General features: G+C 43.2%; 2 long non-coding RNA genes across 8 annotated transcripts; one reads left to right on the top strand and one right to left on the bottom strand.

Annotated features, from left to right (window-relative positions):
- Positions 1-8,692: 8,692 nt before the first annotated feature.
- On the bottom strand, positions 8,693-107,814 carry LOC146752502 (uncharacterized). Of its 7 annotated transcripts, XR_014940593.1 has the most exons (5): positions 107,751-107,814; positions 106,126-106,469; positions 99,158-99,267; positions 98,728-98,851; positions 8,693-8,979 (listed from the first exon to the last, which is right to left on the bottom strand). It is a non-coding gene; the product is annotated as an uncharacterized LOC146752502 (long non-coding RNA). The 7 variants fall into 7 exon arrangements; XR_014940591.1 differs by lacking the exon at positions 107,751-107,814 and having other exon boundaries at positions 8,693-8,972; positions 106,126-107,444; XR_014940589.1 differs by lacking the exon at positions 107,751-107,814 and having other exon boundaries at positions 106,126-107,442.
- Positions 107,815-111,351: 3,537 nt separating this feature from the next.
- LOC146752501 (uncharacterized) lies at positions 111,352-113,160 on the top strand. Its single transcript, XR_014940596.1, has 2 exons — positions 111,352-111,561; positions 112,446-113,160. It is a non-coding gene; the product is annotated as an uncharacterized LOC146752501 (long non-coding RNA).
- Positions 113,161-128,886: the final 15,726 nt, after the last annotated feature.

The raw sequence follows: 128,886 nt of genomic DNA, 5'->3' as shown, positions 1-128,886 counted from the left end.
GTGTCTCTCTATGCACCCTGGGCACTTTTTGCCCTAAAGAACAGCAAGCTGCCAGCTCACACGGCTGTTTGTTTACCTGTGAGGGTGGCGGAGCTGCCCCAGCCAACATTTGGAACTTAATCAGGTAATGCTCCTTTTCTTTATGTCATCTGCTAGCTGCATTATTTATTTAGCCTCCCCACAACAAAGACACCATTGTTTTTGAGTGTTGCAAGAGAAAGCAGCATGCCTGCCACTGTCTGTGACCATACTGACACCCCTGAGCCCCTCATTTCTTCATTTCTCTAATGCAGGGGAGGAGCGTGTCCTGATGGCAGAACAGGCAGCAGCTGGGGGGCTGTTCTATGGGGATCCTGTCCCAGAGGGACTCTGGTGTCCTTCTCTGTTTACTTCTCTCACATTCTGTGGTGCCTGTGAGAGAAACAAATGGGCCACAATTGCCTGGGAGCGATGGAGCAGCATCCTGCACTGCTCCTCAGTGCTGCCACTGTGCAATCCCCAAGTGTTTCTTTAAATGTAGTGACAAGCTTCGTTTACATTCCGGCTCAGTAATTACCTGTGAAAAAAGAAAGCACAGAAGTTGTGAGCAGCAATGCTTTTGTTGGACAGAATGTCCCATGAGCTCCTTATCCATTGCTTCTCTGCACAAATAAGATATTGAGGTATTTGCACGAGATGAGCTGTGTTAAAAAGGGTACAACAAAAGGGTAAAACATATACAGATTATTCAATAGATGTATACCGTGTTCAGCATAATCTTATTAAAATGAGGTTTAGACATTAGGAAGAGGTCATAAATGTAGCGAAAAACTGAATGTGTTTTACTTTAGGGGATGTTAATTACTATCTTTTTCAATCCAGCCCCTGACAGCAGCGAGGTGTCTGCTATTTCCATTGGTATGGTTTGCACTTCAGTGACTGGAGCTGCTTCCAGGCTGTGGCTCAGGGGTCTCTGGTGGTGTGTGACAGCTGTACCCAAGGAAGTCCACTTAATTTAATAAAATATTAAACGGTATCATTGAGCCCATTGTATGCCTATCCAGGCTGCTGCAGCCCTTTGGTTAAGACACTAAACTGTCCCTGCTTGGGGTGATACAATGTTTGGTGCTCCCCAAGAATTCTTCTCCATAGGTTCAAAGAGATTGGGCACTGGATGTGTAGCATTTAAACATGCTTACAACTTGCTTTCAATTGGGAAACTTGTTCAGCTAAACGTTGTTGTAATGAGTCCTTCAAATATGATTTGATTGTTCTGACCTAAAGACCCACAATTACATATTTACTGGGAAGAAATCCCATAACCTGACCCAGTCAAAGCCCACAGCGGAGGTTTCTGTGGCTGTAAGTGTGGCTGTGCTTTCACAACACAAATCTTTGGCCTCAATACCGACATTTCAGGTAACTGGTATTGGTGCTCACTCTTCCCTGGCACACAGCTGTTTGCTTCTGCTCCACACTGGGGCTGGAAGCCCTGTGTGCTGTAACTGCCTGTACTGCTGGAATAGGGAAACCATCCCCATGGGAACGAGGGCAGGGGAAGCCTGGCTGCAGAATGTGTTGTATGAAACTGGGGTCTGGAGGAGTGCAGGAGCATTGGTCTTTGATCCGGGGCACTTCTGTATGAATTAGAGCAGTGGTAGTGCCCTTTGTATTGCTTTTTCTGCATAACCAACCTGCTAACAAAAAAATTAACTATGTCTTAGGAAATGCTGGAGAGCTACTGATTATGTTTGCTGGAAGGTTACGCAGCAGGATTAACTCCTATAGGAATTACTGGGCAATGGTAAAAGGTACTGAGTGCGCAGTTGCAGCTGCACGGTCCTCTGCCCCTCTCACTGCTCTGATCGCTCAGCAGTGCAGCTGCCAGGCCTGGGGTTAATGAGGACTCTCAGTGAAATCATCTTCTCTGTTAGGCTGCTGTTATTTGGATGGTTTGGGTTCGTAAAGCCCAGGATCGTTATGTTTCCTTCCTCTCTCTGATACCATTGACCTAGTTTTTGAAGCTGGTAACTCTGAGCAGCCATCTGTAACCCAGCTGATACCAAGTAATGAAAATAACAGAGAGGTAACAGCCCGCTGGGTGGATTGCAGCTTTATGGGGAGCATTTGCTGTTTGTATTTCCACTGCTCCCCCTCTGAGTTTTGCTTTCTGACCTGTGGTGTGAGGCAGAGGGGGGGTCCAGGAGCAGCATGGGCTTACAGCAGCACTGCTGCTTTGGTGGTGTTAGTACTGCATGGTTTGTGCTAAAAGAGAACAACAGAGCATGAGGTGCTGGTCAGGTGAGCTGGCAGCAGCCACCTTTGTTGGCTGTTGCTGTTTTGTGCATTTTAACCAGAAATACAGCTCAGTGTCCTCAGGAGCTGCGTGCACGCACGGATTAATCCATGGCAAATTGTTGGCCTGTGCTTCCACCCCTGGGGTAAACGGTTCCAGGTATACTGAATACCTCTCCAGGTAAAAGCAAACTGTGGCCTACATTTTGCAGCCAATGGGATGGAAAAGAAGGCATTAGCAATATCAGTGGTGGCATATCACCTAGCTTCTTTTGACTCCAGTTCATACTGGAGTTCTAGCATGTCTGGTACAACAGCACTTAATGGAGGTGTAACTTCATTCAGGCCACGGTAATCTACCGTCAGCCTCCATTCCCCACTGGTTTTACGCACTGGCCATATGGGGCTGTTAAAAGGCGAGTGCGTTTTGCTAATCACTCCCTGATTTTCTAATTGGCGAATTAGCTTGTGAATGGGGAGCAATGAGTCCCTATTGGTGCGGTACTGCCGTCTGTGAACCACTTTGGTGGCAATTGGTACCTCTTGGTCTTTTACCTGGAGCAACCCCACAGCAGAAGGATCTGACAGACCAGGTAAAGCTGACAGCTGCTTAACACCGTTTGTGTTAACAGCAGCTATCCCAAAGGCCCATCGATACCCCTTGGGATCCTTAAAATATCCCATCCTAAGGTAATCGATTCCCAGTATACATGGAGCCTCTGGACCAGTCACAATAGGGTGTCTCTGCCAGTTTTTACCAGTGAGGCTTATTTCGGCCTCCAATATAGTCAATTCTTGGGAACCCCCAGTCACTCCATGTATATATATTGGTTGTGTCCCTTGGTGACTTGAGGGCATTAGGGTGCATTGTGCACCAGTGTCCACCAAGGCTTTATATTTCTGTGGTTGAGATGTGCCAGGCCACTTAATCCACACAGTCCAGTATACTCTATTGTCCCTTTCCCCCCCCTGGCTGGGGGCAGGGCCCCTCTATTGTTTACCTCGTTGACTTGCAGCAACTGGAACTCTCCCCTTCTTGGAAGAGTTCACCTTGGTAGTTGTTTCACCTTGTAATTCTTTCACTTGTGCCTGAAGTGCAGAGGTGGATGAATTACACCACTTCTTCATGTCCTCCCCATGACTACAGAGGAAACGCAACAAGGCAAGACGTGTAGTCCTATCGTCTTTTGCTTGAATACGAGGTGTCTTATCATTGTCATTTGCTTGAATACGAGGACGTCTCTTTTTAATGGTTGAGATTTTCGATGATACAAGTCGAGAGGAACTCATGTTGTTTAGCTTCCTCAATAGGCGATTGTGGAAATCCTGGTTTCCATCATCTTGTACCACCGTGGATTCATCTACATCAGGCACATTAGCCAATTTGTCAATAATATCATTTTGTGTTCCCTCCACTTCGTTTAACCTTTCCACAATTTTGACAATGGCTGAAGTATACAGATTAACTTCTGTGGCGCTTATAAATAATTCAAGTTCCTGAAGTCTGCCAATTAGTTCATTCACAAAGGGTTTCCTGTCCCCTTTGCCATATACTAATGCAAGTGCACTGGCATGCTTTTCTGGAGCTGCTTTTGTAAAGTCACGCCACATTTGTCGTGGAACGCGGACTGCTTCAGGATCATGTAATTGGTCTGGATCATTACGATTGAACTCGCGGCTGTATAGCATTTCCACCAGAGCATTTTCTCTCAAAAATTGGATACCTTTCTCAATATCAGTCCATTTCTTTCTCTCAGGCTCCAAGTCCCGTTTAAAGGGGAATCTATCTCTTACCGCTATCAACATCCGCTTCCAGAGGGTGTAGGACCGATTTTGGCATGTGCCAATACCTCTGTCCACACGTGAGTCCCTGGAAATGCTACCCAGTTGGCGAGCTTCACTGCCATCGAGCCACGCACTGTTGGCACCATTGTCCCAGCAGCGAAGTAACCAAGTGACCATATTTTCTTTTGGCTGACGTGTGTAAGCCTTTCTTAGATCTCGAATTTCACTCAGTTTAAAAGATCGATCAATAATGGTCGTAATACTTTGCTCACCTTTTGCTCTATCAAGAGTCCCAGGTGTTGATGGTGGCAACTGTGTTGATGAGGCTGCCCCATCTATAAGTTTGGACTTGAGAAATTCTCGTAAAGAAAAACTAGCTTTTGGCTCCTCTTCTGACTCTGACCCTGACGCTTGTGTTATTTCCTCCAGGTAACCCACCTTCTTTTTCCTCTCTCCTAACTTTCTCTGCTCCTCTAACTTCTTCTGCTCCTCAAACTTCTTCTGCTCCTCAAACTTCTTCTTATACCCCTCTAACATCCTCTGCTCCTCCAACTTCTTCTGGTCTTCTGACTCCCCCTGCTCTCCCGAGTCACCTGAGTCTCCTGAGTCCTGCTCTCCTAACTCCCTCCGCTCTTCTAACTCCTTCTGCATTTTCTCTAACTGAGTTGAAACTTGTTTTGTCTTTCACCCTCTTACAGGGGCAACCAACATTGTATCTGGTGTCCCCGATGGTTGGTCCAATTGGACTACATGTGCCCCCGGTGGCTGGTCAGATTGGACTACATGCGCCCCCAGTGGCTGGCCCAATTGGACTACATGTGCCCCTGGTAGTTGGTTAAATACATTCAACTCACCCTGGAGGGCACATAGCTGGTCTCGGAAAGCGTTCCGCTCAAACTGGACGGCACCAAGCTCAGTCTGGAGGCTGTTGTAGTTGGACTGGAGAGTGTTGTACCCGAACCGGAGGACGTTATGCTCGGCCTGGAGGGCAGTGTGCTCAGTCTGGAGAGTGTTGAGCTCGGTCCGGAGGGCATTGTGCTCAGTCTGAAGAGCGTTGTGCTCGGACTGGAGGGCATTATGCTCGGACTGAAGAGTGTTGTGCTCGGTCTGGAGGGTGTCACAATTGGGTTGAAGGGCATCGTGCTTAGGCTGGAGGGTGCCGCACTCAGACTGGAGGGCGTCATACTTGGACTGGAGAGTATTGTACCCGGACCGGAGAGCGTTGTGCTCAATCTGGAGAGTATTGTGCTCGGTCCAGAGGGCATTGTGCTCAGTCTGAAGAGCGTTATGCTCGGACCGGAGGGCATTATGCACAGACTGAAGAGTGTTGTGCTCGGACCGGAGGGCATCGCAGTTGGGTTGGAAGGCATCGTGCTTGGCCTGGAGGGTGCCGCACTCAGACTGGAGGGTGTCATACTTGGACTGGAGAGTATTGTGCTCGGTCTGGAGGGCATTGTGCTCGGTCAGGAGGGCATCGCGCTCAGTCTGGAGAGTGTTGTACTCGGACCGGAGGGCGCTGTGCTCGGACTGGAGAGTGTCGTGCTCGGACCGGAGGGCGCTGTGCTCGGACTGGAGAGTGTTGAGTTGGGATTGCAGGGAGCTTTTCTCATCCCAAAGTTTTTCTGCGTCAGCTCTAAGATTCTCTTTCTCGTACCAGATTGAGTCTCGTTGGTACAGATCTTTTCTCGCAGCTTTAAAAGCTTTTTCTCTCTCTACCTTCTCAGTCCAAAGTTTTTCTGCCTCAGCTCTAAGACTCTCCTTCTCGGCCCTGAGACTCTCTCTCTCAGCTTCAAAAACTTCCCTCTCAGGAATGGTATTGACTAAGGCCCGATAAGCATTAGCTAGGCCCAAAATCATTTGTGCCTCCTGAGATCTGCCTGAGCCACAACATTCCTGCCTCAAATATGCAATCAAACTCTCAGGATTCTTCAAGTGTTCAGGAGTGAAGCTCCATAACACTGAAGATGTCTGTCCTTTGAGAATCTCTTCAAAGCCTCTCCACACTCCCTGCCACTCAGTATTCTCTGGTTCTAGGGAAGACTTCCTCCGGATGTTATAAATCCAGATACTGAGTGAGATTATTATAATAATCAACAGTAAGATCAGGGAGATTAAGAGTGTGGCCCACTGATCATTCAAAAACTGCATAAAGGATTCATAGAAAGAAAGAGGAGCACGCTTAAAAATCACCATTTCTGTATAATTAGTTGCATTAGTTGCTCCCTCTGAAGCTGTACGCAGATACGAAGTGAGCATTGCTAACCATGCTTTCAATCCATTATACAATTGTATAGCTCCATAAGAAAAAGTGGCTAGCTTAAACATGACCCAATATGTTCGGAGCATCTCAAAAAAGGAACCAATGGCACACAGTCCCTGGTAAAAAAATTTTAGTAGAGAAAACATTTTTTTTTCCTTTTTTTTTCTTCAATAGAGAGGAAAAAAAGTAAAAGAAAACAAAGCTCAGCAGTGTTTATAAAATATACCGGAGTATTGGCAGTCCACCTGGACTTTCAAGGTCAAGCTCGCAGGTGCAGAATCGCAAACCTGAGATAGCTCCTTAACAGGGAAAAAAACTCGTAGCTCTGTTAAAAGCTAAAAGAGCAACAGAAGAAAACACAGAAAAACAGCAACTCAAATTGCCCGCATTCAAAAGGGGAGAGAGCGTCAAGGATGGGGAAGCGTCAACAGCTGTGCCGTTATCAATACCAACACCCCGTTCTCTCATGAAATTCTTTCATTCCTACGAGCCAACTTGTAATGTTTTGCATGCCATCTGACACTCCAGTTCTTCAGGCATTGTTGCCTGTAGGTAATATGAGAAGTAGTGGTTGTTGGTTGTTGAATTGTTTCATTTTTTAATGAATTCTGATGGCAAACAAGCAGCGTTCCCTTTGATGAGACTGTACACCAGGCTGTGACAGCTTGTGTTGTGATGTGAGGTGGAATTAGATGGAAGAACATTAGCAGGGGGAAGATTGAGTGAGGGACTGAGTGAGTGTTGGAGCTCAGTATGCTTCATAGGGAGCATGGGAATGATGGTGGAGTTCTTTATTCCGTAGTGAGGCTGGAGAACTTTCTGTTCACCAGCTGTGCAGTAAACCAAGGGTACGTACTACCGTGTTTAAGAACCAGCTGTGTTGTCTTAGGAACGTGGTGTGAATAGGCACGGAAAGATTTTTGTCTGGTTTTGTCTTCTGTAGAGACATTTCAAATGCCTGCAAAGAAGGAAGTGTATAGGTCCCTACTTAAGAGCGGTTGTACAGGGATGGGCTGCGGATCTGGAGTGGTAGAACCGAATGGTCCACTCGTAATGGGAAGAAGCGTGTTGTTATCCCCTGTGCTGGGTAGCCCAGATGCGGTCCCAGCGCTCCAGCTGTGACCTCCTCAGGGCTGAGCAGAGGGCGGGATAACCGCCCTTCACCCACGGGTGGCACCTGGCCTCACGCAGCCCAGGACAGCGTTCGGCAAGGCAGCCCGGGTGGGTTCCTTGCAGGTTCAGCCTGGTGTCCAGCAGGACTGGTGGTTCTGCTCCAGCTGGCTGACCCCAGCTGTAGCACGGCCTGTGGATGTTGGTCCAAAGGAGCAGAGGTTTGCCATTGCCCTCTCTGAAGCCCGTGGGGTTGTGTCTGGAATGCAACAGTGGCAGCAGTTGCACGGCAGTAGGAAAAAGGGGAGAGAGCGTCAAGGATGGGGAAGCGTCAACAGCTGTGCCGATGTCAATACCAACACTCAATACCAACACTTTGTTTTTCAATTGTTTTCAATGTTAATTTATTGTTTGCAGTCTTTCTGTTTTCTATTTGAGGTTGAATTGGACGGTGATGACAAGGGTCCGTTGGGGCCAGTGTGTGTCCCAGGTGCTGCCTGGCCCCTGCCTCCTCAGCTGCCCCATGGGCTCTTCTATTGCTGCCGGCGGGGTGGCCTCTTCTTTGATGGTGCTGATGCCTTAAGAAGGGTTTTTAGCAAGACTAAAAGTTAAAAGCAAGACTAAAAGGGAAAAGCAAGACTAAAAGGGAAAACCAGCAGTGAAAGGGAAAAGCAAGACTAAAAGGGAAAAGCAGCAGGGAAAGTGAAAAGCAGCAGTGAAAGGGAAAAGCAAGAATAAAAGGGAAAAGCAAGACTAAAAGGGAAAAGCAGCAGGGAAAGGGAAAAGCAAGACTAATAGGGAAAAGCAAAACTAAAAGGGAAAAGCAAGACTAAAAGGGAAAAGTAAGACTAAAAGGGAAAAGCAGCAGTGAAAGGGAATAGCAAGACTAAAAGGGAAAAGCAAGACTAAAAGGGAAAAGCAAGACTAAAAAGGAAAAGCAGCAGTGAAAGGGAAAAGACTAAAAGGGAAAAGCAGCAGTGAAAGGGAAAAGCAAGACTAAAAGGGAAAAGCAGCAGTGAAAGTGAAAAGAGTAAAAGGGAAAAGCAGCAGTGAAAGGGAAAAGCAGCAGTGAAAGGGAAAAGCAGCAGTGAAAGGGAAAAGACTAAAAGGGAAAAGCAGAAGTGAAAGGGAAATGCAAGACTAATAGGTGTCACGGGTTACTTAGATCTACCTATGCCCGTGACACGGGAAGCCACCCCGTGGGCCCCCCCCAGGGCCTGGTAAGTAGGGGGAAAAAGCGAGTGGGATAAAACAGCAACAATCTAAGGAGGAAAAACTTATTTTACTAAATATGATATCGAAATACAAGATAACACAATATAATATAACTGAGGCTAACAAATCGAACGAAACAGAGAGAGAGAGTCCCCGAAAACTGAGAGTCCTACTATGAACTCTAGGCGACACGGCTGGAACGCATCCCACTCTCCGAGAAGTTCGAGAGAAGAAGGAGGGCACTCCAGCCTGAAAACGAGATTATATAGAGTCCTGGTCCCGTAACTTATTGTTACTCCTGTTGCTCTCTGGGATATGTAGTCTTCTTCTGTGGACTGCACATTCAAGAGAAGTATCCATACTTGACATTATGTTATGATGTGGAATACTGATAGCAAAATTACAAAATTACAAGACCATGATAGGGAAAAGCAGCAGTGAAAGGGAAAAGCAAGACTAAAAGGGAAAAGCAGCAGGGGAAGGGAAAAGCAAGACTAAACGGGAAAAGCAGGACTAAAAGGGAAAAGCAAGAATAAAAGGGAAAAGCAGCAGTGAAAGGGAAAAGCAAGACTAAAAGTGAAAACAAGCAGTGAAAGGGAAAAGCAAGACTAAAAGGGAAAAGCAAGACTAAAAGGGAAAAGCAAGACTAAAAGGGAAAAGCAGCAGTGAAAGGGAAAAGCAGCAGTGAAAGGGAAAAGCAAGACTAAAAGGGAAAAGCAGCAGTGAAAGGGAAAAGCAAGACACAAAAGGGAAAAGCAGCAGTGAAAGGGACAATCAAGACTAAAAGGGAAAAGCAAGACTAAAAGGGAAAAGCAAGACTAAAAGGGAAAATCAAGACTAAAAGGGAAAAACAAGACTAAAAGGGAAAAGCAGCAGTGAAAGGGAAAAGCAAGACTAAAAGGGAAAAGCAAGACTAAAAGGGAAAAGCAAGACTAAAAGGGAAAAGAAGCAGGGAAAGGGAAAAGCAAGACTAAAATGGAAAAGCAGCAGGGAAAGGGAAAAGCAAGACTAAAAGGGAAAAGCAAAACTAAAAGTGAAAAGCAAGACTAAAAGGGAAAAGCAAGACAAAAAAGGACAAGCAAGACTAAAACGGAAAAGCAGCAGTTTAAGGGAAAAGCAAGACTAAAAGGGAAAAGCAAGACTGAAAGGGAAAAGCAAGACAAAAAAGGACAAGCAAGACTAAAACGGAAAAGCAGCAGTTTAAGGGAAAAGCAAGACTAAAAGGGAAAAGCAAGACTGAAAGGGAAAAGCAGCAGTGAAAGGGAGAAGCAGCAGTGAAAGGGAAAAGCAGCAGTGAAAAGGAAAAGCAGCAGTGAAAGAGAAAAACAAGACTAAAAAAGAAAAGCATCAGTGAAAGGGAAAATCAGCAGTGAAAGGGAAAAGGAAGACTAAAAGGGAAAAGCAGCAGTGAAAGGGAAAATCAGCAGTGACAGGGAAAAGGAAGACTAAAAGGGAAAAGCAGCAGTGAAAGGGAAAAGCAGCAGTGAAAGGGAAAATCAAGACTATAAGGGAAAAGCAAGACTAAAAGGGAAAAGCAAGAATAAAAGGGAAAAGCAAGACTAAAAGGGAAAAGCAAGACTAAAAGGGAAAAAGCGCAGGGAAAGGGAAAAGCAAGACTAAAAGGGAAAAGCAGCAGTGAATGGGAAAAGCAGCAGAGAAAGGGAAATGCAGCAGTGAAAGGGAAAAGCAAGACTAAAAGGGAAAAGCAAGACTAAAAGTGAAAAGCAAGACTAAAAGGGAAAAGAAGCAGGAAAAGGGAAAAGCAAGACTAAAATGGAAAAGCAGCAGGGAAAGGGAAAAGCAAGACTAAAAGGGAAAAGCAAAACTAAAAGTGAAAAGCAAGACTAAAAGGGAAAAGCAAGACAAAAAAGGACAAGCAAGACTAAAACGGAAAAGCAGCAGTTTAAGGGAAAAGCAAGACTAAAAGGGAAAAGCAAGACTGAAAGGGAAAAGCAGCAGTGAAAGGGAGAAGCAGCAGTGAAAGGGAAAAGGAGCATTGAAAAGGAAAAGCAGCAGTGAAAGAGAAAAACAAGACTAAAAAAGAAAAGCATCAGTGAAAGGGAAAATCAGCAGTGAAAGGGAAAAGGAAGAATAAAAGGGAAAAGCAGCAGTGAAAGGGAAAATCAGAAGTGACAGGGAAAAGGAAGACTAAAAGGGAAAAGCAGCAGTGAAAGGGAAAAGCAGCAGTGAAAGGGAAAATCAAGACTAAAAGGGAAAAGCAAGACTAAAAGGGAAAAGCAAGAATAAAAGGGAAAAGCAAGACTAAAAGGGAAAAGCAAGACTAAAAGGGAAAAGCAGCAGGGAAAGGGAAAAGCAAGACTAAAAGGAAAAGCAGCAGTGAATGGGAAAAGCAGCAGAGAAAGGGAAATGCAGCAGTGAAAGGGAAAAGCAAGACTAAAAGGGAAAAGTAAGACTAAAAGGGAAAAGCAGCACTGAAAGGTAAAAGCAAGACTAAAAGGGAAAAGCAGCAGTGAAAGGGAAAAGCAAGACTAAAATGGAAAAGCAGCAGCGAAAGGGAAAAGCAGCAGTGAAAGGGAAAAGCAAGAATAAAAGGGAAAAGCAAGACTAAAAGGGAAAAGAAAGACAAAAAAGGAAATCAGCAAGATTAAAAGGGAAAAGCAGCAGTGAAAGGGAAAAGCAGCAGTGAAAGGGAAAAGCAGCAGTGAAAGGGAAAAGCAGCAGTGAAAGGGAAAAGGAGCAGTGAAAGGGAAAAGGAAGACTAAAAGGGAAAAGCAGCAGTGAAAGGGAAAAGCAGCAGTGAAAGGAAAAGCAAGAATAAAATGGAAAAGCAGCAGTGAAAGGGAAAAGCAAGACTAAAAGGGAAAAGCAAGACTAAAAGGGAAAAGCAGCAGTGAAAGGGAAAAGCAGCAGTGAAAGGGAAAAGCAAGACTAAGAGGGAAAAGCAAGACTAAAAGGGAAAAGCAAATATAAAAGGGAAAAGCAAATATAAAAGGGAAAAGCAAGACTAAAAGGGAAAAGCAAGACTAAAAGGGAAAAGCAGCACTGAAAGGGAAAAGCAAGACTAAAAGGGAAAAGCAGCAGTGAAAGGGAAAAGCAAGACACAAAAAGGAAAAGCAGCAGTGAAAGGGACAATCAAGAATAAAAGGGAAAAGCAAGACTAAAAGGGAAAAGCAAGACTAAAAGGGAAAATCAAGACTAAAAGGGAAAAACAAGACTAAAAGGGAAAAGCAAGACTAAAAGGGAAAGGGAAGAATAAAACAGAAAAGGAAGACTAAAATGGAAAAGCAGCAGTAAAAGGGAAAAGCAGCAGTGAAAGGGAAAAGCAAGACTAAAAGGGAAAACCAAGACTAAAAGGGAAAAGCAAGAATAAAAGGGAAAAGCAAGACTAAAAGGTAAAAGCAAGACTAAGAGGGAAAAGCAGCAGTGAAAGGGAAAAGCAAGACTAAAAGGGAAAAGCAAGACTATAAGAGAAAAGCAGGACTAAAAGGGAAAAGCAGTAGTGAAAGGGAAAAGCAGCAGTGAAAGGGAAAAGCAGCAGTGAAAGGGAAAAGCAAGAATAAAAGGGAAAAGCAAGATTAAAAGGGAAAAGCAAGACAAAAAAGGACAAGCAAGATTAAAAGGGAAAAGCAAGACTAAAATGGAAAAGCAGCAGTGAAAGGGAAAAGCAGCAGTGAAAGGGGAAAGGAAGTCTAAAAGGGAAATCAGCAGTGAAAGGGAAAAGCAGCAGTGAAAGGAAAAAGCAAGAATAAAATGGAAAAGCAGCAGTGAAAGGGAAAAGCAGCAGTGAAAGAGAAAAGCAAGACTAACAGGGAAAAGCAAGAATAAAAGGGAAAAGCAAATATAAAAGGGAAAAGCAAGACTAAAAGGGAAAAGGAAGACTAAAAGGGAAAAGCAAGACTAAAAGGGAAAAGCAGCAGGGAAAGGGAAAAGCAAGACTAAAAGGGAAAAGCAAGACTGAAAGTGAAAAGCAGAACTCAAAGGGAAAAGCAAGACTAAAAGGGATAAGCAAGACTAAAAGGGAAAAGCAAGACTAAAAGGGAAAAGCAAGACTAAAAGGGAAAAGCAAGACTAAAAGGGAAAAGCAGCAGTGAAAGGGAAAAGCAAGACTAAAATGGAAAAGCAGCAGTGAAAGGGAAAAGCAGCAGTGAAGGGGAAGTCAGCAGTGAAAGGGAAAAGGAAGACTAAAATGGAAAAGCAGCAGTGAAAGGGAAAAGCAGCAGTGAAAGGGAAAATCAAGAATAAAAGGGAAAAGCAAGACTAAAAGGGAAAACCAAGACTAAAAAGGAAAAGCAAGACTAAAAGAGAAAAGGAAGAATGAAAAGGAAAAGCAGCAGTGAAAGGGAAAAGCAGCAGTGAAAGGGAAAAGCAGCAGTGAAAGGGAAAAGGAAGACGAAAAGGGAAAAGCAGCAGGGAAATGGAAAAGCAGCAGTGAAATGGAAAAGCAGCAATGAAAGAGAAATGCAGCAGTGAAAGTGAGAAGCAGCAGTGAAAGGGAAAAGGAAGACTAAATGGGAAAAGCAAGACTAAAAGGGAAAAGCAAGACTAAAAGGGAAAAGCAGCAGTGAAAGGGAAAAGGAGCAGTGAAAGGGAAAAGCAAGACTAAAAGGGAAAATCAAGACTAAAAGGCAAAAGCAAGACTAAACGGGACAGCAAGAGTAAAAGGGAAAATCCAGACTAAAAGGGAAAAGCAAGACTAAAAGGGAAAAGCGAGACTAAAAGGGAAAAGCAAGACTAAAAGTGAAAAGCAGCAGTGAAAGGGAAAAGCAGCAGTGAAAGAAAAAAGCAGCAGTGAAAGGGAAAATCCAGACTAAAATAGAAAAGCAAGACTAAAATAGAAAAGCAAGACTAAAAGGGAAAAGCAAGACTAAAAGGGAAAAGCAAAAGTGAAAGGGGAAAGCAGCAGTGAAAGGGAAAAGCAAGACTAAAAGGAAAAATCAGCAGTGAAAGGGAAAATCAGCAGTGAAAGGGAAAATCAGCAGTGAAAGGGAAAAGCAGCAGTGAAGAGGAAAAGCAGAAGTGAAAGGGAAAAGCAGCAGTGAAAGGGAAAAGCAGCATTGAAAGGGAAAAGCAAGACTAAAAGGGAAAAGCAGCAGTGAAAGGGTAAAGCAGCTGCGAAAGGGAGAAGCAGCAGTGAATGGGAAAAGCAGCACTAAAAGGGAAAAGCAGCAGTGAAAGAAAAATGCAGCAATGAAATGGAAAAGCAGCAGTGAAAGGGAAGAGCAGCAGTGAAAGGGAAGAGCAGCAGTGAAAGGGAAGAGGAAGACTGAAAGGGAAGAGCAGCAGTGAATGGGAAAAGCAGCAGTGAAAGGGAAAAGCAGGACTAAAATGGAAAAGAAAGACTAAAAGGGAAAAGCAAGATTAAAAGGGAAAAGCACCAGTGAAAGGGAAAAGAAAGACTAAAAGGGAAAAGCAGCAGTGAAAGTGAAAAGCAGCATTGAATGGGAAAAGCAGCAGTGAATGGGAAAAGCAGCAGTGAAAGGGAAAAGCAGCTGTGAAAGGGAAAAGCAGCAGTGAAAGGGAAAAGCAGCAGTGAAAGGGAAAAGCAGCAGTGAAAGGGAAAATCAGCAGTGAAAGGGAAAAGAAGCAATGAAAGGGAAGAGCAGCAGTGAAAGGGAAGAGCAGCAGTGAAAGGGAAAATCAGCAGTGAAAGGGAAAAGCAGCAGTGAAGAGGAAAAGCAGCAGTGAAAGGGAAAAGTAGCAGTGAAAGGGAAAAGGAAGACTAAAAGGGAAAAGCAGCAGTGAAAGGGAAAAGCAGCAGTGAAAGGAAAAGCAAGAATAAAATGGAAAAGCAGCAGTGAAAGGGAAAAGCAAGACTAAAAGGGAAAAGCAAGACTAAAAGGGAAAAGCAGCAGTGAAAGGGAAAAGCAGCAGTGAAAGGGAAAAGCAAGACTAAGAGGGAAAAGCAAGACTAAAAGGGAATAGCAAATATAAAAGGGAAAAGCAAATATAAAAGGGAAAAGCAAGACTAAAAGGGAAAAGCAAGACTAAAAGGGAAAAGCAGCACTGAAAGGGAAAAGCAAGACTAAAAGGGAAAAGCAGCAGTGAAAGGGAAAAGCAAGACACAAAAAGGAAAAGCAGCAGTGAAAGGGACAATCAAGAATAAAAGGGAAAAGCAAGACTAAAAGGGAAAAGCAAGACTAAAAGGGAAAATCAAGACTAAAAGGGAAAAACTAGACTAAAAGGGAAAAGCAAGACTAAAAGGGAAAGGGAAGAATAAAACAGAAAAGGAAGACTAAAATGGAAAAGCAGCAGTAAAAGGGAAAAGCAGCAGTGAAAGGGAAAAGCAAGACTAAAAGGGAAAACCAAGACTAAAAGGGAAAAGCAAGAATAAAAGAGAAAAGCAAGACTAAAAGGTAAAAGCAAGACTAAGAGGGAAAAGCAGCAGTGAAAGGGAAAAGCAAGACTAAAAGGGAAAAGCAAGACTATAAGAGAAAAGCAGGACTAAAAGGGAAAAGCAGTAGTGAAAGGGAAAAGCAGCAGTGAATGGGAAAAGCAGCAGTGAAAGGGAAAAGCAAGAATAAAAGGGAAAAGCATGATTAAAAGGGAAAAGCAAGACAAAAAAGGACAAGCAAGATTAAAAGGGAAAAGCAAGACTAAAATGGAAAAGCAGCAGTGAAAGGGAAAAGCAGCAGTGAAAGGGGAAAGGAAGTCTAAAAGGGAAAAGCAGCAGTGAAAGTGAAAAGCAGCAGTGAAAGGGAAAAGCAAGAATAAAATGGAAAAGCAGCAGTGAAAGGGAAAAGGAAGACTAAAAGGGAAATCAGCAGTGAAAGGGAAAAGCAGCAGTGAAAGGAAAAAGCAAGAATAAAATGGAAAAGCAGCAGTGAAAGGGAAAAGCAGCAGTGAAAGAGAAAAGCAAGACTAACAGGGAAAAGCAAGAATAAAAGGGAAAAGCAAATATAAAAGGGAAAAGCAAGACTAAAAGGGAAAAGGAAGACTAAAAGGGAAAAGCAAGACTAAAAGGGAAAAGCAGCAGGGAAAGGGAAAAGCAAGACTAAAAGGGAAAAGCAAGACTGAAAGTGAAAAGCAGAACTCAAAGGGAAAAGCAAGACTAAAAGGGATAAGCAAGACTAAAAGGGAAAAGCAAGACTAAAAGGGAAAAGCAAGACTAAAAGGGAAAAGCAAGACTAAAAGGGAAAAGCAGCAGTGAAAGGGAAAAGCAAGACTAAAATGGAAAAGCAGCAGTGAAAGGGAAAAGCAGCAGTGAAGGGGAAGTCAGCAGTGAAAGGGAAAAGGAAGACTAAAATGGAAAAGCAGCAGTGAAAGGGAAAAGCAGCAGTGAAAGGGAAAATCAAGAATAAAAGGGAAAAGCAAGACTAAAAGGGAAAACCAAGACTAAAAAGGAAAAGCAAGACTAAAAGAGAAAAGGAAGAATGAAAAGGAAAAGCAGCAGTGAAAGGGAAAAGCAGCAGTGAAAGGGAAAAGCAGCAGTGAAAGGGAAAAGGAAGACGAAAAGGGAAAAGCAGCAGGGAAATGGAAAAGCAGCAGTGAAATGGAAAAGCAGCAATGAAAGAGAAATGCAGCAGTGAAAGTGAGAAGCAGCAGTGAAAGGGAAAAGGAAGACTAAATGGGAAAAGCAAGACTAAAAGGGAAAAGCAAGACTAAAAGGGAAAAGCAGCAGTGAAAGGGAAAAGGAGCAGTGAAAGGGAAAAGCAAGACTAAAAGGGAAAATCAAGACTAAAAGGCAAAAGCAAGACTAAACGGGACAGCAAGAGTAAAAGGGAAAATCCAGACTAAAAGGGAAAAGCAAGACTAAAAGGGAAAAGCGAGACTAAAAGGGAAAAGCAAGACTAAAAGTGAAAAGCAGCAGTGAAAGGGAAAAGCAGCAGTGAAAGAAAAAAGCAGCAGTGAAAGGGAAAATCCAGACTAAAATAGAAAAGCAAGACTAAAATAGAAAAGCAAGACTAAAAGGGAAAAGCAAGACTAAAAGGGAAAAGCAAAAGTGAAAGGGGAAAGCAGCAGTGAAAGGGAAAAGCAAGACTAAAAGGAAAAATCAGCAGTGAAAGGGAAAATCAGCAGTGAAAGGGAAAATCAGCAGTGAAAGGGAAAAGCAGCAGTGAAGAGGAAAAGCAGAAGTGAAAGGGAAAAGCAGCAGTGAAAGGGAAAAGCAGCATTGAAAGGGAAAAGCAAGACTAAAAGGGAAAAGCAGCAGTGAAAGGGTAAAGCAGCTGCGAAAGGGAGAAGCAGCAGTGAATGGGAAAAGCAGCACTAAAAGGGAAAAGCAGCAGTGAAAGAAAAATGCAGCAATGAAATGGAAAAGCAGCAGTGAAAGGGAAGAGCAGCAGTGAAAGGGAAGAGCAGCAGTGAAAGGGAAGAGGAAGACTGAAAGGGAAGAGCAGCAGTGAATGGGAAAAGCAGCAGTGAAAGGGAAAAGCAGGACTAAAATGGAAAAGAAAGACTAAAAGGGAAAAGCAAGATTAAAAGGGAAAAGCACCAGTGAAAGGGAAAAGAAAGACTAAAAGGGAAAAGCAGCAGTGAAAGTGAAAAGCAGCATTGAATGGGAAAAGCAGCAGTGAATGGGAAAAGCAGCAGTGAATGGGAAAAGCAGCTGTGAAAGGGAAAAGCAGCTGTGAAAGGGAAAAGCAGCAGTGAAAGGGAAAAGCAGCAGTGAAAGGGAAAATCAGCAGTGAAAGGGAAAAGAAGCAATGAAAGGGAAGAGCAGCAGTGAAAGGGAAGAGCAGCAGTGAAAGGGAAAATCAGCAGTGAAAGGGAAAAGCAGCAGTGAAGAGGAAAAGCAGCAGTGAAAGGGAAAAGTAGCAGTGAAAGGGAAAAGGAAGACTAAAAGGGAAAAGCAGCAGTGAAAGGGAAAAGCAGCAGTGAAAGGAAAAGCAAGAATAAAATGGAAAAGCAGCAGTGAAAGGGAAAAGCAAGACTAAAAGGGAAAAGCAAGACTAAAAGGGAAAAGCAGCAGTGAAAGGGAAAAGCAGCAGTGAAAGGGAAAAGCAAGACTAAGAGGGAAAAGCAAGACTAAAAGGGAATAGCAAATATAAAAGGGAAAAGCAAATATAAAAGGGAAAAGCAAGACTAAAAGGGAAAAGCAAGACTAAAAGGGAAAAGCAGCACTGAAAGGGAAAAGCAAGACTAAAAGGGAAAAGCAGCAGTGAAAGGGAAAAGCAAGACACAAAAAGGAAAAGCAGCAGTGAAAGGGACAATCAAGAATAAAAGGGAAAAGCAAGACTAAAAGGGAAAAGCAAGACTAAAAGGGAAAATCAAGACTAAAAGGGAAAAACAAGACTAAAAGGGAAAAGCAAGACTAAAAGGGAAAGGGAAGAATAAAACAGAAAAGGAAGACTAAAATGGAAAAGCAGCAGTAAAAGGGAAAAGCAGCAGTGAAAGGGAAAAGCAAGACTAAAAGGGAAAACCAAGACTAAAAGGGAAAAGCAAGAATAAAAGAGAAAAGCAAGACTAAAAGGTAAAAGCAAGACTAAGAGGGAAAAGCAGCAGTGAAAGGGAAAAGCAAGACTAAAAGGGAAAAGCAAGACTATAAGAGAAAAGCAGGACTAAAAGGGAAAAGCAGTAGTGAAAGGGAAAAGCAGCAGTGAATGGGAAAAGCAGCAGTGAAAGGGAAAAGCAAGAATAAAAGGGAAAAGCATGATTAAAAGGGAAAAGCAAGACAAAAAAGGACAAGCAAGATTAAAAGGGAAAAGCAAGACTAAAATGGAAAAGCAGCAGTGAAAGGGAAAAGCAGCAGTGAAAGGGGAAAGGAAGTCTAAAAGGGAAAAGCAGCAGTGAAAGTGAAAAGCAGCAGTGAAAGGGAAAAGCAAGAATAAAATGGAAAAGCAGCAGTGAAAGGGAAAAGGAAGACTAAAAGGGAAATCAGCAGTGAAAGGGAAAAGCAGCAGTGAAAGGAAAAAGCAAGAATAAAATGGAAAAGCAGCAGTGAAAGGGAAAAGCAGCAGTGAAAGAGAAAAGCAAGACTAACAGGGAAAAGCAAGAATAAAAGGGAAAAGCAAATATAAAAGGGAAAAGCAAGACTAAAAGGGAAAAGGAAGACTAAAAGGGAAAAGCAAGACTAAAAGGGAAAAGCAGCAGGGAAAGGGAAAAGCAAGACTAAAAGGGAAAAGCAAGACTGAAAGTGAAAAGCAGAACTCAAAGGGAAAAGCAAGACTAAAAGGGATAAGCAAGACTAAAAGGGAAAAGCAAGACTAAAAGGGAAAAGCAAGACTAAAAGGGAAAAGCAAGACTAAAAGGGAAAAGCAGCAGTGAAAGGGAAAAGCAAGACTAAAATGGAAAAGCAGCAGTGAAAGGGAAAAGCAGCAGTGAAGGGGAAGTCAGCAGTGAAAGGGAAAAGGAAGACTAAAATGGAAAAGCAGCAGTGAAAGGGAAAAGCAGCAGTGAAAGGGAAAATCAAGAATAAAAGGGAAAAGCAAGACTAAAAGGGAAAACCAAGACTAAAAAGGAAAAGCAAGACTAAAAGAGAAAAGGAAGAATGAAAAGGAAAAGCAGCAGTGAAAGGGAAAAGCAGCAGTGAAAGGGAAAAGCAGCAGTGAAAGGGAAAAGGAAGACGAAAAGGGAAAAGCAGCAGGGAAATGGAAAAGCAGCAGTGAAATGGAAAAGCAGCAATGAAAGAGAAATGCAGCAGTGAAAGTGAGAAGCAGCAGTGAAAGGGAAAAGGAAGACTAAATGGGAAAAGCAAGACTAAAAGGGAAAAGCAAGACTAAAAGGGAAAAGCAGCAGTGAAAGGGAAAAGGAGCAGTGAAAGGGAAAAGCAAGACTAAAAGGGAAAATCAAGACTAAAAGGCAAAAGCAAGACTAAACGGGACAGCAAGAGTAAAAGGCAAAATCCAGACTAAAAGGGAAAAGCAAGACTAAAAGGGAAAAGCGAGACTAAAAGGGAAAAGCAAGACTAAAAGTGAAAAGCAGCAGTGAAAGGGAAAAGCAGCAGTGAAAGAAAAAAGCAGCAGTGAAAGGGAAAATCCAGACTAAAATAGAAAAGCAAGACTAAAATAGAAAAGCAAGACTAAAAGGGAAAAGCAAGACTAAAAGGGAAAAGCAAAAGTGAAAGGGGAAAGCAGCAGTGAAAGGGAAAAGCAAGACTAAAAGGAAAAATCAGCAGTGAAAGGGAAAATCAGCAGTGAAAGGGAAAATCAGCAGTGAAAGGGAAAAGCAGCAGTGAAGAGGAAAAGCAGAAGTGAAAGGGAAAAGCAGCAGTGAAAGGGAAAAGCAGCATTGAAAGGGAAAAGCAAGACTAAAAGGGAAAAGCAGCAGTGAAAGGGTAAAGCAGCTGCGAAAGGGAGAAGCAGCAGTGAATGGGAAAAGCAGCACTAAAAGGGAAAAGCAGCAGTGAAAGAAAAATGCAGCAATGAAATGGAAAAGCAGCAGTGAAAGGGAAGAGCAGCAGTGAAAGGGAAGAGCAGCAGTGAAAGGGAAGAGGAAGACTGAAAGGGAAGAGCAGCAGTGAATGGGAAAAGCAGCAGTGAAAGGGAAAAGCAGGACTAAAATGGAAAAGAAAGACTAAAAGGGAAAAGCAAGATTAAAAGGGAAAAGCACCAGTGAAAGGGAAAAGAAAGACTAAAAGGGAAAAGCAGCAGTGAAAGTGAAAAGCAGCATTGAATGGGAAAAGCAGCAGTGAATGGGAAAAGCAGCAGTGAAAGGGAAAAGCAGCTGTGAAAGGGAAAAGCAGCAGTGAAAGGGAAAAGCAGCAGTGAAAGGGAAAAGCAGCAGTGAAAGGGAAAATCAGCAGTGAAAGGGAAAAGAAGCAATGAAAGGGAAGAGCAGCAATGAAAGGGAAGAGCAGCAATGAAAGGGAAGAGCAGCAGTGAAAGGGAAGAGCATCAGTGAAAGGGAAGAGCAGCAGTAAAGGGGAAGAGGAGCAGTGAATGGGAAAAGCAGCAGTGAAAGGGAAAAGCAAGACTAAAAGGGAAAAGCAAGACTAAAAGGGAAAAGCAAGATTAAAAGGAAAAAGCAAGACTAAAAGGGAAAAGCACAAGTGAAAGGGAAAAGCAAGACTAAAAAGGAAATCAGCAGTGAAAGGGAAAAGAAGCAGTGAATGGGAAAAGCAGCAGTGAAAGAGAAAAGCAGCGGGGGAAGGGAAAAGCAACTGGGGAAGGGAAAAGCAGCAGGGGAAGGGAATAGCAGCAGTGTAAGGGAAGAGCTGCAGTGAAGGGGAAAAGCAGCAGTGAAAGGGAAAAGCAGCAGTGAATGGGAAAAGCAGCAGAGAATGGGAAAAGCAAGACTAAAAGGGAAAAGCAAGACTAAAAGGGAAAAGCAAGACTAAACGGGAAAAGCAAGACTAAAAGGGAAAATCCAGACTAAAAGGGAAAAGCAAGACTAAAAGGGAAAAGCAGCAGAGAAAGGGAAAAGCAAGACTAAAAGTGAAAAGCAGCAGTGAAAGGGAAAAGCAAGAATTAAAAGGAAAAGCAGCAGTGAAAGGGAAAAGCAGCAGTGAAAGGGAAAAGCTGCAGTGAAAGGGAAAAGCAGCAGTGAAAGGGAAAAGCAGCAGTGAAAGGGAAAAGCAAGACTGAAAGGGAAAAACAGCACTGAATGGGAAAAGAAGCAGTTAAAGGGAAAAGCAGCACTGAATGGGAAAATCAGCAGTGAAAGGGAAAAGCAGCAATGAAAGGGAAGAGCTGAAGTGAAAGGGAAAAGCAAGACTAAAAGGGAAAATCAAGACTAAAAGGGAAAAGCAAGAATAAACGGGAAAATCCAGACTAAAAGGGAAAAGCAAGACTAAAAGGGAAAAGCAAGACTAAAAGGGAAAAGCAGCAGTGAATGGGAAAAGCAGCAGTGAAAGGGAAAAGCAGCAGTGAAAGGGAAAAGCAAGACTAAAAGGGAAAAGCAAGACTAAAAGGGAAAAGCAAGACTAAAAGGGAAAAACAGCAGTGTAAGGGAAAAGCAGCAGTGAAAGGGAAGATCAGCAGTGAAAGGGAAAAGCAGAGGTGAAAGGGAAGAGCAGCAGTGAAAGGGAAGAGCAGCAGTGAAAGGGAAGAGCAGCAGTGAAGGGGAAGAGGAGCAGTGAATGGGAAAACAGCAGTGAAAGGGAAAAGCAAGACTAAAAGGGAAAAGCAAGACTTAAATGGAAAAGCAAGACTAAAAGGGAAAAGCACGAGTGAAAGGGAAAAGCAAGACTAAAAAGTAAAAGCAGCAGTGAAAGGGAAAAGCAGCAGTGAAAGGGAAAAGCAGCAGTGAAAGGGAAAAGCTGCAGTGAAAGGGAAAAGCAGCAGTGAAAGGGAAAAGCAGCAGTGAAAGGGAAAATCAGCAGTGAAAGGGAAAAGCAGCAGTTAAAGGGAAAAGCAAGAATTATAAGGAAAAGCAGCACTGAAAGGGAAAAGCAGCAGTGAAAGGGAAAAGATGCAGTGAAAGGGAAAAGCAGCAGTGAAAGGGAAAAGCAGCAGTGAAAGGGAAAATCAGCAGTGAAAGGGAAAAGAAGCAATGAAAGGGAAGAGCAGCAATGAAAGGGAAGAGCAGCAGTGAAAGGGAAGAGCATCAGTGAAAGGGAAGAGCAGCAGTAAAGGGGAAGAGGAGCAGTGAATGGGAAAAGCAGCAGTGAAAGGCAAAAGCAAGACTAAAAGGGAAAAGCAAGACTAAAAGGGAAAAGCAAGATTAAAAGGAAAAAGCAAGACTAAAAGGGAAAAGCACAAGTGAAAGGGAAAAGCAAGACTAAAAAGGAAATCAGCAGTGAAAGGGAAAAGAAGCAGTGAATGGGAAAAGCAGCAGTGAAAGAGAAAAGCAGCAGGGGAAGGGAAAAGCAACTGGGGAAGGGAAAAGCAGCAGGGGAAGGGAAAAGCAGCAGTGTAAGGGAAGAGCTGCAGTGAAGGGGAAAAGCAGCAGTGAAAGGGAAAAGCAAGACTAAAAGGGAAAATCAAGACTAAAAGGGAAAATCAAGACTAAAAGGGAAAAGCAGCAGAGAAAGGGAAAAGCAAGTCTAAAAGGGAAACGCACAGTGAAAGGGAAAACCAGCAGTGAAAGGGAAAAGCAGCAGTGAAACAGGAAAGCAGCAGTGAAAGGCAAGAGCAATAGTGAAAGGGAAATGCAGCAGTGAAAGGGAAAATCAGCAGTGAAGAGGAAAAGAAGAAGTGAAAGGGAAAAGCAGCAGTGAAAGGGAAAAGCAAGACTAAAAGGGAAAAGCAGCAGTGAAAGGGTAAAGCAGCTGTGAAAGGGAGAAGCAGCAGTGAAAGGGAAAAGCAGCACTAAAAGGGAAAAGCAGCAGTGAAAGAAAAATGCAGCAATGAAATGGAAAAGCAGCAGTGAAAGGGAAGAGCAGCAGTGAAAGGGAAGAGGAAGACTGAAAGGGAAGAGCAGCAGTGAATGGGAAAAGCAGCAGTGAAAGGGAAAAGCAGGACTAAAATGGAAAAGAAAGACTAAAAGGGAAAAGCAAGATTAAAAGGGAAAAGCACCAGTGAAAGGGAAAAGAAAGACTAAAAGGGAAAAGCAGCAGTGAAAGTGAAAAGCAGCATTGAATGGGAAAAGCAGCAGTGAATGGGAAAAGCAGCAGTGAAAGGGAAAAGCAGCTGTGAAAGGGAAAAGCAGCAGTGAAAGGGAAAAGCAGCAGTGAAAGGGAAAAGCAGCAGTGAAAGGGAAAATCAGCAGTGAAAGGGAAAAGAAGCAATGAAAGGGAAGAGCAGCAATGAAAGGGAAGAGCAGCAATGAAAGGGAAGAGCAGCAGTGAAAGGGAAGAGCATCAGTGAAAGGGAAGAGCAGCAGTAAAGGGGAAGAGGAGCAGTGAATGGGAAAAGCAGCAGTGAAAGGGAAAAGCAAGACTAAAAGGGAAAAGCAAGACTAAAAGGGAAAAGCAAGATTAAAAGGAAAAAGCAAGACTAAAAGGGAAAAGCACAAGTGAAAGGGAAAAGCAAGACTAAAAAGGAAATCAGCAGTGAAAGGGAAAAGAAGCAGTGAATGGGAAAAGCAGCAGTGAAAGAGAAAAGCAGCGGGGGAAGGGAAAAGCAACTGGGGAAGGGAAAAGCAGCAGGGGAAGGGAATAGCAGCAGTGTAAGGGAAGAGCTGCAGTGAAGGGGAAAAGCAGCAGTGAAAGGGAAAAGCAGCAGTGAATGGGAAAAGCAGCAGAGAATGGGAAAAGCAAGACTAAAAGGGAAAAGCAAGACTAAAAGGGAAAAGCAAGACTAAACGGGAAAAGCAAGACTAAAAGGGAAAATCCAGACTAAAAGGGAAAAGCAAGACTAAAAGGGAAAAGCAGCAGAGAAAGGGAAAAGCAAGACTAAAAGTGAAAAGCAGCAGTGAAAGGGAAAAGCAAGAATTAAAAGGAAAAGCAGCAGTGAAAGGGAAAAGCATCAGTGAAAGGGAAAAGCTGCAGTGAAAGGGAAAAGCAGCAGTGAAAGGGAAAAGCAGCAGTGAAAGGGAAAAGCAAGACTGAAAGGGAAAAACAGCACTGAATGGGAAAAGAAGCAGTTAAAGGGAAAAGCAGCACTGAATGGGAAAATCAGCAGTGAAAGGGAAAAGCAGCAATGAAAGGGAAGAGCTGAAGTGAAAGGGAAAAGCAAGACTAAAAGGGAAAATCAAGACTAAAAGGGAAAAGCAAGAATAAACGGGAAAATCCAGACTAAAAGGGAAAAGCAAGACTAAAAGGGAAAAGCAAGACTAAAAGGGAAAAGCAGCAGTGAATGGGAAAAGCAGCAGTGAAAGGGAAAAGCAGCAGTGAAAGGGAAAAGCAAGACTAAAAGGGAAAAGCAAGACTAAAAGGGAAAAGCAAGACTAAAAGGGAAAAACAGCAGTGTAAGGGAAAAGCAGCAGTGAAAGGGAAGATCAGCAGTGAAAGGGAAAAGCAGAGGTGAAAGGGAAGAGCAGCAGTGAAAGGGAAGAGCAGCAGTGAAAGGGAAGAGCAGCAGTGAAGGGGAAGAGGAGCAGTGAATGGGAAAACAGCAGTGAAAGGGAAAAGCAAGACTAAAAGGGAAAAGCAAGACTTAAATGGAAAAGCAAGACTAAAAGGGAAAAGCACGAGTGAAAGGGAAAAGCAAGACTAAAAAGTAAAAGCAGCAGTGAAAGGGAAAAGCAGCAGTGAAAGGGAAAAGCAGCAGTGAAAGGGAAAAGCTGCAGTGAAAGGGAAAAGCAGCAGTGAAAGGGAAAAGCAGCAGTGAAAGGGAAAATCAGCAGTGAAAGGGAAAAGCAGCAGTTAAAGGGAAAAGCAAGAATTATAAGGAAAAGCAGCACTGAAAGGGAAAAGCAGCAGTGAAAGGGAAAAGATGCAGTGAAAGGGAAAAGCAGCAGTGAAAGGGAAAAGCAGCAGTGAAAGGGAAAATCAGCAGTGAAAGGGAAAAGAAGCAATGAAAGGGAAGAGCAGCAATGAAAGGGAAGAGCAGCAGTGAAAGGGAAGAGCATCAGTGAAAGGGAAGAGCAGCAGTAAAGGGGAAGAGGAGCAGTGAATGGGAAAAGCAGCAGTGAAAGGCAAAAGCAAGACTAAAAGGGAAAAGCAAGACTAAAAGGGAAAAGCAAGATTAAAAGGAAAAAGCAAGACTAAAAGGGAAAAGCACAAGTGAAAGGGAAAAGCAAGACTAAAAAGGAAATCAGCAGTGAAAGGGAAAAGAAGCAGTGAATGAGAAAAGCAGCAGTGAAAGAGAAAAGCAGCAGGGGAAGGGAAAAGCAACTGGGGAAGGGAAAAGCAGCAGGGGAAGGGAAAAGCAGCAGTGTAAGGGAAGAGCTGCAGTGAAGGGGAAAAGCAGCAGTGAAAGGGAAAAGCAAGACTAAAAGGGAAAATCAAGACTAAAAGGGAAAATCAAGACTAAAAGGGAAAAGCAGCAGAGAAAGGGAAAAGCAAGACTAAAAGTGAAAAGCAGCAGTGAAAGGGAAAAGCAAGTCTAAAAGGGAAACGCACAGTGAAAGGGAAAACCAGCAGTGAAAGGGAAAAGCAGCAGTGAAACAGGAAAGCAGCAGTGAAAGGCAAGAGCAATAGTGAAAGGGAAATGCAGCAGTGAAAGGGAAAATCAGCAGTGAAGAGGAAAAGAATAAGTGAAAGGGAAAAGCAGCAGTGAAAGGGAAAAGCAAGACTAAAAGGGAAAAGCAGCAGTGAAAGGGTAAAGCAGCTGTGAAAGGGAGAAGCAGCAGTGAAAGGGAAAAGCAGCACTAAAAGGGAAAAGCAGCAGTGAAAGAAAAATGCAGCAATGAAATGGAAAAGCAGCAGTGAAAGGGAAGAGCAGCAGTGAAAGGGAAGAGGAAGACTGAAAGGGAAGAGCAGCAGTGAATGGGAAAAGCAGCAGTGAAAGGGAAAAGCAGGACTAAAATGGAAAAGAAAGACTAAAAGGGAAAAGCAAGATTAAAAGGGAAAAGCACCAGTGAAAGGGAAAAGAAAGACTAAAAGGGAAAAGCAGCAGTGAAAGTGAAAACAGCATTGAATGGGAAAAGCAGCAGTGAATGGGAAAAGCAGCAGTGAAAGGGAAAAGCAGCAGTGAAAGGGAAAAGCTGCAGTGAAAGGGAAAAGCAGCAGTGAAAGGGAAAAGCAGCAGTGAAAGGGAAAAGCAAGACTGAAAGGGAAAAACAGCACTGAATGAGAAAATCAGCAGTTAAAGGGAAAAGCAGCACTGAACGGGAAAATCAGCAGTGAAAGGGAAAAGCAGCAATGAAAGTGAAGAGCTGAAGTGAAAGGGAAAAGCAAGACTAAAAGGGAAAATCAAGACTAAAAGGGAAAAGCAAGAATAAACTGGAAAATCCAGACTAAAAGGGAAAAGCAAGACTAAAAGGGAAAAGCAAGACTAAAAGGGAAAAGGAAGACTAAAAGGGAAAAGCAGCAGTGAATGGGAAAAGCAGCAGTGAAAGGGAAAAGCAGCAGTGAAAGGGAAAACCAAGACTAAAAGGGAAAAGCAAGACTAAAAGGGAAAAGCAAGACTAAAAGGGAAAAGCAAGACTAAAAGGGAAAAACAGCAGTGAAAGGTAATTGCAGCAGTGAAAGGGAAAATCAGCAGTGAAGAGGAAAAGCAGAAGTGAAAGGGAAGAGCAGCAGTGAAAGGGAAGAGCAGCAGTGAAAGGGAAGAGCAGCAGTGAAGGGGAAGAGGAGCAGTGAATGGGAAAACAGCAGTGAAAGGGAAAAGCAAGACTAAAAGGGAAAATCAAGACTAAAAGGGAAAATCCAGACTAAAAGGGAAAAGCAGCAGAGAAAGGGAAAAGCACCTGTGAAAGGGAAAAGCAGCAGTGAATCGGAAAAGCAGCAGAGAAAGCGAAAAGCAGCAGTGAATAAGAAGAGCTGCAGTGAAACGGAAAAGCAGCAGTGAAAGGGAAAAGCAAGACTAAAAGGGAAAAGCAAGACTAAAAGGGAAAAGCAAGACTAAAAGGGAAAAGCAAGACTGAAAGTGAAAAGCAAGACTGAAAGGGATAAACAAGACAGAAAAAGAAAAGCTAGACTAAAAGGGAAAATCAGCAGGTAAAGGGAAAAGCAGCAGTGAAAGTGAAAAGTAGCAGTGAAAGGGAAAAGCAGCAGTGAAAGGGAAAAACAAGAATAAAAAGGAAAAGCAGCAGTGAAAGGGAAAAGCAGCAGTGAAAGGGAAAAGCAGGAATAAAAAGGAAAAGGACCAGTGAAAGGGAAGAGCTGAAGTGAAAGGGAAGAGCAGCAGTGAAAGGGAAAAGTAGCAGGGAAAGGGAAAAGCAGCAGTGAAAAGGAAAAGCAGCAGTGAAAGGGAAAAACATAAAATAAAAGGGAAAAGCAAGACTAAAAGTGAATAGCAAGACTAAAATGGAAAAGGAAGACTAAAAGGGAAAAGCAGCAGTGAAAAAGAAAAGCAGCAGTGAAAGGGAAAAGCAGCAGTGAATGGGAGAAGTAAAACTAAAAGGGAAAAGCAGCAGTGAAAGGGAAAATCAGCAGTGAAAGGGAAAAACAAGACTAACAGGGAATAACAGCAGTGAAAGGGAAAAGCAGCAGTGAAAGGGAAGAGCAGCAGTGAAAGGGAAAAGCAGCAATGAAAGGGAATAGCAGCAATGAAAGGGAAGAGCAGCAGTGAAAGGGAAAAACAGCAGTGAAAGGGAAAAGCAGCAGTGAAAGGGAAGAGCAGCAGTGAAAGGGAAGAGCAGCAGTGAAAGGGAAGAGAAGCAATGAAGGGGAAGAGCAGCAGTGAATGGGAAAAGCAGCAGTGAAAGGGAAGAGCAGCAGTGAAAGGGAAGAGCTGCAGTTAAAGGGGAGAGCTTCAGTGAAAGGGAAAAGCAGCAGTGAAAGGGAAAAGCAGCAGTGAAAGGGAAAAGCAAGACTAAAAGGGAAAAGCAAGACTAAAAGGGAAAAGCAAGACTAAAAGGGAAAATCAAGACTAAAAGGGAAAAGCAGCAGTGAAAGGAAAAAGCAAGATAAAAAGGGAAAAGCAAGACTAAAAGGGAAAGGCAAGATTGAAAGGGAAGAGCAGCAGTGAAAGGGAAAAGCAGCAGTGAAAGGGAAAAGCAGAAGTGAAAGGGAAAAGCAGCAGTGAAAGGGAAAATCAAGACTAAAAGGGAAAAGCAAGACTAAAAGGGAAAAGCAAGACTAAAAGGGAAAAGCAAGAATAAAAGGGAAAAGCAAGACTAAAAGGGAAAATCAGCAGTGAAATTGAAAAGCAGCAGTGAAAGGGGAAAGCAGCAGTGAAATGGAGAAGCAAAACTAAAAGGGAAAAGCAGCAGTAAAAGGGAAAAGCAGCAGTGAAAGGGAAAATCAGAAGTGAAAAGGAAAAGCAGCAGTGAAAGGGAAAAGCAAGACTGAAAGGGAAAAGCAAGACAAAAAGAGAAAAGCAAGACTGAAAAAGAAAAGCAAGACTAAAAGGGAAAAGCAGTGAAATTGAAAAGCAGCAGTGAAAGGGGAAAGCAGCAGTGAAAGGGAGAAGCAAAACTAAAAGGGAAAAGCAGCAGTGAAAGGGAAAAGCAGCAGTGAAAGGGAAAAGCAGCAGTGAAAGGGAAAATCAGCAGTGAAAAGGGAAAATTAACAGTGAATGGGAAAAACAAGACTAACAGGGAAAAGCAGCAGTGAAAGGGAAAAGCAGAAGTAAAAGGGAGAAGCAGAAGTGAAAGGGAAAAGCAAGACTAAAAGGGAAAAGCAAGACTAAAAGGGAAAAGCATGATTAAAAGGAAAAGCAAGACTAAAAGGGAAAAGCAAGAATAAAAGGGAAAAGCAAGAGTGAAAGTGGAAAGCAGCAGTGAAAGGGAAAAGCAGCAGTGAAAGGGAAAATCAGCAGTGAAAGGGAAAAGCAGCAATGAAAGGGATGAGCAGCAGTGAAGGGGACGAGGAGCAGTGAATGGGAAAAGCAGCAATGAAAGGGAAGAGCAGCAATGAAAGGGATGAGCAGCAGTGAAAGGGAAGAGCAGCAGTGAAAGGGAAGAGCAGCAGTGAAGGGGAAGAGGAGCAGTTAATGGGAAAACAGCAGTGAAAGGGAAAAGCAAGACTAAAAGGGAAAAGCAAGACTAAAAGGGAAAAGCAGCAGTGAATGGGAAAAGCAGGAATGAAAGGGAAAACCAAGACTAAAAGGGAAAAGCAAGACTAAAAGGGAAAAGGAAGACTAAAAGGGAAAAGGAAGACTAAAAGGGAAAAGCAAGAGTGAAAGGGTAAAGCAAGACTAAAAGGGAAAAGCAGCAGTGAAACAGGAAAGCAGCAGTGAAAGGGAAAAGCTGCAGTGAAAGGGAAAATCGGCAATGAAGAGGAAAAGAAGCAGTGAAAGGGAAAAGCAGCAGTAAAAGGGAAAAGCAGCAGTGAAAGGGAAAAGCAGCAGTGAAAGGGTAAAGCAGCTGTGAAAGGGAAAAGCAGCACTAAAAGGGAAAAGCAGCAGTGAAAGGGAAGAGCAGCAGTGAAAGGGAAGAGAAGCAGTGAAAGGGAAGAGCAGCAGTGAAAGAGAAGAGCAGCAGTGAATGGGAAAGGCAGTAGTGAAAGGGAAAAGCAGCAGTGAAAGGGAAGAGCAGCAGTGAAAGGGAAAAGCAGCAGTGAAAAGGAAAAGCAAGACTAAAAGGGAAAAGCAAGAATAAAAGGGAAAAGCAAGACTGAAAAAGAAAAGCAAGACTAAAAGGGAAAATCAGCAGTGAAAGGGAAAAGCAGCAGTGAAAAGGGAAAAGCAGCAATGAAAGGGAAAAGCCACAGTGAAAGGGAAAAGAAGCACTAAAAGGGAAAAGCAGAAATGAAAAGGAAAAGCAGCAGTGAAAGGGAATAGCAAAACTAAAAGGGAAAAACAGCAGTGAAAGGGAAAAGCAGCAGGGAATGGGAAACTCAGCAGTGAAAGGGAAGAGCAGCAGGGGAAGGGAAGAGCAGCAGTGAAAGGGAAGAGCAGCAGTGAAAGGGAAGAGCAGCAGGGAAGGGGAAGAGCAGCAGTGAATGGGAAAAGCAGCAGTGAATTGGAAAAGCAAGACTAAAAGGGAAAAGCAAGAATAAATAGGAAAAGAAAGACTAAAAAGGAAAAGCAAGACTGAAAGGGAAAAGCAAGACTGAAAGGCAAAAGCAAGACTGAAAGGAAAAAAAACAAGACTGAAAAAGTAAAGCAAGACTAAAATGGAAAATCAGCAGTGAAAGGGAAAAGCAGCAGTCAAAGGGAAAAGCAGCAGTGAAAGGGAAAAGCAGCAGTAAAAGGGAAAAGCAGCAGTGAAAGGGAAAAGCAGCAGTGAAAGTGAAAAGCAGCAGTGAAAGGGAAGAGCAGCAGTGAAAGGGAAAAGCAGCAGTGAAAAGGAAAAGCAAGACTAAAAGGGAAAAGCAGCAGTGAAAGTGAAAAGCAAGACTAAAAGTGAAAAGCAGCAGTGAAAGGGAAAAGCAGCAGTGAAAGGGAAAAGCAGCACTAAAAGGGAAAAGCAGCAGTGAAAGGGAAAAGATGCAATGAAATGGAAAAGCAGCAGTGACAGAGAAGAGCAGCAGTGAAGGGGAAGAGCAGCAGTGAAAGGGAAGAGCAGCAGTGAAAGGGAAAATCAAGACTAAAAGGGAAAAGCAAGACTAAAAGGGAAAAGCAAGACTAAAAGGGAAAAGCAAGAATAAAAGGGAAAAGCAAGACTAAAAGGGAAAATCAGCAGTGAAATTGAAAAGCAGCAGTGAAAGGGGAAAGCAGTAGTGAAATGGAGAAGCAAAACTAAAAGGGAAAAGCAGCAGTGAAAGGGAAAAGCAGCAGTGAAAGGGAAAAGCAGAAGTGAAAAAGAAAAGCAGCAGTGAAAGGGAAAAGCAAGACTGAAAGGGAAAAGCAAGACAAAAAGAGAAAAGCAAGACTGAAAAAGAAAAGCAAGACTAAAAGGGAAAAGCAGTGAAATTGAAAAGCAGCAGTGAAAGGGGAAAGCAGCAGTGAAAGGGAGAAGCAAAACTAAAAGGGAAAAGCAGCAGTGAAAGGGAAAAGCAGCAGTGAAAGGGAAAATCAGCAGTGAAAAGGGAAAATTAGCAGTGAATGGGAAAAACAAGACTAACAGGGAAAAGCAGCAGTGAAAGGGAAAAGCAGAAGTAAAAGGGAGAAGCAGAAGTGAAAGGGAAAAGCAAGACTAAAAGGTTAAAGCAAGACTAAAAGGGAAAAGCATGATTAAAAGGAAAAGCAAGACTAAAAGGGAAAAGCAAGAATAAAAGGGAAAAGCAAGAGTGAAAGGGGAAAGCAGCAGTGAAAGGGAAAAGCAAGACTAAAAGGGAAAAACAGCAGTGAAAGGGAAAAGCAGCAGTGAAAGGGAAAATCAGCAGTGAAAGGGAAAAGCAGCAATGAAAGGGAAGAGCAGCAATGAAAGGGATGAGCAGCAGTGAAGGGGACGAAGAGCAGTGAATGGGAAAAGCAGAAATGAAAGGGAAGAGCAGCAATGAAAGGGATGAGCAGCAGTGAAAGGGAAGAGCAGCAGTGAAAGGGAAGAGCAGCAGTGAAGGGGAAGAGGAGCAGTGAATGGGAAAACAGCAGTGAAAGGGAAAAGCAAGACTAAAAGGGAAAAGCAAGACTAAAAGGGAAAAGCAGCAGCGAATGGGAAAAGCAGGAATGAAAGGGAAAACCAAGACTAAAAGGGAAAAGCAAGACTAAAAGGGAAAAGGAAGACTAAAAGGGAAAAGGAAGACTAAAAGGGAAAAGCAAGAGTGAAAGGGTAAAGCAAGACTAAAAGGGAAAAGCAGCAGTGAAACTGGAAAGCAGCAGTGAAAGGGAAAAGCTGCAGTGAAAGGGAAAATCGGCAATGAAGAGGAAAAGAAGCAGTGAAAGGGAAAAGCAGCAGTAAAAGGGAAAAGCAGCAGTGAAAGGGAAAAGCAGCAGTGAAAGGGTAAAGCAGCTGTGAAAGGGAAAAGCAGCACTAAAAGGGAAAAGCAGCAGTGAAAGGGAAGAGCAGCAGTGAAAGGGAAGAGAAGCAGTGAAAGGGAAGAGCAGCAGTGAAAGAGAAGAGCAGCAGTGAATGGGAAAGGCAGTAGTGAAAGGGAAAAGCAGCAGTGAAAGGGAAGAGCAGCAGTGAAAGGGAAAAGCAGCAGTGAAAAGGAAAAGCAAGACTAAAAGGGAAAAGCAAGAATAAAAGGGAAAAGCAAGACTGAAAAAGAAAAGCAAGACTAAAAGGGAAAATCAGCAGTGAAATAGAAAAGCAGCAGTGAAAAGGGAAAAGCAGCAATGAAAGGGAAAAGCCACAGTGAAAGGGAAAAGAAGCACTAAAAGGGAAAAGCAGAAATGAAAGGGAAAAGCAGCAGTGAAAGGGAATAGCAAAACTAAAAGGGAAAAGCAGCAGTGAAAGGGAAAAGCAGAAGTGAAAAAGAAAAGCAGCAGTGAAAGGGAAAAGCAAGACTGAAAGGGAAAAGCAAGACAAAAAGAGAAAAGCAAGACTGAAAAAGAAAAGCAAGACTAAAAGGGAAAAGCAGTGAAATTGAAAAGCAGCAGTGAAAGGGGAAAGCAGCAGTGAAAGGGAGAAGCAAAACTAAAAGGGAAAAGCAGCAGTGAAAGGGAAAAGCAGCAGTGAAAGGGAAAATCAGCAGTGAAAAGGGAAAATTAGCAGTGAATGGGAAAAACAAGACTAACAGGGAAAAGCAGCAGTGAAAGGGAAAAGCAGAAGTAAAAGGGAGAAGCAGAAGTGAAAGGGAAAAGCAAGACTAAAAGGTTAAAGCAAGACTAAAAGGGAAAAGCATGATTAAAAGGAAAAGCAAGACTAAAAGGGAAAAGCAAGAATAAAAGGGAAAAGCAAGAGTGAAAGGGGAAAGCAGCAGTGAAAGGGAAAAGCAAGACTAAAAGGGAAAAACAGCAGTGAAAGGGAAAAGCAGCAGTGAAAGGGAAAATCAGCAGTGAAAGGGAAAAGCAGCAATGAAAGGGAAGAGCAGCAATGAAAGGGATGAGCAGCAGTGAAGGGGACGAAGAGCAGTGAATGGGAAAAGCAGAAATGAAAGGGAAGAGCAGCAATGAAAGGGATGAGCAGCAGTGAAAGGGAAGAGCAGCAGTGAAAGGGAAGAGCAGCAGTGAAGGGGAAGAGGAGCAGTGAATGGGAAAACAGCAGTGAAAGGGAAAAGCAAGACTAAAAGGGAAAAGCAAGACTAAAAGGGAAAAGCAGCAGCGAATGGGAAAAGCAGGAATGAAAGGGAAAACCAAGACTAAAAGGGAAAAGCAAGACTAAAAGGGAAAAGGAAGACTAAAAGGGAAAAGGAAGACTAAAAGGGAAAAGCAAGAGTGAAAGGGTAAAGCAAGACTAAAAGGGAAAAGCAGCAGTGAAACTGGAAAGCAGCAGTGAAAGGGAAAAGCTGCAGTGAAAGGGAAAATCGGCAATGAAGAGGAAAAGAAGCAGTGAAAGGGAAAAGCAGCAGTAAAAGGGAAAAGCAGCAGTGAAAGGGAAAAGCAGCAGTGAAAGGGTAAAGCAGCTGTGAAAGGGAAAAGCAGCACTAAAAGGGAAAAGCAGCAGTGAAAGGGAAGAGCAGCAGTGAAAGGGAAGAGAAGCAGTGAAAGGGAAGAGCAGCAGTGAAAGAGAAGAGCAGCAGTGAATGGGAAAGGCAGTAGTGAAAGGGAAAAGCAGCAGTGAAAGGGAAGAGCAGCAGTGAAAGGGAAAAGCAGCAGTGAAAAGGAAAAGCAAGACTAAAAGGGAAAAGCAAGAATAAAAGGGAAAAGCAAGACTGAAAAAGAAAAGCAAGACTAAAAGGGAAAATCAGCAGTGAAATAGAAAAGCAGCAGTGAAAAGGGAAAAGCAGCAATGAAAGGGAAAAGCCACAGTGAAAGGGAAAAGAAGCACTAAAAGGGAAAAGCAGAAATGAAAGGGAAAAGCAGCAGTGAAAGGGAATAGCAAAACTAAAAGGGAAAAACAGCAGTGAAAGGGAAAAGCAGCAGGGAATGGGAAACTCAGCAGTGAAAGGGAAGAGCAGCAGGGGAAGGGAAGAGCAGCAGTGAAAGGGAAGAGCAGCAGTGAAAGGGAAGAGCAGCAGGGAAGGGGAAGAGCAGCAGTGAATGGGAAAAGCAGCAGTGAATTGGAAAAGCAAGACTAAAAGGGAAAAGCAAGAATAAATAGGAAAAGAAAGACTAAAAAGGAAAAGCAAGACTGAAAGGGAAAGGCAAGACTGAAAGGCAAAAGCAAGACTGAAAGGAAAAAAAACAAGACTGAAAAAGTAAAGCGAGACTAAAATGGAAAATCAGCAGTGAAAGGGAAAAGCAGCAGTCAAAGGGAAAAGCAGCAGTGAAAGGGAAAAGCAGCAGTAAAAGGGAAAAGCAGCAGTGAAAGGGAAAAGCAGCAGTGAAAGTGAAAAGCAGCAGTGAAAGGGAAGAGCAGCAGTGAAAGGGAAAAGCAGCAGTGAAAAGGAAAAGCAAGACTAAAAGGGAAAAGCAGCAGTGAAAGTGAAAAGCAGCAGTGAAAGGGAAAAGCAAGAATAAAAAGGAAAAGCAGCAGTGAAAGGGAAAAGAAGCAGTGAAAGGGTAAAGCAGCAGTGAAAGGGAAAAGCAAGACTAAAAGGGAAAAGCAAGACTAAAAGGGAAAAGCAGCAGTGAAAAGGTAAAGCAGCTGTGAAAGGGAAAAACAGCAGTGAAAGGGGAAAGCTGCAATGAAATGGAAAAGCAGCAGTGAAAGAGAAGAGCAGCAGTGAAAGGGAAGAGCAGCAGTGAAAGGGAAAAGCAGCAGTGAAAGGGAAAAGGAAGAATAAAAAGGAAAAGCAGCAGTGAAAGAGAAAATCAGCAGTGAAAGGGTAAAGCAGCAGTGAATGGGAAAAGCAGCAGTGAATTGGAAAAGCAAGAATAAAAGGGAAAAGCAAGAATAAATAGGAAAAGCAAGACTAAAAAGGAAAAGCAAGACTGAAAGGGAAAAGCAAGACTGAAAGGCAAAAGCAAGACTGAAAGGAAAAAAAACAAGACTGAAAAAGTAAAGCGAGACTAAAATGGAAAATCAGCAGTGAAAGGGAAAAGCAGCAGTGAAAGGGAAAAGCAACAGTGAAAGGCAAAAGCAGCAGTGAAAGGGAAAAGCAGCAGTAAAAGGGAAAAGCAGCAGTGAAAGGGAAAAGCAAGACTAAAATGGAAAAGCAGCAGTGAAAGGGTAAAGCAGCAGTGAAAGGGAAAAGCAAGAAGAAAAAGGAAAAGCAGCAGTGAATGAGAAAAGTAGCAGTGAAAGGGTAAAGCAGTAGTGAAAGGGAAAAGCAAGACTAAAAGGGAAAAGCAAGACTAAAAGGGAAAAGCAGCAGTGAAAGGGAAAAGCTGCAATGAAATGGAAAAGCAGCAGTGACAGAGAAGAGCAGCAGTGAAAGGGAAGAGCAGCAGTGAAAGGGAAGAGCAGCTGTGAAAGGGAAGAGAAGCAGTGAAGGGGAAGAGCAGCAGTGAATGTGAAAAGCAGCAGTGAAAGCGAAAAGCAGGACTAAAAGGGAAAAGAAAGACTAAAAGGGAAAAGCAAGACAGAAAGGGAAAAGCAAGACTGAAAGGGAAAAGCAAGACTGAAAGTGAAAAACAAGACTAATAAAAAAAAGCAAGACTAAAAGGGAAAATCAGCAGTGAAAGGGAAAAGCAGCAGAGAAAGGGAATATCAGCAGTGAAAGGGAAAAGCAGCAGTGAAAGGGAAAAGCAGCAGTGAAAGGGAAAAGCAAGAATAAAAAGGAAAACAGCAGTGAAAGGGAATACAGCAGGGGAAGGGAAAAGCAGCAGGGGAAGGGAAAAGGAGCAGTGAAAGGGAAAAGCAGCAGTGAAAGGGAATATCAGCAGTGAAAGGGAAAAGCAGAAATGAAAGGGAAGAGTAGCAGTGAAAGGGAAGAGCAGCAGTGAAAGGGTAGAGCAGCAGTGAAAGGGAAGAGCAGCAGTAAAAGGGAAGAGCAGCAGTGAAAGGGAAGAGCAGCAGTGAAAGGGAAGAGCAGCAGTGAAAGGGAAGAGCAGCAGTGAAAGGGAAGAGCAGCAGTGAAAGGGAAGAGCAGCAGTGAAAGGGAAAAACAGCAGTGAAAGGGAAAAGCAGGACTAAAAGGGAAAAGCAATAGTGAAAGGGAAAAGCAAGAATAAAAGGGAAAAGCAGCAGAGAAAGGGAAAAGCAGTAGTGAATGGGAAAAGTAGCAGAGAAAGGTAAAAGCAGCAGAGAAAGGGAAAAGCAGCAGTGAAAGGGAATATCAGCAGTGAAAGGGAAATGCAGAAATGAAAGGGAAGAGCAGCAGTGAAAGGGAAGAGCAGCAGTGAAAGGGAAGAGCAGCAGTGAAAGGGAAGAGCAGCAGTGAAAGGGAAGATCAGCAGTGAAAGGGAAGAGCAGCTGTGAAAGGGAAGAGCAGCAGTGAAAGGGAACAGCAAGACTGAAAGGGAAGAGCAGCAGTGAATGGGAAAAGCAGCAGTGAAAGGGAAAAGCAGGACTAAATGGGAAAAGAAAGACTAAAAGGGAAAAGCAAGACTAAAAGGGAAAAGCAAGAGTGAAAGGGAAAAGCAAGACTAAAAGGGAAAAGCAGCAGAGAAAGGGAATACAGCAGGGGAAGGGAAAAGCAGCAGGGGAAGGGAAAAGCAGCAGTGAAAGGGAAAAGCAGCAGTGAAAGGGAATATCAGCAGTGAAAGGGAAATGCAGAAATGAAAGGGAAGAGCAGCAGTGAAAAGGAAGAGCAGCAGTGAAAGGGAAGAGCAGCAGTGAAAGGGAAGAGCAGCAGTGAATGGGAAAAACAGCAGTGAAAGGGAAAAGCAGGACTAAAAGGGAAAAGCACTAGTGAAAGGGAAAAGCAAGAATAAAAGGGAAAAGCAGCAGAGAAAGGGAAAAGCAGTAGTGAAAGGGAAAATCAAGACGAAAAGGGAACAGCGGCAGTGAATGGGAAAAGCAGCACTGAATGGGAAAAGCAGCAGAGAAAGGGTAAAGCAGAAGAGAAAGGGAAGTGCAGAAGTGAAAGGGAAGAGCAGCAGTGAAAGGGAAAAGCAGCAGTGAAAGGGAAGAGCAGCAGTGAAAGGGAAGAGCAGCAGTGAAAGGGAAGAGCAGCAGTGAAAGGGAAGAGCAGCAGTGAAAGGGAAAAGCAGGACTGAAAGGGAAGAGCAGCAGTGAATGGGAAAAGCAGCAGTGAAAGGGAAAAGCAAGACTAAATGGGAAAAGAAAGAAAAAAAGGGAAAAGCAAGACTAATAGGGAAAAGCAAGAGTGAAAGAGAAAAACAAGACTAAAAGGGAAAAGCAGCAGTAAAAGGGAAAAGCAGGACTATAAGGGAAAAGCAGCAGAGAAAGGGAAAAGCAGGACTAAAAGGGAAAAGCAAGACTGAAAGGGAAAAGCAAGACTGAAAGGGAAAAGCAGCAGTAAAAGGGAAAAGCAAGAATAAAAAGAAAAGCAGCAGTGAAAGGGAAAAGCAGCATTGAAAGAGAAAAGCAGCAGTGAAAGGGAAAAGCAGGACTTAAAGGGAAAAGCAGCAGTGAAAGGGAAAATCTGCAATGAAATGGAAAAGCAGCAGTGACAGAGAAGAGCAGCAGTGAAAGGGAAGAGCAACAGTGAAAGGGAAGAGCAGCAGTGAAAGGGAAGAGCAGCAGTGAAAGGGAAAAGCAAGACTGAAAGGGAAGAGCAGCAGTGAATGGGAAAAGCAGCAGTGAACGGGAAAAGCAGGACTATAAGGGAAAAGAAAGACTAAAAGGGAAAAGCAGCAGAGAAAGGGAAAAGCAGGACTAAAAAAGAAAAGCAGCAGTGAAAGTGAAAAGCAAGACTAAAAGGGAAAATCAGCAGTGAATAGGAAAAGCAGGTGTGAATGGGAAAATCAGAAGAGAAAGGGAAAAGCAAGACTAAAAGGGAAAAGCAAGAATAAAAGGGAAAAGCAAGAATAAAAGGGAAAAGCAAGACTAAAAGTGAAAAGCAAGACTGAAAGGCTAAAGCAAGACTGAGAGGGAAAAGCAAGACTGGAAGGGAAAAAAAAGACTGAAAAAGAAAAGCAAGACTAAAATAGAAAATCAGCAGTGAAAGGGAAAACCAGCAGTGAAAAGGGAAAATCAGCAGTGAAAGGGAAAAGCAGCAGTGAAAGGGAAAAGCAGCAGTGAAAAGGAAAAGCTGCAATGAAATGGAAAAGCAGCAGTGAAAGAGAAGAGCAGCAGTGAAAGGGAATAGCAGCAGTGAAAGGGAAAAGCAGCAGTGAAAGGGAAAAGAAGCAGTGAAAGGGAAAAGCAGCAGTGAAAGGGAAAAGCAGCAGTGAAATGGAAGAGCAGCAGCGAAAGGGAAAAAAAGCAGGGAAAAAGAAAAGGAAGACTAAAAGGCAGAAACAGAAGTGAAAGGGAAAAGCAGCAGTGAAAAGGAAAAGCAAGACTAAAAGGGAAAAGAAGCAGTGAAAGTGAAAAGCAAGACTAAAAGTGAAAAGCAGCAGTGAAAGGGAAAAGCAAGACTAAAAGGGAAACGCACAGTGAAAGGGAAAACCAGCAGTGAAAGGGAAAAGCAGCAGTGAAAGGGAAAAGCAGCAGTGAAAGGGAAAAGCAAGATTAAAAGTGAAAAGCAGCAGTGAAAGGGTAAAACAGCTGTGAAAGGGAAAATCAGCAGTGAAAGGGGAAAGCAGCACTAAAAGGGAAAAGCAGCAGTGAAAGGGAAAAGCTGCAATGAAATGGAAAAGCAGAAGTGAAAGAGAAGAGCAGCAGTGAAAGGGAAGAGCAGCAGTGAAAGGGAAGAACAGCAGTGAAAGCGAAGAGCAAGACTGAAAGGGAAGAGCAGCAGTGAATGGGAAAAGCAGCAGTGAAAGGGAAAAGCAGGACTAAATGGGAAAAGAAAGACTAAAAGGGAAAAGCAAGACTAAAAGGGAAAAGCACCAGTGAAAGGGAAAAGCAAGACTAAAAGGGAAAAGCAGCAGAGAAAGGGAAAAGCAGGACTCAATAGGAAAAGCAGCAGTGAAAGGGAAAAGCAAGACTAAAATGGAAAAGCAGCAGTGAAAGGGTAAAGCAGCAGTGAAAGGGAAAAGCAAGAATAAAAAGGAAAAGCAGCAGTGAAAGAGAAAAGCAGCAGTGAAAGGGAAAAGCAAGACTAAAAGGAAAAAGCAAGACTAAAAGGTAAAAGCAGCAGTGAAAGGGTAAAGCAGCTGTGAAAGGGAAAAGCAGCAGTGAAAGGGAAAAGCAAGACTAAAATGGAAAAGCAGCAGTGAAAGGGTAAAGCAGCAGTGAAAGGGAAAAGCAAGAATAAAAAGGAAAAGCAGCAGTGAAAGAGAAAAGCAGCAGTGAAAGGGAAAAGCAAGACTAAAAGGAAAAAGCAAGACTAAAAGGTAAAAGCAGCAGTGAAAGGGTAAAGCAGCTGTGAAAGGGAAAAGCAGCAGTGAAAGGTAAAAGCAAGACTAAAAGGGAAAAGCAAGACTAAAAGGTAAAAGCAGCAGTGAAAGGGTAAAGCAGCTGTGAAAGGGAAAAGCAGCAGTGAAAGGGAAAAGCAGCACTAAAAGGGAAAAGCAGCAGTGAAAGGGAAAAGCTGCAATGAAATGGAAAAGCAGCAGTGACAGAGAAGAGCAGCAGTGAAAGGGAAGAGCAGCAGTGAAAGGGAAGAGCAGCAGTGAAAGGGAAGAGCTGCAGTGAAAGGGAAGAGCAGCAGTGAATGGGAAAAGCAGCAGTGAAAGGGAAAGCAGGACTAAAAGGGAAAAGAAAGACTAAAAGGGAAAAGCAAGACCAAAAGGGAAAAGCAGCACTGAAAGGGAAAAGCAGCAGTGAAAGGGAAAAGCAGCAGTGAAAGGGAAGAGCAGCAGTTAAAGGGAAAAGCAAGACTAAAAGGGAAAAGCGAGACTAAAAGGGAAAAGCAGCAGTGAAAGTGAAAAGCAAGATTAAAAGTGAAAAGCAGAAGTGAAAGGGAAAAGCAGCAGTGAAAGAGTAAAGCAGCAGTGAAAGGGAAAAGCAGAAGTGAAAGTGAAAAGCAGAAGTGAAAGGGAAAATCATCAGTTAAAGGGAAGAGCAGCAATGAAAGGGAAGAGCAGCAGTGAAAGGGAAGACCTGCTGTGAAAGGGAAAAGCAGGACTAAAAGGGAAAAGCACTAGTGAAAGAGAAAAGCAAGAATAAAAGGGAAAAGCAGCAGAGAAAGGGAAAAGCAGTAGTGAAAGGGAAAAGCAGCAGAGAATGGGAAAAGCAGCAGAGAAAGGGAAACGCAGCAGAGAAAGGGAAGTGCAGAAGTGAAAGGGAAGAGCGGCAGTGAAAAGGAAAAGCAAAAGTAAAAGGTAAAAGCAGCAGTGAAAGGGTAAAGCAGCTGTGAAAGGAAAAAGCAGCAGTGAAAGGGAAATGCAGCACTAAAAATAAAAAGCAGCAGTGAAAGGGAAATGCAGCAATGAAAGGGAAGAGTAGCAGTGAAAGGGAAAACCAAGACTAAAAGGGAAAACCAGAAGTGAAAGGGAAAAGCAGCAGTGAAAGGGAAATACAGCAGTGAAAGGGAAAAGCAGCAGTGAAAGGGAAATGCAGCAGTGAAATGGAAAAGCTGGTCTAAAAGTGAAAAGCAAGACTAAAATGAAAAAGCAGCAGTGAAAGGGAAAAGCTGCAATGAAATTGAAAAGCAGCAGTGAAAGAGAAGAGCAGCAGTGAAAGGGAAGAGCAGCAATGAAAGGGAAGAGCAGCAGTGAAAGGGAAAAGCAAGACTGAAAGGGAAGAGCAGCAGTGAAAGGGAAAAGCAAGACTAAAAGGGAAAAGCAGCAAAGAAAGGGAAAAGCAGGACTAAAAGGGAAAAGCAGCAGTGATAGGGAAAAGCAAGACTAAAGGGGAAAATCAGCAGTGAAAGGGAAAAGCAACAGTGAATGGGAAAATCAGCAGTGAAAGGGAAAAGCAGCAGTGAAAGTGAAAAGCAGCAGTGAAAGGGAAAATCTGCAATGAAATGGAAAAGCAGCAGTGAAAGAGAAGAGCAGCAGTGAAAGGGAAGAGCAGCAGTGAAAGGGAACAGCAAGAATAAAACGGAAAAGCAGCAGTGAAAGGGAAAACCAGCAGTGAAAGTGAAAAGCAGCAGTGAAAGTGAAAAGCAGCAGTGAAAGGGAAGAGCAGCAGTGAAAAGGAACAGCAAGACTAAATGGGAAAAGCAAGAATAAAAGGGAAAAGCAAGACTAAAAGGGAAAAGCAAGACAGAAAGGGAAAAGCAAGACTGAAAGGGAAAAGCAAGACTGAAATGGAAAAACAAGACTGAAAAAGAAAAGCAAGACTAAAAGGGAAAATCAGCAGTGAAAGGGAAAAGCAGCAGAGAAAGGGAATATCAGCAGTGAAAGGGAAAAGCAGCAGTGAAAGTGTAAAGCAGCAGTGAAAGGGAAAAGCAAGAATAAAAAGGAAGAGCAGCAGTGAAAGGGAATACAGCAGGGGAAGGGAAAAGCAGCAGGGGAAGGGAAAAGAAGCAATGAAAGGGAAGAGCAGCAATGAAAGGGAAGAGCAGCAGTGAAAGGGAAGAGCAGCAGTGAAAGGGAAGAGCAGCAGTGAAAGGGAAGAGCAGCAGTGAATGGGAAAAGGAGCAGTGAAAGGGAAAAGCAGGACTAAAAGGGAAAAGAACTAGTGAAAGGGAAAAGCAAGAATATAAGGGAAAAGCAGCAGAGAACGGGAAAAGCAGTAGTGAAAGGGAAGAGCAGCAGTGAAAGGTAGAAGCAGCAGTGAATGGGAAAAGCAGCAGTGAATGGGAAAAGTAGCAAAGAAAGGGAAAAGCAGCAGAGAAAGTGAAGTACAGAAGTGAAAGGGAAGAGCAGCAGTGAAAGGGAAAAGCAGCAGTGAAAGGGAAAAGCAGCAGTGAAAGGAATATCAGCAGTGAAAGGGAAGAGCAGCAGTGAAAGGGAAGAGCAGCAGTGAAAAAGAAGAGCAGCAGTGAAAGGGAAAAGCAGCAGTGAAAGGGAAAAGCAGCAGTGAATGGGAAAAGCAGCAGTGAAAGGGAAAAGCGGCAGAGAAAGGGAAAAGCAGCAGAGAAAGGGAAAAGCGGCAGAGAAAGGGAAAAGCAGCAGAGAAAGGGAAAAGCAGCAGTGAATGGGAAAAGTAGTAGTGAAAGGGAAAATTAGCAGTGAAAGGGAAAAGCAGGACTAAAAGGGAAAAGAAAGACTAAAAGGGAAAAGCAATACTGAAAAAGAAAAGCAAGACTAAAAGGGAAAATCAGCAGTGAAAGGGAATATCAGCAGTGATAGGGAAAAGCAGCAGTGAAAGGGAAGAGCAGCAGTGAAAGGGAAAACAGAAGTGAATGGGAAAATAAACAGAGAAAGGGAAAAGCAGGACTAAAAAAGAAAAGCACTAGTGAAAGGGAAAAGCAAGACTAAAAGGGAACAGCAGCAGTGAATGGGAAAAGCAGCAGTGAATGGGAAAAGCAGCAGAGAATGGGAAAAGCAGCAGAGAAAGGGAAAAGCAGGAGTGAAAGGGAAGTGCAGAAGTGAAAGGGAAGAGCAGCAGTGAATAGAGAAAAGCAGCAGTGAATGGGAAAAGCAGGAGTGAAAGGGAAACGTAGCAGAGAAAGGGAAAAGCAGCAGAGAAAGGGAAAAGCAGCAGAGAAAGGGAAGTGCAGAAGTGAAAGGGAAGAGCAGCAGTGAAAGGGAAAAGCAGCAGTGAAAGGGAAAAGCAGCACTGAAAGGGAAAAGCAGCAGTGAAAGGGAAATGCAGAAATGAAAGGGAAGAGTAGCAGTGAAGGGAAGAGCAGCAGTGAAAGGGAAGAGCAGCAGTGAAAGGGAAGAGCAGCAGTGAATGGGAAAAGCAGCAGTGAAAGGGAAAAGCAGGACTAAGAATGAAAAGCAAGAGTGAAAGGGAAAAGCAGCAGTGAATGGGAAAACCAGCAGAGAAAGGGAAAAGCAGCAGAGAAAGGGAAAAGCAGCAGAGAAATGGAAAAGTAGCAGTGAAAGGGAAAAGCAGGACTAAAAGAGAAAAGAAAGACTAAAAGGGAAAAGCAAGACTGAAAAAAAAAGCAAGACTAAAAGGGAAAATGAGCAGTGAAAGGGAAGAGCAGCAGTGAAAGGGAAGAGCAGCAGTGAAAGGGAAGAGCAGCAGTGAAAGGGAAAAGCAGGACTAAAAAGGAAAAGCACGAGTGAAAGGGAAAAGCAAGACTAAAAGGGAAAAGCAAGAGTGAAAGGGAAAATCAAGACTAAAAGGGAAAAGCAGCAGTGAAAGGGAAGAGCAGCAGTGAAAAGGAAAAGCAACAGTGAAAGGGAAAAGCAAGACTGAAAGGGAAAAGCAAGACTAAAAGGGAAAAGCAAGACTGAAAAAGAAAAGCAAGACTAAAAGGGAAAATCAGCAGTGAAATTGAAAAGCAGCAGTGAAGGGGGAAAGCAGCAGTGAAAGGGAAGAGCAGCAGTGAAAGTGAAAAGCAAGAATAAAAAGGAAAAGCAGCAGTGAAAGGGAAAAGCAGCAGTGAAAGGGAAAAACAAGACTAACAGGGAAAAGCAGCAGTGAAAGGGAAAAGCGGCAGTGAAAGGGAAAAGCAGCAGTGAAAGGGAATAGCAGCAGTGAAAGGGAAGAGCAGCAGTGAAAGGGAAGAGCAGCAGTGAAAGGGAAGAGCAGCAGTGAAAAGGAAGAGCAGCAGTGAATGGGAAAAGCAGCAGTGAAAGGGAAAAGCAGGACTAATAGGGAAAAGAAAGACTAAAAGGGAAAAGCAAGAATAAAAGGGAAAAGCACGAGTGAAAGTGAAAAGCAAGAATAAAAGGGAAAAGCAGCAGAGAAAGAGAAAAGCAGTAGTGAATGGTAAAAGCAAGACTAAAAGGGAACAGCAGCAGTGAATGGGAAAAGCAGCAGTGAATGGGAAAAGCAGCAGAGAAAGGGAAAAGCAGCAGTGAAATGGAAGTCCAGCATTGAAAGGGAAAAGCAGCAGTGAAAAGGGAAAAGCAGCAGTGAAAGGGAAAAGCCGCAGTGAAAGGGAAGAGCAGAAGTTAAAGGGAAGAGCAGCAGTGAAAGCTAAAAGCAGCAGTGAAAGGGAAAAGCAGCAGGAGAAGGGAAAAGCAGCAGGGGAAGGGAAAAGCAGCAGTGAAAGGGAAAAGGAAGAATAAAAAGGAAAAGCAGAAGTGAAAGGGAAAAGCAGCAGTGAAAGGGAAAAGCAGCAGTGAAAGGGAAAAGCAGCAGTGAAAGGGAAGAGTAGCAGTGAAATGGAAGAGCAGCAGAGAAAGGGAAGAGCAGCAGTGAAAGGGAAGAGCAGCAGTGAATGGGAAAAGCAGCAGTGAATGGGAAAAGCAGCAGTGAATGGGAAAAGCAGCAGAGAATGGGAAAAGCAGCAGAGAAAGGGAAAAGCAGCAGAGAAAGGGAAGTGCAGCAGTGAAAGGTAAGATCAGCAGTGAAAGGGAAAAACAGCAGTGAAAGGGAAAAGCAAGACTAAAAAAGAAAAGCAAGACTGAAAAAGAAAAGCAAGACTAAAAGGGAAAATCAGCAGTGAAAGGGAAAAGCAGCAGAGAAAGGGAATATCAGCAGTGAAAGGGAAAAGCAGCAGTGAAAGGGAAAAGCAGCAGTGAACGGGAAAAGCAGCAGTGAAAGGGAAAAGCAGGACTAAAAGGGAAAAGCAGCAGTGAAAGGGAAAAGCAGCAGTGAAAGGGAAAAACAAGACTAACAGGGAAAAACAGCAGTGAAAGGGAAAAGCAGCAGTGAAAGGGAAAAGCAGCAGTGAAAGGGAATAGCAGCAGTGAAAGGGAAGAGCAGCAGTGAAACGGAAGAGCAGCAGTGAAAGGGAAGAGTAGCAGTGAAAGGGAAGAGCAGCAGTGAAAGGGAAGAGCAGCAGTGAATGAAAAAAAGCAGAAGTGAAAGGGAAAAGCAGGACTAATAGGGAAAAGAAAGACTAAAAGGGAAAAGCAAGAATAAAAGGGAAAAGCACGAGTGAAAGTGAAAAGCAAGAATAAAAGGGAAAAGCAGCAGAGAAAGAGAAAAGCAGTAGTGAATGGTAAAAGCAAGACTAAAAGGGAACAACAGCAGTAAATGGGAAAAGCAGCAGTGAATGGGAAAAGCAGCAGAGAAGGGGAAGTGCAGCAGTGAAAAAGAAGTCCAGCATTGAAAGGGAAAAGCAGCAGTGAAAGGGAAAAGCAAGACTGAAAGGGAAAACCAAGACTAAAATAGAAAAGCAAGACTGAAAAAGAAAAGCAAGACTAAAAGGGAAAATCAGCAGTGAAATTGAAAAGCAGCAGTGAAAGGGGAAAGAAGCAGTGAAAGGTAAGAGCAGCAGTGAAAGGGAAAAGCAGCACTAAAAGGAAAAAGCAGCAGTGAAAGGGAAATGCAGCAATGAAAGGGAAGAGTAGCAGTGAAAGGGAAGAGCAGCAGTGAAAGGGAAGAGTAGCAGTGAAATGGAAGAGCAGCAGTGAAAGGGAACAGCAGCAGTGAAAGGGAAGAGCAGCAGTGAATGGGAAAAGCAGCAGTAAAAGGGAAAAGCAGGACTAAAAGGGAAAAGAAAGACTAAAAGGGAAAAGCAAGACTAAAAGGGAAAAGCAGTAGTGAAAGGGAAAAGCAAGAATAAAATTGAAAAGCAGCAGAGAAAGGGAAAAGCAGTAGTGAAAGGGAAAAGCAGGACTAAAAGGGAACAGCAGCAGTGAATGGGAAAAGCAGCAGTGAATGGGAAAAGCAGCAGTGAATGGGAAAAGTAACAGTGAAAGGGAACGGCAGCAATGAAAGGGAAATTCAGCAGTGAAAGGGAAAAGCAAGACTAAAAGGGAAAAGCACGAGTGAAAGGGAAAAGCAAGACTAAAAGGGAAAAGCACGAGTGAAAGGGAAAAGCAAGACTAAAAGGGAAAAGAAAGACTAAAAGGGAAAAACAGCAGTGAAAGGAAAAAGCAGCAGTGAAAGGGAAAAGCAGCAGTGAAAGGGAAAAGCAGCAGTAAAAGGAAAAAGCAGCACTGAAAGGGAAATGCTGCATTTAAAGGGAAGAGCAGCAGTGAAAGGCAAGAGCAGCAGTGAAAGGGAAGAGCAGCAGTGAATGGGAAGAGCAGCAGTGAAAGGGAAGAGCAGCAGTGAAAGGGAAGAGCAACAGTTAAAGGGAAATGCAGGAATAAAAAGGAAAAGCACGAGTGAAAGGGAAAAGCACGAGTGAAAGGGAAAATCAAAACTAAAAGGCAAAAGCAGCAGAGAAAGGGAAAAGCAGGACTAAAAGGGAAAAGCAGCAGTGAATGGGAAAAGCGGCAGTGAATGGGTAAAGCAGCAGTGAATGGGAAAACCAGAAGAGAAAAGGAAAAGTAGCAGAGAAAGGGAAAAGCAGATGAGAAAGGGAAGTGCAGAAGTGAAAGGGAAGAGCAGCAGTGAAAGGGAAAAGCAGCAGTGAAAGGGAAAAGCAGCAGTGAAAGGGAAGACCAGCAGTGAAAGGGAAGAGCAGCAGTGAATGGGAAAAGCAGCATTTAAAGGGAAAAGCAGGACTAAAATGGAAAAGAAAGACTAAAAGGGAAAAGGAAGACTAAAAGGGAAAAGCACTAGTGAAAGGAAAAAGCAAGACTAAAAGGGAACAGCAGCAGTGAATGGGAAAAGCCGCAGTGAATGGGAAAAGCAGCAGAGAATGGGAAAAGTAGCAGAGAAAGGGAAGTGCATCAGTGAAAGGGAACTGCAGCAGTGAAAGGGAAGAGCAGCAGTGAAAGGGAAAAGCAGCAGTGAATGGGAAAAGCAAGACTAAAAGGAAAAGCAAGACTGAAAAAGAAAAGCAAGACTAAAAGGGAAAATCAGCAGTGAAAGGGAAAAGCAGCAGTGAAAGGGAATATCAGCAGTGAAAGGGAAAAGCAGCAGTGAAAGGGAAGAGCAGCAGTGAAAGGGAAAAGCAGCAGTGAAAGGGAAAAGCAGCAGGGGAAGGGAAAATCAGCAGGGGAAGGGAAAAGCAGCAGTGAAAGTGTAAAGCAGCAGTGAAAGGGAAAAGCAAGAATAAAAAGGAAAAGCAGCAGTGAAAGGGAAAAGCAGCAGTGAAAGGGAAAAGCAGCAGTGAAAGGGAAGAGCAGCAGTGAAAGGGAAAAGCAGCAGTGAAAGGGAAGAGCAGCAGTGAAAGGGAAAAGCAGCAGTGAAAAGGGAAAAGCAGCAGTGAAAGGGAAGGGAAGAAGTTAAAGGGAAGAGCAGCAGTGAAAGCTAAAAGCAGCAGTGAAAGGGAAAAGCAGCAGGAGAAGGGAAAAGCAGCAGGGGAAGGGAAAAGCAGCAGTGAAAGGGAAAAGGAAGAATAAAAAGGAAAAGCAGCAGTGAAAGGGAAAAGCAGCAGTGAAAGGGAAAACAGCAGTGAAAGGGAAAAACAGGACTGAAATGGAAAAGCAAGACTAAAAAGAAAAGCAAGACTGAAAAAGAAAAGCAAGACTAAAAGGGAAAATCAGCAGTGAAAGGGAAAAGCAGCAGTGAAAAGGGAAAAGCAGCAGTGAAAGGGAAATGCAGCAGTGAAAAGGGAAAAGCAGCAGTGAAAGGGAAGAGCAGCAGTGAAAGGGAAAAGCAGCAGTGAAAGGGAAAAGCAGCAGGGGAAGGGAAAATCAGCAGGGGAAGGGAAAAGCAGCAGTGAAAGTGTAAAGCAGCAGTGAAAGGGAAAAGCAAGAATAAAAAGGAAAAGCAGCAGTGAAAGGGAAAAGCAGCAGTGAAAGGGAAAAGCAGCAGTGAAAGGGAAGAGCAGCAGTGAAAGGGAAGAGCAGCAGTGAAAGGGAAGAGCAGCAGTGAATGGGAAAAGCAGGACTAAAAGGGAAAAGAAAGACTAAAAGGGAAAAGCAAAACTAAAAGGGAAAAGCACTAGTGAAAGGGAAAAGCAAGAATAAAAGTGAAAAGCTGCAGAGAAAGGGAAAAGCAGTAGTGAAAGGGAAAAGCAAGACTAAAAGGGAACAGCAGCAGTGAATGGGAAAAGCAGCAGTGAACGGGAAAAGCAGCAGAGAATGGGAAAAGCAGCTGAGAAAGGAAAGTGCAGCAGTGAAAGGGAAAAGCAAGAATAAAAAGGAAAAGCAGCAGTGAAAGGGAAAAGCAGCAGTGAAAGAAAAAGCAGCAGTGAAAGGGAAAAGCAGTAGAGAATGGGAAAAGCAGCAGAGAAAGGGAAAAGCAGCAGAGAAAGGGAAGTGCAGAAGTGAAAGGGAAGAGCAGCAGTGAAAGGGAAAAGCAACAGTGAAAGGGAAAAGCAGCAGTGAAAGGGAATATCAGCAGTGAAAGGGAAAAGCAGCAGGGCAAGGGAAAAGCAGCAGGGGAAGGGAAAAGCAGCAGTGAAAGGGAAGAGCAGCAGTGAAAGGTAAGAGCAGCAGTGAAAGGGAAGAGCAGCAGTGAATGGGAAGAGCAGCAGTGAAAGGGAAGAGCAGAAGTGAATGGGAAAAGCAGCAGTGAAAGGGAAAAGCAGGACTAAAAGGGAAAAGAAAGACTAAAAGGGAAATGCAAGACTAAAAGGGAAAAGCAGCAGAGAACGGGAAAAGCAGTAGTGAAAGGGAAAAGCAAGACTAAAAAGGAACAGCAGCAGTGAATGGGAAAAGCAGCAGAGAATGGGAAAAGCAGCAGAGAAAGGGAAGTGCAGAAGGGAAAGAGAATATCAGCAGTGAAAAAGAAAAGCAGCAGTGAAATGGAAAAGCAGCAGTGAAAGAGAAGAGCAGCAGTGAAAGGGAAGAGCAGCAGTGAAAGGGAACAGCAAGAATAAAACGGAAAAGCACCAGTGAAAGGGAAAACCAGCAGTGAAAGTGAAAAGCAGCAGTGAAAGTGAAAAGCAGCAGTGAAAGGGAAAATCTGCAATGAAATGGAAAAGCAGCAGTGAAAGAGAAGAGCAGCAGTGAAAGGGAAGAGCAGCAGTGAAAAGGAACAGCAAGACTAAATGGGAAAAGCAAGAATAAAAGGGAAAAGCAAGACTAAAAGGGAAAAGCAAGACAGAAAGGGAAAAGCAAGACTGAAAGGGAAAAGCAAGACTGAAATGGAAAAACAAGACTGAAAAAGAAAAGCAAGACTAAAAGTGAAAATCAGCAGTGAAAGGGAAAAGCAGCAGTGAAAGTGTAAAGCAGCAGTGAAAGGGAAAAGCAAGAATAAAAAGGATAAGCAGCAGTGAAAGGGAATACAGCAGGGGAAGGGAAAAGCAGCAGGGGAAGGGAAAAGAAGCAATGAAAGGGAAGAGCAGCAGTGAAAGGGAAGAGCAGCAGTGAAAGGGAAGAGCAGCAGTGAAAGGGAAGAGCAGCAGTGAATGGGAAAAGGAGCAGTGAAAGGGAAAAGCAGGACTAAAAGGGAAAAGAACTAGTGAAAGGGAAAAGCAAGAATAAAAGGGAAAAGCAGCAGAGAACGGGAAAAGCAGTAGTGAAAGGGAAGAGCAGCAGTGAAAGGTAGAAGCAGCAGTGAATGGGAAAAGCAGCAGTGAATGGGAAAAGTAGCAAAGAAAGGGAAAAGCAGCAGAGAAAGTGAAGTGCAGAAGTGAAAGGGAAGAGCAGCAGTGAAAGGGAAAAGCAGCAGTGAAAGGGAAAAGCAGCAGTGAAAGGAATATCAGCAGTGAAAGGGAAGAGCAGCAGTGAAAGGGAAGAGCAGCAGTGAAAAAGAAGAGCAGCAGTGAAAGGGAAAAGCAGCAGTGAAAGGGAAAAGCAGCAGTGAATGGGAAAAGCAGCAGTGAAAGGGAAAAGCGGCAGAGAAAGGGAAAACCAGCAGAGAAAGGGAAAAGCAGCAGAGAAAGGGAAAAGCGGCAGAGAAAGGGAAAAGCAGCAGAGAAAGGGAAAAGCAGCAGTGAATGGGAAAAGTAGTAGTGAAAGGGAAAATTAGCAGTGAAAGGGAAAAGCAGGACTAAAAAAGAAAAGAAAGACTAAAAGGGAAAAGCAATACTGAAAAAGAAAAGCAAGACTAAAAGGGAAAATCAGCAGTGAAAGGGAATATCAGCAGTGAAAGGGAAAAGCAGCAGTGAAAGGGAAGAGCAGCAGTGAAAGGGAAAACAGAAGTGAATGGGAAAATAAACAGAGAAAGGGAAAAGCAGGACTAAAAAAGAAAAGCACTAGTGAAAGGGAAAAGCAAGACTAAAAGGGAACAGCAGCAGTGAATGGGAAAAGCAGCAGTGAATGGGAAAAGCAGCAGAGAATGGGAAAAGCAGCAGAGAAAGGGAAAAGCAGGAGTGAAAGGGAAGTGCAGAAGTGAAAGGGAAGAGCAGCAGTGAATAGAGAAAAGCAGCAGTGAATGGGAAAAGCAGGAGTGAAAGGGAAACGTAGCAGAGAAAGGGAAAAGCAGCAGAGAAAGGGAAAAGCAGCAGAGAAAGGGAAGTGCAGAAGTGAAAGGGAAGAGCAGCAGTGAAAGGGAAAAGCAGCAGTGAAAGGGAAAAGCAGCACTGAAAGGGAAAAGCAGCAGTGAAAGGGAAATGCAGAAATGAAAGGGAAGAGTAGCAGTGAAGGGAAGAGCAGCAGTGAAAGGGAAGAGCAGCAGTGAAAGGGAAGAGCAGCAGTGAATGGGAAAAGCAGCAGTGAAAGGGAAAAGCAGGACTAAGAATGAAAAGCACGAGTGAAAGGGAAAAGCAGCAGTGAATGGGAAAACAAGCAAAGAAAGGGAAAAGCAGCAGAGAAAGGGAAAAGCAGCAGAGAAATGGAAAAGTAGCAGTGAAAGGGAAAAGCAGGACTAAAAGAGAAAAGAAAGACTAAAAGGGAAAAGCAAGACTGAAAAAAAAAGCAAGACTAAAAGGGAAAATCAGCAGTGAAAGGGAAGAGCAGCAGTGAAAGGGAAGAGCAGCAGTGAAAGGGAAGAGCAGCAGTGAAAGGGAAAAGCAGGACTAAAAAGGAAAAGCACGAGTGAAAGGGAAAAGCAAGACTAAAAGGGAAAAGCAAGAGTGAAAGGGAAAATCAAGACTAAAAGGGAAAAGCGGCAGTGAAAGGGAAGAGCAGCAGTGAAAAGGAAAAGCAGCAGTGAAAGGGAAAAGCAAGACTGAAAGGGAAAAGCAAGACTAAAAGGGAAAAGCAAGACTGAAAAAGAAAAGCAAGACTAAAAGGGAAAATCAGCAGTGAAATTGAAAAGCAGCAGTGAAGGGGGAAAGCATCAGTGTAAGGGAAGAGCAGCAGTGAAAGGGAAAAGCAAGAATAAAAAGGAAAAGCAGCAGTGAAAGGGAAAAGCAGCAGTGAAAGGGAAAAACAAGACTAAAAGGGAAAAGCAGCAGTGAAAGGGAAAAGCAGCAGTGAAAGGGAATAGCAGCAGTGAAAGGGAAGAGCAGCAGTGAAAGGGAAGAGCAGCAGTGAAAGGGAAGAGCAGCAGTGAAAAGGAAGAGCAGCAGTGAATGGGAAAAGCAGCAGTGAAAGGGAAAAGCAGGACTAATAGGGAAAAGAAAGACTAAAAGGGAAAAGCAAGAATAAAAGGGAAAAGCACGAGTGAAAGTGAAAAGCAAGAATAAAAGGGAAAAGCAGCAGAGAAAGAGAAAAGCAGTAGTGAATGGTAAAAGCAAGACTAAAAGGGAACAGCAGCAGTGAATGGGAAAAGCAGCAGTGAATGGGAAAAGCAGCAGAGAAAGGGAAGTGCAGCAGTGAAATGGAAGTCCAGCATTGAAAGGGAAAAGCAGCAGTGAAAAGGGAAAAGCAGCAGTGAAAGGGAAAAGCCGCAGTGAAAGGGAAGAGCAGAAGTTAAAGGGAAGAGCAGCAGTGAAAGCTAAAAGCAGCAGTGAAAGGGAAAAGCAGCAGGAGAAGGGAAAAGCAGCAGGGGAAGGGAAAAGCAGCAGTGAAAGGGAAAAGGAAGAATAAAAAGGAAAAGCAGCAGTGAAAGGGAAAAGCAGCAGTGAAAGGGAAAAGCAGCAGTGAAAGGGAAAAGCAGCAGTGAAAGGGAAGAGTAGCAGTGAAATGGAAGAGCAGCAGAGAAAGGGAAGAGCAGCAGTGAAAGGGAAGAGCAGCAGTGAATGGGAAAAGCAGCAGTGAATGGGAAAAGCAGCAGTGAATGGGAAAAGCAGCAGAGAATGGGAAAAGCAGCAGAGAAAGGGAAAAGCAGCAGAGAAAGGGAAAAGCAGCAGTGAAAGGGAAAAGCAGCAGTGAAAGGGAAAAGCAGCAGAGAAAGGGAATATCAGCAGTGAAAGGGAAAAGCAGCAGTGAAAGGGAAAAGCAGCAGTGAACGGGAAAAGCAGCAGTGAAAGGGAAAAGCAGGACTAAAAGGGAAAAGAAAGACTAAAAGGGAAATGCAAGAATAAAAGGGAAAAGCAGCAGTGAAAGGGAAAAACAAGACTAACAGGGAAAAGCAGCAGTGAAAGGGAAAAGCAGCAGTGAAAGGGAAAAACAAGACTAACAGGGAAAAGCAGCAGTGAAAGGGAAAAGCAGCAGTGAAAGGGAAAAGCAGCAGTGAAAGGGAAGACCAGCTGTGAAAGGGAAGAGCAGCAGTGAATGGGAAAAGCAGCATTTAAAGGGAAAAGCAGGACTAAAATGGAAAAGAAAGACTAAAAGGGAAAAGGAAGACTAAAAGGGAAAAGCACTAGTGAAAGGGAAAAGCAAGACTAAAAGGGAACAGCAGCAGTGAATGGGAAAAGCCGCAGTGAATGGGAAAAGCAGCAGAGAATGGGAAAAGTAGCAGAGAAAGGGAAGTGCATCAGTGAAAGGGAACTGCAGCAGTGAAAGGGAAGAGCAGCAGTGAAAGGGAAAAGCAGCAGTGAATGGGAAAAGCAAGACTAAAAGGAAAAGCAAGACTGAAAAAGAAAAGCAAGACTAAAAGGGAAAATCAGCAGTGAAAGGGAAAAGCAGCAGTGAAAGGGAAAAGCAGCAGTGAAAGGGAAAAGCAGCAGTGAAAGGGAAGAGCAGCAGTGAAAGGGAAAAGCAGCAGTGAAAGGGAAAAGCAGCAGGGGAAGGGAAAATCAGCAGGGGAAGGGAAAAGCAGCAGTGAAAGTGTAAAGCAGCAGTGAAAGGGAAAAGCAAGAATAAAAAGGAAAAGCAGCAGTGAAAGGGAAAAGCAGCAGTGAAAGGGAAAAGCAGCAGTGAAAGGGAAGAGCAGCAGTGAAAGGGAAAAGCAGCAGTGAAAGGGAAGAGCAGCAGTGAAAGGGAAAAGCAGCAGTGAAAAGGGAAAAGCAGCAGTGAAAGGGAAGGGCAGAAGTTAAAGGGAAGAGCAGCAGTGAAAGCTAAAAGCAGCAGTGAAAGGGAAAAGCAGCAGGAGAAGGGAAAAGCAGCAGGGGAAGGGAAAAGCAGCAGTGAAAGGGAAAAGGAAGAATAAAAAGGAAAAGCAGCAGTGAAAGGGAAAAGCAGCAGTGAAAGGGAAAACAGCAGTGAAAGGGAAAAACAGGACTGAAATGGAAAAGCAAGACTAAAAAGAAAAGCAAGACTGAAAAAGAAAAGCAAGACTAAAAGGGAAAATCAGCAGTGAAAGGGAAAAGCAGCAGTGAAAAGGGAAAAGCAGCAGTGAAAGGGAAATGCAGCAGTGAAAAGGGAAAAGCAGCAGTGAAAGGGAAGAGCAGCAGTGAAAGGGAAAAGCAGCAGTGAAAGGGAAAAGCAGCAGGGGAAGGGAAAATCAGCAGGGGAAGGGAAAAGCAGCAGTGAAAGTGTAAAGCAGCAGTGAAAGGGAAAAGCAAGAATAAAAAGGAAAAGCAGCAGTGAAAGGGAAAAGCAGCAGTGAAAGGGAAAAGCAGCAGTGAAAGGGAAGAGCAGCAGTGAAAGGGAAGAGCAGCAGTGAATGTGAAAAGCAGGACTAAAAGGGAAAAGAAAGACTAAAAGGGAAAAGCAAAACTAAAAGGGAAAAGCACTAGTGAAAGGGAAAAGCAAGAATAAAAGTGAAAAGCTGCAGAGAAAGGGAAAAGCAGTAGTGAAAGGGAAAAGCAAGACTAAAAGGGAACAGCAGCAGTGAATGGGAAAAGCAGCAGTGAACGGGAAAAGCAGCAGAGAATGGGAAAAGCAGCTGAGAAAGGAAAGTGCAGCAGTGAAAGGGAAAAGCAAGAATAAAAAGGAAAAGCAGCAGTGAAAGGGAAAAGCAGCAGTGAAAGGAAAAGCAGCAGTGAAAGGGAAAAGCAGTAGAGAATGGGAATAGCAGCAGAGAAAGGGAAAAGCAGCAGAGAAAGGGAAGTGCAGAAGTGAAAGGGAAGAGCAGCAGTGAAAGGGAAAAGCAACAGTGAAAGGGAAAAGCAGCAGTGAAAGGGAATATCAGCAGTGAAAGGGAAAAGCAGCAGGGCAAGGGAAAAGCAGCAGGGGAAGGGAAAAGCAGCAGTGAAAGGGAAGAGCAGCAGTGAAAGGTAAGAGCAGCAGTGAAAGGGAAGAGCAGCAGTGAAAGGGAAGAGCAGCAGTGAAAGGGAAGAGCAGAAGTGAATGGGAAAAGCAGCAGTGAAAGGGAAAAGCAGGACTAAAAGGGAAAAGAAAGACTAAAAGGGAAAAGCAAGACTAAAAGGGAAAAGCAGCAGAGAACGGGAAAAGCAGTAGTGAAAGGGAAAAGCAAGACTAAAAAGGAACAGCAGCAGTGAATGGGAAAAGCAGCAGAGAATGGGAAAAGCAGCAGAGAAAGGGAAGTGCAGAAGGGAAAGAGAATATCAGCAGTGAAAAAGAAAAGCAGCAGTGAAATGGAAAAGCAGCAGTGAAAGAGAAGAGCAGCAGTGAAAGGGAAGAGCAGCAGTGAAAGGGAACAGCAAGAATAAAACGGAAAAGCAGCAGTGAAAGGGAAAACCAGCAGTGAAAGTGAAAAGCAGCAGTGAAAGTGAAAAGCAGCAGTGAAAGGGAAAATCTGCAATGAAATGGAAAAGCAGCAGTGAAAGAGAAGAGCAGCAGTGAAAGGGAAGAGCAGCAGTGAAAAGGAACAGCAAGACTAAATGGGAAAAGCAAGAATAAAAGGGAAAAGCAAGACTAAAAGGGAAAAGCAAGACAGAAAGGGAAAAGCAAGACTGAAAGGGAAAAGCAAGACTGAAATGGAAAAACAAGACTGAAAAAGAAAAGCAAGACTAAAAGTGAAAATCAGCAGTGAAAGGGAAAAGCAGCAGAGAAAGGGAATATCAGCAGTGAAAGGGAAAAGCAGCAGTGAAAGTGTAAAGCAGCAGTGAAAGGGAAAAGCAAGAATAAAAAGGAAAAGCAGCAGTGAAAGGGAATACAGCAGGGGAAGGGAAAAGCAGCAGGGGAAGGGAAAAGAAGCAATGAAAGGGAAGAGCAGCAGTGAAAGGGAAGAGCAGCAGTGAAAGGGAAGAGCAGCAGTGAAAGGGAAGAGCAGCAGTGAATGGGAAAAGGAGCAGTGAAAGGGAAAAGCAGGACTAAAAGGGAAAAGAACTAGTGAAAGGGAAAAGCAAGAATAAAAGGGAAAAGCAGCAGAGAACGGGAAAAGCAGTAGTGAAAGGGAAGAGCAGCAGTGAAAGGTAGAAGCAGCAGTGAATGGGAAAAGCAGCAGTGAATGGGAAAAGTAGCAAAGAAAGGGAAAAGCAGCAGAGAAAGTGAAGTGCAGAAGTGAAAGGGAAGAGCAGCAGTGAAAGGGAAAAGCAGCAGTGAAAGGAATATCAGCAGTGAAAGGGAAGAGCAGCAGTGAAAGGGAAGAGCAGCAGTGAAAAAGAAGAGCAGCAGTGAAAGGGAAAAGCAGCAGTGAAAGGGAAAAGCAGCAGTGAATGGGAAAAGCAGCAGTGAAAGGGAAAAGCGGCAGAGAAAGGGAAAACCAGCAGAGAAAGGGAAAAGCAGCAGAGAAAGGGAAAAGCGGCAGAGAAAGGGAAAAGCAGCAGAGAAAGGGAAAAGCAGCAGTGAATGGGAAAAGTAGTAGTGAAAGGGAAAATTAGCAGTGAAAGGGAAAAGCAGGACTAAAAAAGAAAAAAAAGACTAAAAGGGAAAAGCAATACTGAAAAAGAAAAGCAAGACTAAAAGGGAAAATCAGCAGTGAAAGGGAATATCAGCAGTGAAAGGGAAAAGCAGCAGTGAAAGGGAAGAGCAGCAGTGAAAGGGAAAACAGAAGTGAATGGGAAAATAAACAGAGAAAGGGAAAAGCAGGACTAAAAAAGAAAAGCACTAGTGAAAGGGAAAAGCAAGACAAAAAGGGAACAGCAGCAGTGAATGGGAAAAGCAGCAGTGAATGGGAAAAGCAGCAGAGAATGGGAAAAGCAGCAGAGAAAGGGAAAAGCAGGAGTGAAAGGGAAGTGCAGAAGTGAAAGGGAAGAGCAGCAGTGAATAGAGAAAAGCAGCAGTGAATGGGAAAAGCAGGAGTGAAAGGGAAACGTAGCAGAGAAAGGGAAAAGCAGCAGAGAAAGGGAAAAGCAGCAGAGAAAGGGAAGTGCAGAAGTGAAAGGGAAGAGCAGCAGTGAAAGGGAAAAGCAGCAGTGAAAGGGAAAAGCAGCACTGAAAGGGAAAAGCAGCAGTGAAAGGGAAATGCAGAAATGAAAGGGAAGAGTAGCAGTGAAGGGAAGAGCAGCAGTGAAAGGGAAGAGCAGCAGTGAAAGGGAAGAGCAGCAGTGAATGGGAAAAGCAGCAGTGAAAGGGAAAAGCAGGACTAAGAATGAAAAGCACGAGTGAAAGGGAAAAGCAGCAGTGAATGGGAAAACAAGCAAAGAAAGGGAAAAGCAGCAGAGAAAGGGAAAAGCAGCAGAGAAATGGAAAAGTAGCAGTGAAAGGGAAAAGCAGGACTAAAAGAGAAAAGAAAGACTAAAAGGGAAAAGCAAGACTGAAAAAAAAAGCAAGACTAAAAGGGAAAATCAGCAGTGAAAGGGAAGAGCAGCAGTGAAAGGGAAGAGCAGCAGTGAAAGGGAAGAGCAGCAGTGAAAGGGAAGAGCAGCAGTGAAAAAGAAGAGCAGCAGTGAAAGGGAAAAGCAGCAGTGAAAGGGAAAAGCAGCAGTGAATGGGAAAAGCAGCAGTGAAAGGGAAAAGCGGCAGAGAAAGGGAAAACCAGCAGAGAAAGGGAAAAGCAGCAGAGAAAGGGAAAAGCGGCAGAGAAAGGGAAAAGCAGCAGAGAAAGGGAAAAGCAGCAGTGAATGGGAAAAGTAGTAGTGAAAGGGAAAATTAGCAGTGAAAGGGGAAAGCAGGACTAAAAAAGAAAAGAAAGACTAAAAGGGAAAAGCAATACTGAAAAAGAAAAGCAAGACTAAAAGGGAAAATCAGCAGTGAAAGGGAATATCAGCAGTGAAAGGGAAAAGCAGCAGTGAAAGGGAAGAGCAGCAGTGAAAGGGAAAACAGAAGTGAATGGGAAAATAAACAGAGAAAGGGAAAAGCAGGACTAAAAAAGAAAAGCACTAGTGAAAGGGAAAAGCAAGACAAAAAGGGAACAGCAGCAGTGAATGGGAAAAGCAGCAGTGAATGGGAAAAGCAGCAGAGAATGGGAAAAGCAGCAGAGAAAGGGAAAAGCAGGAGTGAAAGGGAAGTGCAGAAGTGAAAGGGAAGAGCAGCAGTGAATAGAGAAAAGCAGCAGTGAATGGGAAAAGCAGGAGTGAAAGGGAAACGTAGCAGAGAAAGGGAAAAGCAGCAGAGAAAGGGAAAAGCAGCAGAGAAAGGGAAGTGCAGAAGTGAAAGGGAAGAGCAGCAGTGAAAGGGAAAAGCAGCAGTGAAAGGGAAAAGCAGCACTGAAAGGGAAAAGCAGCAGTGAAAGGGAAATGCAGAAATGAAAGGGAAGAGTAGCAGTGAAGGGAAGAGCAGCAGTGAAAGGGAAGAGCAGCAGTGAAAGGGAAGAGCAGCAGTGAATGGGAAAAGCAGCAGTGAAAGGGAAAAGCAGGACTAAAAGGGAAAAGAAAGACTAAAAGGGAAATGCAAGAATAAAAGGGAAAAGCAGCAGTGAAAGGGAAAAACAAGACTAACAGGGAAAAGCAGCAGTGAAAGGGAAAAGCAGCAGTGAAAGGGAAAAACAAGACTAACAGGGAAAAGCAGCAGTGAAAGGGAAAAGCAGCAGTGAAAGGGAAAAGCAGCAGTGAAAGAGAATAGCAGCAGTGAAAGGGAAGAGCAGCAGTGAAACGGAAGAGCAGCAGTGAAAGGGAAGAGTAGCAGTGAAAGGGAAGAGCAGCAGTGAAAGGGAAGAGCAGCAGTGAATGAAAAAAAGCAGCAGTGAAAGGGAAAAGCAGGACTAATAGGGAAAAGAAAGACTAAAAGGGAAAAGCAAGAATAAAAGGGAAAAGCACGAGTGAAAGTGAAAAGCAAGAATAAAAGGGAAAAGCAGCAGAGAAAGAGAAAAGCAGTAGTGAATGGTAAAAGCAAGACTAAAAGGGAATAGCAGCAGTAAATGGGAAAAGCAGCAGTGAATGGGAAAAGCAGCAGAGAAAGGGAAGTGCAGCAGTGAAAAAGAAGTCCAGCATTGAAAGGGAAAAGCAGCAGTGAAAGGGAAAAGCAAGACTGAAAGGGAAAACCAAGACTAAAATAGAAAAGCAAGACTGAAAAAGAAAAGCAAGACTAAAAGGGAAAATCAGCAGTGAAATTGAAAAGCAGCAGTGAAAGGGGAAAGAAGCAGTGAAAGGTAAGAGCAGCAGTGAAAGGGAAAAGCAGCACTAAAAGGAAAAAGCAGCAGTGAAAGGGAAATGCAGCAATGAAAGGGAAGAGTAGCAGTGAAAGGGAAGAGCAGCAGTGAAAGGGAAGAGCAGCAGTGAAAAAGAAGAGCAGCAGCGAAAAAGAAGAGCAGCAGTAAAAGGGAAGAGCAGCAGTGAAAGGGAAGAGTAGCAGTGAAATGGAAGAGCAGCAGTGAAAGGGAAGAGCAGCAGTGAAAGGGAAGAGCAGCAGTGAATGGGAAAAGCAGCAGTAAAAGGGAAAAGCAGGACTAAAAGGGAAAAGAAAGACTAAAAGGGAAAAGCAAGACTAAAAGGGAAAAGCACTAGTGAAAGGGAAAGGCAAGAATAAAATTGAAAAGCAGCAGAGAAAGGGAAAAGCAGTAGTGAAAGGGAAAAGCAGGACTAAAAGGGAACAGCAGTGAATGGGAAAAGCAGCAGTGAATGGGAAAAGCAGCAGTGAATGGGAAAAGTAACAGTGAAAGGGAAAAGCAGCAATGAAAGGGAAAATCAGCAGTGAAAGGGAAAAGCAAGACTAAAAGGGAAAAGCACGAGTGAAAGGGAAAAGCAAGACTAAAAGGGAAAAGCACGAGTGAAAGGGAAAAGCAAGACTAAAAGGGAAAAGAAAGACTAAAAGGGAAAAACAGCAGTGAAAGGAAAAAGCAGCAGTGAAAGGGAAAAGCAGCAGTGAAAGGGAAAAGCAGCAGTAAAAGGAAAAATCAGCACTGAAAGGGAAATGCTGCATTTAAAGGGAAGAGCAGCAGTGAAAGGCAAGAGCAGCAGTGAAAGGGAAGAGCAGCAGTGAATGGGAAGAGCAGCAGTGAAAGGGAAGAGCAGCAGTGAAAGGGAAGAGCAACAGTTAAAGGGAAATGCAGGAATAAAAAGGAAAAGCACGAGTGAAAGGGAAAAGCACGAGTGAAAGGGAAAATCAAAAATAAAAGGCAAAAGCAGCAGAGAAAGGGAAAAGCAGTACTAAAAGGGAAAAGCAGCAGTGAATGTGAAAAGCGGCAGTGAATGGGAAAAGCAGCAGTGAATGGGAAAACCAGAAGAGAAAAGGAAAAGTAGCAGAGAAAGGGAAAAGCAGATGAGAAAGGGAAGTGCAGAAGTGAAAGGGAAGAGCAGCAGTGAAAGGGAAAAGCAGCAGTGAAAGGGAAAAGCAGCAGTGAAAGGGAAGACCAGCAGTGAAAGGGAAAAGCAGCAGTGAATGGGAAAAGCAGCATTTAAAGGGAAAAGCAGGACTAAAATGGAAAAGAAAGACTAAAAGGGAAAAGGAAGACAAAAAGGGAAAAGCACTAGTGAAAGGGAAAAGCAAGAATAAAAGGGAAAAGCAGGAGAGAAAGGGAAAAGCAGTAGTGAAAGGGAAAAGCAAGACTAAAAGGGAACAGCAGCAGTGAATGGGAAAAGCCGCAGTGAATGGGAAAAGCAGCAGAGAATGGGAAAAGTAGCAGAGAAAGGGAAGTGCATCAGTGAAAGGGAACTGCAGCAGTGAAAGGGAAGAGCAGCAGTGAAAGGGAAAAGCAGCAGTGAATGGAAAAAGAAAGACTAAAAGGAAAAGCAAGACTGAAAAAGAAAAGCAAGACTAAAAGGGAAAATCAGCAGTGAAAGGGAAAAGCAGCAGTGAAAGGGAATATCAGCAGTGAAAGGGAAAAGCAGCAGTGAAAGGGAAGAGCAGCAGTGAAAGGGAAAAGCAGCAGTGAAAGGGAAAAGCAGCAGGGGAAGGGAAAATCAGCAGGGGAAGGGAAAAGCAGCAGTGAAAGTGTAAAGCAGCAGTGAAAGGGAAAAGCAAGAATAAAAAGGAAAAGCAGCAGTGAAAGGGAAAAGCAGCAGTGAAAGGGAAAAACAAGACTAAAAGGGAAAAGCAGCAGTGAAAGGGAAAAGCAGCAGTGAAAGGGAATAGCAGCAGTGAAAGGGAAGAGCAGCAGTGAAAGGGAAGAGCAGCAGTGAAAGGGAAGAGCAGCAGTGAAAAGGAAGAGCAGCAGTGAATGGTAAAAGCAGCAGTGAAAGGGAAAAGCAGGACTAATAGGGAAAAGAAAGACTAAAAGGGAAAAGCAAGAATAAAAGGGAAAAGCACGAGTGAAAGTGAAAAGCAAGAATAAAAGGGAAAAGCAGCAGAGAAAGAGAAAAGCAGTAGTGAATGGTAAAAGCAAGACTAAAAGGGAACAGCAGCAGTGAATGGGAAAAGCAGCAGTGAATGGGAAAAGCAGCAGAGAAAGGGAAGTGCAGCAGTGAAATGGAAGTCCAGCATTGAAAGGGAAAAGCAGCAGTGAAAAGGGAAAAGCAGCAGTGAAAGGGAAAAGCCGCAGTGAAAGGGAAGAGCAGAAGTTAAAGGGAAGAGCAGCAGTGAAAGCTAAAAGCAGCAGTGAAAGGGAAAAGCAGCAGGAGAAGGGAAAAGCAGCAGGGGAAGGGAAAAGCAGCAGTGAAAGGGAAAAGGAAGAATAAAAAGGAAAAGCAGCAGTGAAAGAGAAAAGCAGCAGTGAAAGGGAAAAGCAGCAGTGAAAGGGAAAAGCAGCAGTGAAAGGGAAGAGTAGCAGTGAAATGGAAGAGCAGCAGAGAAAGGGAAGAGCAGCAGTGAAAGGGAAGAGCAGCAGTGAATGGGAAAAGCAGCAGTGAATGGGAAAAGCAGCAGTGAATGGGAAAAGCAGCAGAGAATGGGAAAAGCAGCAGAGAAAGGGAAAAGCAGCAGAGAAAGGGAAAAGCAGCAGTGAAAGGGAAAAGCAAGACTAAAAAAGAAAAGCAAGACTGAAAAAGAAAAGCAAGACTAAAAGGGAAAATCAGCAGTGAAAGGGAAAAGCAGCAGAGAAAGGGAATATCAGTAGTGAAAGGGAAAAGCAGCAGTGAAAGGGAAAAGCAGCAGTGAACGGGAAAAGCAGCAGTGAAAGGGAAAAGCAGGACTAAAAGGGAAAAGAAAGACTAAAAGGGAAATGCAAGAATAAAAGGGAAAAGCAGCAGTGAAAGGGAAAAACAAGACTAACAGGGAAAAGCAGCAGTGAAAGGGAAAAGCAGCAGTGAAAGTGAAAAACAAGACTAACAGGGAAAAGCAGCAGTGAAAGGGAAAAGCAGCAGTGAAAGGGAAAAGCAGCAGTGAAAGGGAATAGCAGCAGTGAAAGTGAAGAGCAGCAGTGAAACGGAAGAGCAGCAGTGAAAGGGAAGAGTAGCAGTGAAAGGGAAGAGCAGCAGTGAAAGGGAAGAGCAGCAGTGAATGAAAAAAAGCAGCAGTGAAAGGGAAAAGCAGGACTAATAGGGAAAAGAAAGACTAAAAGGGAAAAGCAAGAATAAAAGGGAAAAGCACGAGTGAAAGTGAAAAGCAAGAATAAAAGGGAAAAGCAGCAGAGAAAGAGAAAAGCAGTAGTGAATGGTAAAAGCAAGACTAAAAGGGAATAGCAGCAGTAAATGGGAAAAGCAGCAGTGAATGGGAAAAGCAGCAGAGAAAGGGAAGTGCAGCAGTGAAAAAGAAGTCCAGCATTGAAAGTGAAAAGCAGCAGTGAAAGGGAAAAGCAAGACTGAAAGGGAAAACCAAGACTAAAATAGAAAAGCAAGACTGAAAAAGAAAAGCAAGACTAAAAGGGAAAATCAGCAGTGAAATTGAAAAGCAGCAGTGAAAGGGGAAAGAAGCAGTGAAAGGTAAGAGCAGCAGTGAAAGGGAAAAGCAGCACTAAAAGGAAAAAGCAGCAGTGAAAGGGAAATGCAGCAATGAAAGGGAAGAGTAGCAGTGAAAGGGAAGAGCAGCAGTGAAAGGGAAGAGCAGCAGTGAATAGGAAGAGCAGCAGCGAAAAAGAAGAGCAGCAGTAAAAGGGAAGAGCAGCAGTGAAAGGGAAGAGTAGCAGTGAAATGGAAGAGCAGCAGTGAAAGGGAAGAGCAGCAGTGAAAGGGAAGAGCAGCAGTGAATGGGAAAAGCAGCAGTAAAAGGGAAAAGCAGGACTAAAAGGGAAAAGAAAGACTAAAAGGGAAAAGCAAGACTAAAAGGGAAAAGCACTAGTGAAAGGGAAAAGCAGCAGTGAAAGGGAAAAGCAGCAGTAAAAGGAAAAAGCAGCAGTGAAAGGGAAATGCTGCATTTAAAGGGAAGAGCAGCAGTGAAAGGCAAGAGCAGCAGTGAAAGGGAAGAGCAGCAGTGAATGGGAAGAGCAGCAGTGAAAGGGAAGAGCAGCAGTGAAAGGGAAGAGCAACAGTTAAAGGGAAATGCAGGAATAAAAAGGAAAAGCACGAGTGAAAGGGAAAAGCACGAGTGAAAGGGAAAATCAAAACTAAAAGGCAAAAGCAGCAGAGAAAGGGAAAAGCAGGACTAAAAGGGAAAAGCAGCAGTGAATGGGAAAAGCGGCAGTGAATGGGAAAAGCAGCAGTGAATGGGAAAACCAGAAGAGAAAAGGAAAAGTAGCAGAGAAAGGGAAAAGCAGATGAGAAAGGGAAGTGCAGAAGTGAAAGGGAAGAGCAGCAGTGAAAGGGAAAAGCAGCAGTGAAAGGGAAGACCAGCAGTGAAAGGGAAGAGCAGCAGTGAATGGGAAAAGCAGCATTTAAAGGGAAAAGCAGGACTAAAATGGAAAAGAAAGACTAAAAGGGAAAAGGAAGACTAAAAGGGAAAAGCACTAGTGAAAGGGAAAAGCAAGAATAAAAGGGAAAAGCAGCAGAGAAAGGGAAAAGCAGTAGTGAAAGGGAAAAGCAAGACTAAAAGGGAACAGCGGCAGTGAATGGGAAAAGCCGCAGTGAATGGGAAAAGCAGCAGAGAATGGGAAAAGTAGCAGAGAAAGGGAAGTGCATCAGTGAAAGGGAACTGCAGCAGTGAAAGGGAAGAGCAGCAGTGAAAGGGAAAAGCAGCAGTGAATGGGAAAAGCAAGACTAAAAGGAAAAGCAAGACTGAAAAAGAAAAGCAAGACTAAAAGGGAAAATCAGCAGTGAAAGGGAAAAGCAGCAGTGAAAGGGAATATCAGCAGTGAAAGGGAAAAGCAGCAGTGAAAGGGAAGAGCAGCAGTGAAAGGGAAAAGCAGCAGTGAAAGGGAAAAGCAGCAGGGGAAGGGAAAATCAGCAGGGGAAGGGAAAAGCAGCAGTGAAAGTGTAAAGCAGCAGTGAAAGGGAAAAGCAAGAATAAAAAGGAAAAGCAGCAGTGAAAGGGAAAAGCAGCAGTGAAAGGGAAAAGCAGCAGTGAAAGGGAAGAGCAGCAGTGAAAGGGAAAAGCAGCAGTGAAAGGGAAGACCAGCAGTGAAAGGGAAGAGCAGCAGTGAATGGGAAAAGCAGCATTTAAAGGGAAAAGCAGGACTAAAATGGAAAAGAAAGACTAAAAGGGAAAAGGAAGACTAAAAGGGAAAAGCACTAGTGAAAGGGAAAAGCAAGAATAAAAGGGAAAAGCAGCAGAGAAAGGGAAAAGCAGTAGTGAAAGGGAAAAGCAAGACTAAAAGGGAACAGCGGCAGTGAATGGGAAAAGCCGCAGTGAATGGGAAAAGCAGCAGAGAATGGGAAAAGTAGCAGAGAAAGGGAAGTGCATCAGTGAAAGGGAACTGCAGCAGTGAAAGGGAAGAGCAGCAGTGAAAGGGAAAAGCAGCAGTGAATGGGAAAAGCAAGACTAAAAGGAAAAGCAAGACTGAAAAAGAAAAGCAAGACTAAAAGGGAAAATCAGCAGTGAAAGGGAAAAGCAGCAGTGAAAGGGAATATCAGCAGTGAAAGGGAAAAGCAGCAGTGAAAGGGAAGAGCAGCAGTGAAAGGGAAAAGCAGCAGTGAAAGGGAAAAGCAGCAGGGGAAGGGAAAATCAGCAGGGGAAGGGAAAAGCAGCAGTGAAAGTGTAAAGCAGCAGTGAAAGGGAAAAGCAAGAATAAAAAGGAAAAGCAGCAGTGAAAGGGAAAAGCAGCAGTGAAAGGGAAAAGCAGCAGTGAAAGGGAAGAGCAGCAGTGAAAGGGAAAAGCAGCAGTGAAAGGGAAGAGCAGCAGTGAAAGGGAAAAGCAGCAGGAGAAGGGAAAAGCAGCAGGGGAAGGGAAAATCAGCAGGGGAAGGGAAAAGCAGCAGTGAAAGTGTAAAGCAGCAGTGAAAGGGAAAAGCAAGAATAAAAAGGAAAAGCAGCAGTGAAAGGGAAAAGCAGCAGTGAAAGGGAAAAGCAGCAGTGAAAGGGAAGAGCAGCAGTGAAAGGGAAGAGCAGCAGTGAAAGGGAAGAGCAGCAGTGAATGGGAAAAGCAGGACTAAAAGGGAAAAGAAAGACTAAAAGGGAAAAGCAAGACTAAAAGGGAAAAGCACTAGTGAAAGGGAAAAGCAAGAATAAAAGTGAAAAGCTGCAGAGAAAGGGAAAAGCAGTAGTGAAAGCGAAAAGCAAGACTAAAAGGGAACAGCAGCAGTGAATGGGAAAAGCAGCAGTGAATGGGAAAAGCAGCAGAGAATGGGAAAAGCAGCAGAGAAAGGGAAAAGCAGCAGAGAAAGGGAAGTGCAGAAGTGAAAGGGAAGAGCAGCGGTGAAAGGGAAAAGCAGCAGTGAAAGGGAAAAGCAGCAGTGAAAGGGAATATCAGCAGTGAAAGGGAAAAGCAGCAGGGCAAGGGAAAAGCAGCAGGGGAAGGGAAAAGCAGCAGTGAAAGGGAAAAGCAGCAGTGAAAGGGAAGAGCAGCAGTGAAAGGTAAGAGCAGCAGTGAAAGGGAAGAGCAGCAGTGAAAGGGAAGAGCAGAAGTGAATGGGAAAAGCAGCAGTGAAAGGGAAAAGCAGGACTAAAAGGGAAAAGAAAGACTAAAAGGGAAAAGCAAGACTAAAAGGGAAAAGCAGCAGAGAACGGGAAAAGCAGTAGTGAAAGGGAAAAGCAAGACTAAAAAGGAACAGCAGCAGTGAATGGGAAAAGCAGCAGAGAATGGGAAAAGCAGCAGAGAAAGGGAAGTGCAGAAGGGAAAGAGAATATCAGCAGTGAAAGGGAAAAGCAGCAGTGAAAGGGAAAAGCAGCAGGGGAAGGGAAAAGCAGCAGGGGAAGGGAAAAGCAGCAGTAAAAGGGAAAAGCAAGCCTGAAAATGTAAAGCAAGATGAAAAGGGAAAAGCAAGAATGAAAAAGAAAAGCAAGAATAAAAGGGAAAATCAGCAGTGAAAGGGAAAAGCAGCAGTGAAAGGGAAGAGCAGCAGTGAAAGGGAATATCAGCAGTGAAAGGGAAAAGCAGCAGTGAAAGGGAAGAGCAGTAGTGAAAGGGAAAAGCAGCAGAGGAAGGGAAAAGCAGCAGTAAAAGGGAAAAGCAGCAGTGAAAGGGAAAAGCAAGAATAAAAAGGAAAAGCAGCAGTGAAAGGGAAAATCAAGAATAAAAAGGAAAAGCAGCAGTGAAAGGGAAAATCAGCAGTGAAGTGGAAAATCAGCAGTGAAAGGGATAAGCAGCAGTGAAAGGGAAGTGCAGCAATGAAAGGGAAGTGCAGCAGTGAAAGGGAAAAGCAGCAGTAAAAGGGAAAAGCAGCAGTGAAAGGGAAAAGCAGCAGGAGGAGGGAAAAGCAGCAGTGAAAGGGAAAATCAGCTGTGAAGTGGAAAATCAGCAGTGAAAGGGAAAAGCAATAGTGAAAGGGAAAAGCAGAGTGAACGGGAAAGATAGACTAAAAGGGAAATGCAGCAGTGAATGTGAAAATCAGCAGTGAAAGGGAAGAGCAGCAGTGAAAGGCAAGAGCTGCAGTGAAAGGGAAGAGCTTCAGTGAAATGGAAGAGCAGCAGTGAATGGGAAAAGCAGCAGTGAAAGGGAAAAGCAGGACTAAAAGGGAAAAGCAGGAGTGAAAGGGAAAAGCACGAGTGAAAGGGAAAAGCAAGAATAAAAGGGAAAAGCAGCAGAGAAAGGGAAATACAGCAGTGAAAGGGAAAAGCAGCAGTGAATGTGAAAATCAGCAGTGAAAGGGAAGAGCAGCAGTGAAAGGCAAGAGCTGCAGTGAAAGGGAAGAGCTGCAGTGAAATGGAAGAGCAGCAGTGAATGGGAAAAGCAGCAGAGAAAGGGAAAATCAAGATGAAAAGGGAAAAGCACGAGTGAAAGGGAAAAGCAAGAAGAAAAGGTAAAAGCAGCAGAGAAAGGGAAAAGCAGTAGTGAAAGGGAAAAGCAAGACTAAAAGGGAACAGCAGCAGTGAATGGGAAAAGCAGCAGTGAATGGGAAAAGCAGCAGAGAATGGGAAAAGCAGCAGTGAAATGGAAAAGCAGCAGTGAAAGGGAAAAGCAGCAGTGAAAGGGAAAAGCAGCAGTGAAAGGGAAAAGCAAGAATAAAAAGGAAAAGCAGCAGTGAAAGGGAAAAGCAGCAGTGAAAGGGAAGAGCAGCAGTGAAAGGGAAGAGCAGCAGTGAAAGGGAAGAGCAGCAGTGAAATGGAAGAGCAGCAGTGAAAGGGAAAAGCAGGAATAAAAAGGAAAAGCACGAGTGAAAGGGAAAAGCAAGATGAAAAGGGAAAAGCACGAGTGAAAGGGAAAATCAAGACTAAAAGGGAAAGGCAGCAGAGAAAGGGAAAAGCGGGACTAAGAGGGAAAAGCAGCAGTGAAAGGGAAGAGCAGCAGTGAATGGGAAAAGCAGCAGTGAAAGGGAAAAGCAGGACTAAAAGGGAAAAGAAAGATTAAAAGGGAAAAGCACTAGTGAAAGGGAAAAGCAAGAAGAAAAGGTAAAAGCAGCAGAGAAAGTGAAAAGCAGTAGTGAAAGGGAAAAGCAAGACTAAAAGGGAACAGCAGCAGTGAATGGGAAAAGCAGCAGTGAATGGGAAAAACAGCAGAGAATGGGAAAAGCAGCAGAGAAAGGGAAGTGCAGCAGTGAAAGGGAAGTGCAGCTGTGAAAGGGAAGAGCAGCAGTGAAAGGGAAAAGCAGCAGTGAATGGGAAAAGTAGCAAAGGAAAAGCAGCAGTGAAAGGGAAGTGCAGAAGAGAAAGGGAAGTGCAGAAGAGAAAGGGAATATCAGCAGTGAAATGGAAAAGCAGCAGTGAAAGGGAATATCAGCAGTGAAAGGGAAAAGCAGCAGTGAAAGGGAAAAGCAGCAGGGGAAGGGAAAAGCAGCAGGGGAAGGGAAAAGCAGCAGTGAAAGGGAAAAGCAAGAATGAAAATAAAAAGCAGCAGTGAAAGGGAAGTGCAGCAGTGAAAGGGAAGAGCAGCAGTGAAAGGGAAAAGCAGCAGTGAAAGGGAAAAGCAGCAGGGGAAGGGAAAAGCAGCAGGGGAAGGGAAAAGCAGCAGGGGAAGGGAAAAGCAGCAGTGAAAGGGAAAAGCAAGAATAAAAAGGAAAAGCAGCAGTGAAAGGGAAAAGCAGTAGTGAAAGGGAAAAGCAGCAGTGAAAGGGAAAACAGCAGTGAAAGGGAAAAACAAGACTATCAGGGAAAAGCAGAAGTGAAAGGGAAAAGCAGCAGTGAAAGGGAAGAGCAGCAGAGAAAGGGAAGAGCAGCAGTGAATGGGAAAAGCAGCAGTGAAAGGGAAAAGCAGGACTAAAAGGGAAAAGAAAGACTAAAAGGGAAAAGCAAGACTAAAAGGGAAAAGCACTAGTGAAAGGGAAAAGCAAGAATAAAAGGGAAAAGCAGCAGAGAAAGGGAAAAGCAGTAGTGAAAGGGAAAAGCAAGACTAAAAGGGAACAGCAGCAGTGAATGGGAAAAGCAGCAGTGAATGGGAAAAGCAGCAGAGAATGGGAAAAGCAAGACTGAAAGGGAAAAGCAAGACTAAAAGGGAAAAGCAAGACTGAAAAAGAAAAGCAAGACTAAAAGGGAAAATCAGCAGTGAAAGGGAAGAGCAGCAGTGAAAGGGAAGAGCAGCAGTGAAATGGAAGAGCAGCAGTGAAATGGAAAAGCAGGAATAAAAAGGAAAAGCACGAGTGAAAGGGAAAAGCAAGATGAAAAGGGAAAAGCACGAGTGAAAGGGAAAATCAAGACTAAAAGGGAAAAGCAGCAGAGAAAGGGAAAAGCGGGACTAAGAGGGAAAAGCAGCAGTGAAAGGCAAGAGCAGCAGTGAATGGGAAAAGCAGCAGTGAAAGGGAAAAGCAGGACTAAAAGGGAAAAGAAAGACTAAAAGGGAAAAGCACTAGTGAAAGGGAAAAGCAAGAAGAAAAGGTAAAAGCAGCAGAGAAAGGGAAAAGCAGTAGTGAAAGGGAAAAGCAAGACTAAAAGGGAACAGCAGCAGTGAATGGGAAAAGCAGCAGTGAAAGGGAAGAGCAGCAGTGAATGGGAAAAGTAGCAGAGAAAGGGAAAAGCAGCAGTGAAAGGGAAGTGCAGAAGAGAAAGGGAAGTGCAGAAGAGAAAGGGAATATCAGCAGTGAAAGGGAAAAGCAGCAGTGAAAGGGAATATCAGCAGTGAAAGGGAAAAGCAGCAGTGAAATGGAAATACAGCAGTGAAAGGGAAAAGCAGCAGGGGAAGGGAAAAGCAGCAGGGGAAGGGAAAAGCAGCGGTGAAAGGGAAAAGCAAGAATAAAAAGGAAAAGCAGCAGTGAAAGTGAAAAGCACCAGTGAAAGGGAAAAGCACCAGTGAATGGGAAAAACAAGACTAACAGGGAAAAGCTGAAGTGAAAGGGAAAAGCAGCAGTGAAAGGGAAGAGCAGCAGTGAAAGGGAAGAGCAGCAGTGAATGGGAAAAGCAGCAGTTAAAGGGAAAAGCAGGACTAAAAGGGAAAATAAAGACTAAAAGGGAAAAGCAAGACAAAAAGGGAAAAGCACTAGTGAAAGGGAAAAGCAAGAATAAAAGGGAAAAGCAGCAGAGAAAGGGAAAAGCAGTAGTGAAAGGGAAAAGCAAGACTAAAAGTGAACAGCAGCAGTGAAATGGAAAAGCAGCAGTGAATGGGAAAAGCAGCAGTGAATGGGAAAAGCAGCAGTGAAAGGGAAAAGCAGCAGTGAAAGGGAAAAGCAGCAGGGGAAGGGAAAAGCAGCAGGGGAAGGGAAAAGCAGCAGGGGAAGGGAAAAGCAGCAGGGGAAGGGAAAAGCAGCAGTGAAAGGGAAAAGCAAGAATAAAAAGGAAAAGCAGCAGTGAAAGGGGAAAGCAGTAGTGAAAGGGAAAAGCAGCAGTGAAAGGGAAAACAGCAGTGAAAGGGAAAAACAAGACTATCAGGGAAAAGCAGAAGTGAAAGGGAAAAGCAGCAGTGAAAGGGAAGAGCAGCAGAAAAAGGGAAGAGCAGCAGTGAAAGGGAAGAGCAGCAGTGAAAGGGAAGAGCAGCAGTGAATGGGAAAAGTAGCAGTGAAAGGGAAAAGCAGCAGTGAAAGGGAAAATCAGCAGTGAAAGGGAAAAGCAAGAATAAAAGGGAAAAGCACGAGTGAAAGGGAAAAGGAAGACTAAAAGAGAAAAGAAAGACTAAAAGGGAAAAGCAGCAGTGAAAGGAAAAAGCAGCACTAAAAGGAAAAAGCAGCACTGAAAGGGAAATGCAGCATTTAAAGGGAAGAGCAGCAGTGAAAGGCAAGAGCAGCAGTGAAAGGGAAGAGCAGCAGTGAAAGGGAAGAGCTGCAGTGAAATGGAAGAGCAGCAGTGAATGGGAAAAGCAGCAGTGAAAGGGAAAATCAAGATGAAAAGGGAAAAGCACGAGTGAAAGGGAAAATCAAGACTAAAAGAAAAAAGCAGGACTAAAAAGGAAAAGCAGCAGTGAATGGGAAAAACAGCAGTGAATGGGAAAAGCAGCAGTGAATGGAAAAGCAGCAGAGAAAGGGAAAAGAAGCAAAGAAAAGGAAGTGCAGCAGTGAAAGGGAAAAGCAGCAGTGAAAGGGAAAAGCAGCAGTGAAAGGGAAAAGCAGCATGAAAGGGAAAATCAGCAGTGAAAGGGAAAATCAGCAGTGAAAGGGAAAATCAGCAGTGAAAGGGAAAAGCAGCAGTGAAAGGGAAAAGCAACAGTGAAAGGGAAGAGCAGCAGTGAAAGGGAAGAGCAGCAGTGCAAGGGAAGAGCAGCAGTGAAAGGGAAGAGCAGCAGTGAAAGGGAAGACGAGCAGTGAAAGGGAAGAGCAGCAGTGAAAGGGAAGAGCAGCAGTGAAAGGGAAAAGCAAGACTGAAAAGGGAAAAGCAAGACTAAAAGGGAAAAGCAAGACTGAAAAATAAAAGCAAGACCAGAAGGGAAAATCAGCAGTGAAAGGGAAAAGCAGCAGTGAAAAGGGAAACGCAGCAGTGAAAGGGAAAAGCAGCAGTGAAAGGGAAAAGCAGCAGTGAAAGGTAAGAGCAGCAGTGAAAGGGAAAAGCAGCAGGGGAAGGGAAAAGCAGCAGTAAAAGGGAAAAGCAGCAGTGAAAGGGAAAAGCAAGAATAAAAAGGAAAAGCAGCAGTGAAAGGGAAAAGCAGCAGTGAAAGGGAAGTGCTGCAGTGAAAGTGAAAAGCAGCAGTGAAAAGGAAAAGCAAGAATAAAAAGGAAAAGCAGCAGTGAAAGGGAAAAGCAGCAGTGAAAGGGAAAAGCAAGAATAAAAAGGAAAAGCAGCAGTGAAATGGAAAAGCAGCAGTGAAAGGGAAAAGGAAGAATAAAAAAGAAAAGTAGCAGTGAAAGGGAAAAGCAGCAGTGAAAGGGAAAATCAGCAGTGAAAGGGAAAAGCAAGACTAAAAGGGAAAAGCACGAGTGAAAGGGAAAAGGAAGACTAAAAGAGAAAAGAAAGACTAAAAGGGAAAAGCAGCAGTGAAAGGAAAAAGCAGCAGTGAAAGGGAAAAGCAGCACAAAAAGGAAAAAGCAGCACTGAAAGGGAAATGCAGCATTTAAAGGGAAGAGCAGCAGTGAAAGGCAAGAGCAGCAGTGAAAGGGAAGAGCAGCAGTGAAAGGGAAGAGCTGCAGTGAAATGGAAGAGCAGCAGTGAATGGGAAAAGCAGCAGTGAAAGGGAAAATCAAGATGAAAAGGGAAAAGCACGAGTGAAAGGGAAAATCAAGACTAAAAGAAAAAAGCAGGACTAAAAAGGAAAAGCAGCAGTGAATGGGAAAAGCAGCAGTGAATGGGAAAAGCAGCAGTGAATGGAAAAGCAGCAGAGAAAGGGAAAAGAAGCAAAGAAAGGGAAGTGCAGCAGTGAAAGGGAAGAGCAGCAGTGAAAGGGAAAAGCAGCAGTGAAAGGGAAAAGCAAGACTGAAAGGGAAAAGCAAGACTAAAAGGGAAAAGCAAGACTGAAAAAGAAAAGCAAGACCAGAAGGGAAAATCAGCAGTGAAAGGGAAAAGCAGCAGTGAAAAGGGAAACGCAGCAGTGACAGGGAAAAGCAGCAGTGAAAGGGAAAAGCAGCAGTGAAAGGTAAGAGCAGCAGTGAAAGGGAAAAGCAGCAGGGGAAGGGAAAAGCAGCAGGGGAAGGGAAAAGCAGCAGTGAAAGGGAAAAGCAAGAATAAAAAGGAAAAGCAGCAGTGAAAGGGAAAAGCAGCAGTGAAAGGGAAGTGCAGCAGTGAAAGTGAAAAGCAGCAGTGAAATGGAAAAGCAGCAAAGGGAAAAGCAAGACTAAAAGGCAAAAGCAGCAGTGAAAGGGAAAAGCAGCAGTGAAAGGGAAAAGCAGCAGTGAAAGGGTAAAGCAGCAGTGAAGGGGAAAATCAGCAGTGAAAGGGAAAAGCAACAGTGAAAGGGAAGAGCAGAAGTGAATGGGAAGAGCAGCAGTGAAAGGAAAGAGCAGCAGTGAATGGGAAAAGCAGCAGTGAAAGGGAAAAGCAGGACTAAAAGGGAAAAGAAAGACTAAAAGGGAAAAGCAAAACTAAAAAGGAAAAGCACTACTGAAATGGAAAAGCAAGAATAAAAGGGAAAAGCAGCAGAGAAATGGAAAAGCAGTAGTGAAAGGGAAAAGCAAGACTAAAAGGGAAGAGCAGCAGTGAAAGGGAAAAGCAGCAGTGAATGGGAAAAGCAGCAGAGAATGGGAAAAGCAGCAGAGAAAGGGAAGTGCAGCAGTGAAAGGGAAGTGCAGCAGTGAAAGGGAAGAGCAGCAGTGAAAGGGAAAAGCAGCAGTTAAACGGAAAATCAAGACTGAAAGGGAAAAGCAAGACTAAAAAAGAAAAGCAAGACTGAAAAAGAAAAGCAAGACCAGAAGGGAAAATCAGCAGTGAAAGGGAAAAGCAGCAGTGAAAAGGGAAACGCAACAGTGAAAGGGAAAAGCAGCAGTGAAAGGGTAGAGCAGAAGTGAAAGGGAAGAGCAGCAGTGAAAGGGAAAAGCAGCAGTGAAAGGGAAGAGCAGCAGTGAAAGGGAAGAGCAGCAGTGAATGGGAAAAGTAGCAGTGAATGGGAAAAGCAGCAGTGAAAGGGAAAATCAGCAGTGAAAGGGAAAAGCAAGACTAAAAAGGAAAAGCAGCAGTGAAAGGGAAAAGCAAGACTAAAAGGAAAAAGCAGCAGTGAAAGGAAAAAGCAGCAGTGAAAGGGAAAAGCAGCACTAAAAGGAAAAAGCAGCACTGAAAGGGAAATGCAGCATTTAAAGGGAAGAGCAGCAGTGAAAGGGAAGAGCAGCAGTGAAAGGGAAGAGCAGGAATAAAAAGGAAAAGCACGAGTGAAAGGGAAAATCAAGACTAAAATGGAAAAGCAGGACGAAAAGGGAAAAGCAGCAGTGAATGGGAAAAGCCGCAGTGAATGGGAAAAGCAGCAGTGAATGGGAAAAGCAGCAGAGAAAGGGAAAAGCTGCAGAGAAATGGAAGTGCAGCAGTGAAAGGGAAGAGCAGCAGTGAAAGGGAAGAGCAGCAGAGAAAGGGAAAAGCAAGACTGAAAGGGTAAAACAAGACTAAAAGGGAAAAGCAAGACTGAAAAAGAAAAGCAAGAATAAAAGGGAAAATCAGCAGTGAAAGGGAAGAGCAGCAGTGAAAGGGAAAAGCAGCAGTGAAAGGGAAGAGCAGCAGTGAAAGGGAAAAGCAGCAGGGGAAGGGAAAAGCAGCAGTGAAAGGGAAAAGCATCAGTGAAAGGGAAAAGCAAGAATAAAAAGGAAAAGCAGAAGTAAAAGGTAAAAGCAGCAGTGAAAGGGAAAAGCAGAAGAGAAATGGAAAAGCAGCAGTAAAGGGAAAAGCAAGACTAAAAGGCAAAAGCAGCATTGAAAGGGAAAAGCAGCAGTGAAAGGGAAAATCAGCAGTGAAGGGGAAAATCAGCAGTGAAAGAGAAAAGCAGAGTGAACGGGAAAAGCAAGACTAAAAGGGAAAAACAGCAATGAAAGGGAAAAGCAGCAGTGAATGTGAAAATCAGCAGTGAAAGGGAAGAGCAGCAGTGAAAGGCAAGAGATGCAGTGAAATGGAAGAGCAGCAGTGAATGGGAAAAGCAGCAGTGAAAGGGAAAAGCAGGACTAAAAGGGAAAAGCACGATTGAAAGGGAAAAGCAAGAATAAAAGGGAAAAGCAGCAGAGAAAGGGAAAAGTAGTACAAAAAGGGTAAAGCAGCAGTGAATGGGAAAAGCAGCAGTGAATGGGAAAAGCAGCAGTGAATGGGAAAAGCATCAGAGAAAGGGAAAAGCAGGACTGAAAGGGAAAAGCAGCAGTAAAAGGGAAAAGCAGCAGTGAAAGGGAAAAGCAAGAATAAAAAGGAAAAGCAGCAGTTAAAGGAAAAGCAGCAGTGAAAGGGAAAAGCAGCAGTGAAAGGGAAAAGCAGCAGTGAATGGGAAAAGCAGCAGAGAATGGGAAAAGCAAGACTAAAAGGGAAAAGCAGAAGTGAAAGGGAAAAGCAGCAGTGAAAGGGAAAAGTAGCAGTGAAAAGGAAAAGCAGCAGTGAAAGGGAAAATCAGCAGTGAAAGGGAAAATCAGCAGTGAAAGGTAAAAGAAGCAGTGAAAGGGAAAAGCAAGACTGAAAGGGAAAAGCAGCAGTGAAAAGGTAAAGCAGCTGTGAAAGGAAAAAGCAGCAGTGAAAGGGAAATGCAGCACTAAAAGGAAAAAGCAGCTGTGAAAGGGAAATGCAGCAATGAAAGGGAAGAGCAGCAGTGAAAGGGAAAAGCAACAGTGAAAGGGAAGAGCAGCAGTGCAAGGGAAGAGCAGCAGTGAAAGGGAAGACGAGCAGTGAAAGGGAAGAGCAGCAGTGAAAGGGAAGAGCAGCAGTGAATGGGAAAATCAGCAGTGAAAGGGAAAAGCAGGACTAAAAAGGAAAAGCACGAGTGAAAGGGAAAAGCAAGACTAAAAGGGAAAAGCACGAGTGAAAGGGAAAATCAAGACTAAAAGGGAAAATAGCAGAGAAAGGGATAAGCAGGACTAAAAGGGAAAAGCAACAGTGAAAGGGAAAAGCAGCAGTGAATGGGAAAAGCAGCAGTGAATGGGAAAAGCAGCAGAGAAAGGAAAAAGCAGCAGAGAAAGGGAAGTGCAGCAGTGAAAGGGAAGAGCAGCAGTGAAAGAGAAAAGCAGCAGTGAAAAAGAAAAGCAAGACTGAAAGGGAAAAGCAAGACTAAAAGGAAAAAGCAAGACTGAAAAAGAAAAGCAAGACTAAAAGGGAAAATCAGCAGTGAAAGGGGAAAGCAGCAGTGAAATGGAAGAGCAGCAGTGAAAGGGAAGAGCAGCAGGGGAAGAGAACAGCAGCAGTGAAAGGGAAAAGCAGCAGTGAAAGGAAAAAGCAAGACTAAAAGGGAAAAGCAGCAGTGAAAGGGAAAAGCAAGAATAAAAAGGAAAAGCAGCATGAAAGGGAAAAGCAGCAGTGAAAGGGAAAAGCAGCAGTGAAAGGGAAAAGCAGCATGAAAGGGAAAATCAGCAGTGAAAGGGAAAATCAGCAGTGAAAGGGAAAATCAGCAGTGAAAGGGAAAATCAGCAGTGAAAGGGAAAATCAGCAGTGAAAGGGAAAATCAGCAGTGAAAGGGAAAAGCAGCAGTGAAAGGGAAAAGCAACAGTGAAAGGGAAGAGCAGCAGTGAAAGGGAAGAGCAGCAGTGCAAGGGAAGAGCAGCAGTGAAAGGGAAGAGCAGCAGTGAAAGGGAAGACGAGCAGTGAAAGGGAAGAGCAGCAGTGAAAGGGAAGAGCAGCAGTGAAAGGGAAGAGCAGCAGTGAAAGGGAAAATCAAGACTGAAAAGGGAAAAGCAAGACTAAAAGGGAAAAGCAAGACTGAAAAATAAAAGCAAGACCAGAAGGGAAAATCAGCAGTGAAAGGGAAAAGCAGCAGTGAAAAGGGAAACGCAGCAGTGAAAGGGAAAAGCAGCAGTGAAAGGGAAAAGCAGCAGTGAAAGGTAAGAGTAGCAGTGAAAGGGAAAAGCAGCAGGGGAAGGGAAAAGCAGCAGTAAAAGGGAAAAGCAGCAGTGAAAGGGAAAAGCAAGAATAAAAAGGAAAAGCAGCAGTGAAAGGGAAAAGCAGCAGTGAAAGGGAAGTGCTGCAGTGAAAGTGAAAAGCAGCAGTGAAAAGGAAAAGCAAGAATAAAAAGGAAAAGCAGCAGTGAAAGGGAAAAGCAGCAGTGAAAGGGAAAAGCAAGAATAAAAAGGAAAAGCAGCAGTGAAAGGGAAAAGGAAGAATAAAAAAGAAAAGTAGCAGTGAAAGGGAAAAGCAGCAGTGAAAGGGAAAATCAGCAGTGAAAGGGAAAAGCAAGACTAAAAGGGAAAAGCACGAGTGAAAGGGAAAAGGAAGACTAAAAGAGAAAAGAAAGACTAAAAGGGAAAAGCAGCAGTGAAAGGAAAAAGCAGCAGTGAAAGGGAAAAGCAGCACAAAAAGGAAAAAGCAGCACTGAAAGGGAAATGCAGCATTTAAAGGGAAGAGCAGCAGTGAAAGGCAAGAGCAGCAGTGAAAGGGAAGAGCAGCAGTGAAAGGGAAGAGCTGCAGTGAAATGGAAGAGCAGCAGTGAATGGGAAAAGCAGCAGTGAAAGGGAAAATCAAGATGAAAAGGGAAAAGCACGAGTGAAAGGGAAAATCAAGACTAAAAGAAAAAAGCAGGACTAAAAAGGAAAAGCAGCAGTGAATGGGAAAAGCAGCAGTGAATGGGAAAAGCAGCAGTGAATGGAAAAGCAGCAGAGAAAGGGAAAAGAAGCAAAGAAAGGGAAGTGCAGCAGTGAAAGGGAAGAGCAGCAGTGAAAGGGAAAAGCAGCAGTGAAAGGGAAAAGCAAGACTGAAAGGGAAAAGCAAGACTAAAAGGGAAAAGCAAGACTGAAAAAGAAAAGCAAGACCAGAAGGGAAAATCAGCAGTGAAAGGGAAAAGCAGCAGTGAAAAGGGAAACGCAGCAGTGACAGGGAAAAGCAGCAGTGAAAGGGAAAAGCAGCAGTGAAAGGTAAGAGCAGCAGTGAAAGGGAAAAGCAGCAGGGGAAGGGAAAAGCAGCAGGGGAAGGGAAAAGCAGCAGTGAAAGGGAAAAGCAAGAATAAAAAGGAAAAGCAGCAGTGAAAGGGAAAAGCAGCAGTGAAAGGGAAGTGCAGCAGTGAAAGTGAAAAGCAGCAGTGAAATGGAAAAGCAGCAAAGGGAAAAGCAAGACTAAAAGGCAAAAGCAGCAGTGAAAGGGAAAAGCAGCAGTGAAAGGGAAAAGCAGCAGTGAAAGGGTAAAGCAGCAGTGAAGGGGAAAATCAGCAGTGAAAGGGAAAAGCAACAGTGAAAGGGAAGAGCAGAAGTGAATGGGAAGAGCAGCAGTGAAAGGAAAGAGCAGCAGTGAATGGGAAAAGCAGCAGTGAAAGGGAAAAGCAGGACTAAAAGGGAAAAGAAAGACTAAAAGGGAAAAGCAAAACTAAAAAGGAAAAGCACTACTGAAATGGAAAAGCAAGAATAAAAGGGAAAAGCAGCAGAGAAATGGAAAAGCAGTAGTGAAAGGGAAAAGCAAGACTAAAAGGGAACAGCAGCAGTGAATGGGAAAAGCAGCAGTGAATGGGAAAAGCAGCAGAGAATGGGAAAAGCAGCAGAGAAAGGGAAGTGCAGCAGTGAAAGGGAAGTGCAGCAGTGAAAGGGAAGAGCAGCAGTGAAAGGGAAAAGCAGCAGTTAAACGGAAAATCAAGACTGAAAGAGAAAAGCAAGACTAAAAAAGAAAAGCAAGACTGAAAAAGAAAAGCAAGACCAGAAGGGAAAATCAGCAGTGAAAGGGAAAAGCAGCAGTGAAAAGGGAAACGCAACAGTGAAAGGGAAAAGCAGCAGTGAAAGGGTAGAGCAGAAGTGAAAGGGAAGAGCAGCAGTGAAAGGGAAAAGCAGCAGTGAAAGGGAAGAGCAGCAGTGAAAGGGAAGAGCAGCAGTGAAAGGGAAAAGCAGCAGTGAAAGGGAAGTGCAGCAGTGAAAGGGAAAAGCAGCAGGGGAAGGGAAAAGCAGCAGTGAAAGGGAAAAGCATCAGTGAAAGGGAAAAGCAAGAATAAAAAGGAAAAGCAGAAGTAAAAGGTAAAAGCAGCAGTGAAAGGGAAAAGCAGCAGAGAAATGGAAAAGCAGCAGTAAAGGGAAAAGCAAGACTAAAAGGCAAAAGCAGCAGTGAAAGGGAAAAGCAGCAGTGAAAGGGAAAATCAGCAGTGAAGGGGAAAATCAGCAGTGAAAGAGAAAAGCAGAGTGAACGGGAAAAGCAAGACTAAAAGGGAAAAACAGCAATGAAAGGGAAAAGCAGCAGTGAATGTGAAAATCAGCAGTGAAAGGGAAGAGCAGCAGTGAAAGGCAAGAGATGCAGTGAAATGGAAGAGCAGCAGTGAATGGGAAAAGCAGCAGTGAAAGGGAAAAGCAGGACTAAAAGGGAAAAGCACGATTGAAAGGGAAAAGCAAGAATAAAAGGGAAAAGCAGCAGAGAAAGGGAAAAGTAGTACAAAAAGGGTAAAGCAGCAGTGAATGGGAAAAGCAGCAGTGAATGGGAAAAGCAGCAGTGAATGGGAAAAGCATCAGAGAAAGGGAAAAGCAGGACTGAAAGGGAAAAGCAGCAGTAAAAGGGAAAAGCAGCAGTGACAGGGAAAAGCAAGAATAAAAAGGAAAAGCAGCAGTTAAAGGAAAAGCAGCAGTGAAAGGGAAAAGCAGCAGTGAAAGGGAAAAGCAGCAGTGAATGGGAAAAGCAGCAGAGAATGGGAAAAGCAAGACTAAAAGGGAAAAGCAGAAGTGAAAGGGAAAAGCAGCAGTGAAAGGGAAAAGTAGCAGTGAAACGGAAAAGCAGCAGTGAAAGGGAAAATCAGCAGTGAAAGGGAAAATCAGCAGTGAAAGGTAAAAGAAGCAGTGAAAGGGAAAAGCAAGACTGAAAGGGAAAAGCAGCAGTGAAAAGGTAAAGCAGCTGTGAAAGGAAAAAGCAGCAGTGAAAGGGAAATGCAGCACTAAAAGGAAAAAGCAGCTGTGAAAGGGAAATGCAGCAATGAAAGGGAAGAGCAGCAGTGAAAGGGAAAAGCAACAGTGAAAGGGAAGAGCAGCAGTGCAAGGGAAGAGCAGCAGTGAAAGGGAAGACGAGCAGTGAAAGGGAAGAGCAGCAGTGAAAGGGAAGAGCAGCAGTGAATGGGAAAATCAGCAGTGAAAGGGAAAAGCAGGACTAAAAAGGAAAAGCACGAGTGAAAGGGAAAAGCAAGACTAAAAGGGAAAAGCACGAGTGAAAGGGAAAATCAAGACTAAAAGGGAAAATAGCAGAGAAAGGGATAAGCAGGACTAAAAGGGAAAAGCAACAGTGAAAGGGAAAAGCAGCAGTGAATGGGAAAAGCAGCAGTGAATGGGAAAAGCAGCAGAGAAAGGAAAAAGCAGCAGAGAAAGGGAAGTGCAGCAGTGAAAGGGAAGAGCAGCAGTGAAAGAGAAAAGCAGCAGTGAAAAAGAAAAGCAAGACTGAAAGGGAAAAGCAAGACTAAAAGGAAAAAGCAAGACTGAAAAAGAAAAGCAAGACTAAAAGGGAAAATCAGCAGTGAAAGGGGAAAGCAGCAGTGAAATGGAAGAGCAGCAGTGAAAGGGAAGAGCAGCAGGGGAAGAGAACAGCAGCAGTGAAAGGGAAAAGCAGCAGTGAAAGGAAAAAGCAAGACTAAAAGGGAAAAGCAGCAGTGAAAGGGAAAAGCAAGAATAAAAAGGAAAAGCAGCATGAAAGGGAAAAGCAGCAGTGAAAGGGAAAAGCAGCAGTGAAAGGGAAAAGCAGCATGAAAGGGAAAATCAGCAGTGAAAGGGAAAATCAGCAGTGAAAGAGAAAATCAGCAGTGAAAGGGAAAATCAGCAGTGAAAGGGAAAATCAGCAGTGAAAGGGAAAATCAGCAGTGAAAGGGAAATACAACAGTGAAAGGGAAGAGCAGCAGTGAAAGGGAAGAGCAGCAGTGCAAGGGAAGAGCAGAAGTGAAAGGGAAGAGCAGCAGTGAAAGGGAAGACGAGCAGTGAAAGGGAAGAGCAGCAGTGAAAGGGAAGAGCAGCAGTGAAAGGGAAGAGCAGCAGTGAAAGGGAAAAGCAAGACTGAAAAGGGAAAAGCAAGACTAAAAGGGAAAAGCAAGACTGAAAAATAAAAGCAAGACCAGAAGGGAAAATCAGCAGTGAAAGGGAAAAGCAGCAGTGAAAAGGGAAACGCAGCAGTGAAAGGGAAAAGCAGCAGTGAAAGGGAAAAGCAGCAGTGAAAGGTAAGAGTAGCAGTGAAAGGGAAAAGCAGCAGGGGAAGGGAAAAGCAGCAGTAAAAGGGAAAAGCAGCAGTGAAAGGGAAAAGCAAGAATAAAAAGGAAAAGCAGCAGTGAAAGGGAAAAGCAGCAGTGAAAGGGAAGTGCTGCAGTGAAAGTGAAAAGCAGCAGTGAAAAGGAAAAGCAAGAATAAAAAGGAATAGCAGCAGTGAAAGGGAAAAGCAGCAGTGAAAGGGAAAAGCAAGAATAAAAAGGAAAAGCAGCAGTGAAATGGAAAAGCAGCAGTGAAAGGGAAAAGGAAGAATAAAAAAGAAAAGTAGCAGTGAAAGGGAAAAGCAGCAGTGAAAGGGAAAATCAGCAGTGAAAGGGAAAAGCAAGACTAAAAGGGAAAAGCACGAGTGAAAGGGAAAAGGAAGACTAAAAGAGAAAAGAAAGACTAAAAGGGAAAAGCAGCAGTGAAAGGAAAAAGCAGCAGTGAAAGGGAAAAGCAGCACAAAAAGGAAAAAGCAGCACTGAAAGGGAAATGCAGCATTTAAAGGGAAGAGCAGCAGTGAAAGGCAAGAGCAGCAGTGAAAGGGAAGAGCAGCAGTGAAAGGGAAGAGCTGCAGTGAAATGGAAGAGCAGCAGTGAATGGGAAAAGCAGCAGTGAAAGGGAAAATCAAGATGAAAAGGGAAAAGCACGAGTGAAAGGGAAAATCAAGACTAAAAGAAAAAAGCAGGACTAAAAAGGAAAAGCAGCAGTGAATGGGAAAAGCAGCAGTGAATGGGAAAAGCAGCAGTGAATGGAAAAGCAGCAGAGAAAGGGAAAAGAAGCAAAGAAAGGGAAGTGCAGCAGTGAAAGGGAAGAGCAGCAGTGAAAGGGAAAAGCAGCAGTGAAAGGGAAAAGCAAGACTGAAAGGGAAAAGCAAGACTAAAAGGGAAAAGCAAGACTGAAAAAGAAAAGCAAGACCAGAAGGGAAAATCAGCAGTGAAAGGGAAAAGCAGCAGTGAAAAGGGAAACGCAGCAGTGACAGGGAAAAGCAGCAGTGAAAGGGAAAAGCAGCAGTGAAAGGTAAGAGCAGCAGTGAAAGGGAAAAGCAGCAGGGGAAGGGAAAAGCAGCAGGGGAAGGGAAAAGCAGCAGTGAAAGGGAAAAGCAAGAATAAAAAGGAAAAGCAGCAGTGAAAGGGAAAAGCAGCAGTGAAAGGGAAGTGCAGCAGTGAAAGTGAAAAGCAGCAGTGAAATGGAAAAGCAGCAAAGGGAAAAGCAAGACTAAAAGGCAAAAGCAGCAGTGAAAGGGAAAAGCAGCAGTGAAAGGGAAAAGCAGCAGTGAAAGGGTAAAGCAGCAGTGAAGGGGAAAATCAGCAGTGAAAGGGAAAAGCAACAGTGAAAGGGAAGAGCAGAAGTGAATGGGAAGAGCAGCAGTGAAAGGAAAGAGCAGCAGTGAATGGGAAAAGCAGCAGTGAAAGGGAAAAGCAGGACTAAAAGGGAAAAGAAAGACTAAAAGGGAAAAGCAAAACTAAAAAGGAAAAGCACTACTGAAATGGAAAAGCAAGAATAAAAGGGAAAAGCAGCAGAGAAATGGAAAAGCAGTAGTGAAAGGGAAAAGCAAGACTAAAAGGGAACAGCAGCAGTGAATGGGAAAAGCAGCAGTGAATGGGAAAAGCAGCAGAGAATGGGAAAAGTAGCAGAGAAAGGGAAGTGCATCAGTGAAAGGGAACTGCAGCAGTGAAAGGGAAAAGCAGCAGTGAAAGGGAAAAGCAGCAGTGAAAGGTAAGAGTAGCAGTGAAAGGGAAAAGCAGCAGGGGAAGGGAAAAGCAGCAGTAAAAGGGAAAAGCAGCAGTGAAAGGGAAAAGCAAGAATAAAAAGGAAAAGCAGCAGTGAAAGGGAAAAGCAGCAGTGAAAGGGAAGTGCTGCAGTGAAAGTGAAAAGCAGCAGTGAAAAGGAAAAGCAAGAATAAAAAGGAAAAGCAGCAGTGAAAGGGAAAAGCAGCAGTGAAAGGGAAGTGCTGCAGTGAAAGTGAAAAGCAGCAGTGAAAAGGAAAAGCAAGAATAAAAAGGAAAAGCAGCAGTGAAAGGGAAAAGCAGCAGTGAAAGGGAAAAGCAAGAATAAAAAGGAAAAGCAGCAGTGAAATGGAAAAGCAGCAGTGAAAGGGAAAAGGAAGAATAAAAAAGAAAAGTAGCAGTGAAAGGGAAAAGCAGCAGTGAAAGGGAAAATCAGCAGTGAAAGGGAAAAGCAAGACTAAAAGGGAAAAGCACGAGTGAAAGGGAAAAGGAAGACTAAAAGAGAAAAGAAAGACTAAAAGGGAAAAGCAGCAGTGAAAGGAAAAAGCAGCAGTGAAAGGGAAAAGCAGCACAAAAAGGAAAAAGCAGCACTGAAAGGGAAATGCAGCATTTAAAGGGAAGAGCAGCAGTGAAAGGCAAGAGCAGCAGTGAAAGGGAAGAGCAGCAGTGAAAGGGAAGAGCTGCAGTGAAATGGAAGAGCAGCAGTGAATGGGAAAAGCAGCAGTGAAAGGGAAAATCAAGATGAAAAGGGAAAAGCACGAGTGAAAGGGAAAATCAAGACTAAAAGAAAAAAGCAGGACTAAAAAGGAAAAGCAGCAGTGAATGGGAAAAGCAGCAGTGAATGGGAAAAGCAGCAGTGAATGGAAAAGCAGCAGAGAAAGGGAAAAGAAGCAAAGAAAGGGAAGTGCAGCAGTGAAAGGGAAGAGCAGCAGTGAAAGGGAAAAGCAGCAGTTAAACGGAAAATCAAGACTGAAAGGGAAAAGCAAGACTAAAAAAGAAAAGCAAGACTGAAAAAGAAAAGCAAGACCAGAAGGGAAAATCAGCAGTGAAAGGGAAAAGCAGCAGTGAAAAGGGAAACGCAACAGTGAAAGGGAAAAGCAGCAGTGAAAGGGTAGAGCAGAAGTGAAAGGGAAGAGCAGCAGTGAAAGGGAAAAGCAGCAGTGAAAGGGAAGAGCAGCAGTGAAAGGGAAGAGCAGCAGTGAATGGGAAAAGTAGCAGTGAATGGGAAAAGCAGCAGTGAAAGGGAAAATCAGCAGTGAAAGGGAAAAGCAAGACTAAAAAGGAAAAGCAGCAGTGAAAGGGAAAAGCAAGACTAAAAGGAAAAAGCAGCAGTGAAAGGAAAAAGCAGCAGTGAAAGGAAAAAGCAGCACTAAAAGGAAAAAGCAGCACTGAAAGGGAAATGCAGCATTTAAAGGGAAGAGCAGCAGTGAAAGGGAAGAGCAGCAGTGAAAGGGAAGAGCAGGAATAAAAAGGAAAAGCACGAGTGAAAGGGAAAATCAAGACTAAAATGGAAAAGCAGGACGAAAAGGGAAAAGCAGCAGTGAATGGGAAAAGCCGCAGTGAATGGGAAAAGCAGCAGTGAATGGGAAAAGCAGCAGAGAAAGGGAAAAGCTGCAGAGAAATGGAAGTGCAGCAGTGAAAGGGAAGAGCAGCAGTGAAAGGGAAGAGCAGCAGAGAAAGGGAAAAGCAAGACTGAAAGGGTAAAACAAGACTAAAAGGGAAAAGCAAGACTGAAAAAGAAAAGCAAGAATAAAAGGGAAAATCAGCAGTGAAAGGGAAGAGCAGCAGTGAAAGGGAAAAGCAGCAGTGAAAGGGAAGAGCAGCAGTGAAAGGGAAAAGCAGCAGGGGAAGGGAAAAGCAGCAGTGAAAGGGAAAAGCATCAGTGAAAGGGAAAAGCAAGAATAAAAAGGAAAAGCAGAAGTAAAAGGTAAAAGCAGCAGTGAAAGGGAAAAGCAGCAGAGAAATGGAAAAGCAGCAGTAAAGGGAAAAGCAAGACTAAAAAGGAAAAGCACTACTGAAATGGAAAAGCAAGAATAAAAGGGAAAAGCAGCAGAGAAATGGAAAAGCAGTAGTGAAAGGGAAAAGCAAGACTAAAAGGGAACAGCAGCAGTGAATGGGAAAAGCAGCAGTGAATGGGAAAAGCAGCAGAGAATGGGAAAAGTAGCAGAGAAAGGGAAGTGCATCAGTGAAAGGGAACTGCAGCAGTGAAAGGGAAAAGCAGGACTAAAAGGGAAAAGAAAGACTAAAAGGGAAAAGCAAAACTAAAAAGGAAAAGCACTACTGAAATGGAAAAGCAAGAATAAAAGGGAAAAGCAGCAGAGAAATGGAAAAGCAGTAGTGAAAGGGAAAAGCAAGACTAAAAGGGAACAGCAGCAGTGAATGGGAAAAGCAGCAGTGAATGGGAAAAGCAGCAGAGAATGGGAAAAGTAGCAGAGAAAGGGAAGTGCATCAGTGAAAGGGAACTGCAGCAGTGAAAGGGAAAAGCAGCAGTGAAAGGGAAAAGCAGCAGTGAAAGGTAAGAGTAGCAGTGAAAGGGAAAAGCAGCAGGGGAAGGGAAAAGCAGCAGTAAAAGGGAAAAGCAGCAGTGAAAGGGAAAAGCAAGAATAAAAAGGAAAAGCAGCAGTGAAAGGGAAAAGCAGCAGTGAAAGGGAAGTGCTGCAGTGAAAGTGAAAAGCAGCAGTGAAAAGGAAAAGCAAGAATAAAAAGGAAAAGCAGCAGTGAAAGGGAAAAGCAGCAGTGAAAGGGAAAAGCAAGAATAAAAAGGAAAAGCAGCAGTGAAATGGAAAAGCAGCAGTGAAAGGGAAAAGGAAGAATAAAAAAGAAAAGTAGCAGTGAAAGGGAAAAGCAGCAGTGAAAGGGAAAAGCAGCAGTGAAAGGGAAAAGCAAGACTAAAAGGGAAAAGCACGAGTGAAAGGGAAAAGGAAGACTAAAAGAGAAAAGAAAGACTAAAAGGGAAAAGCAGCAGTGAAAGGAAAAAGCAGCAGTGAAAGGGAAAAGCAGCACAAAAAGGAAAAAGCAGCACTGAAAGGGAAATGCAGCATTTAAAGGGAAGAGCAGCAGTGAAAGGCAAGAGCAGCAGTGAAAGGGAAGAGCAGCAGTGAAAGGGAAGAGCTGCAGTGAAATGGAAGAGCAGCAGTGAATGGGAAAAGCAGCAGTGAAAGGGAAAATCAAGATGAAAAGGGAAAAGCACGAGTGAAAGGGAAAATCAAGACTAAAAGAAAAAAGCAGGACTAAAAAGGAAAAGCAGCAGTGAATGGGAAAAGCAGCAGTGAATGGGAAAAGCAGCAGTGAATGGAAAAGCAGCAGAGAAAGGGAAAAGAAGCAAAGAAAGGGAAGTGCAGCAGTGAAAGGGAAGAGCAGCAGTGAAAGGGAAAAGCAGCAGTGAAAGGGAAAAGCAAGACTGAAAGGGAAAAGCAAGACTAAAAGGGAAAAGCAAGACTGAAAAAGAAAAGCAAGACCAGAAGGGAAAATCAGCAGTGAAAGGGAAAAGCAGCAGTGAAAAGGGAAACGCAGCAGTGACAGGGAAAAGCAGCAGTGAAAGGGAAAAGCAGCAGTGAAAGGTAAGAGCAGCAGTGAAAGGGAAAAGCAGCAGGGGAAGGGAAAAGCAGCAGGGGAAGGGAAAAGCAGCAGTGAAAGGGAAAAGCAAGAATAAAAAGGAAAAGCAGCAGTGAAAGGGAAAAGCAGCAGTGAAAGGGAAGTGCAGCAGTGAAAGTGAAAAGCAGCAGTGAAATGGAAAAGCAGCAAAGGGAAAAGCAAGACTAAAAGGCAAAAGCAGCAGTGAAAGGGAAAAGCAGCAGTGAAAGGGAAAAGCAGCAGTGAAAGGGTAAAGCAGCAGTGAAGGGGAAAATCAGCAGTGAAAGGGAAAAGCAACAGTGAAAGGGAAGAGCAGAAGTGAATGGGAAGAGCAGCAGTGAAAGGAAAGAGCAGCAGTGAATGGGAAAAGCAGCAGTGAAAGGGAAAAGCAGGACTAAAAGGGAAAAGAAAGACTAAAAGGGAAAAGCAAAACTAAAAAGGAAAAGCACTACTGAAATGGAAAAGCAAGAATAAAAGGGAAAAGCAGCAGAGAAATGGAAAAGCAGTAGTGAAAGGGAAAAGCAAGACTAAAAGGGAACAGCAGCAGTGAATGGGAAAAGCAGCAGTGAATGGGAAAAGCAGCAGAGAATGGGAAAAGCAGCAGAGAAAGGGAAGTGCAGCAGTGAAAGGGAAGTGCAGCAGTGAAAGGGAAGAGCAGCAGTGAAAGGGAAAAGCAGCAGTTAAACGGAAAATCAAGACTGAAAGGGAAAAGCAAGACTAAAAAAGAAAAGCAAGACTGAAAAAGAAAAGCAAGACCAGAAGGGAAAATCAGCAGTGAAAGGGAAAAGCAGCAGTGAAAAGGGAAACGCAACAGTGAAAGGGAAAAGCAGCAGTGAAAGGGTAGAGCAGAAGTGAAAGGGAAGAGCAGCAGTGAAAGGGAAAAGCAGCAGTGAAAGGGAAGAGCAGCAGTGAAAGGGAAGAGCAGCAGTGAATGGGAAAAGTAGCAGTGAATGGGAAAAGCAGCAGTGAAAGGGAAAATCAGCAGTGAAAGGGAAAAGCAAGACTAAAAAGGAAAAGCAGCAGTGAAAGGGAAAAGCAAGACTAAAAGGAAAAAGCAGCAGTGAAAGGAAAAAGCAGCAGTGAAAGGAAAAAGCAGCACTAAAAGGAAAAAGCAGCACTGAAAGGGAAATGCAGCATTTAAAGGGAAGAGCAGCAGTGAAAGGGAAGAGCAGCAGTGAAAGGGAAGAGCAGGAATAAAAAGGAAAAGCACGAGTGAAAGGGAAAATCAAGACTAAAATGGAAAAGCAGGACGAAAAGGGAAAAGCAGCAGTGAATGGGAAAAGCCGCAGTGAATGGGAAAAGCAGCAGTGAATGGGAAAAGCAGCAGAGAAAGGGAAAAGCTGCAGAGAAATGGAAGTGCAGCAGTGAAAGGGAAGAGCAGCAGTGAAAGGGAAGAGCAGCAGAGAAAGGGAAAAGCAAGACTGAAAGGGTAAAACAAGACTAAAAGGGAAAAGCAAGACTGAAAAAGAAAAGCAAGAATAAAAGGGAAAATCAGCAGTGAAAGGGAAGAGCAGCAGTGAAAGGGAAAAGCAGCAGTGAAAGGGAAGAGCAGCAGTGAAAGGGAAAAGCAGCAGGGGAAGGGAAAAGCAGCAGTGAAAGGGAAAAGCATCAGTGAAAGGGAAAAGCAAGAATAAAAAGGAAAAGCAGAAGTAAAAGGTAAAAGCAGCAGTGAAAGGGAAAAGCAGCAGAGAAATGGAAAAGCAGCAGTAAAGGGAAAAGCAAGACTAAAAGGCAAAAGCAGCAGTGAAAGGGAAAAGCAGCAGTGAAAGGGAAAATCAGCAGTGAAGGGGAAAATCAGCAGTGAAAGAGAAAAGCAGAGTGAACGGGAAAAGCAAGACTAAAAGGGAAAAACAGCAATGAAAGGGAAAAGCAGCAGTGAATGTGAAAATCAGCAGTGAAAGGGAAGAGCAGCAGTGAAAGGCAAGAGATGCAGTGAAATGGAAGAGCAGCAGTGAATGGGAAAAGCAGCAGTGAAAGGGAAAAGCAGGACTAAAAGGGAAAAGCACGATTGAAAGGGAAAAGCAAGAATAAAAGGGAAAAGCAGCAGAGAAAGGGAAAAGTAGTACAAAAAGGGTAAAGCAGCAGTGAATGGGAAAAGCAGCAGTGAATGGGAAAAGCAGCAGTGAATGGGAAAAGCATCAGAGAAAGGGAAAAGCAGGACTGAAAGGGAAAAGCAGCAGTAAAAGGGAAAAGCAGCAGTGAAAGGGAAAAGCAAGAATAAAAAGGAAAAGCAGCAGTTAAAGGAAAAGCAGCAGTGAAAGGGAAAAGCAGCAGTGAAAGGGAAAAGCAGCAGTGAATGGGAAAAGCAGCAGAGAATGGGAAAAGCAAGACTAAAAGGGAAAAGCAGAAGTGAAAGGGAAAAGCAGCAGTGAAAGGGAAAAGTAGCAGTGAAAAGGAAAAGCAGCAGTGAAAGGGAAAATCAGCAGTGAAAGGGAAAATCAGCAGTGAAAGGTAAAAGAAGCAGTGAAAGGGAAAAGCAAGACTGAAAGGGAAAAGCAGCAGTGAAAAGGTAAAGCAGCTGTGAAAGGAAAAAGCAGCAGTGAAAGGGAAATGCAGCACTAAAAGGAAAAAGCAGCTGTGAAAGGGAAATGCAGCAATGAAAGGGAAGAGCAGCAGTGAAAGGGAAAAGCAACAGTGAAAGGGAAGAGCAGCAGTGCAAGGGAAGAGCAGCAGTGAAAGGGAAGACGAGCAGTGAAAGGGAAGAGCAGCAGTGAAAGGGAAGAGCAGCAGTGAATGGGAAAATCAGCAGTGAAAGGGAAAAGCAGGACTAAAAAGGAAAAGCACGAGTGAAAGGGAAAAGCAAGACTAAAAGGGAAAAGCACGAGTGAAAGGGAAAATCAAGACTAAAAGGGAAAATAGCAGAGAAAGGGATAAGCAGGACTAAAAGGGAAAAGCAACAGTGAAAGGGAAAAGCAGCAGTGAATGGGAAAAGCAGCAGTGAATGGGAAAAGCAGCAGAGAAAGGAAAAAGCAGCAGAGAAAGGGAAGTGCAGCAGTGAAAGGGAAGAGCAGCAGTGAAAGAGAAAAGCAGCAGTGAAAAAGAAAAGCAAGACTGAAAGGGAAAAGCAAGACTAAAAGGAAAAAGCAAGACTGAAAAAGAAAAGCAAGACTAAAAGGGAAAATCAGCAGTGAAAGGGGAAAGCAGCAGTGAAATGGAAGAGCAGCAGTGAAAGGGAAGAGCAGCAGGGGAAGAGAACAGCAGCAGTGAAAGGGAAAAGCAGCAGTGAAAGGAAAAAGCAAGACTAAAAGGGAAAAGCAGCAGTGAAAGGGAGAAGCAAGAATAAAAAGGAAAAGCAGCATGAAAGGGAAAAGCAGCAGTGAAAGGGAAAAGCAGCAGTGAAAGGGAAAAGCAGCATGAAAGGGAAAATCAGCAGTGAAAGGGAAAATCAGCAGTGAAAGGGAAAATCAGCAGTGAAAGGGAAAATCAGCAGTGAAAGGGAAAATCAGCAGTGAAAGGGAAAAGCAGCAGTGAAAGGGAAAAGCAACAGTGAAAGGGAAGAGCAGCAGTGAAAGGGAAGAGCAGCAGTGCAAGGGAAGAGCAGCAGTGAAAGGGAAGAGCAGCAGTGAAAGGGAAGAGCAGCAGTGAAAGGGAAGAGCAGCAGTGAAAGGGAAGAGCAGCAGTGAAAGGGAAGAGCAGCAGTGAAAGGGAAAAGCAAGACTGAAAAGGGAAAAGCAAGACTAAAAGGGAAAAGCAAGACTGAAAAATAAAAGCAAGACCAGAAGGGAAAATCAGCAGTGAAAGGGAAAAGCAGCAGTGAAAAGGGAAACGCAGCAGTGAAAGGGAAAAGCAGCAGTGAAAGGGAAAAGCAGCAGTGAAAGGTAAGAGTAGCAGTGAAAGGGAAAAGCAGCAGGGGAAGGGAAAAGCAGCAGTAAAAGGGAAAAGCAGCAGTGAAAGGGAAAAGCAAGAATAAAAAGGAAAAGCAGCAGTGAAAGGGAAAAGCAGCAGTGAAAGGGAAGTGCTGCAGTGAAAGTGAAAAGCAGCAGTGAAAAGGAAAAGCAAGAATAAAAAGGAAAAGCAGCAGTGAAAGGGAAAAGCAGCAGTGAAAGGGAAAAGCAAGAATAAAAAGGAAAAGCAGCAGTGAAATGGAAAAGCAGCAGTGAAAGGGAAAAGGAAGAATAAAAAAGAAAAGTAGCAGTGAAAGGGAAAAGCAGCAGTGAAAGGGAAAATCAGCAGTGAAAGGGAAAAGCAAGACTAAAAGGGAAAAGCACGAGTGAAAGGGAAAAGGAAGACTAAAAGAGAAAAGAAAGTCTAAAAGGGAAAAGCAGCAGTGAAAGGAAAAAGCAGCAGTGAAAGGGAAAAGCAGCACAAAAAGGAAAAAGCAGCACTGAAAGGGAAATGCAGCATTTAAAGGGAAGAGCAGCAGTGAAAGGCAAGAGCAGCAGTGAAAGGGAAGAGCAGCAGTGAAAGGGAAGAGCTGCAGTGAAATGGAAGAGCAGCAGTGAATGGGAAAAGCAGCAGTGAAAGGGAAAATCAAGATGAAAAGGGAAAAGCACGAGTGAAAGGGAAAATCAAGACTAAAAGAAAAAAGCAGGACTAAAAAGGAAAAGCAGCAGTGAATGGGAAAAGCAGCAGTGAATGGGAAAAGCAGCAGTGAATGGAAAAGCAGCAGAGAAAGGGAAAAGAAGCAAAGAAAGGGAAGTGCAGCAGTGAAAGGGAAGAGCAGCAGTGAAAGGGAAAAGCAGCAGTGAAAGGGAAAAGCAAGACTGAAAGGGAAAAGCAAGACTAAAAGGGAAAAGCAAGACTGAAAAAGAAAAGCAAGACCAGAAGGGAAAATCAGCAGTGAAAGGGAAAAGCAGCAGTGAAAAGGGAAACGCAGCAGTGACAGGGAAAAGCAGCAGTGAAAGGGAAAAGCAGCAGTGAAAGGTAAGAGCAGCAGTGAAAGGGAAAAGCAGCAGGGGAAGGGAAAAGCAGCAGGGGAAGGGAAAAGCAGCAGGGGAAGGGAAAAGCAGCAGTGAAAGGGAAAAGCAAGAATAAAAAGGAAAAGCAGCAGTGAAAGGGAAAAGCAGCAGTGAAAGGGAAGTGCAGCAGTGAAAGTGAAAAGCAGCAGTGAAATGGAAAAGCAGCAAAGGGAAAAGCAAGACTAAAAGGCAAAAGCAGCAGTGAAAGGGAAAAGCAGCAGTGAAAGGGAAAAGCAGCAGTGAAAGGGTAAAGCAGCAGTGAAGGGGAAAATCAGCAGTGAAAGGGAAAAGCAACAGTGAAAGGGAAGAGCAGAAGTGAATGGGAAGAGCAGCAGTGAAAGGAAAGAGCAGCAGTGAATGGGAAAAGCAGCAGTGAAAGGGAAAAGCAGGACTAAAAGGGAAAAGAAAGACTAAAAGGGAAAAGCAAAACTAAAAAGGAAAAGCACTACTGAAATGGAAAAGCAAGAATAAAAGGGAAAAGCAGCAGAGAAATGGAAAAGCAGTAGTGAAAGGGAAAAGCAAGACTAAAAGGGAACAGCAGCAGTGAATGGGAAAAGCAGCAGTGAATGGGAAAAGCAGCAGAGAATGGGAAAAGCAGCAGAGAAAGGGAAGTGCAGCAGTGAAAGGGAAGTGCAGCAGTGAAAGGGAAGAGCAGCAGTGAAAGGGAAAAGCAGCAGTTAAACGGAAAATCAAGACTGAAAGGGAAAAGCAAGACTAAAAAAGAAAAGCAAGACTGAAAAAGAAAAGCAAGACCAGAAGGGAAAATCAGCAGTGAAAGGGAAAAGCAGCAGTGAAAAGGGAAACGCAACAGTGAAAGGGAAAAGCAGCAGTGAAAGGGTAGAGCAGAAGTGAAAGGGAAGAGCAGCAGTGAAAGGGAAAAGCAGCAGTGAAAGGGAAGAGCAGCAGTGAAAGGGAAGAGCAGCAGTGAATGGGAAAAGTAGCAGTGAATGGGAAAAGCAGCAGTGAAAGGGAAAATCAGCAGTGAAAGGGAAAAGCAAGACTAAAAAGGAAAAGCAGCAGTGAAAGGGAAAAGCAAGACTAAAAGGAAAAAGCAGCAGTGAAAGGAAAAAGCAGCAGTGAAAGGGAAAAGCAGCACTAAAAGGAAAAAGCAGCACTGAAAGGGAAATGCAGCATTTAAAGGGAAGAGCAGCAGTGAAAGGGAAGAGCAGCAGTGAAAGGGAAGAGCAGGAATAAAAAGGAAAAGCACGAGTGAAAGGGAAAATCAAGACTAAAATGGAAAAGCAGGACGAAAAGGGAAAAGCAGCAGTGAATGGGAAAAGCCGCAGTGAATGGGAAAAGCAGCAGTGAATGGGAAAAGCAGCAGAGAAAGGGAAAAGCTGCAGAGAAATGGAAGTGCAGCAGTGAAAGGGAAGAGCAGCAGTGAAAGGGAAGAGCAGCAGAGAAAGGGAAAAGCAAGACTGAAAGGGTAAAACAAGACTAAAAGGGAAAAGCAAGACTGAAAAAGAAAAGCAAGAATAAAAGGGAAAATCAGCAGTGAAAGGGAAGAGCAGCAGTGAAAGGGAAAAGCAGCAGTGAAAGGGAAGAGCAGCAGTGAAAGGGAAAAGCAGCAGGGGAAGGGAAAAGCAGCAGTGAAAGGGAAAAGCATCAGTGAAAGGGAAAAGCAAGAATAAAAAGGAAAAGCAGAAGTAAAAGGTAAAAGCAGCAGTGAAAGGGAAAAGCAGCAGAGAAATGGAAAAGCAGCAGTAAAGGGAAAAGCAAGACTAAAAGGCAAAAGCAGCAGTGAAAGGGAAAAGCAGCAGTGAAAGGGAAAATCAGCAGTGAAGGGGAAAATCAGCAGTGAAAGAGAAAAGCAGAGTGAACGGGAAAAGCAAGACTAAAAGGGAAAAACAGCAATGAAAGGGAAAAGCAGCAGTGAATGTGAAAATCAGCAGTGAAAGGGAAGAGCAGCAGTGAAAGGCAAGAGATGCAGTGAAATGGAAGAGCAGCAGTGAATGGGAAAAGCAGCAGTGAAAGGGAAAAGCAGGACTAAAAGGGAAAAGCACGATTGAAAGGGAAAAGCAAGAATAAAAGGGAAAAGCAGCAGAGAAAGGGAAAAGTAGTACAAAAAGGGTAAAGCAGCAGTGAATGGGAAAAGCAGCAGTGAATGGGAAAAGCAGCAGTGAATGGGAAAAGCATCAGAGAAAGGGAAAAGCAGGACTGAAAGGGAAAAGCAGCAGTAAAAGGGAAAAGCAGCAGTGAAAGGGAAAAGCAAGAATAAAAAGGAAAAGCAGCAGTTAAAGGAAAAGCAGCAGTGAAAGGGAAAAGCAGCAGTGAAAGGGAAAAGCAGCAGTGAATGGGAAAAGCAGCAGAGAATGGGAAAAGCAAGACTAAAAGGGAAAAGCAGAAGTGAAAGGGAAAAGCAGCAGTGAAAGGGAAAAGTAGCAGTGAAAGGGAAAAGCAGCAGTGAAAGGGAAAATCAGCAGTGAAAGGGAAAATCAGCAGTGAAAGGTAAAAGAAGCAGTGAAAGGGAAAAGCAAGACTGAAAGGGAAAAGCAGCAGTGAAAAGGTAAAGCAGCTGTGAAAGGAAAAAGCAGCAGTGAAAGGGAAATGCAGCACTAAAAGGAAAAAGCAGCTGTGAAAGGGAAATGCAGCAATGAAAGGGAAGAGCAGCAGTGAAAGGGAAAAGCAACAGTGAAAGGGAAGAGCAGCAGTGCAAGGGAAGAGCAGCAGTGAAAGGGAAGACGAGCAGTGAAAGGGAAGAGCAGCAGTGAAAGGGAAGAGCAGCAGTGAATGGGAAAATCAGCAGTGAAAGGGAAAAGCAGGACTAAAAAGGAAAAGCACGAGTGAAAGGGAAAAGCAAGACTAAAAGGGAAAAGCACGAGTGAAAGGGAAAATCAAGACTAAAAGGGAAAATAGCAGAGAAAGGGATAAGCAGGACTAAAAGGGAAAAGCAACAGTGAAAGGGAAAAGCAGCAGTGAATGGGAAAAGCAGCAGTGAATGGGAAAAGCAGCAGAGAAAGGAAAAAGCAGCAGAGAAAGGGAAGTGCAGCAGTGAAAGGGAAGAGCAGCAGTGAAAGAGAAAAGCAGCAGTGAAAAAGAAAAGCAAGACTGAAAGGGAAAAGCAAGACTAAAAGGAAAAAGCAAGACTGAAAAAGAAAAGCAAGACTAAAAGGGAAAATCAGCAGTGAAAGGGGAAAGCAGCAGTGAAATGGAAGAGCAGCAGTGAAAGGGAAGAGCAGCAGGGGAAGAGAACAGCAGCAGTGAAAGGGAAAAGCAGCAGTGAAAGGAAAAAGCAAGACTAAAAGGGAAAAGCAGCAGTGAAAGGGAAAAGCAAGAATAAAAAGGAAAAGCAGCATGAAAGGGAAAAGCAGCAGTGAAAGGGAAAAGCAGCAGTGAAAGGGAAAAGCAGCATGAAAGGGAAAATCAGCAGTGAAAGGGAAAATCAGCAGTGAAAGGGAAAATCAGCAGTGAAAGGGAAAATCAGCAGTGAAAGGGAAAAGCAGCAGTGAAAGGGAAAAGCAACAGTGAAAGGGAAGAGCAGCAGTGAAAGGGAAGAGCAGCAGTGCAAGGGAAGAGCAGCAGTGCAAGGGAAGAGCAGCAGTGAAAGGGAAGAGCAGCAGTGAAAGGGAAGACGAGCAGTGAAAGGGAAGAGCAGCAGTGAAAGGGAAGAGCAGCAGTGAAAGGGAAGAGCAGCAGTGAAAGGGAAAAGCAGGACTAGAAAGGAAAAGCACGAGTGAAAGGGAAAAGCAAGACTAAAAGGGAAAAGCATGAGTGAAAGGGAAAATCAAGACTAAAAGGGAAAGTAGCAGAGAAAGGGAAAAGCAGGACTAAAAGGGAAAAGCAACAGTGAAAGGGAAAAGCAGCAGTGAATGGGAAAAGCAGCAGAGAAACGTAAAAAGCAGCAGAGAAAGGGAAGTGCAGCAGTGAAAGGGAAGAGCAGCAGTGAAAGAGAAAAGCAGCAGTGAAAAAGAAAAGCAAGACTGAAAGGGAAAAGCAAGACTTAAAGGGAAAAGCAAGACTGAAAAAGAAAAGCAAGACTAAAAGGGAAAATCAGCAGTGAAAGGGAAAAGCAGCAGTGAAAGGGAAGAGCAGCAGTGAAAGGGAAGAGCAGCAGGGGAAGGGAAAAACAGCAGTGAAAGGGAAAAGCAGCAGTGAAAGGGAAAAGCAAGAATAAAAAGGAAAAGCAGAAGTGAAAGGTAAAAGCAGCAGTGAAAGGGAAAAGCAGCAGTGAAATGGAAAAGCAGCAGTAAAGGGAAAAGCAAGACTAAAAGGCAAAAGCAGCAGTGAAAGGGAAAAGCAGCAGTGAAAGGGAAAATCAGCAGTGAAGGGGAAAATCAGCATTGAAAGGGAAAAGCCACAGTGAAAGGGAAAAGCAGAGTGAACGGGAACAGCAAGACTAAAAGGGAAAAACAGCAGTGAAAGAGAAAAGCAGCAGTGAATGTGAAAATCAGCAGTGAAAGGGAAGAGCAGCAGTGAAAGGCAAGAGCAGCAGTGAAAGGGAAGAGCTGCAGTGAAATGGAAAAGAAGGACTAAAAGGGAAAAGCACGATTGAAAGGGAAAAGCAAGAATAAAAGGGAAAAGCAGCAGAGAAAGGGAAAAGTAGGACTAAAAGGGAAAAGCAGCAGTGAATGGGAAAAGTAGGACTAAAAGGGAAAAGCAGCAGTGAATGGGAAAAGCAGCAGTGAATGGGAAAAGCAGCAGTGAATGGGAAAAGCAGCAGTGAAAGGGAAAAGCAGCAGTGAAAGGGAAAAGCAAGAATAAAAAGGAAAAGCAGCAGTGAAAGGAAAAGCAGCAGTGAAAGGGAAAAGCAGCAGTGTAAGGGAAAAGCAGCAGTGAATGGGAAAAGCAGCAGAGAATGGGAAAAGCAAGATTAAAAGGGAAAAGCAGAAGTGAAAGGGAAAAGCAGCAGTGAATGGGAAAATCAGCAGTGAAAGGGAAAAGCAAGACTAAAAGGGAAAAGCAAGACTAAAAGGGAAAAGCAGCAGTGAAAAGGTAAAGCAGCTGTGAAAGGAAAAAGCAGCAGTGAAAGGGAAATGCAGCACTAAAAGGAAAAAGCAGCAGTGAAAGGGAAGAGCAGCAATGAAAGGGAAGAGCAGCAGTGAAAGGGAAAAGCAACAGTGAAAGGGAAGAGCAGCAGTGAAAGGGAAGAGCAGCAGTGAAAGGGAAGAGCAGCAGTGAAAGGGAAGAGCAGCAGTGAAAGGGAAGACGAGCAGTGAAATGGAAGAGCAGCAGTGAAAGGGAAGAGCAGCAGTGAATGGGAAAATCAGCAGTGAAAGAGAAAAGCTGGACTAAAAAGGAAAAGCACGAGTGAAAGGGAAAAGAAAGACTAAAAGGGAAAAGCACGAGTGAAAGGGAAAATCAAGACTAAAAGGGAAAATAGCAGAGAAAGGGAAAAGCAGGACTAAAAGGGAAAAGCAACAGTGAAAGGGAAAAGCAGCAGTGAATGGGAAAAGCAGCAGTGAATGGGAAAAGCAGCAGAGAAAGGAAAAAGCAGCAGAGAAAGGAAAAAGCAGCAGTGAAAAAGAAGAGCAGCAGTGAAAGGGAAGAGCAGCAGTGAAAGAGAAAAGCAGCAGTGAAAAAGAAAAGCAAGACTGAAAGAGAAAAGCAAGACTAAAAGTGAAAAGCAAGACTGAAAAAGAAAAGCAAGACTAAAAGGGAAAATCAGCAGTGAAAGGGAAAAGCAGCAGTGAAAGGGAAGAGCAGCAGTGAAAGGGAAGAGCAGCAGGGGAAGAGAAAAGCAGCAGTGAAAGGGAAAAGCAGCAGTGAAAGGAAAAAGCAAGACTAAAAGGGAAAACCAGCAGTGAAAGGGAAAAGCAAGAATAAAAAGGAAAGCAGCAGTAAAAGGGAAAAGCAGCAGTGAAAGGGAAGAGCAGCAGTGAAAGGGAAGAGCAGCAGTGAAAGGGAAGAGCAGCTGTGAAAGGGAAGAGCAGCAGTGAATGGGAAAATCAGCAGTGAAAGAGAAAAGCAGGACTAAAAAGGAAAAGCACGAGTGAAAGGGAAAAGCAAGACTAAAAGGGAAAAGCACGAGTGAAAGGGAAAAGCAAGACTAAAAGGGAAAATAGCAGAGAAAGGGATAAGCAGGACTAAAAGGGAAAAGCAACAGTGAAAGGGAAAATCAGCAGTGAATGGGAAAAGCAGCAGTGAATGGGAAAAGCAGCAGAGAAAGGAAAAAGCAGCAGGGAAAGGGAAGAGCAGCAGTGAAAGGGAAGAGCAGCAGTGAAAGGAAAATCAGCAGTGAAAAAGAAAAGCAAGACTGAAAGGGAAAAGCAAGATTAAAAGTGAAAAGCAAGACTGAAAAAGAAAAGCGAGACTAAAAGGGAAAATCAGCAGTGAAAGGGAAAAGCAGCAGTGAAAGGGAAGAGCAGCAGTGAAAGGGAAGAGCAGCAGTGAAAGGGAAAAGCAGCAGTGAAAGGGAAAAGCAGAGTGAACGGGAAAAGCAAGACTAAAAGGGAAAAACAGCAGTGAAAGGGAAAAGCAGCAGTGAATGGGAAAATCAGCAGTGAAAGGGAAGAGCAGCAGTGAAATGGAAGAGCTGCAGTGAAAGGGAAGAGCTGCAGTGAATGGGAAAAGCAGCAGTGAACGGGAAAAGCAGGACTTAAAGGGAAAAGAAAGACTAAAAGGGAAAAGCACGAGTGAAAGGGAAAAGCAAGAATAAAAGGGAAAAGCAGCAGAGAAAGGGAAAAGCAGGACTAAAAGGGAAAAGCAGCAGTGAAAGGGAATAGGAGCAGAGAAAGGGAAAAGCAGCAGAGAAAGGGAAGTGCAGCAGTGAAAGGGAAGAGCAGCAGTGAAAGGGAAGAGCAGCAGTGAAAGGGAAAAGCAGCAGGGGAAGGGAAAAGCAGCAGGGGAAGAGAAAAGCAGCAGGGGAAGGGAAAAGCAGCAGTGAAAGGGAAAAGCAAGAATAAAAAGGAAAATCAGCAGTGAAAGGGAAAAGCAGCAGTGAAAGGGAAAAGCAGTAGTGAAAGGGAAAAGTAGCATGAAAGGGAAAAGCAGCAGTGAAAGGGAAAAGCAAGACTAAAAGGGAAAAGCAGCAGTTAAAGGGAAAAGCAGCAGTGAAAGGGAAAATCAGCAGTGAAGGGGAAAATCAGCAGTGAAAGGGAAAAGCAGCAGTGAAAGGGAAGAGCAACAGTGAAAGGGAAAAGCAGCAGTGAAAGGGAAAAGCAGAGTGAACGGGAAAAGCAAGACATAAAAGGGAAATACAGCAGTGAAAGGGAAAAGCAGCAGTGAATGGGAAAATCAGCAGTGAAAGGGAAAAGCGGGACTAAAAGGGAAAAGAAAGACTAAAAGGGAAAAGCACGAGTGAACGGGAAAAGCACGAGTGAAAGGGAAAAGCAAGAATAAAAGGGAAAAGCAGCAGAGAAAGGGAAATGCAGGACTAAAAGGGAAAAGCAGCAGTGAAAGGGAAAAGCAGCAGAGAAAGGGAAAAGCTGCAGAGAAAGGGAAGTGCAGCAGTGAAAGGGAAGAGCAGCAGTGAAAGGGAAAAGCAGCAGTAAAAGGGAAAAGCAAGACTGAAAGGGAAAAGCAAGACTAAAAGGGAAAAGCAAGACTAAAAGGGAAAATCAGCACTGAAAGGAAAATCAGCAGTGAATGGGAAAAGCAGCAGAGAATGGGAAAAGCAAGATTAAAAGGGAAAAGCAGAAGTGAAAGGGAAAAGCAGCAGTGAATGGGAAAATCAGCAGTGAAAGGGAAAAGCAAGACTAAAAGGGAAAAGCAAGACTAAAAGGGAAAAGCAGCAGTGAAAAGGTAAAGCAGCTGTGAAAGGAAAAAGCAGCAGTGAAAGGGAAATGCAGCACTAAAAGGAAAAAGCAGCAGTGAAAGGGAAGAGCAGCAATGAAAGGGAAGAGCAGCAGTGAAAGGGAAGAGCAGCAGTGAAAGGGAAGAGCAGCAGTGAAAGGGAAGAGCAGCAGTGAAAGGGAAGAGCAGCAGTGAAAGGGAAGAGCAGCAGTGAAAGGGAAGACGAGCAGTGAAATGGAAGAGCAGCAGTGAAAGGGAAGAGCAGCAGTGAATGGGAAAATCAGCAGTGAAAGAGAAAAGCTGGACTAAAAAGGAAAAGCACGAGTGAAAGGGAAAAGCAAGACTAAAAGGGAAAAGCACGAGTGAAAGGGAAAATCAAGACTAAAAGGGAAAATAGCAGAGAAAGGGAAAAGCAGGACTAAAAGGGAAAAGCAACAGTGAAAGGGAAAAGCAGCAGTGAAAGGGAAAAGCAGCAGTGAATGGGAAAAGCAGCAGAGAAAGGAAAAAGCAGCAGAGAAAGGAAAATGCAGCAGTGAAAAAGAAGAGCAGCAGTGAAAGGGAAGAGCAGCAGTGAAAGAGAAAAGCAGCAGTGAAAAAGAAAAGCAAGACTGAAAGAGAAAAGCAAGACTAAAAGTGAAAAGCAAGACTGAAAAAGAAAAGTATGACTAAAAGGGAAAATCAGCAGTGAAAGGGAAAAGCAGCAGTGAAAGGGAAGAGCAGCAGTGAAAGGGAAGAGCAGCAGGGGAAGAGAAAAGCAGCAGTGAAAGGGAAAAGCAGCAGTGAAAGGAAAAAGCAAGACTAAAAGGGAAAAGCAGCAGTGAAAGGGAAAAGCAAGAATAAAAAGGAAAGCAGCAGTGAAAGGGAAAAGCAGCAGTGAAAGGGAAGAGCAGCAGTGAAAGGGAAGAGCAGCAGTGAAAGGGAAGAGCAGCAGTGAAAGGGAAGACGAGCAGTGAAAGGGAAGAGCAGCAGTGAAAGGGAAGAGCAGCAGTGAATGGGAAAATCAGCAGTGAAAGAGAAAAGCAGCAGTGAAAGGGAAAAGCAGCAATGAATGGGAAAAGCAAGACTAATAGGGAAAAGCAGCATGAAAGGGAAAAGCGGCAGTGAAAGGGAAAAGCGGCAGTGACATGGAAAAGGAACAAGAAAATGCAGCCCTGAAAGGGAGAAGCAGAACTGATAAAGAAAAGGAGCCCTGAAAGGGAAAAGGAGCCCTGAAAAAGAAAATAAGCAAAGGAAAGCAGCCCTGAAAGGGATAAGCAGCCCTGAGAAAGAAAATAAGCAATGAAATGCAGCCCTGAAAGGGAAAAGGAGCCCCGAGAGGGAAAGGAACAGCATAAAGTAACACTGATAGGGAAAAGGAGTACATAAAGGGCAAAGGCAGCACTGAAAGAGAAAAGAAGCCCTGAAAGGGAAAAGCATCAAAGCAAGGGAAAAGAAGCACTGAAATGTAAAAGGAACAAGCACAGGGAGCAGGCAGGTAGGCACAGCAAAGCAGCAAGCAAAGCCCAATCTCTCAGAGGGGGCCTGCTAACAGGAAGCCCAGCTATTGCCCTCCCAAAGAAACTCCACCATTTTGACATCCAAAACAGAAACTACGGTTTCGGTTCTCATGACTCTTCCCTGCGCTCCGAAATAAATGGTTTCGTGACATCCTCTACCACACTGCAACTGCTCAGAATAATCAAAATTATATCATTCATGACATAAGAAACTCACTTTTGCCTGGTGGCAACGACAGTCCATTCCCATCCTGTCCCTCCATGTAATGAACATTGCATTTGGCCTTCTAACAGCCTCCTGGATGAATCCACCAAAAGCAAGGAAGCACCCTGCCCTTACTCTGAAGAGAGAAAGAAAGCAAGGTTCATGGAAACAGGCACACAAGGCTCGCAACAAGACACGGTGCTCCAGATCATGCCAGAGATAGGACTACCACAGTGCCAGAACATGATTTACCACTAAAGGAAACATCTGGGAGCACATTCACAACTTCAGCACAAGCTGTAATGGCTCAGCATATTTAGCTTTCTTATCGTTCAGCTGGAGAACGAGATACTCCGAAGTATCAGTCAGCAAGCACTCGGATGAGCCTGACCTCTGGTTTTAACGATGACAGACATCATTACTGCCACCTCTGACACCTTACCAGGAGATGCTTCCATTTATTAGCCTGGTCTTGATTCCTTCCATCAGCAGCTGCTCCTAAACTGACCTCCATTCATACAGTGATACCACTGACTTCTAGCACGAGCTGACCTGCAAGACAGAGAAGAGAAAGCAGGATGGCAACAAATACTGACATAGCACAATCTAATATTCTTGAACAGCCGCAAAAGAGACAAAACAGGAGAGAAACGCATCCGCAGCAACACCCCAGTTCATAAAGAAATGCAACTCCAGCCTGGCCTCAGCAGCCCTTATATATTTCTTACACATTTGATTAAGCCAACTGCAATTTGAACCAGGAGAATTCACAGTCTCTTGCAAATGTCACCGTAAAGCAGAATAGGACACAGCAAAAAAAAAAAAAAAAAAAAAGAAAAAGAAAAAAAAAAAGAAATATAAAGAAAAAAAGCAAGCCAAAAACCAGGGAATCAAAGTTTAAAAAACCACAGAAAACAAATAGAAAAAAAACACATACTATCTGTAACAACAGAAAGACTAGCACAGTGTGAATATACTACAAAGGTAAGGAAAGAATGGCTCACCCACCACTGAGGATGGAAGTGCACAGAACAAACTCCACAGAGGAGAAACCATCAAAAAAAATTCCACCCAGGGGCAGTCAGCCTTCAAAAATGAGCTGTAAGAGAGGTGCAGCCAGGCTCCATCCCTTCCAGTCACTCAGCTGCATTGCCCTCACCTGCACTAACCAGGGCTGACCAGGTCCCTTCCCTAGGTGATAATCAGTGGCTCAGACTGTGATTCAACAGTTCTCATACAGCGTATATAAAGAAAAATAGCAAAACATAGATGAAAAACACAACAACAAATAAACCATGAAGGATTTTAGGAAATAACACAGAATTAAAAAAAATAATAATAATAAAAGCAAAGAAAAAATGATAAATCAAACAAAAGAAAAAAACTAAGACAAGGAAAAACAGAAAAAAACTTATAAAAAAAACAAAAAACAAAAAACAAAAAACAAAAAACAAAAAACAAAAAACAAAAAACAAAAAAAACACGACATAGAAAACACCAAATAGGAAAGAAAACCATAGAACTGCAAAGGAAAAAAAATAACACAGCAAAGCAAAGCACAGATGATAAAAAACAACAAGGAAAACACACCTCCCTGACATGACATCTTGCCTCCTGAGCAGGTCACAGTGTCCCTCACTCAGATGTAGAGCAGGAAGGAAGCTGAGACCCCATGTGTTCCTTGCTGCGCACTCCCATCTAAAAGGTCCATATGCTCTGAAGAGTGAGCAAAGCCTCAAAATGGTGGTAAGGTAACACTTTGCTATAGAAAGGGAAAGGGGAACTTCACAGAAACCAAGACAAAGGGTAACTGTACATTTAAAAGTGCAGGGAAAGGGGGAATTGCAGACACTTAGTCAAAATAAAGCCAGAGAAGAGGGCAATAAAGATAAGAAGAAACTGTCCGGAGACCTCTGACAAGAAGGATTAGATCCCCCCCCGGGCAAGATGATGCCAACATGGGAGAACAATAACAGCAGATAACACCAAGAAGAAAACAGAAGAAGACTTTCACCCCAAAACATCGGCAAGGGTCACGGGGAATGGGGTCAGGGGGAATGAGGGAATGGGGTCGCGGGGAACGGGGCCATAGGGAATGTAATGAATATGTAATCAAACTGAGGAGGAGACTATTGTTTATGTATTAGCTTAACCTATATCTGTAACACACTTTTCTCTTTACGGTGTGCAAGTTTGGAGGAGCTATCCCCCTTGCACCCGGCGCTGCGCAACGCTGGAATAAACATACCTGCTTTATAACCCATCTCTGGATTATAGAGTTTGATTCCGCGAGTCAATTTGGCACCCCAGATGGGACCCTCTCTGTTCGGCTGCAGGACCAGCTGAGAAGGGGGACGCCTTTGGCGCGCCCCGAGATTTCTCGGAAGGACTCCCCTCCCTCATCTGATCACTGCAGGAGCAGACAAGAACCATCTATCGGCGGACCAGGTATGTGAAATGGGGGACCCGTAAGTCGTGAGGAGACGTCCTACGCAGGGCACAGTGGAGTCGGCGTGCTCCCCCCCAGGGATGTGAGCTCACGGGTTAGGTTAGGTTGCCGGCTGGGTTAGGACTCCCTAGGGAATGCTTACAAAGGGGCCAGTAAGTCGTACGCATGGTAAAAGAGCTATTGCTCACATTCAGGTGATTGCTAATTGGGCAGAGCTTGTCTGCTCTCTGGTACAGGGTGATTTGGGTAATCCTGGGATAATTGGTATCATACAGCGCTGTCTATATAGGTGACCTAAGTCAACAACTAGCACCGGTGTTCTTAACATCTTTGGTTAAGCTTAACAAATGATATATTGTAATTGTGTTTGAATTGTCGTGTGAGTGTGGTGTGAGTGAGACGCAGCACAGCTGCGGGGCGAGTGTGGAGTCCTGACCCGCGGTTCCGTCCTCCCGCGAGGGAAACGGCCGGGGACGGACGAAGCGAAAGTTGTCTCCAATACTTGTTTGTCTTTGTTTTAATACATGTTTATTTTGTATTATTAATTACTGGTTGTTGTAAAGTATGTGGTCATAAGTCATAACAATGCTGTTGTGTCAGAAGTGGTTTTACTTATAAAAGAATACGGTGGTTTATATTAAGTTACGATGGGAAAATCACAGAGCAAAGAGGTCCCTGCGCGCTCACCCCTGACGTGTATACTGGCACATTGGCGAGATATCGCTGGGGAACCAGGAGGAACCCTGAGCTGAAAAAAAATTCTGATTAAATATTGTAATCAGTGGTGGTTGATGTATAAGCTAGAGGACAGGGACAATGAACATATAGAGGGATGTCTGTGTGGTATGAGTATCAAGCCATTTATGTGATACTGTGTTCTGCCTGCGAAGAGGTGTAAGGGAGGTGGGTCAGTCAGTGATGGCTCTGTGGCGAGAGGTGTATAACTGAACGATATGGATTGCTAAGGAAAAGTTATAAGGTAGTAAGAGTGTTTATGGAAACTGAAGAACTGTGTTGTTTGATTTGTGGGTTTTGAAGGGAATGGGACAAACTGTTTTGCTGGTATAAGAAAGTGTAGTTGTTAATGTCATACGGAAGTATCGTTGAGGGTACGTGGAAGTGTAAATGAGGGTACAAATAGTGGAATAGTGTACAGAGGAAAAAGGGTTAAAGAGAAAGTGAGTTTATCTGTGCTGGCATGAGAACAACCCCCCCGCACCGTTCCCCTGCAATCAGAACTCTCAGAGTGGGAGAGGGAGCCAGGGTCAGAGACTGCTGCTGTAAACAGCAAAGGGGAAGGTGGAGAGGACAGGGCACTGGAAGTGAGAATAGCCTTCATGTGCAGAGATGTGGGAAATCTGAAATCTGGGCAGCACTGGATGGCTCTGGAGAGGAGGTGAAATGTAATGATTAGAGTTTGGAAAGCGAAAAAGTTTGGGAAGGACGCAGGTTGAGGAAGGCAAAGATAAAAACAGGGATGTCAGGTCTGAAGAGAGGAGTACAATAAGAAGAAAACAAACAAACAACAACAACAACAGAAAACAAAACAAACACCTGATTGAGAATCAGAGATGTTCAGGAAATTGAGAATAATAACAGCTGTTACTGTTGTGGTGCTAGAGTAGGGCCATAGGACCCAGGGATCCCCCACGAGGAAAGGGGATGGAGGCTTGAAGAGCCCAGGGAGGGCTCTGCTCCGCTGGAATGAAAGCAGTGTACAAACTGCAGTGGGACACTGGTAGAGAAATCTGACCAAGCTGAGTGAGAAGGAATTGTCTCTGATTGCAGAGCTGAACAATGAGAACTTGGGAAGTTTACCCTAGCAGATACACCGATGAAACTGCAGCTAAAGAAGCAGGATAAAGTAGTTCATTTTCTGATGGATATGGGAGCTTCTTACTACCCATAGATGGTTTTGTAACATTAGTAGGTGCTACTGCCCAACAAGAAAAGGCTTACTTTTGGAATTAATTAAATATAAGCTAAGAAAACAAGTAGGAATACAGGAATTCTTGTACCTGTCAGGTTACCCTGGCAAGAAATTTAATAAAACTGGAGCTAAGGGTCAAACAATATTGGCTGATTAAGAATTGTAAGTCTGACTATTAACACAAACTGGGAAAAACAATGTTATACCCCCAGGAGCCACAGCAATCTCAAATAAGACACACTTAGGGGTGTGGGCATCAGGGCCAAAAATTAAGTTAAAAGCAAGAGCTCACCCACTCAGGGTAAAGTGATGCCCTTTGAGGATATGTGACTGTAGAAGGATAAAAGAAATAATAGATAATTTTTTGAGTTTGAATTACTAATTGAATGGGAATCCAAGTACAAAACTCCAGTTTTGCCAATTTGCTAAATTTTCGATAGTTTGGTAGAAGACATGAGGACAAGTAATGGAATTGTTGAATGGATACACTCAGTAATGGAAAATCCATGCACTTTATCAACCAAGTTAAGGAATGACTAGGTGGAGTTTACCTTCTGGATTTGAGGGATGTCTCTTCTGCCTGGTTTGGCTAAAGGAAGCCTAAGGTTATTTGCCTTTGAATAGGAAAGCCCTAATAAAGGGAGAAGAGACTCAGTTAACCTGGACAGTGTTACCCAGGGTTGTGAGAACAGCTTAATGATTTTTGAGAACCGGTCAACTTGTGAGCCTGAGACCTGGGATCCTCCATCCTAGGGTGGAACTTTACCGGAGCATGTGGATGCCACAGCGACAAAAGGACTGTGTAGAATAGACTGAGAGTTTGCTGAGTTTCTTGGTTTACAGAAAGCACAAATAACTCAGAAATTACAGCTGGACTTTGAACCTTAAGGACTACCAAGAAAGAAGCCATCTGCTAAGCCAATGAGCTGCAAACTGCCAAGGAACTCCATACGTTCCCAGGAATGACAGGAGGGTGCTGACCATGGATACACAGCTACGGACTGATGGTAAACCTCAAACAGCTTGAAGTGAGTAAGGGATGGCCAGGGTGCCTGAGGGCAGTGGCTGCACTAGTGCTCAATATTCAAGAAGCCCATAAATCTACACTGGGCCAAAGGATACCAGTTTTAATATCTCATACAGTGTTTACTGTATTGGAGGCAAAAGGGGGGACATTAGTTCATTGGCTCTCACCCCAAAGATTCCTGAAATACCAGGCCATCCTGGTAGAGCAGGGTGATGTAGAAATAATTGTGACTAATATTGTCAACCCAGTATCTTTCCTTAGCGGAACACCCGGAGAACCAGTATTACATGACTGCTTTAAATCAACTGAAGCTGCACATTCCAGCCAGTCAGTCGAACCTGAAGGACGAACCCTTAGAAGATGCAGAAGACACCTGGTTTACCAGAAGCTGCAGTTTTATGAGACAAGGAGACTGTAAGGCAGGACATGCAGTAACTGCTACTGACCAGGTAACCGAAGCACAACCACCAGCTGTGGGGACTTCCCCTCAGAAGACTGAAATAACTGCCTTGACAAGAGCTTCAATCATATGGACAGATGCTAAATATGTGCCACACGCTCATAGTACCATCTGAAAAGAGCAAGGATTGCTCACACACAAGGAAAACAGCCTGATTTAAATCTACCAATGGTTATTATATGTTGTAAAAGACATCAGAAATGTAACACTGTACAGGAAACAGAAAATAAGATGATAGATCAGGTGGCAGAACAGGCAGTTGAAGAGGGCTTCAATTCCAGACGGTAAACTTAAAATCTCTGAAGCCAAGTCAAAACCTGTAAAATATTCTAAAGAGAACAGGAGTCCAATTAATAATTTAGAAAGGAAGAGAGCAAGCTGACAGATGTGTGCATGCCCAAATGGACACATTATTATGCCCTTTAGTATTTTATGGAAATTGGTTATAAGGGAAGATAAGAGAATATATTGAGCAAACCAACACTACAAAGTACAGTCCCAGTACCAGGAATAGGGCACAAGTGGGCCTCATGGGAGAGGGCCTTCCAGGGCAACAACAGCAAATTGAGTTCATAGAACTCCCAAGAAAAGGGGGGTACCATTGTATGAAAATTTCTGTAACCTTAGAAACAATTGAGGATGCTGCTGCAGATGCTTGATGGACAATCCAAAAGGAGATATCCTGTTTATCCAAAGATGCATTGCAACATGGAGTAGGCAGGGATAACACCGATTGGGGAATAGTTTTCTCTGGATCATGGGATAAACTTACTAGTTGCCAAATTTAGGATGACTAAAACAGCTTTTCTTAGCCTGCATCACCTTGCTACTCTTGGTGTGTTTTACTTGTGTTGTTATAAGATGTCTTTTGTGTCTGTACCAAGGTACTGGAAGGGAATACGAGGTTTGGAAGAGACATGAGCTGAGACAAAAGGTAGAGAGCGGAACCTATTTTGAGACCCATTAAGAATCTAGCAGGTAAAAGCCTGCTAGATTAAAGAAAAGGGGGGAATTGAAGAGTGAGCAAAGCCTCAAAATGGTGGTAAGGTAACACTTTGCTATAGAAAGGGAAAGGGGAACTTCACAGAAACCAAGACAAAGGGTAACTGTACATTTAAAAGTGCAGGGAAAGGGGGAATTGCAGACACTTAGTCAAAATAAAGCCAGAGAAGAGGGCAATAAAGATAAGAAGAAACTGTCCGGAGACCTCTGACAAGAAGGATTAGATCCCCCCCCGGGCAAGATGATGCCAACATGGGAGAACAATAACAGCAGATAACACCAAGAAGAAAACAGAAGAAGACTTTCACCCCAAAACATCGGCAAGGGTCACGGGGAATGGGGTCAGGGGGAATGAGGGAATGGGGTCGCGGGGAACGGGGCCATAGGGAATGTAATGAATATGTAATCAAACTGAGGAGGAGACTATTGTTTATGTATTAGCTTAACCTATATCTGTAACACACTTTTCTCTTTACGGTGTGCAAGTTTGGAGGAGCTATCCCCCTTGCACCCGGCGCTGCGCAACGCTGGAATAAACATACCTGCTTTATAACCCATCTCTGGATTATAGAGTTTGATTCCGCGAGTCAGCTCCTTGGGAAGCACAATGCCACCTGGGGAAAAGAGAAAGCAGGAACAGGACATGCAGGCGGCTTTCACCCAGCAGAAGGCCAGATTCTTCCGTCTGTTATCTGCTCCCCTTTTTAGTCCTAACAGGGCCCTGAGGATACAGAAATAGCAGTGCTTAGCAGAAGGACTCGGAGAAGGACCGGTAGAAACTGTCAGGAGGACAACTGGCATCGCATGGACACAAACAGGCTGTTGGTGCAAGGAAGGAAACAGCACCTGAGCATTTCACCAGACAGGTTCCCTCCTCTCTGTCTTCCTGCAAAGATACAAGGATAAAAACCTCATTTCCTCTGAGCAACAATTGGAAACAAGACCAGAAAATTATTCATTCAAAGGCACTTTTAGGAGATGTATAACAGAGTCCTTCCCAGTTACACGAGCTTACGCTGTGGCCTTTGGAGAAACAAGCTGCCTCTGTGGTCCTGAGGGTTCCTTTTTGTCATCTGTTGGGCACAGCAAGAGAGCTTTTCTTGTACAAATCTATGCCCTGTGTACCTTTCTCCATCCCAAAACCTAGAGTTGTGGTGCAGACACTGGATGCTGACCAGAGCAGTAAAAGAACAGAAGAGGGGAAAAGCAGATACAGGTAAGACACCTAAAAGAAAGGAAAAGAGCAGAAGAGAAGGAAGGATACGGTTAAGAACAAAGGACAGAAGATGGAAAGTGCTATAGAGGATTGGACTGGACATGAGCAGATCAGAGCTACACCAAGGTGTGGCTTCTCCCTGTGTCCCTGTCCACCACTGGCAACATCCCCCAATGACAGGGATGATGCTGCTCCAGCAGCTGATGGGGTTGTGGTCTGGGGTTACGTTCTATGCAGAGCCTCCACAACCTGCTACAGACCCCCAGTTCCCTGCCACTTCTTTTTTTTCCAGGTGTCTGCACACAAGGAACAGGTGTTCCCCATGCCCTGCATGCTGGTAATTAGTGTGGGCAATTACTGTGTGGGAATTGGGGGAGGGAAATTCAGGGGTGGGATAGTGAGGAGGAATTGGAGGGGGCTGGGAAATTGTTTGGGTGGGATTGTAGAGATCAGATATGACTGTTAGGATGGGGGATATTTGGTTGGAAATATTGTCATTTCTATTACTCATTGCTTTGTATAAGTTATCAAATGCTTTATGTTCCCTCTGCTACATCTCTGCTTGCAGTCATTTGTGCAGTGACAAAGGTCCTCAGCTCTACATGCCCACCTCCAAGGTAGGATGGAGCACCACAGATGGCAGTGTTCCACAGCTGCCACCAGCAGCCCCAGCTCGTCCCTCCACACCTGAGGTGTGAGTGGCTGTGAGAGGAATGTCTCTGTGGAAGTGCAGCTCATTCCTCCCCTCTGATGGGGGCAGAAGGCATCTGCATTTCCCTCATGGCTCTTATTTCCTGTGTTACTGTGGGAAATGAGCTGAGCCACTGTGCCTCCCTACTATGGCAAGCTCTGCAGCTCTGCCACTGTCTTTATACTCAGCTGCTCCTGTGTGTAATGCTCCACACTTGGACCCTGCAGAGCCCAAAGGCCTCCTTGGCTGCTGTTACTCACCTGGACATTGAGGGTGCTGTGTCTCCAGTCTGTACCTGCTTCCAGGTGGCACTTGCAAGACACTGCGAGTCCACCTGGTTGGAACTGCAGTCAACAAACACAAATGTGAAAGAAATAAGAAAGGATTCTTTCATTTCACAGGCTTTCATCTCCATTGAAAGATGTTCTGCTGTGCAGCACAGCTGGGAGCATTTCATATGTGCAAAAAAGGGGGATAGGCCCTGGCTGTGCCCGGCCCCCTTCCGGCCCAGGCCCCAAAGCAGCCCCGACTGTGCTGGGTTCCCCTCTCACCTGGGCCCTGCAGTGGCCTCAGCTGTGCCTGGTCCCCCTCTGCTCTGGGCCCTGAGCTGGCCCTAACTGTGCCAGGCCCCCCTCTGGAACAGGCCCTGCCTCAAGCCCCGCCCCCTGTGGGCAGCAGTGCTAGTGCCTGTTGGTTTTGCTCTCTTCCCTCTTCTTTCCCTGTTCTCTTCACAAATGCTTTCAGATCCCCCAGGATGACATGCACTGATACTGCTGCCTTCTTCCTGCACAAACTTTCTGATAAGCTCAGCTTTTTCTACAGAGCAGCGTGCCTTTGGAAGTGCTTGGAGGATGTAAACTAACAGCGAGAGAACACTGAGCTCTTCTGGGTCTTTCTAGACATGGCAAAGGGACAGGAGAGTGTGCTCAGCCTCGAGTGGTTGCTTGTATGCAGAAATCACAGTTGTCAACATCTGTGCTGTTTTGCTGTAGGCAGTAGTGTGTGACAAGAAGCCTACAATTATCAATTTAGTGAACGTAATTAATTGTAACAGTTCCCCTTTCTTCTTCCCTTGACACTTGGGTTATGGAGTTCTCCTATGCTATGTGCCGGTGTAATACCTCTGAGCCACAGCACTGTTGCGTTTAGCAAAGCTCATGGCAACAGGCTTTGGCCAACTTCAGAGCTACGTAGATGATGAGAAGATATCCGATGATAGGAGAGAAAATGAACAAGCTCCAAGGTAAGTGTTGTTTTTTCCTTCTAGTCAGCACGCCATCGCTAAATCTTCCATGCTGTGACTTTTATCATGACAGTGATGATCCCTTAACCTCACACCTTTAGCACAGCACTTTCTGTGGAGATTCCCACCAGTGACAAAGTATTAGTGCCGCTTTTCTGCCTGTTTCTTTTTTGTCTGTATTTTCCAGAATGTGGATATTTCTTTCATTGCCCACAAACACTGCCCAGTGCAGGAGGAGGCAGGGACAAGTGTCAGGAGCAAGGGCAGAATAGTTTCTCAGTTAGTGAATGGAATGCCAGTGTTTTCTGCATATGGACTTGCCATAGTGCTTCTTACAAGGCCTAACAGTGGGATGAAATGTGCCCTGAAGCAGGTGTGCTTGCAGGAAGGCAAAAGAGAATTGCAAATAACGCTAAGGGGGGCCAGTAAGATGATCAGAGGGCTGGAGTACCTTTCCTGTGAGGACAGGTTGAGGGAACTGGGCTTGTTGTGCTTGGAGAAGAGAAGGTTCCAGGGAAACCTCGCTGTGGCCTTCTAGTATTTGAAAGGAGCATATAAACAGGCAGGGGAATGGCTGTTTACAAGGGTGGATAGTGATAGGACAAGGGGGAATGGTTTTAAAGTTATATGGGGACGTTTAGGTTGGATATTAGGTTGATGTTTTTCACACAGAGGGTGGTGACACACTGGAACAGGTTGCCCATTGAGGTTGTGGATGCTCCATCCCTGGAGGCATTCCAGGCCAGGCTGGATGTGGCTCTGGGCAGCCTGGTCTGCTGGTTGGAGACCCTGCACAATGTGGTCCTTTTCAACCCAGGCTATTCTATGAGTCTATGGCTGTTTTTAACACCAAAATGCAACTTGGCTTGTAATTGTTTCTAAAATGATCTGGTTCGTCCTGTTTGGAATGTGATATTTCTACAGCAGAAGGATGCAGAAGTGAAAAGGCTCAAAACGCTACTGAAGGAAATTGCCAAATGTCAGGACAACCTCGAGGAAGCAAATGAATCCATAAGAAAACCATCGAGATGAATTATTTCCTATGGCCAGACCACGGGGGGGCAACGAGGCGGCCGCCACCCACCCCCCATCTCCGTCCCCTTCATCCAACATGAAGGGGGTGATGACGGCGGGGGGCCGAGCCCCTTCTCACACCAACTGGCTTTCGGGTCCCACTCCCAGCGTTTCCCACATGGCGTCGAACATGCGGCGTCGCCTGGAGGCATCCCAAGGTGGGGGGAGGGTCGCAATTGAGCCGCTACGGGTAAAGGAAGGGGGGGCAAAGAGGAGTCGGAGACACCCCCCATCGCCCGGGGCCTTAGGAGCTGAATAGGGCATTGACCGGGAGGAGTGGGGGGTGGGGGGGAAACCGGGAGGGGCGCAGGGTGAGCCTTAATTCTGCTCCCCCCGACTCCAACCGCACCGATCAGCCCTGAGCCCCCCCCCCCATCTGCAGCAGCACCGGCAGGATGTGGAGGCGATGAGGGGGGGTCGCGTTGTCGGGCTCCAAACGGAGGCAAAGCCGTAACCCCCCTCCGGGGCTCCCCATCGTGCCAAAGCCCTCCCGTAACCCCCCCAGGCTCCGGGCAGCCAAACGCCGCAGGTAGCGGCTGCACGCTTTGGGCCGGGGCGGGCCGGGCGCCCGAGCCAATACTCTCAGGTATCCCCGCAGCCCCCCTTCGTTTTGGGTGGTGGGGGGGGGCGCCCACGGGGGTACACGAGCAGCAGCAGCAGCAGCTCCACCTGTAGGGGGGGGACACACAGCCCTCCGTGGAGACACAGCTGACACGTCCCCACCCCTCTGAGGACACCACCCCCCCCCCTTCCCGGGATCGCCTTCCTCCGGCTCTGTAGGCCGTAGGAACCAAAGCAAGGGCGGAACACCAGTGAAGCGGATCGCGTTTCCCAGGGGACTCATTTCTGCAGAGCACGCGTTCCCTCCGGGGGAGCGGGTTACGGCACGGACCCATTGGGGATAATGGGGGGAAGGGGGAGTGGAGACCGGAGAGGCCTGACCTGGTTGCGTGGGGCGGAGGGGGGGGAACGGCAGAGGGAGCGGAAGAGGTTTGTGGGCTGAGGGCCGCCAACAGCCGCCCCCAAGGCTCCAGCATGGTTTAAGGGGGTATTTTGGAGCTAAGGGGTGGATTTGAGATCCATAGGGTGGGTTTAAGGGGGTATTTGGGGGCTGAGGGGTGGATTTGGGGTCCATAGGGTGGGTTTGGGGGGTATCTGGGGGTTATGGGGTGGCCTTTGGGGGTTTTAAGGTGGGTTTGGGGGGTGTTTGGGGGCTGTGGGGTGGGATTAGGGTGCAGTGGGGTGGGTTTGGGGTCTATATTGTAGGTTTAAGGGAGTATTTGGGGGCTGAGGGGTGGATTTTGGGGCCATAGGGTGGGTTTGGGGGGTATCTGGGGGTTATGGGGTGGACTTTGGGGGTTTTAAGGTGGGCTTGGGGGGGTGTTTGGGGGCTGTGGGGTGGGATTAGGGTGCAGTGGGGTGGGTTTGGGGTCTATAGGGTGGGTTGGGGGAGGTATTTGGAGTCAGTGGGGGCACTCTAAGACCCCAGTTTAATGGGGGGGGCGGGGGGGTCTCTTTGGAACCAAATTGGGTTGAAGGGGAAGGGGCGTGGGGGGCAATCTTTATGCCTACGGCGCCCCCTAGTGGTCACCCACAGCCACGACAGGGGAACTTTGTGTCCTTCCGTGCAGGGGGGCAGAGCTTAGGGGCGGGCCCATATGAGTGTATATGGCCCAGCCCCCTCCCATCATCAGCGCTTCCTGCCCCGGGGCTGCGCCGCACCCAACGCTGCGTTCCGGGTTTCTATATAAAGGGTGTGTGTGTGTGTGTTATTAATGAGTATATATTGAAGGGGGGGGGGGTGGGCTTTATTTTGGGGAGTTGGTAAGGGAGGAGAGGGCAGTGAGCGGCGTGACGCAGTGCAACAGCAATCCTTGCTGCTCTCTCCTTGTTTGCTCACAGGCATGTTTTCATGCTGCATGAAGGCTTTCTAAAGCTGTTAGCAGGGTCACTTGGGATAGGAGGAGGGGAAACAGTTTCAGGCAGAAAGAGGGAAGATTGGCTTTGGATGGGAGGAAGAAGGATTTGGCTGGAGGGTGGTGAGGCACTGGGATGTCTTGCCCAGAGAGGTGGTGGGTGCCCAGACAGGCTTTCAAGGCCAGGCTGGACCAGGCTCAGAGCAACCTCATCTGGAGGTAGGTGTCCCTGTTCCCCGCAGGGCGGTGGGACCGGGTGCCCTTTTGGGGTTCCTTCCTGCTCCAATTGTTCCATGATTCTCTCATACAAAGGCTGCCACGGCATCCCAGACGGCAACTCGCTCTGGAGATTAAAATAAAAGCAGGTCACACTCTGCATCTGCTGCTTCCTGGCACCCCTCCCACTGCTGGGCAGGATGGAGGTGGCAGATGGAAAGTGCCATTTCCATCCCAAGACTGGCTGCAGCACCGCTCCCTTGGTGGCTGTGGGCACGTGTACCTTCAGTGTCACTGCATGTCTGTCCAGAGGCAGTTCCCACCCTGGGGCCGTTCTTGCTCATCCTGGGTTGCTCCTTGTTGGTGCCAGCCATGCTGGAGCTCATCCTTCAGATGTGTCTGCTCTGTACCAGATGCTCCTTCAGGATGCAGGACCCTCATCTGTGCTCTGCCTTCAACCCCCCTCCTGGGTGGCCGTGACTCCAACCCCAATGGCTTCTTTATAGGTCAACGTGGGATCCCAGACTCCAACCCCAATGGCTTCCAAGGCCAACATGGGCTCCCATCATGGCCTGGTGAGACACGGCAACAGCTGAATGCAGAGCTCACGAGGTACGAAGGGGAACTGAAGGCTGTGATGAAGAAGCTGAAGGAGGAATATGGCGACGTCGTGACCTTAAAGGGCCGAAGCTATGAGGAAAAGATGAGGAGGAACCGGGGGGAGATGCTCTACAGGCTGCAGCAGGGCAGGAGAGCTGCTGCCATGGGGGGCATCAAGCAGCCAAAGGTGGGAAGGTGCTGAGGTGGAGTTTGGAAGCCCCACGGCTTAATTCGGGGTCTGGTTTTGGGTTCATTTTGCATCATTTTGGGCCTGTTTATTTAGGGTTTGGATTTTGGGTTCATTTTTAGGCCCACAATGTGTCAGTTCTGTGCGTTGAGGCTGAAGGGGGAAGTGGGGGGTTGGGGATGGGATGGAGGGGTTAATTGGTTCCTATAAATGGAAGGGAAGGATTTGGGGCCATTAATGAAGGGGTTCGTTGGTTCCTATAAATGGAAGGGATGGATTTGGGGTGGTGGATGAAGGTTCATTGGTGATGGGTTTGGGGTCATGGGTGGAGGTACATTGGAGATGGATTTGGGGCTGTGGATAAAGGGGTTCATTGGTTCCTCTAAATGGAGGGATGAATTTGGGGCTGTGAATAAAGGTTCATTGGAGATGGATCTGGGGCCATGGATGTATCAGAGTATCACAGTCTCATGCGGGTTGGAAGGGACCTTAGAGATCATCGAGTCCAACCCCCAGGATTTGAGCCTCCTGTGTAGCAGAGCGGCACTTCTACCACTTGCGACACAGGGGAGATTTGAACCCGGGCCTCTGGTGTTGCAAAGTGGCGTCCTTAACCACTGTGCCACCGGAGGCACACAATGTAGCTTCATAGGTTCCTAGAAATGGAAGGGGGGGATTTGGGGCCGTGGATGGAGGGGTTGATTGGTGATGGATTTGGGGATGGGGGCAGGGGAAGGGATTCATGATGTGGCTGCAGCTTTCTATAATGCATCATTTGGAGCCTTTTGAATGCTCTCTACTACCTGATCAACAACACCACCAGGCAGTACAGCTTTGTGGCATCTCCTTTAAAAAAAGGGGCTTTGGAAGCTGATCTATGACCAGTCCTATAAGCTGTGGCCATGGTGAAGCCAACGAAATCAAGACAGGAATGTGACACGCCAATGAGTTCTGTTCCCTTTATTGCAGCACTGGGTGCGTGGGGATCACTGCAGCGACTACCCATTGATAGGCATAGCCTATACATGGTCATTAATCCCAATGACATGGGCAGAGATTCCAAGCATTAATGAACATCTCTGGTGGTGGTGGGATGAAGGCTAATAGCCATTCTCACTATAAATGCCCAACTCTCTAAGGGGGGGTGCCCAAACTGGTTCCTGTTGATGCTACATCCAGCTGAGGCATCTGTTCTGCCATCTTATCTTCAACACCAGCACATCTGCAATCTTATTTTCAACAGCAGCACATCTGTCCAATCTTCCCTTGAAAGCAAACTCTGCGGCCCACTCCCAGTTCTGTTCCTGAGCTGACATTTACTCCAGCGCCTTTGTCCTTCAGGTTGGATCTGCTTAAGTTGTGCATGATTCACAACCCTAACTCTGACCCAAATGCCATCCCAAACCCTAAACCAAAACCGAACCCTAATCCAAGGCCGAAGCCTAACCCAAACCCAACCCTACCCTAATCCAGTGCCAAAGCCTAACCATAAACCAACACAGACACAAACCCAAACTCAACATAGACACAAACCCAAACCCCAAACCTAAAACCAACTGTACCCCTAACCCAAACCCAGCATAGATACAAACGCAAACCACAAATCTAAAACAAACCCTACCCCAAACTGAAACCCCAAAACCAACATAGACACAAACCCAAACCCCAAAGCTAAACCCAACCCTACCCTGAACCCTAATCCAAATCTAAAACCAACCCTACCCTGAAGCCAAATCCAAATCGAAAACCAACCCTACCCCAAACCCCAAACCTAAAACCTAAAAGCAAGCCTACCCCAAACCCAACATAGACACAAACCCAAATCCCAAACCTAAAACCAACCCTACCCTGAACCCTAATCCAAATCTAAAACCAACCCTGCCCCAAACCCAAATCCAAATCTAAAACCAACCCTGCCCCAAACCCAAATCCAAATCTAAAACCAACCCTACCCCAAACCAAAAACCCAAACCCAAAACCAACCCTACCCCAAACCCAAACCCCAAACGTAAAACCAACCATATCCCAAACCCAAACCCCAGACCTAAAACCAACCCTGCCCCAAACGCAAACCCCAAAGCTAAAACCACAGCTACCCCAAACTGAACACAGACACAAACCCAAACCCCAAACCTAAAACCAACCCTACCCCAAACCCAACATAGACACAAACCCAAACCCCAAACCTAAAACCAACCTTACCCTGAACCCTAATCCAAATCTAAAACCAACCCTACCCTCAACCCTAATCCAAATCTAAAACCAACCCTACCCCAAGCCCAAACCCCAAACCTAAAAGCAACCCTACCCCAAACCCAACATAGACACAAACCCAAACCCCAAAGCTAAAAGCAGCCCTACCCCAAACTGAACACAGACACAAACCCAAACCCCAAACCTAAAACCAATCCTATCCCAAACCGAACATAGACACAAACCCTAATCCAAATCTAAAACCAACCCTACCCCAAACCCAAACCCCAAACCTAAAACCAACCCTACCCCAAACCCAACCCAAAACCAACCCTACCCCAAACCCAAACCCCAAACCTAAAACCAACCCTGCCCCAAATGCAAACCCCAAAGCTAAAACCACAGCTACCCCAAACTGAACACAGACACAAACCCAAACCCCAAACCTAAAACCAACCCTACCCCAAACCCAACCCAAAACCAACCCTACCCCAAACCCAAACCCCAAACCTAAAACCAACCCTACCCTGAACCCAAACCCCAAACCTAAAACCAACCCTATCCCAAACGCAAACCCCAAACCTAAAACCAACCCTGCCCCAAACCCAAACCCCAAACCTAAACCTAATATAGACACAAAACCAAACCCCAAAGCTAAAACCAACCCTACCCCAAACCCAAACCCCAAACCTAAAACCAACCCTACTCCAAACCCAAACCAAAACCAACCCTACCCCAAACCCAAACCCCAAACCTAAAACCAACCCTACCCTGAACCCAAACCCCAAACCTAAAACCAATCCTATCCCAAACCCAAACCCCAAACCTAAAACCAACCCTGCCCCAAACCCAAACCCCAAACCTAAAACCACAGCTACCCCAAACCCAAACCCCAAACCTAAACCCAACATAGACACAAAACCAAACTCCAAAGCTAAAACCAACCCTACCCCAAATCCAATCCTCAAACCCAAACCCAACATAGACACAAACCCACTGTGACCTTCAAGGACCCTCCTGTGCTGGTGTGTCACAATGACACTCTGACCTCATAGAAGCCACCCAGGGTGGGGAAGGGGCAGTGGCTCAGCACGGAACCCACCGGCCCCATTCTGCAATTGGTTCAGGTCCTGCAAGGAGCTGTGTGAGTGGTGCAGCAATGCGGGCCCAATTTGCCAGCGGAACATTAACAGCGCTGCAGTGTGTGAAGCTGCTGCAGGAGCAGAAGCAGGTGAGCAATGAATGGACGAGCAGCATTGGGTTGAGCTGCAGCTGGATGGAGGGCAACCTGCACATGGCATGGCAGCACTGGGTTGAGCTGCATCTGGATGGCACCCTGCACATAGCATGGCAGCATTGGGTTGAGCTGCTGCTGGATGGAGGGCACCCTGCACATGGCATGGCAGTACTGGGTTAAGCAGCAAAGGGAGGGCAACCTGCTCAAGTCATGACAGCATTGGGTTGACCTGCATCTGGAGACAGATAACTGGGGTAGAAATGTCTTTTATTTTGCAGAGGAAAACAAGAATTCCTGAAACAATGTATTCTCTTATCCACAAACCAACATTCAGTAAAGAAAATGTCTTCTTTGGGGATGAAAACCATTATTTGGTTTAGAAAATGCAATTTTTAGGAATGAAAATCATTTTATTTGGTAAGAAAAATGTATTTTTGCAAGGATAAAGAGTGATGATCAAGAATGAACTTTTTATTTCTTTCAGAGATAAGTACAGCAATTGGTGTCAAAGTTCTCTATATCTTGACAGAAATCGATATTTCGGGTGGAAATGTCCTAATTTTGTAAAGGAATACAGGAATTCTGGAAACAATCTACCATGTTATGCTCCAAAGCATAATTTTGTAGAGATAATGTCTACCTTTGTGTATGAAAACCAGTATTTTGTTTAGAAAATGCTATTTTTAGGAATGAAAAGAATTATTTTGGCAAGAAAATGAAATTTTTGCAAGGATAATTAGTGATACTTAGGAGATTCCTTTTTATTTCTGAGATAAGCAAGGATATTAATGTGAAAGTTTTCTAAATTTTGACATAAATTGATATTTCTGGTGGGAATGTCCTTATTTGGTAGAGGAATTTGGGAATTCTAGAAACACTGTATTCTATTATGCTCCAAAGCATCATTCTGTAGGGAAAATTTCTACTTTTGGTGATGAAAAGCAGATGTGGTTAAGAATATGCTATTCTTAGGAATGAAAAGCATTTTCATAGGTAAGAAAAAAATATTTTTGCCAGAATACGAAGTGATACTTAAGAGAGGACTCCTTATATCTGGAAGAAGTGGCGATATTCATGTGTAAATTTTAAAAATTCTTACAGAAATTGTCATTTTGGGTGGAAATGTCCATAGTTTGTAGAGGAAAATAGGTATTCTGGTAGATATGCATCCTATAATGCTACAGTGCATCATTTTCTAGAGAAAATATCTTCTTTTGGTTATGAAAACAGGTATTAGGTTTAGAAAATGCTATTTTTAGTGAAGAAAATTCATATTTTCAAAAGAAACTCAAATATTTGCCAGGATAAATGGTGATGCTTTAGAGAGAACTTATTATTTCTGGTCTATGTAGTGAAAGTCGTGTGTAAATTTCAAAAATTAGAACAGAAATTGATCTTTAGGGGGAAAGTGTCCTTATTTGAAAGAGGAATTCCGGTAATCTGTAAACAATGTATCATATTATGCTGCAAATATTCATTTTTTAGAGGAACTGTCTTCTTTTGAGGATGAAACCCAGTATTTTGGGGAGAAAATGATATTTTTAGGGCTGAAAAGCATTGTATTTGTTAAGAAAAATGTATTTTTGTAAGGATAAGAAGTGATACTCAAGAATGTACCTTTTTTTTTTTTTCTGGGATAAGTACTGCTATTAATGTCAAAGTTCTCTAAATCTTGACAGAAATTGATATTTTGGGTGGAAATGTCCTTATTTTGTAGAGGAATACAGGAATTCATGAAACACTGTATTCTATTATGCTCCAAAGGAACATTCTGTAGAGATAATGTCTACCTTTGGGGATGAAAACCAGTATTTTGTTTAGAAAATGTTATTTTTAGGAATGAAAAGCATTAGTTTGGTAAGAAAATGAAATATTTGAAAGGATAATTAGTGATACTTATGAGATTCCTTTTTATTTCTGAGATAAGCAAGGATATTAGTGTGAAAGTTTTCTACATTATGACACAACTTGCTACTTCTGGTGGGAATGTCCTTATTTTGTAGAGGAATTTGGGAATTCTTGAATCACTGTATTCTATTAGGCTCCAAAGCATCATTCTGTAGGGATAAAGTCTTTCTTTGTGTATGAAAACCAGTATTTTGTTTAGAAATGCTATTTTTAGGAATGAAATGCTTTATTTTTGAAAGAAAATGAAATTTTTGCAAGGATAATTAGTGATACTTCAGTGATAACTTTTTATTTCTGGTATGTGTAGTGATATTCGTGTGAAAATTTTTAATGTTTTGACAGAAATTGATATTTCGGGTGGAACTGTCCTTATTTTGTAGAGTAAAACTGGTGTTCTGGAAACAATGTGTCATATTATGCTCCTAAGTATCATTTAGTAGAGAGAATATCTTCTTTTGGGAATTAAAAACCATATGTTGTTTAGAACATACTATACTCAGGAATGAAAAGCATTTTCTTAGGTAAGAAAAATGTATTTTTGCCAGAATACGGAGTGATACTTAAGAGAGAACTTCTTTCTGGAAGAAGTGGTGATATTCATGTGTAAATGGTAAAAATTTTAACAGAAACTGTCATTTTGGGTGGAAATGTCCATAATTTGTAGAGGAAAACGGGTATTCTGGTAGAAATGCATCCTATAATGCTACAGTGCATCATTTTCTAGAGAAAATATCTTCTTTTGGTTATGAAAACAGGTATTAGGTTTAGAAAATGCTATTTTTAGTGAAGAAAATTCATATTTTCAAAAGAAACTCAAATATTTGCCAGGATAAATGGTGATGCTTTAGAGAGAACTTATTATTTCTGGTCTATGTAGTGAAAGTCGTGTGTAAATTTCAAAAATTAGAACAGAAATTGATCTTTAGGGGGAAAGTGTCCTTATTTGAAAGAGGAATTCCGGTATTCTGTAAACAATGTATCATATTATGCTGCAAATATTCATTTTTTAGAGGAACTGTCTTCTTTTGAGGATGAAACCCAGTATTTTGGGGAGAAAATGATATTTTTAGGGCTGAAAAGCATTGTATTTGTTAAGAAAAATGTATTTTTGCAAGGATAAGAAGTGATACTCAAGAATGTACCTTTTTTTTTTTTTTTTTTCTGGGATAAGTACTGCTATTAATGTCAAAGTTCTCTAAATCTTGACAGAAATTGATATTTTGGGTGGAAATGTCCTTATTTTGTAGAGGAATACAGGAATTCATGAAACACTGTATTCTATTATGCTCCAAAGGAACATTCTGTAGAGATAATGTCTACCTTTGGGGATGAAAACCAGTATTTTGTTTAGAAAATGCTATTTTTAGGAATGAAAAGCATTAGTTTGGTAAGAAAATGAAATATTTGAAAGGATAATTAGTGATACTTATGAGATTCCTTTTTATTTCTGAGATAAGCAAGGATATTAGTGTGAAAGTTTTCTACATTATGACACAACTTGCTATTTCTGGTGGGAATGTCCTTATTTTGTAGAGGAATTTGGGAATTCTTGAATCACTGTATTCTATTAGGCTCCAAAGCATCATTCTGTAGGGATAAAGTCTTTCTTTGTGTATGAAAACCAGTATTTTGTTTAGAAATGCTATTTTTAGGAATGAAATGCTTTATTTTTGAAAGAAAATGAAATTTTTGCAAGGATAATTAGTGATACTTCAGTGATAACTTTTTATTTCTGGTATGTGTAGTGATATTCGTGTGAAAATTTTTAATGTTTTGACAGAAATTGATATTTCGGGTGGAACTGTCCTTATTTTGTAGAGTAAAACTGGTGTTCTGGAAACAATGTGTCATATTATGCTCCTAAGTATCATTTAGTAGAGAGAATATCTTCTTTTGGGAATTAAAAACCATATGTTGTTTAGAACATACTATACTCAGGAATGAAAAGCATTTTCTTAGGTAAGAAAAATGTATTTTTGCCAGAATACGGAGTGATACTTAAGAGAGAACTTCTTTCTGGAAGAAGTGGTGATATTCATGTGTAAATGGTAAAAATTTTAACAGAAACTGTCATTTTGGGTGGAAATGTCCATAATTTGTAGAGGAAAACGGGTATTCTGGTAGAAATGCATCCTATAATGCTACAGTGCATCATTTTCTAGAGAAAATATCTTCTTTTGGTTATGAAAACAGGTATTAGGTTTAGAAAATGCTATTTTTAGTGAAGAAAATTCATATTTTCAAAAGAAACTCAAATATTTGCCAGGATAAATGGTGATGCTTTAGAGAGAACTTATTATTTCTGGTCTATGTAGTGAAAGTCGTGTGTAAATTTCAAAAATTAGAACAGAAATTGATCTTTAGGGGGAAAGTGTCCTTATTTGAAAGAGGAATTCCGGTATTCTGTAAACAATGTATCATATTATGCTGCAAATATTCATTTTTTAGAGGAACTGTCTTCTTTTGAGGATGAAACCCAGTATTTTGGGGAGAAAATGATATTTTTAGGGCTGAAAAGCATTGTATTTGTTAAGAAAAATGTATTTTTGCAAGGATAAGAAGTGATACTCAAGAATGTACCTTTTTTTTTTTTTTTTTTCTGGGATAAGTACTGCTATTAATGTCAAAGTTCTCTAAATCTTGACAGAAATTGATATTTTGGGTGGAAATGTCCTTATTTTGTAGAGGAATACAGGAATTCATGAAACACTGTATTCTATTATGCTCCAAAGGAACATTCTGTAGAGATAATGTCTACCTTTGGGGATGAAAACCAGTATTTTGTTTAGAAAATGCTATTTTTAGGAATGAAAAGCATTAGTTTGGTAAGAAAATGAAATATTTGAAAGGATAATTAGTGATACTTATGAGATTCCTTTTTATTTCTGAGATAAGCAAGGATATTAGTGTGAAAGTTTTCTACATTATGACACAACTTGCTATTTCTGGTGGGAATGTCCTTATTTTGTAGAGGAATTTGGGAATTCTTGAATCACTGTATTCTATTAGGCTCCAAAGCATCATTCTGTAGGGATAAAGTCTTTCTTTGTGTATGAAAACCAGTATTTTGTTTAGAAATGCTATTTTTAGGAATGAAATGCTTTATTTTTGAAAGAAAATGAAATTTTTGCAAGGATAATTAGTGATACTTCAGTGATAACTTTTTATTTCTGGTATGTGTAGTGATATTCGTGTGAAAATTTTTAATGTTTTGACAGAAATTGATATTTCGGGTGGAACTGTCCTTATTTTGTAGAGTAAAACTGGTGTTCTGGAAACAATGTGTCATATTATGCTCCTAAGTATCATTTAGTAGAGAGAATATCTTCTTTTGGGAATTAAAAACCATATGTTGTTTAGAACATACTATACTCAGGAATGAAAAGCATTTTCTTAGGTAAGAAAAATGTATTTTTGCCAGAATACGGAGTGATACTTAAGAGAGAACTTCTTCTTTCTGGAAGAAGTGGTGATATTCATGTGTAAATGGTAAAAATTTTAACAGAAACTGTCATTTTGGGTGGAAATGTCCATAATTTGTAGAGGAAAACGGGTATTCTGGTAGAAATGCATCCTATAATGCTACAGTGCATCATTTTCTAGAGAAAATATCTTCTTTTGGTTATGAAAACAGGTATTAGGTTTAGAAAATGCTATTTTTAGTGAAGAAAATTCATATTTTCAAAAGAAACTCAAATATTTGCCAGGATAAATGGTGATGCTTTAGAGAGAACTTATTATTTCTGGTCTATGTAGTGAAAGTCGTGTGTAAATTTCAAAAATTAGAACAGAAATTGATCTTTAGGGGGAAGTGTCCTTATTTGAAAGAGGAATTCCGGTATTCTGTAAACAATGTATCATATTATGCTGCAAATATTCATTTTTTAGAGGAACTGTCTTCTTTTGAGGATGAAACCCAGTATTTTGGGGAGAAAATGATATTTTTAGGGCTGAAAAGCATTGTATTTGTTAAGAAAAATGTATTTTTGCAAGGATAAGAAGTGATACTCAAGAATGTACCTTTTTTTTTTTTCTGGGATAAGTACTGCTATTAATGTCAAAGTTCTCTAAATCTTGACAGAAATTGATATTTTGGGCGGAAATGTCCTTATTTTGTAGAGGAATACAGGAATTCATGAAACACTGTATTCTATTATGCTCCAAAGGAACATTCTGTAGAGATAATGTCTACCTTTGGGGATGAAAACCAGTATTTTGTTTAGAAAATGCTATTTTTAGGAATGAAAAGCATTAGTTTGGTAAGAAAATGAAATATTTGAAAGGATAATTAGTGATACTTATGAGATTCCTTTTTATTTCTGAGATAAGCAAGGATATTAGTGTGAAAGTTTTCTACATTATGACACAACTTGCTATTTCTGGTGGGAATGTCCTTATTTTGTAGAGGAATTTGGGAATTCTTGAATCACTGTATTCTATTAGGCTCCAAAGCATCATTCTGTAGGGATAAAGTCTTTCTTTGTGTATGAAAACCAGTATTTTGTTTAGAAATGCTATTTTTTAGGAATGAAATGCTTTATTTTTGAAAGAAAATGAAATTTTTGCAAGGATAATTAGTGATACTTCAGTGATAACTTTTTATTTCTGGTATGTGTAGTGATATTTGTGTGAAAATTTTTAATGTTTTGACAGAAATTGATATTTCGGGTGGAACTGTCCTTATTTTGTAGAGTAAAACTGGTGTTCTGGAAACAATGTGTCATATTATGCTCCTAAGTATCATTTAGTAGAGAGAATATCTTCTTTTGGGAATTAAAAACCATATGTTGTTTAGAACATACTATACTCAGGAATGAAAAGCATTTTCTTAGGTAAGAAAAATGTATTTTTGCCAGAATACGGAGTGATACTTAAGAGAGAACTTCTTCTTTCTGGAAGAAGTGGTGATATTCATGTGTAAATGGTAAAAATTTTAACAGAAACTGTCATTTTGGGTGGAAATGTCCATAATTTGTAGAGGAAAACGGGTATTCTGGTAGAAATGCATCCTATAATGCTACAGTGCATCATTTTCTAGAGAAAATATCTTCTTTTGGTTATGAAAACAGGTATTAGATTTAGAAAATGCTATTTTTAGTGAAGAAAATTCATATTTTCAAAAGAAACTCAAATATTTGCCAGGATAAATGGTGATGCTTTAGAGAGAACTTATTATTTCTGGTCTATGTAGTGAAAGTCGTGTGTAAATTTCAAAAATTAGAACAGAAATTGATCTTTAGGGGGAAAGTGTCCTTATTTGAAAGAGGAGTTCCGGTATTCTGTAAACAATGTATCATATTATGCTGCAAATATTCATTTTTTAGGGGAACTGTCTTCTTTTGAGGATGAAACCCAGTATTTTGGGGAGAAAATGATATTTTTAGGGCTGAAAAGCATTGTATTTGTTAAGAAAAATGTATTTTTGCAAGGATAAGAAGTGATACTCAAGAATGTACCTTTTTTTTTTTTTTTTTTCTGGGATAAGTACTGCTATTAATGTCAAAGTTCTCTAAATCTTGACAGAAATTGATATTTTGGGTGGAAATGTCCTTATTTTGTAGAGGAATACAGGAATTCATGAAACACTGTATTCTATTATGCTCCAAAGGAACATTCTGGAGAGATAATGTCTACCTTTGGGGATGAAAACCAGTATTTTGTTTAGAAAATGCTATTTTTAGGAATGAAAAGCATTAGTTTGGTAAGAAAATGAAATATTTGAAAGGATAATTAGTGATACTTATGAGATTCCTTTTTATTTCTGAGATAAGCAAGGATATTAGTGTGAAAGTTTTCTACATTATGACACAACTTGCTATTTCTGGTGGGAATGTCCTTATTTTGTAGAGGAATTTGGGAATTCTTGAATCACTGTATTCTATTAGGCTCCAAAGCATCATTCTGTAGGGATAAAGTCTTTCTTTGTGTATGAAAACCAGTATTTTGTTTAGAAATGCTATTTTTTAGGAATTAAATGCTTTATTTTTGAAAGAAAATGAAATTTTTGCAAGGATAATTAGTGATACTTCAGTGATAACTTTTTATTTCTGGTATGTGTAGTGATATTTGTGTGAAAATTTTTAATGTTTTGACAGAAATTGATATTTCGGGTGGAACTGTCCTTATTTTGTAGAGTAAAACTGGTGTTCTGGAAACAATGTGTCATATTATGCTCCTAAGTATCATTTAGTAGAGAGAATATCTTCTTTTGGGAATTAAAAACCATATGTTGTTTAGAACATACTATACTCAGGAATGAAAAGCATTTTCTTAGGTAAGAAAAATGTATTTTTGCCAGAATACGGAGTGATACTTAAGAGAGAACTTCTTCTTTCTGGAAGAAGTGGTGATATTCATGTGTAAATGGTAAAAATTTTAACAGAAACTGTCATTTTGGGTGGAAATGTCCATAATTTGTAGAGGAAAACGGGTATTCTGGTAGAAATGCATCCTATAATGCTACAGTGCATCATTTTCTAGAGAAAATATCTTCTTTTGGTTATGAAAACAGGTATTAGGTTTAGAAAATGCTATTTTTAGTGAAGAAAATTCATATTTTCAAAAGAAACTCAAATATTTGCCAGGATAAATGGTGATGCTTTAGAGAGAACTTATTATTTCTGGTCTATGTAGTGAAAGTCGTGTGTAAATTTCAAAAATTAGAACAGAAATTGATCTTTAGGGGGAAAGTGTCCTTATTTGAAAGAGGAGTTCCGGTATTCTGTAAACAATGTATCATATTATGCTGCAAATATTCATTTTTTAGGGGAACTGTCTTCTTTTGAGGATGAAACCCAGTATTTTGGGGAGAAAATGATATTTTTAGGGCTGAAAAGCATTGTATTTGTTAAGAAAAATGTATTTTTGCAAGGATAAGAAGTGATACTCAAGAATGTACCTTTTTTTTTTTTTTTTTTCTGGGATAAGTACTGCTATTAATGTCAAAGTTCTCTAAATCTTGACAGAAATTGATATTTTGGGTGGAAATGTCCTTATTTTGTAGAGGAATACAGGAATTCATGAAACACTGTATTCTATTATGCTCCAAAGGAACATTCTGGAGAGATAATGTCTACCTTTGGGGATGAAAACCAGTATTTTGTTTAGAAAATGCTATTTTTAGGAATGAAAAGCATTAGTTTGGTAAGAAAATGAAATATTTGAAAGGATAATTAGTGATACTTATGAGATTCCTTTTTATTTCTGAGATAAGCAAGGATATTAGTGTGAAAGTTTTCTACATTATGACACAACTTGCTATTTCTGGTGGGAATGTCCTTATTTTGTAGAGGAATTTGGGAATTCTTGAATCACTGTATTCTATTAGGCTCCAAAGCATCATTCTGTAGGGATAAAGTCTTTCTTTGTGTATGAAAACCAGTATTTTGTTTAGAAATGCTATTTTTAGGAATGAAATGCTTTATTTTTGAAAGAAAATGAAATTTTTGCAAGGATAATTAGTGATACTTCAGTGATAACTTTTTATTTCTGGTATGTGTAGTGATATTCGTGTGAAAATTTTTAATGTTTTGACAGAAATTGATATTTCGGGTGGAACTGTCCTTATTTTGTAGAGTAAAACTGGTGTTCTGGAAACAATGTGTCATATTATGCTCCTAAGTATCATTTAGTAGAGAGAATATCTTCTTTTGGGAATTAAAAACCATATGTTGTTTAGAACATACTATACTCAGGAATGAAAAGCATTTTCTTAGGTAAGAAAAATGTATTTTTGCCAGAATACGGAGTGATACTTAAGAGAGAACTTCTTCTTTCTGGAAGAAGTGGTGATATTCATGTGTAAATGGTAAAAATTTTAACAGAAACTGTCATTTTGGGTGGAAATGTCCATAATTTGTAGAGGAAAACGGGTATTCTGGTAGAAATGCATCCTATAATGCTACAGTGCATCATTTTCTAGAGAAAATATCTTCTTTTGGTTATGAAAACAGGTATTAGGTTTAGAAAATGCTATTTTTAGTGAAGAAAATTCATATTTTCAAAAGAAACTCAAATATTCGCCAGGATAAATGGTGATGCTTTAGAGAGAACTTATTATTTCTGGTCTATGTAGTGAAAGTCGTGTGTAAATTTCAAAAATTAGAACAGAAATTGATCTTTAGGGGGAAAGTGTCCTTATTTGAAAGAGGAATTCCGGTATTCTGTAAACAATGTATCATATTATGCTGCAAATATTCATTTTTTAGAGGAACTGCCTTCTTTTGAGGATGAAACCCAGTATTTTGGGGAGAAAATGATATTTTTAGGGCTGAAAAGCATTGTATTTGTTAAGAAAAATGTATTTTTGCAAGGATAAGAAGTGATACTCAAGAATGTACCTTTTTTTTTTTTTTCTGTAATAAGTACTGCTATTAATGTCAAAGTTCTCTAAATCTTGACAGAAATTGATATTTTGGGTGGAAATGTCCTTATTTTGTAGAGGAATACAGGAATTCATGAAACACTGTATTCTATTATGCTCCAAAGGAACATTCTGTAGAGATAATGTCTACCTTTGGGGATGAAAACCAGTATTTTGTTTAGAAAATGCTATTTTTAGGAATGAAAAGCATTAGTTTGGTAAGAAAATGAAATATTTGAAAGGATAATTAGTGATACTTATGAGATTCCTTTTTATTTCTGAGATAAGCAAGGATATTAGTGTGAAAGTTTTCTACATTATGACACAACTTGCTATTTCTGGTGGGAATGTCCTTATTTTGTAGAGGAATTTGGGAATTCTTGAATCACTGTATTCTATTAGGCTCCAAAGCATCATTCTGTAGGGATAAAGTCTTTCTTTGTGTATGAAAACCAGTATTTTGTTTAGAAATGCTATTTTTAGGAATGAAATGCTTTATTTTTGAAAGAAAATGAAATTTTTGCAAGGATAATTAGTGATACTTCAGTGATAACTTTTTATTTCTGGTATGTGTAGTGATATTCGTGTGAAAATTTTTAATGTTTTGACAGAAATTGATATTTCGGGTGGAACTGTCCTTATTTTGTAGAGTAAAACTGGTGTTCTGGAAACAATGTGTCATATTATGCTCCTAAGTATCATTTAGTAGAGAGAATATCTTCTTTTGGGAATTAAAAACCATATGTTGTTTAGAACATACTATACTCAGGAATGAAAAGCATTTTCTTAGGTAAGAAAAATGTATTTTTGCCAGAATACGGAGTGATACTTAAGAGAGAACTTCTTCTTTCTGGAAGAAGTGGTGATATTCATGTGTAAATGGTAAAAATTTTAACAGAAACTGTCATTTTGGGTGGAAATGTCCATAATTTGTAGAGGAAAACGGGTATTCTGGTAGAAATGCATCCTATAATGCTACAGTGCATCATTTTCTAGAGAAAATATCTTCTTTTGGTTATGAAAACAGGTATTAGGTTTAGAAAATGCTATTTTTAGTGAAGAAAATTCATATTTTCAAAAGAAACTCAAATATTTGCCAGGATAAATGGTGATGCTTTAGAGAGAACTTATTATTTCTGGTCTATGTAGTGAAAGTCGTGTGTAAATTTCAAAAATTAGAACAGAAATTGATCTTTAGGGGGAAAGTGTCCTTATTTGAAAGAGGAGTTCCGGTATTCTGTAAACAATGTATCATATTATGCTGCAAATATTCATTTTTTAGGGGAACTGTCTTCTTTTGAGGATGAAACCCAGTATTTTGGGGAGAAAATGATATTTTTAGGGCTGAAAAGCATTGTATTTGTTAAGAAAAATGTATTTTTGCAAGGATAAGAAGTGATACTCAAGAATGTACCTTTTTTTTTTTTTTTTTTTCTGGGATAAGTACTGCTATTAATGTCAAAGTTCTCTAAATCTTGACAGAAATTGATATTTTGGGTGGAAATGTCCTTATTTTGTAGAGGAATACAGGAATTCATGAAACACTGTATTCTATTATGCTCCAAAGGAACATTCTGTGGAGATAATGTCTACCTTTGGGGATGAAAACCAGTATTTTGTTTAGAAAATGCTATTTTTAGGAATGAAAAGCATTAGTTTGGTAAGAAAATGAAATATTTGAAAGGATAATTAGTGATACTTATGAGATTCCTTTTTATTTCTGAGATAAGCAAGGATATTAGTGTGAAAGTTTTCTACATTATGACACAACTTGCTATTTCTGGTGGGAATGTCCTTATTTTGTAGAGGAATTTGGGAATTCTTGAATCACTGTATTCTATTAGGCTCCAAAGCATCATTCTGTAGGGATAAAGTCTTTCTTTGTGTATGAAAACCAGTATTTTGTTTAGAAATGCTATTTTTAGGAATGAAATGCTTTATTTTTGAAAGAAAATGAAATTTTTGCAAGGATAATTAGTGATACTTCAGTGATAACTTTTTATTTCTGGTATGTGTAGTGATATTCGTGTGAAAATTTTTAATGTTTTGACAGAAATTGATATTTCGGGTGGAACTGTCCTTATTTTGTAGAGTAAAACTGGTGTTCTGGAAACAATGTGTCATATTATGCTCCTAAGTATCATTTAGTAGAGAGAATATCTTCTTTTGGGAATTAAAAACCATATGTTGTTTAGAACATACTATACTCAGGAATGAAAAGCATTTTCTTAGGTAAGAAAAATGTATTTTTGCCAGAATACGGAGTGATACTTAAGAGAGAACTTCTTCTTTCTGGAAGAAGTGGTGATATTCATGTGTAAATGGTAAAAATTTTAACAGAAACTGTCATTTTGGGTGGAAATGTCCATAATTTGTAGAGGAAAACGGGTATTCTGGTAGAAATGCATCCTATAATGCTACAGTGCATCATTTTCTAGAGAAAATATCTTCTTTTGGTTA

This window comes from Coturnix japonica, unplaced genomic scaffold, assembly GCF_054131305.1.
Source record: "Coturnix japonica strain WE unplaced genomic scaffold, WE-NBRP24 Scf044, whole genome shotgun sequence".
NCBI classification, from domain to species: Eukaryota; Metazoa; Chordata; class Aves; order Galliformes; family Phasianidae; genus Coturnix; species Coturnix japonica.
Note: the sequence above shows the minus strand (reverse complement) of the source record. Positions and strands in the feature narration are given on the sequence as shown.